This window comes from Uloborus diversus, chromosome 9 (assembly GCF_026930045.1).
Source record: "Uloborus diversus isolate 005 chromosome 9, Udiv.v.3.1, whole genome shotgun sequence".
NCBI lineage: Eukaryota > Metazoa > Arthropoda > Arachnida > Araneae > Uloboridae > Uloborus > Uloborus diversus.
In genome coordinates this window covers 98,173,447-98,317,625 of record NC_072739.1, presented here as the reverse complement: position 1 = coordinate 98,317,625, position 144,179 = coordinate 98,173,447, and the positions used below count along the sequence as shown (strand labels likewise).

The following is a 144,179-nucleotide window of genomic DNA, read 5'->3' as shown; positions in this document are numbered from 1 at the left end:
TCGCACTTTAGTTCACTTTCAGGTCCAGTTCTGGTTTCCTGTTCCTCATCTAACTGAAGCAGGAGAAGGGGGCAAAAAGGTTTAGGTAGGCTTTTTTGGGGTCTCGGGATTTACATTTTCTGACACCCCCAGACTCTAGAACGAAAGCGACAGTAGGTAAGTTTCTCCAAATCATTCCTAGCCCCTGAGAGAAATAATGAAAGGATTGCGAAATTTTTGGGGACATTCCTTGAGTTGTTTCGACACAGCGGTTTTTCCAGAAAAAGTATACCTGACCTCGAAAAATATTCGATATAACAAGGTTTTGATTGAAAACTCTTCGACATAAGAAGGAAAAATAACATTAGATAAATACGCAAAATCAAGGGGGAAAAAATTTTTTCATCCTATCAAGGTTTTTAAAGTATTGTGACCCAGGGTCTCATTTGATCACCCACAATACCTCTTCCGTTTTTCTTCATGATTGATTCCCTCCAGATGCCTGATAACCAAACAGTTTAAAATTGAAGTAAAGTATTTTTTAAATTGTAAATAGAAGTGCTTTTATGTTTTTCAGTGGGAATTGTGCCTTACAAAACCCTTCACAGTTGAGGATCATTTCTACAATTTCAAGTGTCTGTTTTCTCATAGACCAATTCAAATAACAGAATGAAATTCAGATTGTAAACATTATAATAGAAGTCTTTGCTTTGCAAATTTCACGTGAATGCTGCATCCCCCTTTTGAGTTATGAACTGTCAAAAATAGTGATTTTGAAAATTTTAAATGCTTATCTCCGGAGCGGGGGGGGGGGGGGGAGAGACAGCTGTTAGCCCGAGATTCTTAAAATTAAGAATAAAATAGATGTATCGACGTAGAGGTAAACAATATGGAGGTTGCACCTTAAAAGTCATATGTGACCAGCCCCAAAATTTCTGTGCATTTCCCCTGGTTATCTATATTTAAGTTCTGTCTGTGATGGGCTTGCGTCCAGAAGACACCATAGCATCCACAGCCTTAAAATTTGGTGCAAAATAACTTTGTGCTCCTTTTCTTTGCAACTCGGTTTTTTTTTTTTTTTTTTTTTTTGAGCAATCATTATTGCTTATTGCTTTCATTTGACTGTTTTGAGGTCCTATCATATTATTTTCCCGCCAGCACCCTCTGCAGCATCACCGTCGACCGGCCGTCTCCCGATACTGCTCCTCTAGCGAAAGGTTGCGTCAATATCCTACACTTACACGCATATATACACGCACCTACACACACACACACACTCATGCCTGCACACAGAAACACATATGCCTACACACACATACACATCCCCCCACACACAAACACTCATACAAACAACTACCCACACACTCATACCTGCACACAGACATAAACACACATGCCTACACACACATACACATACCCACACACAAACACACATGCCCCCTACACACATACCCCCCCCCCTCACACACACAAATAAACACATGCCTGCATGCACACACACACTCGTGATTGCGAAAAACATAATTTGAATGCAAGAGGTCAAAATTCAAATTATTATTATTATTTTGTAATCACAGTAAACTATCGATTACCCGCGGCCTTTCCAATTGGAAAAAAAAAAAAAAATACACATTTTATTTTTGTTCAATTTTTTTTTCCAGCGATGATTAACTGAGTGTAGATAAATGCTCACACTTCAATATAGCCCAATAAATTTAGGCCAAAAATAGGGCCGATGCGCCACAAATTAATAATTATCTGAATGTTTCAGGATTAGTTCCTGAACATGTGAAGAACAAATCCTGAAAAGTTCCCATGTGAGCTTCTATCAAAAATGGCCGCTTACAAGGAAAACAAAAAGAACTTTTTGTTTTCTTTGTAACTCGGTCATCAAAAATGAAAATTTTTCAGTTCTCAAAAAAAAAAAAAAAACTAGGCTCTGGAAGTGATACTGTTTCGATACATAACTTAAAATAACCAATAAAAAATTTCTAACATTTGTTTTGACACCAAAAACTGAAATTTCTCTGTTCTATGTAACGTACAGCAGAACACATAAGGTACTAAAATAAATATTTTTTTAAATTTTTTTAAAAATATTTTCTTTCAGTTTAAAAAAATGCTATGTATGTTTGAATTGAAAAATTACTGTCATTCACTGAGCGTCAAAGCAAGTTATAAGTTGCGGCATTTGTTTGTTTTACCTTTTTCATCCGCCATTAGCCAGTGGTCACAGCGCCCCCTATAGTTTATTGGAGTTGCGAATTGCAAAAGATCGTAAACGCAAAAACAAACGCTTTACCAAAAAAAAAAGTCGCGATCGTAAAAAACGAGCATTGTTAAATACGAGTATATGTTAAAAACTTCAGAAATCATTGATTTTGTTCAGGTATAAAATAAAATATCAGTCTAAAATGAACGATGAACAACGAAAAAAAAAAAAAGATTTTAGCGCAATAATTTTTTAGCAAAAAAAAAAAAGAAACACATGATCGCCACTTTTGGCAACCGGGACTTTTTGTTTGATAGCCATTTTCAATATGAAATGGTCGTCTGTTAGCGAATAGCGACCGTTAATCTAGAGCAAGCCCGTCATTTCGAATTTTTTCCTTAGAAATCAAAGGGTATACAGTCGACTCCCGCTACAACGCGATCCGACTTACGCGAAATGGCTATAACGCGAGTTTTTCAGGAGCAACGAATTTTAGAGCTAAAGCGAATTTCTCGCTCTCAACACGAAAATGTTTGGAAGGAAATCGTGACGCTAAGTTTAGGCTTTGTTATTGACTACTAATTATAGACTTCGTGAATGTACTTTCATCTTTTCAGCATCACTGACTGTGCAAATTCCCACACACCGATATACATTGCTTTATTATTGTGTATACATCACCACTCCTCATTTTTCATTTATTTATTCTTAATCGGAATGGTGATGAAATATTGTGCCACCTAGGCACGCTGTTTCATCATCTAAAGTTTGAAGATGAAAACAAAAAGCGAAAGTTTGCTACAATTTAAGAAAAAGTAAAGACTTTTGATAAGCTTGAACTAGAAAGTGGAGTAAGAAACAACAACTGTCAGAAAGCACAAATTGCAGATTATTGCAGACACGTGTTTCGGCGTTTCAGGGAACGCCTTTTTCAATGCAAAAAGTAATGAGCTTAGGAATGAGCATTGAAAAAGGCGTTCCTTGTAACGCCGAAACACGTGTCTGCAGTAATCTGCAATTTGTGCTTTCTGACGTTGTTATTTCTTACTTTACTTTTCAGCACAAAGGTATTTATTTATCTTATTTATCTAGAAAGTGGGTCGAAGGTAGCACGATAAATATGTATAAGTGAATCTTTCATACGTATAATTAAAAGCCAAGAGCATGCAATCCGTATAAGTCCAGAACTTAGTTTTAATATAAAGCTCGCAGAGTAGTGTTTAAGCAAAATGCAAACAGTATGAAATTGGAATCTGCTCTTCTATTGTAGATTATAGAGACCTCAAAGAAGGGTGTTACCATAGGTGTAAATGTTATAAAAGTAAATGTGAAGCTACTGCAATTAAAAATATATTAGAATGACGATCAGATTGCGGAGCATAAATCATCACCTTCAATTTTTGAGTTTAAATGTAACGTATTGTCTCTACTGTATAGTACTCTAACAGTGCAGTGCTTTATTATTACTACATACTGTCCGTACCGTACTGATTTATTTTTATGTCTTTCTTTTCCATTGATCATTGATTTTGTGCATCGTAACAGTGTTTTATGTTGAAGAATGCAGCTTTTGTAAAAACACGGTAAAAATTCAGCTCCTTATGTAAGAAACGGTAATATATAGTTAAAAAATGGTCAAAAATAGTTTTAAAATGTCTAAAATGATTGAGTATGTTTATAAAAAATTATATTCACAATATTTTTCCACAACGCGAAATTTCGACTTACGCGTGGAGTCTTGGAACGCATCCCTCACGTAAGTCGGGATCCGATTGTATTACATACTTAATTCACATGAATTACTGTTATGAAGGTAAAGTATTCTGTTGAATGCCTACATTCATGATTTCCTCGAAGAAGAAATAATGTGGTAGGATAACAAATTTTTAAAGCCCATAAATACAAAACACACTGAAAAGAAAAAATAAAAAGATATTTCAATCTTTCCATAAATATCACTGTAGAAGTATAAAAAAATTAAGTGATTTCAAAACAGTTCCCCTACGTCAGTACTGAAGTATCCCCCATAATCACCAAGAAATAAATATTAAGTTGATGATAACCTCCTCTAACTTCGAATAATTTCATTAAGTTGAAAAACTCCATCAAGGGCGCCCATATGCAAAATTTTAAGGGGGGGGGGGGGCTCAGATATTTTCCCCATAGTTTAGCAGGATAATTTCCTCGTAGAAACTGATTTCAGTACAAATTGGAGTTATTAAAATTTGATTTTTTTAATAACTTATTCATTAATAGCTAAAGAAGAAATGTTTTTGCAAAGAAAAAAGTACTAAAAGCAATAAAGTTCTCATTTCCAAGGGGGGTGGGACTTGAGCCCCCACTTGCCCCCCTATATGGGCGCCCTTGCTGTCCATGAATATTACCACATACTGTGGCAGGAGCTTCAATGTCGATCATAGTTTTCTCTTACCGTATGAGAATTCCCTTCATTGATTCGAATTTTGAGCACGGCAGACTCTTCTGTACGGCCTTCAAGAACAAAATGTTGCTTTAATACATCTGTGCGAGGTTTGGAGGTATTTGGATCCCAAACTTCCACTGTAGAGTGTTTATGACTAGGAGGGTATGGAACACATTTCACTATACAATTATACTTCATAGGATCATATCAATAACTGATCCCACTATTGACTAAACCACACCCACTTCCACGTATATATACATTAATTTCTCAAAACCAGGGAGGGGTTATCAATTGCCCCTTCCTGCTTCCCCCTTCCCCAATGACGATTTTGATCCAGAGCTTTAGTAACTGGGTATGAAAAATTTGACTTTATGGCTGTTAGCGAATAATATCATGTTTCTTTTCACCACATCGGAACTTTACTCGTAAAACAGTGCTATTGTATAAAACAGGGTACCCCCCCCCCCCGAGGGAGGGGAGAGAAAGATTGCGCCATTGAAATAGTTAAAAAGGGTGGGCGGGTGCTTGAATGGCTATTTTCCTCTTTTTTTCTGGGGGGGGGGGGGGCTCTAGCTTTGGGAGGGATCATTACGGTATTTGTTGGAGCGTGCGCCCTTGTTCTTGTGGTGGCACCCCTGCATAAAATATACCTTATACTTTAACGGAAAAAAAAAGCAATATTGATGCTAAAATCAATTATAGTTTCAGATAATATATACACTGGTGTGCAAAAATTAAGGACGAGACGGTTCTTTCAATATAACTTTGTACAAAAGCTTTCCAAATCAACACATTTAATACCGTACGATCCCCAATACGTAAGAACATGTGTAATGTAAGCAACACTTACTAAAAGTGAAATCAGAGGGATACCGATTCCGAGTCACAACTGACTACAACTGTATTTATGTCGAGGACTGCATACTAAGTGCCTTGCCTCCATTATTTTTTATACCGATAGATGGCAGCGCCATCACCGGATCGAACAGTTAATGAGAATTTAGAACTGGTCCAGGAGCTAATAGCTACCTGGTGCTCGCACCCCCAGAGGTATCGTTTCACTTGGAGGACATTGAGACCACGAGCATATTTAACGTCGCCCAGTCCCCTTTAATGACGACGGTGGGTCTTCGACCATCGAGGTTCGAACTCAGGACCATCCGGCCTCGAATCCGACACTCTACCGATCGGGTTACCACGGCCCATCAGAGGGATAAAAAGAAGCTTTATTGAAAAAGTAGCATGGAGCGCAATGCGACTGAAGGCCGAAACATCCCTGTGATGGGTGTCCAGCAAGAAACATCCGGTCTTTAGTAAGGGATATGATGTCCCCCGACTGCTAGGCAGGTTTCACAGCGTCTGCCCATGCTGAGAATGAGGGTGTCAATGAGTTGTTGAGACATTGCTGCCCATTCGTCTTGCAGCGCCAATCGAAGCTCCCGAATCGTTATTGGTGGTAAGGTACGAGCTGCCAAGCGTCTGCCTAGAAAATCCCATACATGCTCGATGGGATTGAGATCCGGAGATCGCGCCGGTCAATCCATACGTTCAATATCCTCACTCTCTAAGAGCTATTCGGCAGCTACTGTGCGATGACATGGTGCATTGTCGTCCATGAAAAGGAACTGCGGACCCATAACGCCTCTAAAAAGACGCACATATGGAAGAAGAATCTCGTTACAATAACGGATCCCGTTGACTGAACCTGCGTCGAAGATGTGAAGGTCTGTACGACTACCAAGCATGATGCCTCTCCAAACGAGAACACCGCGACCTTCATACCTGTCCCTTTCAATGATGTTCGAGGGATGATTGCGGCTTCCCCGCTCTCTCCAGATGAGTATGCGATGAGAATCGCTACTCAGACTGAATCTGCTCTCATCTATAAAGAGTACTCGTCCCCATTCATTGTCTCTCCAATTCCGGTGTTCCCGGCACCACAGAGAACGCCTTCTCCGATGGACAGACGTTAGAGGTACACACCGTATAGGGCGTCGTGCAAACAGACCACCACCGTGCCATCTTCTGGCCACGGAAAAACGCGATATCGGTCGTCCAGTCGCCTGTATCGTGTGTCTAGCGATTTCTCCCGCTGTCTGCCGCCTGTTTCTTCTGGCCTGTAAGACAATATACGGTCATCTGCGGGTGTGGTTCCTCGTGGACGACCACTACTAAACTCCAGGATAGCCTGTAGTTTGGGGTCTGTTCCTGTAGTTTGAAATTGTCTCCAAAGTCGTGAAACGATGCTGTGAGCAATTCCGAACTCTGCAGCCACACTTGTCACACTGCGGACTTCCTCCAACTTCCCACTCCAACTCCTTCCTTCCAACTCCCCAACTTTAATTCGACCTTGGGTAAAAGCATCCAGATGTCGTCTAACAGATTGATTATTCGCCATTTCTCGCTGAGGCAGCAACTCGGTGTGATTTTTAACTGCTATACGGCGTGCAATCTCTTTGCCAGAAATACTGATCTTACACCGACAACATGCTTTATACTACTCAGACACTCCCCCATTATGTCTGCCTGCATATCTACGAATGTGCTACCGTACATCACCTTACTTAATCACCTGATTGGTCTTTCTGTCCGCTCTGCCTCTTCGTTCAGCTGATATGCTAATTTTTCGACTTCGTCCTTAATTTTTGCACACCAGTGTATATATCATTAAAAAAAAAAGTAATTTACCCGAAAAATTTATTTATCGTTAGTTAAACTCCAGATTTTATTTAAGTTAGGGGATGGGGGGTCATAATAGTTCTTTCATGATTATAAACTACTACCGTAAGATTGACAACATAGCATAAAATCAAGAGCTCTGAGAGGTGCCCCCCCCCCCTTCGTTGCGCGCCTGATTGTCACATTAATAAATGGAAATCTAAAAAACATTACATAATTAGTTGCTCACCGAATTTTTTCGCTGAAAGTGTATGAATTAAAGTTCAGCGAAAAATAATGGTCGCAATTTTCGTATTCAAAATGAGAAAAACTTTATTTACATTACCTGCTCTTCTTTGCTAAAGGAAGAGGGAGAAAACACAGCTGTCGCAAGCGTTTACTACACAGAGCATCCATAAAGCTAGAAAAATAAACCAAAGCTGTTAGAAGTTTGAAGTCTATTCTGCAGTAGGAAGGTGAAGTGCAGTATCTGCAAATTTGTCATTTTTAATTTTTTTGCACTTATTGTCATCTATTGTACTTTAGCTTTTTGTACAGGTTTGCAACGAGTTGTTGTTGTTAATGTGTGCCAGCTAGGCTAGCAATTTGTGATGCGCTGCTTCACTTTTCCAACTGTGCTGTAATATGACCGCATAGAGATGTACCTCAAAAGAGTTGTGAGGGATTAAAGGGAGGGGGGGAAACCATAAAAAAAAATTTTTCTCTTTAAAATAAAATCAGTCTATATTATTGGATTTTAACATTGCTGATTAAATACCCTCTAAAAATGGAAATTTGGTGTCAAAATTCGGACAGATGGCCACCGTAGACCTTTCAACTCAAAGCTCCATTCTTATGAAATAACACTAGAAAAGTCCATTTGTTTGCAATTTTTAGTTTTTATTTTCGTGAAATAAATCAATCCGCAGAGTAAAAATAATTTTCAATCGGTACGTTTATTTTCAATTCTGAAACGTGAGGGGGCAAGTCCCCTTTACTTTTGAAAGTGAAGGCAGTGGCGTAGCTAGACCCGACTTTCGGGGGGGGGGTTACTTCTTTTATATATATATATATATATATATATATATATATATATATATATATATATATATATATATATATATATATATATATATATATATATATATATATATATATATATATATATATATATATATATATATATATATACATATTAAATATATGTATATATATATATATATATTTATATATATATATATATATATATATATATGTATAATCGCTTGGAATTTTTTCCTTTTCTTCTTTTTTTTTCTTTCTCTTCTCTCTTCTTTTTCTCTTTTTTTTGAGACTAACTTTTCGGGGGGGGGGGGGGTTTGTCCCCAAAACCCCCCCCTTAGCTACGCCCCTGAGTGAAGGTGCAGTTGCCTCTCTTGCCCCCCCCCCTGTACCAGCGGTCTATGTGTAAATGGTTGCTTATCCTTTAAACGGGTCCTTAAGGGGGTTCCTGAAGTGACAAGTGGAAGTCGGACTTCACACTATATTACGGTACAGTTGGAAAAGTGAAGCAGTCATCCAATGAGAGCCTAGTCAGCACAAGACAACAACATTTTTGAGCAATCACGATTGCTTATTGTTCTCATTTGACTGTCCTTGATGTTGTGGTTCCTTTTTCAGCTTGGACCAGGGCAGTCCACTGCCCACCGGCGCGGCTCCTCTGGTCCTCAGCACTGTCCCCCAGAATCCACTTCTGCTGGACGGTGGCATCCATGTCCTACACACGCATGCTCATGCATATTCACTCACACACGCGCGCGCCTTGACACACATACACACACACCTACGTACATACACTTAAGCCTACACACACACACACCCACACACACACACACACACACTCAACTTTACACACATAACCAACCAGGAAGAGAGATATGCTTGGGGAGGGGGCCGTTTCTAGAAACAATAACTCCAACGAGTAGGGTCTTGTCGCAACTCGTGATTGCGAAAAACATAATTTGAATTCAAAGTTTCAGAATTCAAATTAGAGTTAATTGGGGGAAGTGGGGGGTCACAGGTCTTTTTCTTTCTTTATCCTCGCTGTTCCGCTTTAGAGTTACCCTCTTCCCATTAGTGAGGAGCAGTCCATAAGTTTAAATACACTGAGTTTCATTGAGAAAATCATCAGTGGTGTATCCAAAGCATGTTTTAGGTTATCTCTCCACCCCCCACCCCATGCCAAAGAGCAGAAATTTTCGATTATATATTTTTTTAATTAATTCTTTTTTAATTTTATTTTAAACCAAAAAAGTAATAGCTAAAAATAACCACATCACCACTCTCCAAAATTTTTTCTGGCAACGCCACTGCTGCCTACAAACATGTCATTTCAACTTTTTCTAAGGTTAATCAAAAGATATACACTTAAATAAATTAGATACGTGATTTAGTATGCTTTTTTACACTTCAAATGGACAAATCCTCCCCCCCCCCCCAACAGCAATGGCGCCTCTTTCAAATGATACGCAGTACTTCTCAGAATGAGAGAACCCCCATAAAAGACCCCTTAAAACACCGCCTAAAAAGACTGCTCTTCATGGGCCCCCCTCCCCCCCCCTTTTTGTAGACAACCCTGGAAAGAGAAACATAAGAGAAGATAACTAGGTTTTCGATGCTGATAACCAGTGACGGTAGTTAGGGAAAAAGTTGGATATGGTTACATTTTGTGTGTGACGGGGGGGGGGGGGGGGGAGCGGATTCCCATCTCCCCCCCCCCCAAAGTTACGGAACACCCTCAAGAACGGGAATCTCTTCCCAAATGTGATCAAAAATCCTCTCAAATTAATCTTCCTAAAAATTTCATTGTTACAGTCTGTTCTATGAACCCCAACTCATGGGCACCTTGATTTCTGAGTTTCGGGGTTGGGGGGAGGGAGATAAGGGCTTAATTTGCGTGGGATCTCAAGATAGCTGATCGGCTGCACTTCTTTTCAATTTAGAAGAATTTAAACATTTTAGGCGCAATTCAGGCAATTTACTTTTAAAACTTCGACCCATAAGGCTTCTGCGCTTCTTTCGTCAGAAATAAAGCCCTGGGTGGGATACTTCCTCCCCCTCCTCCGCTAAACACCAAGTGTTCTAGTACAATGATTCTCAACCGGTGGGCTGGCAAAACTTTTGCTCGTTCACGTTAAAAAAATTCTTCACTCAAAAAAAAAAAAAAAAAAACATTAATAATAGCAGCCTATCCATACGGAATCTTTAACATGAATTTTGTGTTTTGTTTTCATAGTTTTCTATGATTTTTAGCAATGTTTATTACTTAATAGTTTTACCCACGGCTTTGCTCGCGTTGATGTAGATCTTGTCAATCGATTCAGGTTAATGGTCATTACAGGCAGAGGTTTGAATCAGGTGTGCCCACCTAGGGTGCGTCATGGCGCAGACTGCGCCATTGAAATTTTTAGAAAAGGTTGTCTTGAGGGTTATTGTTAACTTTTTTTTGGGAGGGGGGGGGGGTTCGCGATCACGAGGGGGGTGAACCCTTGCTCTTAGGAGGGGGCACCCCTGTTTAAATAGTAACAAACAAAAAAACTACATATTGTAAATGAGGAAATGCATAGGAGTAGAAAAGAAATTAGCATGAGCAATTTTTAAAAATTCCTATTCAAATAAAGTCAACAGTTCTTAAATAAGTCAATATTTTTCTTAAATCCCGATCCCAGGCTGAAAATTTTCCACAAGTAGGTATATAACAATTTTGAAATCGAAAGTTTTTTCTTTTGCAAGGAAAAGAAAGATAAAAGGAAAATAACCTTACACCGGGGTCCTCTAACAAAAAAACACACGATATTTTTTAACTGTCCACAAATCAGGGTCGGATATACAGACTACCGTTTATGGGGGGGGGAGGGCGTCATGCTGACGAATGACACCCTCCCCCCATGAACGTACCTTCGGTTTACGAAAAATTTCTGCAACTGTTGGGTGTCAATAAAAAGCACCAAATCAGCCAGGAATAAGGCACCTAATAGCTTTGTAAAAATTAATTTTATAAGCAATCAAAAGAAATAGCATTTCAAACATTCAACTTCAAAAATAATTTAATGAATTGAAAAGAGAACGGAAATCGTTTACATTTTATTCATTAAGTGTTAGAGCACTATGTGGACGGATACTATTGTCGACGGTTCGGAGGGGGGGAGATAATGCGCCCCCCCCCTCCCGCAAATGCAAGGGTTGTTTTCTTCTCTTTTGAAAGAAAAAAGAAAAAAAGACATCATCGGTCCGCGATTTTTTTTTCAAGAGCTCTTACAGGTTCTCGGGACAAAAAAGGTTGCGAAACGCTGCAATTTGGTTGGTTTGAGTCTGGATTGCGCGTTGAGTATTGCGATTCTATTCAATCAGTACCATAATTACATACGGCTGATTTTGCGATAGGATTTCGCCGATTTAACCTATCCCAGCAATCTATGCAATAGTCTCGTCTAACTTTGGCGCGTAAAATAGAAGGCGCTGCTTTCAATCAGAATGCACACGAGGTTTTTTTGCATTAAAATGCCTTTTAATGTTGTGAAAAGCTGTTTGGCGGTGTGTTTTATTGCTGTTGGTGGTACACATGCGATAATGATGATTTAAATAAAAGCAGTGGCATAAGTTGCTTCAAATAATAGTTTGAACTTTAAAACTAGTACGTGTGTTTGCATGGAGCTAAACCTTCGACAAAAACAGACAGCGTGAAATCGAGTTTGGAATCAATCTTAAGTGATAAGTCATTTTTCACGGATCAGTATTTCAAGTCATTATTGGATGGTAAAGTAAGTTATTTATTTGAATTAAGTAATAAGATTTCAATTTATTGATATTGATGTAAAGATGAGTTTTTGAAAATTAGCTGAGTAGTAATGTTAATCATTCTGTGTAGCCTGGTACTTAAGTTTTTCCGAGTTCTTACATTCTAGTTTATAAAAAATATGATTGACGCCAGTGGCTGATTTACAGGTTTCGGGTCTCGTCGCATTGTATTTTTGAGAGATCCTAAACCTATTACTTTTAAAATAAGAGTTTGAGAATTGGTTATTATGATCCATTTCTGGGCCCTATGCATGACATGACACCCCGAAGTCCCCCTCGGGCCCCTATGCAGTGGGGCCATCACAGAATGGCGACATGGTAAATCTGCCACTGATTGACGCAAAGGTGCTTTTTAGTGCCATAAAGATCACTGAAAATTTATGCAGTTAAGTATTAAGAGCAGGGCCCGATTATGACAGTATGGGGCCCTGGTCAGACATTTAATCGGTGAATTTGTTACGTAAATACTTGAGCAAATGTAAAACTATGACCTAGTGAAACACCTCAGTATTTGCTTAGTGGCTAGAAAATAAATGTATCCCTTTTATGGTGAAGCACGTACTATTTTCCAAAAATGACGTCTAAGAAACGTAGTCTTGCTGTGATAAATGCATCAAAGTATTTTGTTTTGGTTTGTTTGTTTTCTTAACTTTGTACTGTTCAACCACGGATTGTATGGAATTGGCAAACGTCCAGATAAGACGAATCTATCTGAATGAGAGGGGAAAGTAAAAATTTGATGCGTGTATTCCGCTCATTTGAACGAGAATCTGGTTCTGCAAAAGCTTACATCCCTAAAAAATAATAGATTCGTCCATTTCCGGCTGTCAAACGGATGTTTGTCTTTCCATACAATCCGTGGTCAGACAGTATAACGAACTGGCAATGCAAAATTTGCAATTAAATAATAGTAATACGCAATAATAATTTGGAACCTCTTTCTAATAGAGGAACCCTAGGCACTTACCCCTGCAATAATCAGACCATGTTTAAGAGTAGTGATGTATTTAGTAGGTGTCTTGTAATACGTAGTTGTATCTTCTGTGGATTTTTTTTTTCTCAAAAAATATAGTTTTCCCTCCGCCTTCTAACGAATTTGCTTTCAAAACCTTAATTTAATGATTTTTGTGCTAAAATCACGTAAGAGCAGTGCATGACAATGTCGGGCGGACATTGCCATGTAATGATACATATCTTTCAGATTTAATTTTTATCACTAAGTTTTCGTTCCGTATTATAAGCAGGGGTGGATAAAAGGGCTGTGGTGGATACATACTGTGGGTCATGACCCTCTCCCCTAAACAGTCTACAATAATATCCGACCACTTTGTGTGCGCTCCCCCCCCCCCGAATGGTTGTCTGTATCCGCCCCCGATTATTAGTGTAAAGACATGTTAATCGCCCTTCTACATGCGCTGCATTTTCAGCCAAACAAAATTCCTTAGTACCACTTATTTTTCTACATTTTAACCTTAGTTGCCCATCATCTTCCCTTTTAAGTTCCAGCGGATACCCTCTTATGTACAATACACCTTCTGTTCTGTTGTTTTTACTGCTACGGCGCTGGGTAAGGGTGAATTATTTCAAGTAATCTTAATGTATAAAAATCAATGTCCTGAGATAACATATATATATATATATACATACTAGAGGACCCGGCAGACGTTGTTCTGTTCAAACTTTGTAAATTGAAAAGTTAAAAATCTTCAATAAACTATCAAGTGTTTGAACCGTTTTGTTGAAAAAAATAAGTAAAAAGAAAATGTTTTTAGCTGCTTGGTGTCAGAATGCGTACATTCATCACAACTTGATTTATCTAATGCCCACTGGGCAGTTGTTTTATTAACTTTCTTTTCTCCCGTACTTGACGGTTTGTTCTTTCAGCCATACTCAAAGTATAAGAAGCGTCCTCAGATATTAAGTGTAAAAAACTAACTATCCATCTAGAACAAACGGAAAATCCCGCTGCAACCTCTCCATATGAAAAAGAATAAAACAATCGGAAGGATATTGTTTTTAAAAAATGATAAAGGTAGAAACAATTCTCTGAATAAGAGAAAATCACTCCCCCCCCCCCTCCGATGTAAAATAAACATATTCTTCAATCAAAGTGACGAAACACTTTTAAAAACAAAAAACAATTTTTTGCAATTCGAAATATTTCGCCAAATAAACAACAAATACAATTACATTAATAGTAGCTTTAAAATGTAAACAAATGATCACCCAACTTTATTGTTTAAAGCCAAAGTCGCCAAGCCACCACATTACTGTAATCCAGCGGATCAGTGAGCGAAGCTAACTCCGACCGATTATCGGTCCGATTTTTTGAACGAAAACTTTTTAAACTTCAAATATTGCCTAATTTGTTCTTTCCACCAAAGATAAATATCTTCCACTGCACTGATCTTTTGTGTACAGAACTACCCTGTTGTAATTTATCTGGACAAAATAAAAAAATTTTCGTCTTTAAATTCCATCATCTTTTCCTTTAAGGATAATCAAACTTATCAGTTTATTATTAAAGCATTCTTGACATTGGTGCCAAAACTCAGATGGATTTGAGCCGAGAAACAAATGTTGCTGAGGACTGTACTTTCTGATCATTTGGTTAGGAAAACCTAAAGCACCGATTCGGTCACATAGTTCGACTACGACGACAGAACACACGTTTTGCGTGAGCTTTACTTTATATTACCAGTACTTTACTTTTAAAATATATCTCGGGACCTAAAATCGTTGCTTTTAAGAAATGAAGGCTTCACTCTCTCTCTACGATTTATTTATTCTCAATTGACATATCACAGTAGGAAATTTCATTACAAAAAGCAGAACTGGTTTTCTTATTATCCTTTGGCAACGAGTGAAATATTTATTTCAGTTCTCGCTCAAGAATAGATTAAAATAAATATTAATCATTTGGGAGATATAACTATCCAATATTTTAATTAATTAATTAACAAAAACGTTTCCAATTCGATACATCGCGCTTCGAAACCATGCTTGCCACAACTTAATTACACACAAAAAATTTGATCAAAATCGGTCCAGCCGTTTAAAAACCTTATGGTGACAAACGTCCGCACAGAAGATTTTTATATATTTAAGATATATATATATATATCAATGCACAGCCGAAACCGCTGAAGCTTCAGACTTGAAATTTAGCAGGCATGTCCGCATGATTACAAAAATAACCACTAAGAAAGGATTTTTCGAAATCTCAATTAGTTCGGGAGAAATTAATTAAAACCCCTTAATTTCTGCGAAATTAAAAACCTGTCATTGAAATTCAAATCCCTTATTTTCGAAGGCTTTCCTCCATTCAAATCATTATTCAGTACTTCATCTCAACTTTTGGTCGATAGCGATCTATAAATTTGATATTGTTTTTGTTTCTCACGTGATTCTTCGAGGCTTTTCTCAAGTCAAATCATAATGTTTCTGTCTTTTGCTTTATTTTTTTCAAAACTAGAAACGAAGTTTTTAAGAACATCATCACAGGTGGACTATCCCTTTGAATTTAGAAGAGTGCAGTTTCCTGTTAAAGTTTTCTTTGCAATAACCATTAATAAGTCACAAGGACAGGCATTAAAAGTAGCAGGGATCGATTTAAGAGAAGACTTTTTTTCACACGAACAATGTTATGTAGCGTGCTCCAAAGCCAGTTCATCAAGCAGTTTAATAATTTTAGCACCAGAAAAAAAAAAAAAACTAAAAATGTTGTATACAAAGAAGTTCTAGCTTAAACATAGGTATAACAATAAAATGTGGATGACCTCTGTTTGCAAAGATAATCAATACTTTAAAAGGATCGTTAATAACAGTTAAAGATCGGTTAAGGACAAGGGCATATATATATAAGGAGTCCAGGGTCCCTGGGATCCTCCCCAAATTAGAAAAAGTAATAGGTAATAAGTAATTATTATAGGGGATTTTCGAAACTAGGTGCACCAAGCACTGTTAACCCCTGCTAATTCCATTACCCGAGCAATGCCGGGTACGGGAATGCTAGTTAATCATATCATTGCAGCCGATTTTAAATACATGATTTAAAAATTTCTGCTGATTCTTTTGTAGAATAGTGGCCCGAAGTTGAGGTTCCATTTTTGTAAAATCTTCAACGGTAAAGTTATTTACGTAAAATACACATGGGTGAAACTGCGCGCACATTCACATGTTCAAATGTAAACAAAAGAAAAGAGGCCCCCGATGGGAGGTCACCTTCAAAAAATTTCCTCATTGTACAAAAATGATTCGACAAATTTGCAGACAAGATTGCAACGTTGATATTCTCGTTCCTTTTATTAATTTTTAAAATTGTTTTTTGATAATGCCTAATGTTTCCCATCAGTTGTTATGTGTGCAGTGTCATTCGGTAAAATTATAAATATTTCCCTCCTTGAAATTATAGTTCGGGATGTCCCTGCAAAAACGTATGTGATAAGCATACGTCATTTCGGGGATCGGGGTGCCCCCCCCCCCGCGCTTTGAAAAAAAAAACATGTTTTTGTCCATAAGGGGCGAGATTTTTGTTGTTTTCCAAAAAAACCTGCTTTAAGTATTTTTACGTTCCTCCCCCCTCCCCGCGAAATTCGAACTAACGGTCTTAAGCTATTAGCGCACGGAATTTTTCTGAGAAGGATCACAAGTTTTGCATATATGCATAACAACAGGGCCGTTTAACCTTTTTGCTAGATAAACTGCGGTCCCGATTTGTTGGGGGCCCCCAACTCCTCAATAAAAAAAAAAAAAGATTCGTTCCTGAAAAATTAAAAAGTGTACTTTCAAAAATCAATTTCATTTTCTAGTGTTTGAAAATTTTCAAAATTTGGAAAACTGTAGTACCTTAAACTTCAAAATCTCTGAAACATGTGTGTGTGGGGGGGGGGGGACTTCCAACTGGTATGCCAAATTTAGCTCTCTACTACATCCTGCAGCAAAATTGTCTCTATCATGGTTATCAAGGTTCTCGAACATATTGATCATATTGCTTGAGATAGACTTTTTGTGACTCGCATGTTTCATTTCTTGCTATCAATTTAATCCCGAATTACATATTTTGGAAGTTCTTTTGTTACTGGGTTGTTGCTTGCTTTAATCTTATTTCTATTGCGTACTGAAAATCTATTGTGAACAAGAAAAAATATTGTACTACTCGATTCTTTTTATCATTTTCTGCTCTACTTGAAATCAAAAGAGAATATGTTGTATTGAGAAAGCAAGTTCTTTTTTTGAACTTATAGGAGGTACAAGAGATACACCGCCAGCTGAGTCAAGGAGGTATTTCTTACGAAGTCAGAACAACTTATGTAAATCTGTACAATCAAGCATTAAAATATCAAGAGTCTGGAAAGTGAATGAAGTGTTTTAAATAATTTTAATTTTTATAGAGTTTTAGAAAATAATTGAATTTGTTTTTCAACTCCTAGAAAAGGGGCTTCAATTTTATTTCTTATCAAGTGCATTAACCCATGTTCAAATGGTGAGGGTGGTGCTCTCTAGTTACCAATTTTCTAAATCTCTACTCCAATTCTTTTAAATCATTTTATGCATTTTTTACTGTTGATAATTTTTCATTTAATTCAATGTTGTGTTTGTCGGTAAGTACGGGGATGGTCAAAAACCGTAGTGAGAAAGTAACGATGCGTTATCTCTCAGGGGCCGACGCTCTTACATTTGCAGGGGACAGGGGGGGGGGGTGTAATGCTTAAAAATATACAGTTTTGGGTACGAAAAATTTCTGATTGTTTGGGTATCAATAAAAGTGCCAAATCGACCAGGAGTAATGCGCTTCGTAGGACACAAACTTTATTAAATAATTTTAGAAGCAACGAAAGTATTACGTATTTTAAATATTAAACTGAAACATATAATTAATAAATTGAAAATATTACAGCTTAAATTGTATTAAGTGTTTGAACACAGTGTAATTGATGGATGCAGGGGGTGCACAGAAGTTTTGGGGCCCGTCAAAAATGACTTGTACTGGGCCCACTACATACTGTTTACCCCTACGTCCTTACTCATATTTCACCCTCATTTTAAAAATCTCGGTCCCCCTTCCGGCTCGGGTTCAGGCCAACAGGTGCCCCTTCTCTCCCCCCCCCCCCCTTGCACGCCCCTGGATGGAATCATAATATTTTCAAAAATTTGGGAATGGTTGGGTCATGACCCCCATAATCCTCCCCTGGTGTCTGCCCCTGTATATCTTCGCCTCCATCGCTCTTCCTGCAGTTGATTAATGTCGAAGATTTGTGGAAACAATAGCAATTTTTATCTTAATTTTCAAAACATTGCATCGCTTTAATTTTTTTTAACCTCCTTTGTTTGATATTTTTGTAGTCTCAACCCAATTACCCCTCATAGAATATCAAAAAGTAGAATTTTATGTATATTTCGCAAACTTATTCCCGGGGGTGAAACTTTCAGACAGCCGATAAAATATGGATATTCTACACCTACTTAAAGAAGACCTTGCACCACTTTAATGTTTTATTTTTACTTAACAAGGACAATAAATAAAAAGCAAAACAGCGGGGCGTATCAAAAACTGAGAAAAAACAGGGGGGGGGGGGAGCGTATCAATGAAAACGACACACATAGTAAGAAAAAAACCCCTTCAAAATTGCCTGTTTTGACACCGACATAATAAAAATGAGGGTCCTAAACGTGTTCCGAAGGAGATAGGCGCCATTCAAGTTTAGGGTCCAAAATTTCAAATGATCAGAAAAAAAAAAAAAAAAAAAAAACAGAAAAATCAGTCGATTTGCTTGCGGTTTTCGCTAAAATTTTTCTTTTAATCAGTATTTTCTTGAAAATAAATTTTGAAGATGTAGGTTAAAAAATGCGGTTAGAAGACGCTTTAGACTTAGGAGTAAAACAACTATTTTTTACCATTATTTTTGGATCTCATTTAGTGATGTGGATCGGGTAAATACCCAGCGGGTAGGTAAATATTTTTTGGGTTTTTACCCAAGGCCTGGGTAAATACCCAAAAACTGGGTATTTTACAAAAAAAATGCAAAAAGTGAATGGAATTTAAAAAAAAAAAAATCTAAATGTGAAATAATTGGTAAAACTGATACATGCATATGTATTAGTTGTTGTATTGCACAGTTTATAATATTTTTTATTGAAGGACTTGATGAAATTATGAAAGAAACATATCGCGAACCAAAGAATATTTCTTTCCAATGTCATAATTGGAGAAGTATAAGCAATTCAAAGATGAACTTCAGGATTTCAAAATCACAATCTAGGTTAGTCATATCCAAAATGAGAAGAAAAAATAAAGGAAGCATGAGGGATGTTTGGAAGAATAAACTGAAAAGTTATTAAGACTATAATGTTATTTATTTTATTGCTGTTTAAGTGATAATGTGGCAAATATAGAAACAGTTTTCACATTAATAAGCAAAAAAAATTTTTTTTTTTTTTTTTGCTTTTTGTTGCCTTGCTCATTTGCATTTGCTTCTCGGTACTTCGTGATGAAAATTTATTCAAACTATTTTTAATACACGCAATTGGTGATGTAGGGTAGGAAGGAAAATATTTTTTTGGGTATTTATCCGAATCCCCTTATTTTATCCCCTTATAACTGCGCATTTTGCCAAAAAAATTTAGGTGGTATCAAAAGGTGGTGATTTTCTTTTTAAAAAACATAAACCGTAAAACATCTTCAAACACATTTTACTGAAAAAGGAATGATCAAGTATTTTTATGCTAACATTTATGTTGTACTGCTTTTATTTTTGTGTTTTGTTCTTTAAATTAAGACATTGTAAAACAGCTGTAACGTCTCTATTTTTTCTCATACTCAGTACATATGCTTGAAGTACAATAAAAAGAGAAAGTCAAAATATCAAAATGAAATAAGCCAACTAAGGACTACGTTATCTGCAGAATATGCCTGAACACTTGAACTAAGTTTGGAGGAAATTTCTGCAAAAGATACAGGTAAATAAATAGTAATAACGAATTGAGCGACATTTCTTCACATTTTGATGTCATGCAGGGACATATTACTGGGTTATAAAAGACTAGGACTTTAAAAAAATGATGTTTGCTTTTTTTTTAGGTAACCAGTTAAGCTTTTTACTTTTGTAGAATGGCTTTTTATATCTGAAATTTGGCTATCAACATTGATTAGGCATATCCAGCACATTTAATGTGAATATCATATTAGATTGCTAAGTTGTTTCACACAATAATTCTTTAAATATGTGATCAAAATACAATTTTTGGGCAAAAATTTATTGTTTTGTATATGGTTGGTTATATATATACACTGTGGAATACATACAGAAAAGTATTTTAGTTGAATATAAATTTTCGAAATAAATACCCAGGTAAATACCCAATTTGGGTATTACCCAAATACCCAGAGTATATACCATTTGGGTATATACTCTGGGGGTTTACCCCGAAAAATAAATACCCGGGTATTTTACATCACTAATCTCATTAAATGCTTTCTAATGCTTGGACTTAAACTTAAATTTTAAGTTTAAAACCTGAATTATTGGTAGTGATTAAGTAGCTAAAACTGAACTGTCTTCAAAGGTTGAAATACACTTAGTCACAAAAAAAAGTACGCATCAAGAACAAATATAGCTGCAACCAACTAACTCGGCAGGAATGTAGTATGGATTAGGAGATGATTTAAATTTCGTGGCCAGTGAGGAGAGGGTAAGCGCGCTTTGCGTATGCGCAGATAGTTACGATTGAAAGTGGAAAAGCTTATGTCAAAGGGCACTTCAAACGAAACTGTCAAGTTGTAAGGACGCTATTGTTACCAGGACGACCTTTTAGAGGTATACGAACAACTGTTGGACTTTTAAAGGGACGTACAGTAAGTCTCATCGAAGCAGGTTAGTTGTACGGGCGGGCGTATCGATTGCCACCTCGGTCGGAGCTGCATGGTAGGAGCTTAGTGTAAGTAAAAGTAAATTAAATTAATCACCCCATTGGCCGTCGGTTAAGGCACTCTAGAAACAGAAATGAGCGCGAAGATCGCACATCATCAGAGCGGACACTACCGTATCAACAAGATCGCTAACGTTAGTTCCATGCCGTTTAACATCTTACAAGAAACTGATGGTATCAAGAAAAACAATACGGAGTAGACTGGAAGACTCTGGAATCTCGAACTGGCGTCCATTGCGATGAATTGGATTTTCATCGATTCGATTTTTGCTACACTAAATTAGCTGGGTTGTGACAGACAGAAGGTGTGTTATCTTCAACGATGAACCCCGATTTAGTCCCAGTGGTCATTGGTAACCTCTTTCACTCCATACCAAACCGTGTCTAGACCTTGACCGTGTTTTGTTTTGTATAGCTGCTAGAGGCTTTAAAACTTACGGTTTTGTAACCTTTATTGTTTCATAACTTCTTAAAAAAACAATCTTTTGTTCTGAATTTGTAATCATTTCCTTATCTTCTCATTAGTCACATGCATTTTAAGTTTTGTGAAGATCACTCGTTTTCTTCTGGGTGAATGAATGTTTTTGTGACAGTGTGTATTTCAACTTCTGAACACAGTTCAAGTTTGCACGACTTAATCACTCCCAATGATTCTGATTTAATGAGATTCAAAAAAAAAAAAAAAAAAAAGCGGTAAAAAATAGTTGTTTGTTACTCCAAAGTCTAAAGCGCCTTCTATCGGCATTTTTTAAACTACATCTTCAAAATTTGTTTTCAAGAAAATATTGATAAAAAGAATACTTTAAGCGAAAACCGCAAATATGATTGCGCTATTGCTCTTTCGGTCCTCAAATGGCCCGTATACAGGATTTTTCTCAGGAAATGCGATTTTTCTTATTTTAGCGTTTTTCCAGAAAACGTGCTTATCTGGTAATTGGGGGGGGGGGGGGGAGGGATAGCGACGTTTGAGTTCCTCATTATTCGTTATTAATGTGATTTTTGATAGTACTTGACTCTCGGGATGTCGGATGGAGGGGGGGGGGAATGTGGATAATTAATCCTATTGCCTCCCTGTATGCGAGCCAAGGCCGCCGAGAGCCAAGATTGAGCCACTTGTCAATTTGGTCACCGGGCCCACTGCCCCCCCCCCATCCCCTCTGTAAGTTATAAAATCCATTCTATTGATACTCCGAGCCCGCACCCTAGTTTCCTTCGTCCTCTCGTTGGTTTGGTCAAAAGTCGAGTGATGGATAAAAGTAAATGCACTGAAGATTCGGTTGGTATTCGGTATTTTGTATTTTCGGCAGATATACCGAATAGCCGGTTCGGCCGAATACTTCGGTTTTCGGCAACCGAATAATAAACAAGTTTAATCATTCGATAGTAGGTAAGGAAACAATTCTTTTATACATTGCATGAAACTTACAATAGGGTTGATAGCAATATGATAGTTCTGGAAGGATGTATCCAGTGGCGTCGCTACGGATGGTCGGGGACACCCAAAGTGGAATTGCAAGTTTGTGAATAATATGAAGTTAAAATGCATTTTTAAGACTCCAAATTAAAAAAAATTTCCGGGGGGTGGGAACCTCGGGTCCCTCTTTTTACCACCCCACATGATGGAGCCACTACCTGGTAGTGACTTCTTCTTATACCAAAAAACTGAACCCCATTATCTTCCCCTGTGTTTGAAATGCGTTTGAAATAATTAAGGGACCATATAATTTCATACACGCCCTTACTTTTTTGACCTCTCGACGGACTGCACATTTGCGTCTAATGCAAGTACTAATATAAAAATCGTTCATAGTCTTCATTTGTCTTTTGTACATTAGCCGACCACTTAAAATTTCATCGTAACACAAACGTAGGGGAGGAGATGGGGTACGTTGGGCCAGTCTTAATTAATTTACTACTATTAATATTTTTAAATTTATTTTCACCTATGGTCCTACAAATTCCATAATGAAATCACAATGAGGTACAGTTATATTGAACAAATATTATTCCAGAAAGTGTTATTTCAGTAGTCCTGAGTAATTTACAGAAAACTGCAACTTTATTCTTTTTAATGGTTTTCATCAAGTTTTCGAAAAAAAGAAAAAAAAAAAAACTCCTTTCTTAAAGTAAGTTTTCTAGTTCACAATTATTGGCAATTTTTTAATTTTCAGTTAAAAAGAAAAAAATATGATATCACTTTTTCAGACCAAGAAGTTGGAGTAGGTTGGTCCACTCTTTGTGGGGCACGTTGGACCGGACCAAAAAACCCCACATAATTAGAAAAACTTCTTTTTAAGTGTCTGTGTATTATACATTCATTTCATGCTACACATGTTTTGAATCATTTTTTTTTCTCTTGACTTTCAACTACAATATCTTCGGAAGTATATCTCGGAAATGATAGCATTCTCTTCAGCAAATATTTAGTTTTTAAAATGCTCCTCTACTCCACGAATTAAAAAAAAGGCCGTGATATCACTTATTCTCATGATTATCACTTATTCTTACCTAACTTTCGGTTCAATTCAAAATGTTAATGGAATTTTTCCAAAAAGATAATAATCTATTCTGAGGAAGAAGTCAACAGCCATTTTATGAGTTACAAAAAATGTTGCTCGCTTTAAGCGGGGTTTGCTCGTTAAAAACGCATTTTGTTCCCATAGACTTAACATTGGACCAACCAAATATTTTTAATTTCCTCGCTAAATCTGAGTTTTCGTTAAACCAGTACTCACTATAAGCGAGTTCGACCGTACTACTCAGAAGGAATTTCGCATTCGGTTCCAACTTAAGCGACATGATCAAGTTTGCCTAGGAAAACTGTTCACGATGTGAAGATGTTCATTATTTTTCTTACACTAGCTAAGTCACAGGGCTTTGCACGGTCTTCGTCGAAAATAAAAGTCATGTCAAGTGACGTGTGGCTTGGAAAAAATAAAATAATAAACAAACATGTAAATTTTCCCGACAGATTACGGAAAAAAAAACAAAAAGGGAATTTTTTGAATGCCTCTAGTACGGGAAAAGTCTCAAAACAAAAGCGAGAATTTTATTTGTTCAGAGACTTGAGAAAAATGGCAACAGATCTTTCTTCTGAATGATTTTATTCATGCTAATTAACACCATAGACTAATAATAAGAGTAGACCGAGCTTTCTCATTCTTGCTGATGAAGAAAATTGGTTCATAGATGTATCATGTGACTAGTGGAAGGGCTTGGCGAAGACTTTGGCAGCATGGTTGCTAGATGGCAGCATTATCTATAGTTTGGCACTCGACATGTATTTTAAGACAATGTGTTTTCATTAAAAAAAACTTCCAGGTGCAGAGATTGAACTGTTTTTCTTTTAGTTATGCATTATTTTGACATTAGTAATAGTTTTTGATCAGTTTTCGGTAACTTTTATTTCATTTGGAGCTGTCAGCGTTGGCGTGAACGAAATGGCGTAAACGTTTTGCGTTAACGCAAAAATGTTCTAATCGGTATCTTAAATTGAAGCTGTAGGTAAAAATCTTACCGTTTGTTGATTCTTCTTGGTCGCTTGCATCTTTTATTGCTTAGAGAATTATTGAAATTGACTAAAGAAAATGCACAATACTATCTAAACGAAAAACTCACTATATTAACAAAATATTTACAACTTAGAATAACAAATTTACAAATCGGACTCCATAAAAGATCATTCTTCCATGTTTCATCAATTCTATTTATTTTATTTCTCGCTCGCTTTGATCGTCTGCTACGATTAACGCCCGCTGTTGCTAGGATATCCACCAGTCACATGGTTTGGTTTATGAGCAGCAAAAGGGTTGCCATAGCTCGGTCTACTCTTATTATTAGTCTATGATTAACACTGAGCTAGCGGCAGACGATAAATTTCCAATTTGAAATTGATTTCCCCTTATTTATAAATGCTTATGACTAGAGACGTACCGAGTACTCGGTAATTACTCGGTACTCGGCATACTCGGCCAATTTGCCGAGTACTCGGTACTCGGCCAAATTCTGATCATATACTCGGCCAATACCGAGTAGTTGCAAAAAATTGAATATTGTCCAAGACAGATACCAAAATTTATATTAAAAATAAAGAGCAAGCATTATATTCTGCAATAATTTACAATTAAAATTTATAAGTCAAATTTAAATTTTGAGAATAATGAAGTTTGTAATGCTTCAATGGTATAAATCTTTCTTTTAATGTCCCCAAAGTTTATTAAACTTGTTTATTAAAAATTATGCAAAAAAAGGCAAGTATAGAAAATATGGAATTTTTATATTAAAAATGGATATTTGCTACAAACAAAAATTAGTTATAAAAAATATAAAAATACCTTTGCTTAAAAAATTAAAGGAAATAAAACAATGTTAAAAGCACAGTGTAGGAACACTGCAGATACGTGTTTTGGCGTTACAAGGAATTCCTTTTTCTATGCACAAAATGGGAGCTCGTGGATTTAAAGGCATCCGACAAAAGTTGGATTTTTTTGTTGAATGTCTTTACCTGCTCTAGCTCACATGTTATGCACTGAAAAAGACATTCCTTGTAAGGGGGGGGGGGCGGAAACATGTGTCTGCAGTGTTCTTGCACATTTGTTTTATTTGCTTTAAAAAAATATTTGTTTCGCGGACTAGAACTATAATTGATTGGTATACAGTGAAACCCCTCCTAACGGACACCCCTCTTATGCGGACAATTTTTAATTCCCCAGTTCCAATGCAAATAACATTATTAAACCCCTGTCCTGCGGACACCTCTCTATTGCGGACAAAAAAAATTGTCCTGTTAGTGTCCGCATTAGAGGGATTTTACTGTAATTTGTTTTACTTACCAACTTGATTAATCATACCTTTTTATTTATTTATTTTTAATTTTAAAAATCATTTTTTGGTAAAATTTTTGACAAAAAAAATTGTTTATATAATGCGTAATTAAATTTCACCAGGAATTTAGATTTAAAAACTATTATATGGACAAGGAGGTCTATACTACTATTCCAATAAGTTCAAAATTCATCACATGTGTGTCGGTGGTTCTTGTTAAAACATAATTGGTACTTGGTAACTCGGCCCAGTTGTGAAAGGCCGAGTACTCGGTAACTCGGTACTCGGCCGAGTAGTGAAAGGCCGAGTACTCGGTACTCGGCTACTCGGCCAAAGTGCTACTCGGTACGTCTCTACTTATGACGTTTGTCCTGGTGATTTTAGGGACTTGGTTATTTCATTTCCATTCCATTATTATACTCATAAATAAATAAAAAGTGCCTTGTTCAGGAAATAAAAATAACTTTTGAAAATTGAGGCCAATTTAATATCAAAGTAGTACTTTTGTAATTGTTGCAAACAATGAGCTATTTTAATTATTAGTGTGAATCTAACATTAAGCTCTCTTAAAGTGCGGCTTAATTTTTAGTTATTCTTTTAGTTCAAATGTGTGTTAAAAATACTATAGTATTAATGTATTTCAAAATTAGTAAGTTTGAGAATTTTCTGGCAATTTATAATTTTGATAGACTACCTAAAATTGATGTATTTCCCCTCCATAATTTTTACCTCAGAAATAATGACATTAATAAGGTCTGTCACGGAGGAGAGGATTTTCCCATTAATGTAGCCCTAATGGATACATTTTTCAAGGAAATATTTTTTTTCATCGTTTCTACAATCTGCACTTGTTAAGCGTATGAAAACATGTCCACTTCTTTTTTATATTAATTTACATCTTTAAAGTTCAAGTTCACGGAGGTGAGAATTCACAATAACCGCATTTTGTTTTTTAAAACAAAATCAATCTTCTTGTTTTTCAACAGAAATCTCGCAACTTCTTTATGGCTGAAAATAAACAAGAGAGACTCCCTTTTATCATGGGAAATAAAATCTGATGTCATTCTGGGCGTGCACAGAAATTTTGGGGCCCGTCACAAATAACTTTAACGGGCCCCCTTCCATACTGTTAACCGTATATTTCACACCTCATTTTAAAAATTTTGGGCTCCCTCCAGGTTCGGGCCGGGGCCAACAGGTGTCCCCCCCCCCCGTGCCCGCCCCTGATGTCATTACTGCCATCTGTTAATGAGAAATAGTATTTTGTGTTTAGGTAACGGAGGTGAGAATTTGTGTGACATAACTCTGGGTCATTCCATACAGATTCAACGGATGAGTTCGCTCGACCATTTTTAATTTTTCTGAAACTCATATCCCAAATGATGCATATGAATGATGTTTAAAACCACTTTTATTTTTTCTCTAACCTTAACCCTTGATTTTTTAGGGGTCATCAAAAGTGATTTTTGCAGTCAAAAATGGGACTTTTAGACCTTTTCATTTTGGCCAAAATCTATTTGAATTACATTTAAGGCAGTTAATTTTACGCTTTGATGTTAAAGTGCATAAGATGATAGTCTCACATGCTGAGTTACGTGGGTGTAACTTAATAATTAAAATAATGGCAACAGGTTAAAGTTCAAGGTCAAATGTAAAATTTTTGCTCATTTCAAAGGGTCATAACTCGCTTAGGGGAAGAAAACACAAAATGAAATATGGCAAAAACTAATCACGGGAGTCACACTAATGAGAAAATATAGCTGTAATTGTGTGTTTGTTTACCCTTTACAGCCCCTCAAAGATCAGAAAATTGAGAAAAATGACATTTTTAGACCCCTGTAAACCAAAAGGGGATGGAATTAAAAATGAAATTTCTTGGCCAATTGAATATTTCATTCAAGTACTATACATTTTATATATATTGTTTTGTGTATTTGGTTTTTAAAAAAGATACAGGTCTTTGAAATTGAGCAATATCGATAGTTAATTTACGCACTAAAACAGAAATAAAAAGTGTGAAAACTTCATTGCACTTTCTTAAATGGCCTATATAATATATTATACTGAAAAAACATATTTTAAGTATAAAAATATTTTAATTTGATAACTTAGAAATATTTGGACATGAATGAGTAGTTCATACTTGATTGACAGCTTAAGTAGTTAATTTATAGACTATCTACACACACAAATTTTCAATACACACAATTATATGCTCTGTACATTAACATATCTAAATTGCCTTAAACATATGCAAACTTGTTTGAATGTAGTTTTGAAAAAATGAACTCACTTAGTAGTCCTATAGTTGTAATGTGACTCAAGTATATGGCGTTTTAAAATGCTTTACCAAGGCACATTCATAATTTGATACTTCGAAAATGTACTAGGAGCAAAACAACGACAGGGGTTCTAAATTTAGTGATCAACACAAGCTATGTAATAACTTTTTTGACAATAATGGGCATTTTCCTTTAATAGTTTTTTTAGTAACACACTATTCTTCATACCTATTGCTAGGGGACAATAATTTTAGTGATAATATTTAAATACGGTGGCATAAAGCTGTGATTAAATGTTGTATTGAAATTTTTTTTTGCAGAGTCAAACCTTTCTTGCAGCATTTTTTCAGCTAGTTTAATATACTGAATGCTCACAAGGATACATGCAATGGTTAGTAGCAAAAATGCAGAAGGTATTACATTTCTGTAGGAATTAAAATGTGACTTCTAGTAGTTCTTTGCAAGCTAGTCTTAGTAGTATCAATTCTTTTTACAGTTCTTCTGATTCCGTTACAATGTCCACTACCGTGTGATATTGCATAGAAATGCCATTCAGCTCTCAAGTTGACATCCGTTTCGTGATTAAAATTAAGAAAGTTCTTTCTATTTTTGTTGTGTATTTTAGTAAAGTATTTCAGTACGCCACATGCTGTGTCACCACCAGAACTATAGTACTACTGTGTGACTCCATTTTCTTAAAACTACACTGAAGCAAGAAATGAAAAATTCACCTTTTTTTCCCTTTCAACTATGTAGATAATGCTTTTGCACGTGTTTAGGCAAGTTGCATAAGTTAATGTACAGAGCGTATGTTTGTATGTATTGAAAATATGTGTGTGTAGATAGTCTATAAATTAATTACTTAAGCTGTCAATCATGTATGAACTACTCATTTATGTCCAAATATTTCTAAGTTATCAAATTAAAATAGTTTTTTTTATACTTAAAATATGTTTTAATTGTAAAATTTCATTTTTAATTCCATCCCCTTTTGGTTTACAGGGGTCTAAAAATGTCATTTTTCTCAATTTTCTGATCTTTGAGGGGCTGTAAGGCTGTAATTTGTAAAGGGTAAACAAACACACAATTACAGCTACATTTTCTCATTAGTGTGACTCCAGTGATTAGTTTTTGTCGTATTTCATTTTGCGTTTCCGTCCCCTAAGCGAGTTATGACCCTTTGAAAAGAGCAAAAATTTTACAGTTGACCTTGAACTTTAACCTGTTGCCATTATTTTAATTAAGTTACACCCACGTAACTCAGCATGTGAGACTATCATCTTATGCACTTTAACATCAAAGCGTAAAATTAACTGCCATAAATGAGTTCAAATAGATTTTGGCCCAAAATGCAAAGGTCTAAAAGTTCCATTTTTGACTGCAAAAATCACTTTTGATGACCCCTAAAAAATCAAGGGTTAAGGTTAGAGAAAAAATAAGTGGTTTTAAACATCATTCATATGCATCTTTCTGGGATATGAGTTTCAAAAAAATTAAAAATGGTCGAGCGAACTCATCCGTTGAATCTGTATGGAATGACCCCTCTTTATCCTACTAAAACGAACTAAAACACAACATTAAAAAATTAATTATATTTAAACAATTAGTATTTGAGACACTTGCGAAGGAAATAATAAATAAATAAGTATATGCTTTTAATTAAACAAGTTAATCAACATAAACAGTCGCACCAGGTGTGGGACATGCCACGGAGGTGAGAATTCACATGTTGTGAACAAAAAATATATTAAAATAAAAACTATTATTAAAAACTTGTTGGCAGGTTTAAATAGATATACTTTTGATAAAATTAAAAAGAATTGTTAAATGAATAGTTCCATAAAGTTTTTACTGTAAAAGGCATGTGACAGAAAAGTTACTTTTTGAAGAATGACTATTATAGATTCTTGGAGTGCCACATATTTCAGCGTTGTGACGGTCTAAGGTCGGCCAGGCGTTTTTAATTTTTTCTTTTCTTTTCAGTGCAGCACCTGTTGCTCTAAAATTTGATACCCAAACATATATTTTTTTTCTTTTCTATCTCGAACAGGATCATGTCACTCAAATTAGAAGCGAACGTGAAATTCTAGCTGAGTAGTAATTAAAATCTACCATTTCGAATATGCTCCAACACAACACATACACCTGCTTCCCGCGCCATGACATTGCTCTTACTACAAATGACTCATGTACTGCGATCTGTTGATACCACTTCCGCCACCATATCTTCGTCACAATTCACACCTCGCCCTCACCAAATACAGGATGTTAATATGCCGGACCCTGTATAAACTAAAGCCCTGAATTATAGCATAAGTAGCGACACGTCCGCCATCTTGGGGCTAAACGAAACTTTCTTCCTATGTCTACAATGGTGACGTAGCCTGTTTTGCTTCTTGATTCTGGTTTCTTAACTCCACGTTAATCCACAATCAAGAAGCAAAACACGTTACTTCATTCATGGCCCCACTGAATTTCGCTTACGCTTATAGGCCATGACAATCGCTGAGACTCATGACAACAAAGTGAGCGCTACAGGGAACCCCTGTTTACATTGGTGGATGCAGGGTTCCGTTCATCGCCTCTTGCGGTTAAAATGGGCGACGTCCAATCAAAAATGAACTAATGCATCAGCAGATAATATTTGCATCGTTTTAACATAGAAAAGACAAAAATTGTCAAGGTCGTTAAGCGTCAGCACCATCTAGTGCGGCCATGCTTCATTATAAGAGACCATGGCCCCACTAGATGGCTTGACTGGTCTTGACAGTTTATGACTTTTTACTTCCTTTTACAAAAAAAGAAGTATTGTATTCGCGAAAAAAATTTCACTCAAAAATCGACCTTAATTTCCATTTTACTCACTCCCGAATGAATGTTGATTTTTTTTTCGACTTGGATCACACGTGGATAAGGGCCTAAGAACGTATAGACATGCGAAATATCCATTTTCACGATTCCTGAGTTAATTACAACGAGTTTATTCGTGACGTCTGTCTGTACGTATGTATGTGTGTATGTATCTCGCATAAATCAAAAATGGTATATCCTAGAAAGTTGAAATTTGGTACGTAGACTCCTAGTGAGGTCTAGTTAAGCACCTCACCTTTTGGTTGCATTCGGGTGTTAAAGGGGTCTTTTGCCCCTTTTTTTTGGGGGGGGGGGAATCATCGTTAATTTCAATGTAAACTCGAGTGGTGTTATAATTTGGCGGAAACTTGCCGATATATCGCCAGTATTTTTTTTTGCTAAATTTTGTCTTGGCGAATTTTTCTAAATCTGATTTCAATTCGGCTACTGTTGGTGATATTTATAGAGTCAACTATTGAATCACATTAAAATTGCCAGTAATGGGGAAATGACATTAAGTTTGATTAAAAGGAAGTCATGTGATGCACACATCAGCTCGTTTGTGTAAAACCGATGCAACTATGATCCACTCATGCATCCACCAATCAATGTCAACGTTTCAAAGTTTGTTTATTTTTGATTGGACGTCGTCGTTTTGACCGCAATAGGCGCTGAACGAAACCCCTGCATCCACCAATCAATGGCAACGTAATGGAAACAAGGACTCCCTGTAGCGCGCTCTTTGTTGCCATAAGTTTCAGCGATTATCATGGCCTATAAGCGTACGCGAAATTTACTGTGGCAATGAACATACATAGGAAAAAAGCGGCATTGAACCCCAAGTTGGCTGACGCGTCGCTACTTAAACTACGATTTAGGGCTTTAGCATAACCACCTTCTACATTGGAAAAATATCAAAATAGTTATTGATTTTATTGAGCAATCACATTGCTTACTGTTCTCTTTTGACTTTCCTTGACGTTACGCTGATTTTATTTTCCCCCCGCCTCCCTCTGCAGCACCACCGTCGACCGGCCCCTCGGGATGCTGCTCCTCTAGCGAAAACAGTCTCTAGGTTGCGTCCATATCCTACACACATACACTAATACATACACACCTACCCACATGCACACACACGCACGCAGACTCATGCTTGCACAGAGACACAAACACATACGCCTACATACACACACACTCGAGATTGCGAAAAACATAATTTGAACTCCAGATGTCAAAATTCAAATTATTATTATTATTTTCCTTTTTCTCAATTCATGGAATATTCTTCAGCCAGACTGTATTAATTGTCTCTTGATGGTTCTTGCAGATGGCACCGAAAGTTTCGAAGAAAATACTGCATAGCAGGACCGTGACTCATAAGTATAATTTGAGACCTCGGAACCAGCCCAAAGACTCAACCAAAAACACGTACGTATGCGTCGATTCAAAGCTCCCAAGTTGTTCCAGGAGAAAGAAGGTTGCACCCAAAAAAGCACGATTGGAGTCGTCTTCAATCAGTTGCATCATTTGTCTCGACACCCAAGAACAGTCGTCAATTGAAAAAGCCATGAGTTGTGGACATTCCTTCCACGAAGCATGCATCAACATGTGGCTCAAGAACAAGAACACGTGTCCAGTGTGCCGTGCCGTAATTGGTCCGGCGCAACCTGCACCATCCGAAAGAGAACCATTGGACCCCGTTTTCCTCAACACTTTTGTAGCCATTTTCATGATGGGTTATCTTAATCAGGATTGAAATCTTTCAACTTTGGGCATGTTTTGTGGGGTCTTCTCTGTTTGGAATTTAAAAGAAAAAAAAATCTAAACACTGAACAGAATGAACAATTTATGTAGAAAAAAAATCAAAAATATCTGAACTTTGATTTACAGTTGCAGAACATTCATCATTGAGGAACAAAAACAAAAAAAATTACCTGATTGATTGATTCGATGCGTTTTGACTGAGAACCGTATCGAGCATTTGATATTCATATCATATTTTTCAATCTTTTTCAGAAGCCGATTTTTAATTAATGTTATTATTTGTTTTGCATTTTAGTTAACACCATTTAGGAAGGAATTAATTCTACTCTGTAATATAGGCAACAGCGTTTCAGTTAAATTTTCTTGAAATATATTCGGAAACAAATTGTATGGATAAAAAATTTAATTTTATCATTTTGTACAAAAACTTAATAATTTATAGAAAATTAGGATATTATATTTGATTCATGTTTAATGTAAAGAGATTTGGAGATATGACATTTAATAAATAAGGTTTGTACAGGTATTTGGAAACATTTTTTCTTTTGTGATAGCGCAAGAAGAAAAAAATATTTTTTGATATCTTAACAAGCAACTAGATTACTGCAACTCTACGAAAACTTGTGTTTGAACCCCTCCCCCCCCCTTTTTTTTGAAACTAGTCCATTGCTATTTTTATTTATTTATTTATTTATTTATTTATTTTTTGAAGGGAATTATATTTTATGGTTTCTTTTTACAAAGTTTGATGTGTTCTGAAATAAGGTGAAAACTAAAATCATGTTCAGTAAAGTTAAAATGATCGAAATCTTTGTTTTTTTTAAATGATTTTTTAAAAAAAATCTTGAGTATAAATAACTGTAATTTCACGTGCTTAAATACAATGTTCAGTGAAATTTTATTTTATAAAACAAGTTACGTTTTTAAATATTAACATGTTCAACTTCGGAACTGTGTGATGTATAATAGTCATTAAATAAATAAAAAAAACTGAGTTTGATCAACTGAAGTCTTGATTTATTAATGATGACTATTTACTGCTCTTTTTTTCAGTGTTTGATTTTTATTAAATGTTTTTAAAAAATGAATCACAAAATGTGAAAGTCACAGTCCGCAAAACCGAAAATTAAGCTCATAAAATTTCGAAGATCGCGGCTAATAAGCCCAAGATCATGTAACTAATAATTCTTAAATTGTATTTATTTATTATTATTTATTTATTTATTTTTTGTAATCGCTACTATTGTAGATGGTCAATTTTTAATCTGAAGAATAATAAAATAAAAATATGTGACAATAAATGCTAAAATTGATCTCCCAATAATTGTATTCGCAACTCCATAGCTCGAACGCGCTATCTTGCGGTGATTAACAATACTAAAGAAAAAGGTAAAACATTCCATTCCACGTGTTTAGTTTGGGGTAAATTATAGGCTTCAAACAGTTTCTGGTGTAATGTAATTTCAGAAGAATAGAAAAGAAAGTTTCCCACAAACACGATGAAAAATTACTGTCATTCACTAAGTGTCAAAGCAAGTTATAAGTTACGGCGTGTGTTTGTTTTACCTTTTTCATTCGCCATTAAACAGTGACTGCAGCGCCCCTATAGTTTATTGGATTTGCGAATGGAAAAATCTCTTAAGAATTTGTAAAAATCGTCTGCTGAAAAAATATGTATTAAAGTTTATTCGCAATTCAAGTAAACTATAGGAGGCGCTGCAGTCTCTGGCTAATGGCGGCTGAAAGAGGTAAAACAAATGCCGTAACTTAAACCAGCTTTTAAGCTAAGTGAATGAAAGTAATTTTTCATCGTGATTTTTTTCTTTTCTATTCTTTTGAAATTACATTACACCATGAACTGTCTGAAGTCTACATTTAACCTACAAAAGAAAAAAAAAATACGTGGAACGGAATGTTTTACTTTCTACGGTAGTTTCTTCAATCACCTCCAGGTAGCTTATTTCAACTGTAGAATTGCGAATTGAATAACCTAGATACAATTATGCATTATACAGTTAGTACAAGGCATAGAGGCAGGAGATATTCATTAAAAAAAAATTACGCACCTTGAGGAAGATTCTTTTTTTTTTTTTTTGTTAAAACTTTGTTTTAAGAAGTAACAAAAAAAAAAAAAATATTTTTATATAGTCGCAATATGAGCATGGAAAAGCCTTTATTCTTAGCTTAGACAACAAATATTTCTGTAAGCAGTTTTGAAAAATTTTGTTTTATCACTCAAATATTTAATACATGTCATTTTAATCATTGAAGCCCAAAACCCAAAATTTTCAAACAAAATCCTAAATCTTTTTGAAAACCCAAGCTTGTACGGCAAAATCAAAGTTTTGACAGCCCTAGTCATTATTAAAGGGTCACTTGGCCAATGAGTATTTAAATTAACTGCAGTGATCTGAATTGTAAAATCTTCACTTGACGATGGTTATTTTAAAATTAAATAAATTGATTACTTAAATAAATAAAATAATAATATCAGGGCTTAGTTCCTGAAACGTTCAGTTTTTTTGCGAATGTGTGCGTGTTATATCTATTTAGACTGTAGTTACATATGAAAATATGTTTTGAAGGTCTATATAGAGCTCTCGTACTTTTTTTTTAATACTTAAGAGACGGACACATTATGGTGACAAATTATGGTGAATTTAAACTATGAGTTGAACTTTCGGCCAAGAGTGCAAACTTAGTTAAACTGCTCCGCCCGCCAACGGAAGTGGTCGATACCGCTATCATCCTTACAGCCTAAAGAAATAATCCTAGCTAGCGTTTTTGTTCAATTTTTTCTGTCTGACCACGTTTGCCAAGGAGTTGGCAATGGTCCAGTAAATACAATTCTATCTGGATGAGGGCAGGGTGATTTGATGTGCGTGTTTCGTTCATTTCAATGTGACTCTGCTTAACTTGGATGCTAACATCTCTACGGTGAACTGGCATCCCTGCAAGCTAATACTTGAGCAGCAATAATTGATGCTTCCGTTTTTCGCATGAAAACCAGTCGTTCGCTTTTCCATCTCGTTGGCAATCAAACAGTACGTTACGGTCTTGATAGCCTTGCTGTTTTGGATAGTATTGTAATGCTAGAAGAAAAGGTGGAGAGTTATTGAGTAATCACGAATTGCTTAATGTTTTCACTTGACCATTGAATGACCTCCACGCAGGGTTGGCAAGGTTTTGGACACTACGGTAAAAACCCTGGTACGGTAAAAACCCTGGTTTTTACCGTCTTGTCCAAAACCCTTGTGTCCGAAAATGTCCAAAACTATATTTTTAGAAAAATTGTATTCTGAGAAAACACCAAAAACAAAATAAAATGTATCAAAGTAATGTTTTATATTGAACATTTATTCAATGGAGAACATTCAACTTATTTATGCAGCTGATTTTAATCTAGTTACATAGAAGTTGAATTCTTGATTAAATTTTCAATTAGTATGCATTAGTTTATTATTATTTTTTATTATTATTAATTATTATTTTTATTTATTATTATTATTATTATTATTTTTTTGATAATAGTAACAGAATTTCCCTATGTTTATGCATATGTGCAAATGAAAGCAGGGTTGGAGAGGTTTTTACCATCCTGTTCAAAACCCTTGTGTCCGAAAGTTGTCCAAAACTATTTTTCGAGAAACTATACTTTGTGAGAAAATATCAAAAACAGAAAAAATTGCGTCAAAATTATTTTTTTTTCACTATTCAATTTAATATATTTATTCAATGTGAACATTCAAGCATAAATATATATGTAACTAAACATATATATATCGGCCGAACGGTCTAGGCACTATGCGCATCACAGAGATCCAGACATTCTCCGGACAGATAGACTTTCGGCTTTATTATTAGTAAAGAAGTTTGATTTTGGAATTTCTCTTTTCAACTAGATCTTCCCTTGAAAATGAAACCCGAACCTTTTTCATTTTAAACGAAGTAAGGTATACCTTCCTTTCAGTGGGATGACTGAAGGGAGGAAAAAAAAGAAAGATACGCGGAGAAAGAGGGAGAACCTGAGGCCCGATAGGGTGTCCCTGACCCAGAGGTCAGCGTATCAACGCAGGTAAAGACTTGGGAATCGTCAGCTGCGGAGATTCACAAGTAGAGGGTGGGGGAGGAAGATTAACCAGGGCAAAACTAGAGATTACCTAAATAAAGACTTATGTTTGGTACGAGATTAAAACGCTTTGATTCTCCACAAACCGTTACACCACGCAGTGTATTTTGTGTTCTCCTGAGATAAGATCAAGGGCGCCCCGGTAGGAGGTCACCGTGGCTCTGACTTTCAAAAAATTTCTTTATTCGGCGAATTTTGTCTGAAGATTCGGCAAAATTATCATTTGGCAACATTTGGAGTTTCATTCGGCACAATTGTAATCATTCGGTGAAATTTAGAGCTCCATTCGGCAGTCTCAGAATTTCTGCACTCCCAAAAAAACTTAAATTTGGGACGCCCCTGGAAAAGATGTTGTTTTTACAAAAGAGATAGATGCACATTGCACTTGTGTAAATGTTTCATTTAAGTGTTTTTCTGGAGGAGGAGTGTCTATTTGGATATCTGATTGAGCAGGGACTAACTGAAATATGTGCGCGTAGATATCTTTATAATAGAACCTTTGGCGGAAATATTGCTAAAGAAATTGAAAAAGACATGATAAAACGATGCTTACTTTCTAATTCACGTTATTTTCCATAACACTCTGCGCCAGAGTTTAGTTTGTATGAGAGTTGAACGGTGCTAAGATCCTCGTGTTCAATTGTACGTGAATTTTTATGTAATAAATAAAATTGAGGTTGTAGTTATGTATATAAGTTCTGAAGACTATACGACTCTCTCCATTTCTATTGTTAAAATTTAAAATTAAACCCAGCTTTATATAACTTATGTAATATTTATGTTTGTTTGCGACTTTCTTCGCATCCAGGTGATGTTGGCTGGCTATTTGGAATGCACTGCTTCACTTTTTCAAGTGCACCGTCATTTGGTGTTAAGTCTGACTTCCACAGTTCTCGCATAAGGACCCATTTATGTAGTAGGCAACCATTTGCAACACAACACATTCACACAATGAGAGGACATGGGCAGGAGAGAGAAAGTACATCCATGCGCGAGCCGGGATTCAAACTCAGAACCTCCCCATCCACAGTCAGACTTCTATGACCACTAGACAAGACGGTCGGCTTTGCATCCAATGAGAGGCATAAATTTTCGATGTAGCTTTTCTATTTCGATTGCTATTTAAAAGTTAAACTTCGTTTTTTGTGAACCATTGCTTTAGTTGTTATGGAAAGTAACCGAAGTATTTCTTATTTGGCAATGATTATTCTGCCTTTAAATCAAATGCCAGAATTTTATTTGTTCATATTCGAGAAAGAAAATGGCCACAAATCTTTCTTCTCAATGATTTTCTTCATTGCTACACATTTTAATGAAAGCTTTGTTACGGAAAGTTGAGATAAAGCACTGAATAATAATTTGAATGGAGGAAAGCCTTCGAAAAATAAGAATTTTATGTCGAAATCAAAGTGTCATAATTAAGTTTATAATACAGTGGTGGACAAAATTATAGACTCAATTTTTTTTTTATATTTTGTTTCAATCACAACATGACTCAGTTTAAATTATTTTCATTGAAGTAAAGATGAATAGTTGAAAAAATAGTTCTGAAATTAGTACATCTTATCAATTAAATTCATAAAATTAGAAAATTTGCAAATTTAATATTTTATCATTACGTGAAACCTGGACAAAAGTATAAACTCAAAGGTAAAAAATCCAGAATTACGAGAAAGTTTCGTTCGAAAATGTTAATTTAACGCTATAGAATGAATAAATGTTGCCATCAGTGATTGCTAAACGTTTTGTTTTTGGAAATTAATGAGAAACATATAAATGCACTGCTGGACAAAATTATAAACTCATTTTTTTTTTCAATCATAATTTAACTCGGTTAAAAAACTTTTTGTTCCAAAAAAGATAAATAACTGACTAAATAGTCCTAAATTCAGTATAACTCATAAACTTTATAAAATAAATAAGTTAATTAAAAAAATCTCAACTTTAATATCTTTATAATATGTGAAACCTGGACAAAAGTATCAACTCAAAAGTAAGAAACTCTTAAGTTTGGTAGAATTTTATTCAAATACTTAATCATTTTATATCCAAAAATGAATCAATGCTGAATTACAAACTTACAATACTGCATAAACACACTTATGAGCTGACAAAACTTTATTTATTTATTTTTTAGTTTAATTAAGTAACATTTGCAATTAATTCAGTAAAACAAAAGCACAGATTTAGGAAAATGTAATTTTGCTATTAACATAGATAAATTGGAAAAAAAAATCAATATTTGAAAAGTTTTAAAAATTAACACTGCATTAAATCTAGCCATTAGTGTAAACTACAAACTTTTAAAAACTAGTTGAGCCCCCAGTTTTCTGAATTACCTCGAATAAGTGGCTGGAAATGTAGATTTCACAAGAGTTTCCAACAGCTGCAGTGGCATATGCTTCCAAGCTGAAAGTATTGCCCTTTTTAATTCCTCTGTGGTTTGGTACTGGTGCCGATCATGATAAACTTTGCGAACCGTGGTCCCCCAAAGATTTTCAATCGGATTAAGATCCGGACTACGAGCTGGCCATTTGATAACTTTGATACCCCAGCGCTTGAACCATTCTTTTGTACTTTCCGCTGTGTGTACACTCGCGTTATCTTGCTGAAATAACCAGTTACCTCCAGGAATCAGATGAGCAAAAGGTAATAGATGATCTTCCAGTGTTAATTGGTAATCTTCAGCGTTCCATCTTCCATTAAGAAATGCCAATCCTGCTTTACCATGCTGAGGGAGTTATTTATCTTTACTGGAACAAATTTTTTTTTAACTGAATTAAATTATGATTGAAAAATGAAAAAAAAAAATGAGTTTATAATTTTGTCCAGCGATGCATTTATATGTTTCTCATAAATTTCCAAAAACAAAACTTTTAGCAATCACTGATGGCAACATTTATTCATTCTATGGCGTTAAATTAACATTTTCGAACGAAACTTTCTCGTAACCCTGGATTTTTTACCTTTGAGTTTATACTTTTGTCCAGGTTTCACGTAAATAAAATATTAAATTTGCAAATTTTCTAATTTTATGATTTTTTTAATTTAATTGATGAGATGTACAAATTTCAGAACTATTTCTTCAACTATTCATCTTTACTTCAATGAAAATAATTTAAACTGAGTCATGTTGTAATTGAAACAAAATAAAAAAAATTTGAGTGTATAATTTTCTCCACCACTGTAGATGTCTCCGCTAATTATTATCGGAAGATTATGGTAAATAGGCAAACATAAAGACGGGAAGATTACGAATCCAGCGACACCTGGTTCGATGGTCAGTTCACTGTCGTTCGGGAGAAGTAACTTTGACAGATACAAACATACACACATGGATACATAGATACATACGTTCAATTTTTAATTATATAAGATTTAATTATATTAAAAGCACATAGGGGAAAAAAAACACTGTTGCGGAGTTGGAGGAAAATTGCCCGACTGCGACTCCTAAAATTTAAAGCCTCCGACTCCGTTACCCCAAAATCAATCCGACACAACGACTTCGACTCTACTTCGGCAACTCAGACTCCTGGAATTTTAAAGCCTCTGACTTCGGCTTCTTTGCCCTAAAAATCAGTCCTACTTCATGACTCCGACTCCGATTCTGAAGCCCTAAAAAAAAAAAGCAATTTTTTAATGGTCAGGTTTTGGGACTTTTTTGTGAGCTTTTTTTTTTTTTTTTTTTTAATCTTTTCTAAGTCAAGTTTGATTTTATGTTCTATTGCACGCCTGACCTCTTTTAGTCTCGTCGTCAGATATGCCTTACACGAAACTTTCCATTCTGTAAGGAAATAATGCACCCAGCAGCTAATTATTATCTAGTGGTGGCATCAGTCTGTTCACGCATGACGTCACCACGACGTTCTTATCTTTTCGCGCCATCGTTAATCATTTCGTACCAGGTGTACTGAAGCAGGTAACGGGCATTTATATTAATAAGCATTTTTGCCCACAAATGATTATCTTTTCCTTTTGTTACAATGAAGTGTATTTTTCTGCTCATGTGGTTAAAGTTTGAAGGGCAGATTTCTGTCTCGTAGGGGAAAAAGAGTAACTGCTAAAATTGTAATTTTAGTGTAGGAGAAGATGCTTAGTTTGTGGTAAAAGCGTGACGACAAAAACTAAGTTCTTTTTTCCCCTACTCCCTTTTTTTTAACACTTCTCTCGATTTTATTTTTAAGATAGTATTTAAGGTAATAATAAGGCCGGAGATTTTTCAAGTCAGGCGCGATTGATTTTTATAACTTACCCTTTATTACGTATCCTGGTTTACATATGTTGATCACAAAAGTTTCGGGACTTCAATTCCGAACAATTTTGGGGAGAGAACTCGGAATCTCCGTCTTTCCCTAATTATTATCGAACGACAACAAAAGTTTTTTTTTTCTGGACTCTAATATCGAAAAATCCTCACCCCCCATCGCCCATTGTTGCGATGGTGGAGATCGCCCCTCTCTTGTGTCCTCACCTGTACATATCTCCACGGCTATCGCCTGATTACCGCATGGACCTCTTTTTTAACAACAGCTCATTGAAAGGTTTCCAAGAGAAAAAGTTATATTTCAAAAGTCAATTTCGATCGCCCCTCCCTTACATCCGCTCTAACTCGAAATAACTTCGAGATATGAAGTTAAAAGCGTACACTGTCTTCCAAATTAAAAAATTTACAGATTGTTTTTCTTTTGATAAATTAAATGCTAAACTCATTTTCTCCATATTACATTTGTCTACAAAACCTCTGCTCGAACGTTACTGCGCAAAGGTGCTCAAAAGACATTAGCTCGACGGCGCCGATCAGGCTTGGCGCGGGCCTGACCACGTTACACGTAAATGCAAGTTTCGTCGCAAATGAGTGCTAAAGCAATAGATTTCCCAAGTTAATGCCAAGTTGAAATTTTTACAATCTTTTTATAGATACTAGAAAATATAAGTTGTGATTTATGAACAACTTTAATAATAGGCATTGAGAGTAACTTAGACCAACGATTTTACCTATTTTTAACTGCACCATTCCTATTTTAATAGTGGTGTTGTATCATCAGCATAAACCGAAGAAAAACTCCTTTAGTATTATCAGGGTTCGTGATTTTTTTTATTTTTTAAAATTTAAATCGAATTTTTTTATTTACATTAGATTCTTTTGATTTTTTTTAAATGTTCAAAAATGTGTTGATATTAATTACACTTTAAATGTATAAACATAATATATTTCATGCAACAAATGAATCCACTCAGCTTACTTTTAAAATTAAAATAAGATCTTTAACTATTCAATAAATTTTTAATATTTATAAATACGTTGTAATGCTTAGATAAGATGTGATTTTGTTTTATGCTTTACTTAAAGATAAGCAAGGTTTCCATTATCATGTACGTTTTTAGTGTAAAATAATGTGTTCAACAATTACTTTTCTCAACTATATTAATCGTGTATAAGAAAAACTGCAAATATTTATTTTGCTATATCGAAACTAATTTTGGAGTGAAAGCAATATTGCGAGAGTGAAAATCTGTTACACGCACAGAAAGAGGGATCTATGTAGTTTTGCCTGTTAAAGTTAAGATAATATAATTCAGTGTCGTTAAATGTAGAGCAATACAGTCTAAAAATGCAAATTTAATTTATTAAAATAAAATCAGCTGATTTTGATTAATGATTTTGTTAAAAAAATCACTTGATTTAAATCATGATTTTAATCGTGATTTAAATAAAGCTGATTTAAATCAACGAACCCTGATAGCTATACAATGTTAAGAAACAATAATTACAAAAAAATTAAAAAAAAAAATAAATAAATAAATTATTAACCTGGTTCAAAGCTATCCTGCCACTTAAAGTAACTTTGAATTATGTAAGAAATGTGATGTAAAATAAATTATCTTCTGCATAAACCAAGGAAAAACTCCTAATGTGTTGCATAGCTATACAATGTAAAGCGATAATAATTACAAAAACTATTTAGTTGAATTAGTAACCTGGTTCAAAGCTGTCCTGCCACTTAAAGTTACTTTGAACCATGTGAGAAATGGGATATAAAATAAATCATCATCTGCATAAAACAAAGAAAAACTCCTAAAGAATTGTATAGCTATCCAATGTTAAGCGATAGTAACTTCAAAAACCATTTAATTTAATTATTCCTAATTCAAAGCTATCCTGACTCTTAAAATAACTTTGAACTGTGTGAGAAATGTGATGTAAAATAAGTTATTGAAAATAGAAGTTGTGCTGTAGTTAAAGGGGACGCGTTACCTTATAATATTTAGTTTTTGATTGTAAAAATAATGCAAATGTAATGTAAATTTCTTGACATACCACCTTTTCTTTTGATGTACTCCCCCCCCCAAAAACTCGAGGTCAGTTCCCTCAAATGTTGTTTTTCCAACTACAGCCTATAAATCAAGAAGATTAAAAACTCACGAAAAGTGAAACTTGACAAAAAAATTTCCACCGATCCTTTCATGAGCATTCCAAATGATTCACCTATGCGCGATTTATTTAGCGCCGTGTCTCTTTTACTCCACGGTTACAAATACTTATTTCCATGCTTCTTGGATACAGAATAAAAACTCTAGAGGCCCATTACCTATTTCTCGCATTTTTTGTACCTCCTTTTGTATAACTAAGAAGCAACAGGTGCGAAGCTTCAAGAATTTTTTTGTGTAGTATTTTCTTTTTTAAGTTCTCCGCTTTCGAAAGGGACGAGAAAGCAGATTGGTAGGGATTCTCCACAAATTTAGAAATGAAAATTCTCTACTCTCAATAATGTTTTTAATCTCTAAGGGAGATTCAGCAAAGGAAAAATGAAATAATAATCATTATAATATTAATTATTGTTATTATTTTGCTTTTTCGATAGCTCAATTGGGTTTAAAGGGAGGGAGTTTAGAAAAAAATGAATAGATTCAAAAATTTTGAGTCAAATGACATGGTTTTGTTTTTTCGTAGCTTCTGTGTGGAAGGGGTATGCGAATGGAAAAAGATGATGATTAGACTTTTTTTTTTTAAATCAAAATATCAAGCTTTGATTTTGTAAAAATGATATAACATCCTATTTTAAGATCTTTATCTTACAAGAACACTAAATTTGTTTTGACGCAATGAATTAGACTACAAGTTTAAATTACAAACAATCAAAAATAATCATTTACAGCAATGCTTCTTTCTTTCTGAAATATTTCTTGAATGAACTTTTGATGTTTCTATACATCTTACTGCAATTCTTAACCCTTTAAAGATTGTGGGGCATATGTGTTCCATAAATTCAAAAAGCACTTTTTAAATCACCGAGATGTTTTTACATAAATTACATATATTTTTTACGTTGTGGAGGCATCGAATTCAGAAAATTGACAAAAAAAAAAAAAAGAAAGAAAAATGTCAATACTGTTCAAAAAATGTATCGCTTTTTTCTCTTTTTTGGAGACATCGCAGATGGCCAGCGAAATCTGGCGACTTAGAACAAATAAATAAAATTTTATAGCAACCTTTTAATCGGATATCAAAATTTTTCTCAGTTCGTTCTTACTCTACGTACGTAATGTCATTCTAAGTCTAATTATGATAAAATCGTACGTTATATCATACAAAATTTATTTTCTCAGTAAACACTTAAATTCAGTGTAGGGACATATTTGTCCCTGTATGGTTGGTTCATAGCAGAATACATGAAAACTCGTTTTGCAATGTGAATTTTGTAAATTTCATTCGTAATAACTTCTATTTTCATTCAAAATTAGTTTTTTTTCCGTTCAAGATTTTTTAAAAATTTTTATTTAAGATCAGTTATATTTTTTACTAATACTGAGGGCTGTATGCATTGATTCTTTTAAGGAGGTTGGCTTTGAAAATATGTCTAACTCTTAGCTGTATTTCTTAAATATAGAGCTAACCATTTTTTAATTTTCCAAGCTTGGACTGTTATTTCTTAGACGGAGAGGGTTAAGGGAGGAGGAACCGTAGCTGCTTACATAATATACTGTTATATCTCTATATTAATTCAAGATTGTATAACACTTCAGCTTTAGTTGAAAAGTAAGGTCACTCATTTTCACCCAATTTATGGATGGTTAAGTAAGCAGACTTAATGATTTTAAAAAAAAAATGTTTTGCACCAAAATTACATAGTACGTTTTTGCAAAAGATTAAAAAATAGATAATTTTTCGCATCATGCCTTAAATTGGTCCACGTTTTAAAGAATTGATCCTCTGCCTTCTGTTTTAAACACGTGCTGCATTTGAATGAAGATGTTTATTAGACTTCATTATTTGTTACGCAATCTCTGCCGAATCTGTACATTTAATCAAAATAAAAAGCGAAAGTTTGGAAATGTAATCGCGTTCTTGCTATCAGAATGTTAAAGTATTATTTATATATGAGTAATAAAAAAATAATGAATTTAAAAAAAAGTCTACAAATTTGATCTGGATTATCCGGACCAACGAAAGCCGGATGAACGAAATTCTACTGTATTGGCAACTAGGGCTGCGAAATCGGAGTCGGAGTTTGGTAATGGAGTCGGAGTCGGGATTGAAAGAATTTCAAGTTCCAAGAATCGGAGTCGGTCATTTTCTCTCCGATTCCGCTACTTTGCCAGGGCTGCAGAGTCAGTGTCAGAGTCGTAGAGTCGAATTCAAAGGCTTTAAAATTCTAAGAGTCAGAGTCGGTTACTTTTTCTTTAATTCCGTTACTCTTCCGGGGCTTCGGACTCGCTTTTGGAGTAGTGGAGTCGGAGTCGAAGCCTTTAAAATTCTAAGAGTCCGAGTCGGTCTAAAAACTCTTTTACCACTTTCGAAAAAAAAAAAAAAAAACTCATCAAAATAAATGCATCTTATCAACAAAAAAAAGTTAAGCTTTTTCTTACGGGTGAAAAGAAAGCGTCAAAGCGTCTCGGATTTTATTTTCCTCCCGTTTCCAAAAATTAAAATAAATAATTAAATAAATGAAAAAAAAAAAAAAAAAAAAAAAAAACAGAAATTTGCACAACTGTTTCTGTTAAAGCATGAAGGACTCCGAATTTTTATTTCCTCCCTTTTATTTCCCGTTGCCAAAAATAAAATAAATAATTAAAACTTTTGAGAAAAATAAAAACAAATAATATCAACAGTCATTATTTCACAGTAAAAATCAAGCGTCGTAGTTGGACTGATTTTGGGTTAAAGGAGTCGAAGTTTAAGCTCTAAAATTCCTGGAGTCTGTATCAGAGGCAGAATCAGACTGATTTTGAGATAAATGAGTCGGAGTCGATCATTTTCCCTGTGCGTCTGCATTTCTGCCAAAGCTGCGGACTCAGAGTTAGAGTCGTGGAGTCAAAGCCGGACTAATTTTGAAGTAAAAGAGTCGGAGTCGGTTACTTTCTTTCTAATTCCGTTACCCTGCCAAGGTGGCGGAAGCAATATCGTAGTCGGACTGATTTTGGGGGTGATGGAGTCGAAGTCGGTAATTTTCTCTCGAATCCCGCTGCTCTGCCAGCGTTGCAGAGTCGGAGTCGAAGGCTCTAAAATTCCAGAACTTGGAACCGGAGTCGGTCACTTTTCCTCCGCATCCGCACCCTATTAGCAACAATCGTCTCATGTGTTTTGAATATCATCTCGGCTCAGCAACAACAATTGCCATGAATTTCCGACCTGCAAGAAAATCTTTCTGCACGATGCCATCTTTCCCCCATAATCGGTCTCTTTGTTGTTGTTCCCCCAGATGATTCTCCGACTGCAGCTCAACCGCGACCTGCGAGAAGAGATCATTTGTTGTCAGCGTCTTCCGCGGGCAAGGTGTTTTTTCTCCCCGCACGCTCCAGTGTCTGGGAAAATCAGTGTTGTGTTTGTCCGCAGATTTTTAAATTGTGTGTTGCCACGCGAAATCACCGGAATATTTGCTTTTCTTCGAGTTTGAAATTCACGGATAATTGTTCTCAAAATCACGTGCACAGCATGTAGGATTAATTTTTAATATAAGGTAAGTTTTTTTAATCTTCATAATTTTATTTCTCCCTTTAAAAATTCTTTTAGAAGTGAAACGTTTTATGCGAGAACTTTAAAATTTTGAACAACAACCATTTTGTGTGACGAAAATGAGTGAGTAGTTTTTTAATTGTTGCCAAAAACAATAAAAAGTTGTAGTAATTATAAAATTAAAATATCTCACTTTTTAACACAGACTTGTTGGCAAAAACAATGGAAAATAATAATAATTATAAAGTTAGTATTGTACATAAATTTAACAAATGAATTTCGAGGCTGAACCTAATAAGCATGCGAATTCGTTGATTTTAAACTTTTCAAATAATGCAGGTTTTCGACGATTTATTTAATTCAACTTTGATACCAATTTAGTGCCCTCAAATTTTTGTGTCTTTGTCCCATGCCCCATGTGTTTATACCTGAATCTGACTCTATGTAGCCCCAATTGTATCTCTTGTTTCCTCCACAAATGCTAGCAAATTGAAACAGGAAGACTTCCAATGGTTTTTGTGTTATTTATTTATATAAATAACAACTGAAATAGTATCGTAAGTGTATATACGTATTCATATAACGCCATATATGTGACTATTAAAAAACTTTGTACGTAAATATAGAATTTTTGGAATTTCTGTTACAAAATTGTTTTAAGAAGAAATAACAAATTAACTATGCTATATAGAAAGAAGATAATTGATTGTAATATGAGTAGGAATAACAAAACAAAAAATTATGTATATACTAGTCGACCCGTGCGGAACTCCGCACTGTGCTTCGAATCGTTTCATAAGGTATTTCGCTCTTTAAGAATTTCAAAGGAAGAACATTATGAAGAAGAACCGAAAAAAAAGTAAGCGCAGAAGAGAAGGCATGTAATTTAAAGACATAAGTAACAAAACCTCGTTAAATACAACGTTGTGATAATTTGATCATCGCTCACCTTTTGGTCGTACATATTTTCAATTCAAACATAAATATCATTAAAAGTGTGGCTGAGTAGTGACTCGTGAAAAAGCAATAATTGTGCATCTAAAAAAACAGGTTGTGTCAAACACAGTCCTGCCCATGTGAGCATCTGACGGGAAAAAAAGAAATATTAAAGAGATATTTATTGGCACGGATTCGAATTGGCGCCATTCTAAGTAACAGCCCGACACCGCAACAAACCTAGCAATTGCGCCTTCCTTTTCGAAAGCTATTCATTGAAGGAATGCGTAGTAAAAAACAGCAAAAAAGCTTTTTGCCAAAAAAAAAAAAATAAATAAATAAATAAAATAAAAAATTAATTTGAATTTTTGGCATCTTGAATTCAAATTATGTTTTTCGCAATCACGAGCGTGTGTGTTTGTGTAGTCGCATGTGTGTGTTTGTGTAGGCGCTTGTGTGTGGGTGCGTGTGTGCGTAAGTGTATGTATGCATGTGTGTGAGTGAGTGTTGTGTACGCGCGTGTGCGTGTAGCCGTTCGTGTGTGTGTGTGTGTGTAGGTGTTCGTGTGTGTGTGTGTAGGCGTTCGTGTGAGTGTGTAGGCGTTTGTGTGAGTGTGTAGGCGTTCGTGTGTGTGTGTATGTAGGCATGTGTGTTTGTGTCTGTGTGCAGGCATGAGTGTGTGTATGTGGGTGTTTGAATGGGTGAAGTCGTGTGCTTGTATGCGTATTCCGACCAGGAAAAGCTCAGGACCGGGGGACAGCCGCGCCTGGCGGACGGCGGGCGGTGGTGCTGCAGAGGCCCTGGTCCAAGCTGAAAAAGGAACCGGAACATCAAGGACGGTCAAGTGAGAACAATAAGCAATCGTGATTGCTCAATAATAATAATAATAAGATCATGCTTCTATAATTTGTCATTAACCAGCATGATACGATTTAAAATTATTCGAAAAGCATGGAATTTGATTAAAGAATGACGAAGATCTCACGTAGCGATTGAAACGAACATTCTAGAGAAGTAATAAATTAGATTGAAAATAAGTGTTTTTATCTTTGAATATTGAACTATTTCACATAGAAGGTTGCTTTAACAGTTACGGCTTAAATGCCCGCACATGTTTCTCTTTTAATCGAACACTTAAAATTCAAAACCAGTTGAACTGAGTCCGTTTTTTAAGTGTAATTTTTCGAACGTAGACAGTTTCGTTTTTTTCAGCAGAAAGCAGAGGAGTAGAAAATGATTTCTTGCTAATGAAGTTGATAATAATTTTAATGCTTTCTATCGTATTCGCGCGAATAAAAAATTAAAGGTTTACTGGGTGAAACTCGTAGTTTTAATTTGGCGTAGTACTTTTTCATTTGTACAAAACGTCGAACACTGCTATTAGAAACATCTACATTTCAGCATACAATGAAAATGTTTTTCTGCACAAAAAGGATTTCCTTTTAGTAAATCTAATACTTTTTTATGCCGACATTCTGCTGAGTGGTCTGGATGTAGTCAAAGCTTAAAAAAAGGAAGAACACTCTTCGATTAACAGTCAACTTATCCGAATGATAACTGTAGCCTGCATAAAGGAGTCGAAACACCAAGTAGCAATCCCACTGCATTTATTTTATTACGTTTGTATGTTATGAGTACATGTAATGCGTAATACTAATATAAATTTGATATTCTTTCGGACAGCCCAAACTTGCCCAAAGTTCGAATAGTTTATAGCCGAACGCTCTACCGAAAAAAAACTTATCAATTTAACCGAACAACTAAGTCCAGTGCTTTTAAGCTTTATTAAAATATGAACACACACACACAGGCTTTTTTTTTTTTTTTTTGCTGAAAGCGACGTAAAAAATGGAAAATTGCATTAGAACTTTGCTTTTAAAAAATGCATAAGAACTACAGACAGCATCAAGGTTTTGAAACAGCAAGGGGCGTTTTCGAAAACTTGATTTTTCGACCGTAAGTCTATTTTTTTTCATTAGCCAGCCTGATAAGTTTTAAAATGAGAAGGGAATAATATATAAGATAAGATATTGAAGAAACATTTTTTTATTCTTGAAAATGTTTACAATTTGTTACCGCAGGCTGCTTGAACCGTTATGACTTAGATGGCAGCACGTGAACAGAACGGTTAAAATACAAAATAAATTGAACTATGCTCTTTTTTTAAGCGTAGCTTTTCGAATGTAGTAAAAATGTGATAAGCTATTTGTTTTTTTGCAAAAAGAAGAAAAAATATATATTTTACCCTTCAAATTGAGGTAGTAATTTTTTTTATTTGTACAAAGAGTCAAAAACTCATTAGAAGAATATATATTTCAATATACGATTTATTATTTTTTTTCTGAACAAAAAACAATTCTATTGTAGTCTGAAATCTTAAACCTGTTACTTATATTTTCGCGTACATTATGCTTTAATTTTCTTACCAGAGCCAAAGCTTAAAAAGAAAAAAAAAAAAAACGTACAATTCCGAAGTAACTTAGCACAAAGTCACTTCAAGTTTCCATATCAGCAAGGAGCGTTTCCATCTCATTTATTTTATTCCTCCATAGTCGTTATTCACTTAATTAAGTGTTCACGTAATGCGCGATATTTCTCTTAATTTTTTGTTGCAGATTGTCCGGACGTGGGTCCGAACACGGATTCTCCTGGTTACGAAGAGAACGCTCTGCCGATCAAGCTATTCAGCTCTGTCGGTCATAGCGCAAATTAAAGTTATAAGTTTAACCGAAAACCTCATTATGGTTCTTTAAAACAGGTTTTTTGGCTGAAAAAAACAATTTTTAGACCGTGGGTCTATTTTTCGTCAGTAGCCAGCACCATAAGCTTTAAAATAAGGCGTAAATCAAAGAAATCGATCAAGAATTGAGGAAAATCTGGCGTAGAAACCAAAAACAGGCTACAGAAATAATATATAAGGATAACTAAAACTCTCTACGGGAAAACTTTTGGTGATGCAGAGTTTATTTCACACCAAACAGCTAAGTAATAAACCGCATTTAACATGAACTTACTCCATTATGCATTAGTCTACTTTCTACTTGCTTTGAGGGAAAAAAAGGTACACTAACAAAATGTAACATTTTTTTTATTGGATGAAATGATAAGGGGCCATTTCATTAAAAATAATAAATAAATAAATAAGAGGGAAAAAGTCTCTATGTTGTCCCGTATGTGAAGAGCTCAAATATTCCATTCAAATGTAATTATTTTAAAGGGTAATGAACAAATTTTTTTTGTTTAAGAAATCACACATATGTTTGAGATTTCTTAAGCAACAACATTTTGTTCATTACCCTTTTAAATTATTGCTTTTAATGAAATATATCATCTCTCGGCATGCAGGAGAAAATACCCGTTTTCCCGTAGAATGGCTCTGTAGGAGGTTGGAAAACTATTGTGAAATAAATAAATAGATCAAAATAAAAGTTAAAACATCACAAAAATTGACGTTGGAAGTTTAACCTTCAGCATCAAATGTGTTACCTCTTTTAGGTTTTGTGAAATGACAAACGTAGGCAAGCAGCGCCCCGACGGGAGGTGACGAGAGGTCACTGTGACCTCCCAAAAATTCCTTATTCGGCAAAATTTTATCATTATTAATATTTCGGCAAAATTGCATCATTACGCAAATTGACGAATTTCGGCCCGACCAACAATTTAAGTTCGAGGTATGCCCCTGTACGTAGAGTTGTTTTTTTAACATTTATTTATGTAACATTTTAACGCTGAAAGTAGTACTTTTAGAAATATATTTTGCTTTATTTTCCATCTTCTTTCAAAACGGTTATGTACATTTTTGCAAGTTAGAAATTAAAAAAAATCCAATATTGCAATTCTAAGCGTTAATTTTTCCGTTGTTGTATAGTTACGCATGACTTGGCTTTCTCGTAATCATCTGCTTTGTTTTTCTCAACTTTGGAACTTGGAAGATCATTTATTTTTGACAGCAGGTGTTGCGATAATGCCTTTGGGTTATGAGGGGATTTCAGGGTCCTCCTATTCAACCGAAAAAATAAATAAATTAGTGAAACAATCTCTTATTTTACATTTGAAGCAGTTGTTGTACAGGGTGTTTTTTTCAAGAGGTAGAGAACTTTAGATTCAAATAAAACACAGTTAAATGGTTGTTAATTGCCATGAATGTTGCTTTATTCGAAAGATGATTCTTTGCATTTTTATTTAAATACGATTTCTGGCATACTCAGCTGGCTCGGAGCAAGTCCAATTGGAAAGTCCCATTTTCTCAACTTTTTGCAGCAATCGAGGCCGTATGACAGTACAGTAAAACCTGTACAAGTTGACTACCCTTGTAAGCTGACCACCTGTCTATGTTGAACCGCTTCTGTCAGGAACGGAATTAGCCCTATCTCATATAATGAAGGAAAACCTCAGTACTAACTTGACCATCTCTCTATCTTGACCACCAGTATATCTTGACCACTAATGTACGTCAAATTTGGTCTGGAGTATTGTAAAAAACCCCTTTGTAAGTTGACCACTTGGTTTATTTTTTAAAACTTTCTTCAGAATATTATTTTATTTTATTATTTATTTATTTATAATAATAATAATAATAATTTTTTTTTTTTGATAGCTTTCAAAGAAAAAAGCTTTGATGACATACTATAAGCATTTTACGAACTTAACCCAGCAGCATAAAGCTTATGCTGCTCTTTATTCTCCTAACTTGTTTTTCGTATGTTGTTCTATTTGAGACAGCTTTTTGTACTCTGTTCAATGAAAATAGTTGTCAGTAGAAAAGTTCTAAGTCCTTTCCTTCAGCTGCAATATGTTGTGGCACACACAGGAATTCTGCTAAAAAGAGCAAGTTCCGGATCTATACATTTTGGTCCTACTGCAACAAAATATGTAGGGCCTCTCCCTAGTGGCGAGCAGTGTCTATTTGAAAAGCGAATAAGCCTTAGTGCTAGGTTTTTTTTTTTTTTCTATTTTTTCATCAATTTCTAGGGCCGTTAGCCCCATTAAGGACGCGGGCTCCTCGCACTGCGGGTACGCAGATCTGGGCCTGCTAATGAGGAATGAGTAAAGTTACATGTTTCTGGTGCAAGGGATTAAGAGATAGGATATTTTTAATTTTGCCTTTATGAACTGGGAGAGTCGAGCTTGTTGCTCTTCATGCTATGAGTTTTACATAAAAAGGCTTCAAAAAGAAAGTAAGTGGAGCTTGAGATTAATAAAAAGTATGAAACATTAAAAGTAATTGAAAATGGAGAAAACCAGAGAAAAATAGCTGGCATATATGGAATTTCTAAAACTACAGTGTCTAATTTAGTTAAAAACCAGTTGAAAATAACAAAAGTATTAGAATAGTATTTTTAATTATTGTTTTACTTTCAATAATGTTAAAAAATCGAAAGTGGAGCTGAACAGAAAAAGATAGTAAAGGGTGAATTCCTCAAAAAATGAATACATGGTGCAAGAAATGACAAAAAAAAAAAAAAAAAAAAACATTACCGCCCTTTATAAGTTGACCACCTGTCTAAGTTGACCGCCAAAGTACTGCACCGCGAGTGGTCAACTTACACAGGTTTCACTGTAATAAGGTGACGAATGTTCTCTTCCAAGGCGTCAACCGTCTGTGGCTTATCGGTGCAGATCAGAGACTCCACATAGCCCCACAAAAAGTAGTCCAGCGGTGTTAAATCGCATGATTTTGCAGGCTAATTCACGGGTCCATTGCACGAAATTATTCGTTCACCGAACGTTTCTTTCAATAAATCAATTGTGACGCGCGCTGTGTAGCATGTTGCACAGTCTTGTTGTCTATTCATGATGAAATGGCAAACCGAACTGAACACAAAATAAGTGACACTATCAAAATGGCACACATATCAAACAGTGTTGCCAACTTAAAGTTCTATAAAAATGGAGGTTTATTTGTCTGTATGTGTGTATGTGCGTATATTCTTCATAAAAACCACAGTTTAAGTAGGATTTTCCCCAAATTTGCACAAAAGTCCTTTGATGCTTAGGAATTCACATTGGATAGTTTTCGCCACCCTATGGAGGGGGAGAGAGCGAAAACATTGCTAGGGGTTTTCCTTATGCAAATCCTCTGTTATCGTCGGATCTTTGCCAAATTTGCTATAAATGTCTTTTGATGCCCAGGAATTATCATAGGGGGGGGGGGGGGATCGCCCGGGATGCTTACACCTATTGATAACAATGACTGAATTTTCGAATTTAAAAAAGATCCAAAGAGCACGTTGACGGGAAATTTTACCTTAAAAAAAATAATTTATCCCCGATTGTTGAATATGCGTCAGTTGAAACATTTTTTATTTTCGAGGTAGACCATGCAACACAGCTAGTGTTTAAAATAAATGAAAAGACTAGTTGCGGGTTGCGGTGCAAATTTCCTTGCCGACAACTCACGCTAAATAATTGAAATATTATTTGCTTCTACCTACTGTCTAAAAGTAAAATATTTCAGTGAAACATTTTTCGCGACTACAATACCTCCTTTATTATGTAAAAGGAAGTAAAAACTTGAACTTTAAAAAATAATTTTAATTTATTTCAAAATGTGTTATAAATATGATAAAAGAAAATATATCCAGTAACTAATCATCGTTATCTTTTACTTTTATTTTCCATTTAAGTCTGTCAAAGCTTTCATTATTTAAGTTAATGAGTAAATCTAGATTGTATACTGAATTCAGCAAGCAAAATAGTTGAAGTGTAAGTGTTATTATTATTATTATTATTTTCAAAACAGTAAAAGGAATTTCACAACAATGAGAAAGCAAACTAAGCACAATTAAATTGAATGATTTAACGTCGTGTTTTGCAGTATGCAATGATGTACAAAAATAAATAGTTTCATATGCGTATTTCATTTTTTATTGAGCATAGAGTTTTTTCTAGTCTTAAAATGCTTTTATTCAAATTCATTTGCCAATTTGCATTCCAACTGCACTAAACCTCTAAAATGCAACTAATTGTAATTTTTTACCCTAGTGTTTTTTTTTTTACTTTCCCATCAGTCCCTTTTTGCGGGATGTTTATAATTTACTAAAGAGAGAGGGAACGCCATAAGGTGTTTCAACTAGTAGTTTCTACCAAATAAGAAAATCTACGTCAAGCGGCAATAAAATTTTTATACACGTGTTTCAGAGTTACAAAAAACCATTTTGTAAACTAATGTGTGAAACCTTACATCTATAAGCAGGGCTTAATTTCTAGCAAAAGAAGTGCAGGAGTCCTATAGTCTTCAGAAATTACTTTTGTGTATAAATAACCTGAGCTTTGCCGATAGTGAAAAACCCCAACAAAATTGAGAAGTGTGGAAATGAGATCGCGTGAGCTCCCTGTAAATTAAGCCCCATTTATGTGTTCGTATCTTCGTCAAGGACGCCTACAAGGGGGGAGGGGGGATCCTGGAGCCATTAAAATTTTTAGGAGACAGACAGAGGTTTTGGTCTCGTTTCTAGGGATCAACACGGGGTGTGTTCCATAGCATTTGAAGGAGATGCACCAACAGGCTTGAAGAGAATGGGCACCATTGTCTTTGTGAATATCCTTGTAACCTTGAGACACTTGTAAAAAAATTTATTGCTAATCTGCGTTTTCAACGTTGATTTTCCAATGTACTTTAGCACAAAGGTAAATATTGTGTCTCCATTAATCATAGAGTTAAACAATAAGACTAACGATGGAGTTGAAGTCTACGTAAGAGTGTAATGCAAATATAATTGCAGTTTTGACATGAGTAATTAAAATTGAAACAAAATGTTTCAATAAAGCATTAATAAAATTAATGATGTCTACCAAAATTTTTGCGTAAAGTTTTCTTTTCAGCAGAGGAAATTTCCCTCGAAGTTCTGCAATAGCAATTTGTATTGTCGAAATTTCCTGGAGAGGAGAGGGGGAGGGGGGGTTGAACCGCAGTGTTTCCTTGTGCGTAGAACTCTGAATTTCTTGTCATCACGGGTATGTAGGTCCGGCGCACATTACACGAAATTGCTCTTTTTTATCCCACTCAAAAAAATAAATACATCTTTCTTTGGAATAACAAGAGTTTATTTGGGGAAAAAATGTATCGTCGACACTTAAATTCAATTGCTGGCGCAAACAATGAAAGAATTTAGTCTTAAAATTTAATATGGCAAATGTTTTACGTTAGCTAAACTAACGGGACAAACTAAGTTAAACCTTAGACTGACACCTCAGGGATTTCCGTCTCTAATAATGAGGTGGTTTTACGATTTGTATGGGAGCAGAAATACTATCTGCCTTTTTGAACGAGACCAGGAGGCGAGCAAGCCCTGATCTAGCATCTCCAAATGGAATCGTCATGGAAACTTGGAGGACTTTGTGACTTCGGTAGATTTATTCGGCTCCAGTCTCCATTAGCGTAAAAACTTCCCCCGTGGAAAATGTTGATGAAAAAATTTCGCTAAATTTACCTGCCCCGTGGAAATTGTCGAATAAGCAGAATAATGTATGTTAATAGAAGTTCGCCGAACCCTGACTGGGAAAAGCTGATCTAGTCTCTACAGAGTAACTAATTTAAAAGCTTAACTTTTTTCTTTTTCGAGTGAAAGAAAGAGTCACCAACGTACCCACAATATAAATTGGCCTGTAACTTTCAAAGGCTGCAAAACAATGAACTATTCAAAAGTTTGAAATCTTGCTTCATAAGATTAGAAGCTTTCTGTAATCGTGGGATAAGCCAATTTTGGGTGTGAGCACATTGAAATCGCGGGGAGAGCCGAAGAACCCTAAAACTGAGCGAAGCTAGCCTTAGTTAGAGAGTAACTAATTTAAAAGAGTAACTTTTTTTTAAGTAAAAGAAATAATCACCATGTAATCCTCAATATAAACTGATCTCTAACTTTCAAGTGCTGCATAACAAAAAACTTTTCAAAGATTTCAAGTCTTACAGCGCAAGATTAGATGCTTTTCGGAATCTCGGGATGAGCAAATTTTGGGCACGTGGAAATCGCGTGATGAGCAAAATTAGCTACATTTACCTTACCAGGGGAAATTTTTGGATACGCAATAATAGGAGTTCACAGAACTTTAACTGAAAAAAGCTGGTCTAGTTTCTAGAGAGTAGCTAATTTAAGAGAGTAACTTTTTTCTTCAAGTAAGAGAAATAATCACTATCGTGCCCACAATATAGACTGATCTCTAAATTTCAATGGTTGCATAATAAAGAACTTTTCAAAAGGTGCAACGAAAGATAAAAAGCTTTTTGGAATCTTTCTCAGGATCAGCAAATTTTGGACGTGTGCACGTGTAAATCGCAAGATGAGCAAAATTTGCTACATTTACGTTGCCGTGAAAATTGTGGGATAAGCAGCCGAAGGGTTAACAGCATTTCGCGGGATTTTGACTGAATGAGAAATACTGGTCTAGACTCTAGAATAACTAGCTTAGAGGAGTAACTTTTTTTTTCAATTGGAAGAAATAATCACCATTGTACCTACAGTATAAATTGGTCTCTAACTCTCAAAGGTTACATAACAAAGAACTTTTCAAAGGTTTCTAATCTTGCAACGTTAGAAATCGTGCAAGGTCAACGTGCTGTGAGATACACATACACAATCGTTGAAACATCTTTTATCTCCATTTGAACGTTTGGAAGTGTGGGAAAACATGTTTAAGGGGCTTTATTCAGAGGGTACTCTCTAAGTCCTCGATTTTCACTACCATGTTATAGAATGAAAGATTTTTTTCTCTGTCAGAGATAAATTAATCTCCTCTACTAACGCCTAAGTAATTAAATGCATATCTTATGAGGGAAAACTTTTGTTTTGTTACGTTATTGTTTCACAAAGCTTTAAGAAACTGGACGTAATTACAAAACCAAATTAAAACTTTCTCTCATTTCAGCATTGCTACAATCGAATCTCACATGTGTCCAAAACCCTTTTGATCGTAGTGACTTTCTTTTCTTTCCTCCCCCCCCCCCCCCATCGTTTAAAAAAAATATCCGTGAATTTCTGTCACTTATATGTTTTTTTCTTTAAACCCGCCGGTAAATTTTTAGAGAACTAAATACTTCTAATATTTAGAAAATTCAAAACGAATCGAATGTGAAAGCAATGTTTTAGAAAGTACAGTGCTGGCCAAATTATTAGACTAAGACTGTTTTAAAAGCAAATTCTTTATTGATTACATAACTATAGACACATTAACGAACAGTGAAATAATTATCTAATATTTAGTATGCATTCTTGATGAGCATTTTAAATCTTTTTGGCATACTTTTCACAAGATTTGCACCATTTCTTAACCTTTTAAAAATGGAGGTAAAAAATTGCTTTTACTCACTATTATATATACTCACATACACATACTCGCTAATTACCTAAAACTAACTTTAAATATAACAGAACACACTAATAAAAGAACTAGTGAACTGTTTAAGCTGATTGAGGTTATGTTCCTGGTAGGTAGATAAACAAAGAACATAAACAAAGCAGACAGTGCTGCCACCTGCAAACATTAAATTATGTTAAAACAACGTAATAATCAGTGTACAGTATGTACTGTACTTTAACAGTAAAATAAATAGTATTTTGGTACAAATAGTGTACAAAAAAAGTCTTTAATCTAATAATTTGGCCAGCACTGTAATATTTAACTACTTATTTATGTTTAAAATTAAGGATAAAAAAATACAGTTGACTGTATTATTAATACCACAACAAAGATTAAAGTTCTGTTTACTGTTTCTTAATAAATTTGCATGACATTTTCAACTTTGTGTAACATTTATTGAACAAATCTGTTTACAATAATAGCAACCTGTAGTTAAATATATCCCATATAGTAAGCAAGGACAGAGGGTTAAAGTTAAGAACAGAGTGAAGTTTCTGCAGTTTCACCCGGAATTTCCAATTATCCAAAGAGTTCCGGTTCTACTCATATCCTAGTTAATTAGTAACTTAGTAAATGCACTCAAATTAGTTTTTTCTGCAGATTTTTATCATTTGTAAATTTAAGAGTAAACAAGAACTATTTTTAAAAAAATATAATAATAATAAAGTCAACTTAGGTCAACAAAGAAAAGATTTTCTTTTCATTAATTTTTATTAAATAATTACAATTAATATAAATATATCGCATATACATTCGACAGAATCTCCATACTAAGTGGCAAAATAGAAAGCGAATTTCTTTGCAATTTTCTTTTCAATGCATCGCACCCCGGTTAGAAAACGGGCACAACTCAAAAAAAAAAAAAAGCATTGGATTAAATCAAGGTTTTACGCAGTAAAGTTTCACGTAGTAATTTAGTTTCAAATATCTACCTCAGATCCAAGTCCAAAAAATATGATTTTATGTTTATTAGTGCATTGCATGTAGAAGTCTATCCCGCATCGAGTCATGTGAACTTAATTCTAAAAAAAAAAAATCCTTTTTAATTTTTTTTACTAGGGTTGAAAGGGCGCGCATCCTATCCTTTACATGCGTTTGAGAAAAAAGTTTTTCCTCTGTACTGTAAAATTACCATAATGCGACTTATGTTTCTCTGGCTCTGAGGTACAGATATTACAATGCGCTCAATAAAACATTTTAATAAAAGCGCTGTTCAACAATGACCGTGATCAGCTGCAGTGAACTTTCAATGGGGTCGTTTCCAAAATTCTAAAAGTATTTTTTTTCTGAAAGAGCATGCTTAAAAACATAGGATCTGACCACTTTTAAAACTATTTGTTTAAGTTTAATGTTTAAAAAAATTACTTAAATCGGTGCGCTTTCATTGTTTACACTTCTGTCGTGTGACGTCACAAATGATGAAATGCCATTCCGTGTTGCCATTCACAGAGCAAAATATTTAATTCGCATCTTTACTCACGTGTATTGGCAACGATAGGGTTAATAGTAAGCGTAGAGCGCAATTTTAATTCGCTTCTTGATTATCATAACGTGGAAACGCAGTAGAAAGATGCGTCAAAAAGTATCATTTGTGACGTCATCAAGACCACGCCTTGTTTGAAAAATAGGACATTTAAAAAAGTTCACTTAAAAAAAAACTGTTAGGAAAATGAAAGTATTTTCTGGGCTCATGTAATTTTTTTTTTTTTTTTTTTTTTGCTCATTCTATCCATTTCAATGACTAAAAGTAGTTCTTTTGACTGAAGGAAACCACCCCATTGTTACAGAATTTGCAATTATATGGAGTCGGTAACCTGTTTACACGTTACGTTAAATTGCTGAACTTTATTTCACAAAAAGTTTTAATGATAGAAACTTACAATATTCAGTGTTTTCAAGAGATATCTAAGAGTCTGCCGAAGGGAAATCTTAAGACAATTCTATTTATTTCATAATTTATTGAATCTTAACCAATGGTCAGTTTTTAAATTAAAACAAGAGATCATTTTTGACCATTAAAACAACTATTTAGGAAAAAGTGTGAGTCTAAAATAAAAATTTCATTTCAGTATAATTATGAACATATAAATAAAATGTGGTGAAAATTTCAAAGAAAAATGTAAGATACATGAAATACACCCCCAGCATATATTTCTGCCTTCTTTTTTTCATGTATTTCTGCATTAATCTGTACTATAGGGCGTTAACTTAATAAACAAAATGTAGGATAGTTTTTTTTTTTTTAATTTAGAAAAAAGAACATGAGTCTTTTAACCTTGACGTTTTGAGAAAATCGCGTTTGAAAGTGAAATTGTACACACATTTTAACGCCTTCCTATCCAATAATATTTAAATTGAGCTACTTAATTATAATCTACTTAGAAACATGAATTCGTTGTCGCTTAAAAGCTCTTGGTTTGAATATTTTGGATGCGTAAAAACAGATTTTTTTTTTTTTTAAATTATTTTAAAAAGGTTTTAAGATACCAACTTCAGTTAAAAAGAGCTTCCACGCTTTGACAGCATGCCAACGTGAATGACACTCTCTCTTTTTGGAAATGAACAGAAGGTCTTTACTGCTGCCAATTTTGCAAAGAAAAACTTTTGGAATTTGAGTTCAAAAAATAAATAAATGAAAAATAACGAGCTGTTCATTACCTGGAGGTGCTCATTATTAGTAGGTTTACTCATTGAGAAGAGAAAAAATGAAGGAAAAATTAATTGAAAAATAACTTTTGGGAAAATGGAAATATTTTCTGGTTCCATATTATTTTTTTGCTTATTCTATCAATTTCAGTGACAAAAAGTTCTACTTTTGACTGAAGGAAACCACCATATTGAAAACTCACCTTCATTTTAGAGTTTATCCCCCAGCTTCGCTAACACTTCGAATTTCCTACCCCTTTAATATATCAACATTTATGGTTGAAATTGAAAAGCAGGGAGGAGGGGATTTCATGTCGGCGAAACTAGGGGGACATCCATTTTAACATGAAATTTCTTAAAAACAATTATAATTCACCTCGGAACATTGGAACAAATTTTATCTTATACAGAAAAATCAAGGTCTTCTATCGATATTGAATTCTAATTTGTGCTAGCATTTTCTCGAACTCATTTCAGAGGATTTATGCAAACACGTTGATTATAATTGAAATAAACTAATTTGATTAAAGAATATATATTGCATTGTCATCGGGTCTCAGGTCGCATACAAATTTCCAAAGAATCCGATCACTGGAACTGAGAGGTGAAAATTGGTTTGCAAGATTTGAACAAGATATATAAGTATATACAGGGAGAGTGAACTAATAGTAGGAATCGAAAAATGACTTCCTGTACGCAGGCTTTAGCATGAAAAGAATTAAGGTAATAAGGTAAAATACGCATTGAAAATAGCGTACCATTATTTTCGGGCTTCAAGGATATCCGAAACACGTGTTCAGAATTTTCATTGCACTTTTCTTCTTTTATGCTATTTCTATTCTGCCATCACATGAAGTCATTGGGATTATATTTCTGATGATTAACTGCGCCTGCGATTCTTAATTCGAAGCTCCGCTTATCTCTTATTACCTCAGCAATCAGCTGTAAATAGAAGAAATATTTTTTGTAAGTAGAAACTGTGCTAACTTTTGCGGACGGAGAAGGCAAATGACTAATAAGAATGAAAACTCCAAAATATAGTATCAAAACACAATGTCTTATAAAATAGGAGGACCCATCACCCACAAAGAGCAATAGCGCACCCTACCCCCCCACCCCCAGTACCATTAAGATTCCCCCGAATGTGAGCCCCTTAAAAGAAAAAAAAAATCCCCCTAAAGATGTAAATGGCGCAGTCTGCATCATGCTCCCCCCCATTCTGGTAGGCACTTTTGTATTTTCCACGTGTATTGCACTCCGCTACGTGTACAGCTAAGTGTACATTTATTTTATAGATGTAATAAATAAATTAAAATTTGGAAATAACAGTGTAAACTTACATTTAAGTAAAATATTGTGGAATTTTATAACAAAATAATTGAGAATTAACAACGTGAGGTCCCAAAAGCAGTTTCAATAACTGTATCCTTACTGGACACTTATAATAACACTAGTCAACAAAAAGAACTTTTTGTCTGCATCCGGGTTTTAAATAGTCAATTCCTACTAATTTTGGGTCGAGAAAAACGAATATGGTAGTGAATTTTTTTTATTATTAGCTCTTGTTTTCAAGATACATAAAAGCCCACTGTAGAAAGATACACAGCTACCACACATTGATTTAAAGGTAATGCTAAAAGGGGAAAAGAAAAAATCCTGTGCAATAAATATTATTTAATAGGTGCTGTTTTTATTAAATGATGCTTATTTTTCGGATATCAGTGGTTCCTTTTGGTTTATTGCTGTAAACGCTTCATTTTCGATTACTTTTTGTACGTCAAAGAAGGACCATCTTCATGTTATAGTTCAGCAGTATTTGGTGAGTAATAACTCAGCCCAATGATCCTGATATCTGCGTTCCATTGCAAAAATATCTTGGGGAAACCTTTCCTCGTGCTCACTGCTCATAGCTTTAGTGTTTAAACAAAATATTCTGGAAGAAGTGAACAAAATAGAGTTTCAGAGACGCGTCAATGGTCACAGAACTTCCACAGGGATTCTTTGATGTTTGACCAACTGTTTTTAGCTCTCGTCTTCTCTGCTGCTTGGAAAGTTATACCCTTAAATGCTTTCTGTGTTTTTTTTTCTCCTCTCGCAAATTATTTTATTCAAAAACAGTGATTTTCATATTGGGGTCGTTTCTCAAATTTTAAAAGTATATTTTTCTGAAAGAACATGCTTAAAAATGTTGGATCAAGCCATTTTTTAAATAATTTGTTTAAGTTTAATATTTTTAAAAAATTACTTAAATCGATGATTTTTCACTGTTTACATTTCGTGATGATGACATCACAAATGATGAAATGCCATTCTGTGTTGCCATTCACAGTTGCCACTCACAATATTTAATTCGCATCTTTACTCACGTATATTGGCAACGATATGGTTGATAGCAAGCGTAGAGCGCAATTTTAATTCGCTTCTTGATTATCATAACGTAGAAACGCAGTACAAAGATGCGCCAAAGGGCATCATTTGTGATGTCATCAAGACCATGCCTTGTTTGAAAAATCGGACACTTAAAAAAATTAATTAAAAAATAACTGTTGGGAAAATGAAAGAATTTTCTGGGTCCATGTTATTTTTTTAACTTATTCTATCAATTTCAGTGACTAAAAGTACTACTTTTGACTAAAAGAAACAACCCCAGTGCGCGTATTTGAAGGGCCGTTAAATATTCTCTCCTTAACCTTAACTTCAATACATCCTTGAAAGTTCCCTCTAAGGTATTGGAAAATTATTCACATTTTTCACGATTCGATTTCGATTCCGAGTCACAACTGACTACAACTGTATTTATGTCGAGGACTGCATACTAAGTGCCTTGCCTCCATTATTTTTATACCGATAGATGGCAGCACCATCCCCGGATCGAACGTTAATGAGAATTTAGAACTAGACCAGGAGCTAATAGCTACCTGGTGCTAGCACCCCGAGAGGTATCGTTTCACTTGGAGGACATTGAGACCACGAGCATATTTAACATCGCCCAGTCCCCTTTAATGACGACGGTGGGTCTTCGACCATCGAGGTTCGAACTCAGGACCATCCGGCCCCGAATCCGACACTCTACTGATCGGGCTACCACGGCCCCACATTTTTCACGAAGTTCATTATTCCCAGCAGAATGAGCCTAAGTGGAAGCAGAAATGGATGGTTCTACTAGAGGCTTATTTTGGGCATTTCTCTTCCCCAAATTTAAATTTCTTGAAGTCCGTTTCGGTTTTCATGTAGTGAGATTTTTATCCCAACCTGGGATCGAAGTTTAGAAGACAGTCAGTCCCACCGGGGTGTTTCTATCCGCCAGGAAATAGAGCATTAGTGAGGATTCACGATCCTAGTTGCTCTGTATCTTGAAAACTAGAGCTAACCTCAAGCTAATCTGCTTCGGAAATAGCTAGTTTTGAGCCAGATGCATTTTTGCTGTTGACTAGTGAATTGCTATATGAATGCTCTGATCACAGGTTTTCAATGTACTTCGGATTAGACATTTTGTTCAAGTGGATTCCCATTTGAGCGTCATTACCCGACTCCCCCCCCCCCCCGTCCCAACCCACCCAAGCTTTCAAGCCCAAGGCAAAAAGAAAACAATAGTTCCGAAAGATGAAAGATAAAATACTGTTAATGTACTTTAATTTTCTGACTGAAAATGCGGATGTGCTCCAAATTAAAGGTCCCAAGCCTAGGACTGGTTGCCCTGTATGGTAATCAGTCTCTGTAACTGCAATTTGTTTCGTAATTTTGTGTAGCGTGACTCACATTTTCTAGTATTTCAAACAAAACTTTCAATTTGAAATAAAGATATCACTTTTTTTTTTCAATCCTTTTAAGTTTCATTAAGTAAATTAAATATTGTAAAAACTTTACTATTAACTTCCAGTTGATTTTAAGATGAAACATTATTACGTGAGCTTTGACCTAATCCACTTGAAGACTATATCATGGATAATTTTACTTCCTTCTTTATTTTATTCTGTATGTTTTATTGCAATTTTTAGAAGTATGTATTATCCTTTCTTGTATAGGAAATAGAGGAAGACTTCATTACTGAATTTATTTCGTTATTTCCTTTTGGCTATAATCTGGTACCATTGAAATAGTAGAATGGACAGTATAAAACTACTCTAATATATTGTTACAAAAAAAAAAAAAAAAAGAATAATTTCTTTAATAAAAACATTGATACTGATGTCATATCTCCAGTTTGGAGGGGGAAAGAAGGGGGGAGCTAGAGGTATGAGAAATACTTTCAATTGGACAGTTTAATCATAAGTAATGTGAGAGCGAACATTTGCAATTCAGGGGTCATGAAAAACACACAAACACACACACGCAAAAACAAAAAAAGCAGAGCAGATATCTTATGGTACAAAAAATATTATCCATATTTCTCTTTTACATTTGAAATAGAAATATTGTATGTTATATTTCACATATTACTTAATATAGTGAAATCCCGCTACAACGAACTAGAAGAGACAGCAAATTTTGATCGTTTTAACAGTATATTCGTTGTAACGGATTTCAAGCAATGTTTTGGCAAGTTCATCGGGACTGAAAATTTACTTCATTGAAACGGATATCTCTTGGTATTGGTATTCATTGCATCGGAATTTCACTGTACATACACTTCCCTCGGGCAGTATTGAAAATGTTTCTTCGGTATTTTCTACATGAAATTTAAACACATGGTTAACGATGTATTTCTTCCTGTTTCAGCCATGAAAACACAAGTCAAGAGTGAGGATTTCTGTGTACAATAACATGCTCGTCCAAAAAGCGAGACAAGGCAATTCGTGTGTGACTGGTGACATTCATTTGAAAGTCTCCACAGTTCAAGTATGACAATTGTCTTCAACGGTGGTGGTCCCAGGACAGTAGGGGACAGTGTCACATTGTCGCAAAGCATCAACCGTGGTCAAAATATTCAGAATGAGAGCAAACTGTCTGGACGGGAACTTAAACGTGTCCCCGAACATATTCGGAAAAACGTTGCGCTGAAAATTTTGGACTTGTCCAACAACTGTTTGGACGACAACAGCATTTGTGATTTATCCGATCTGAGGAACTTAATTAGACTGAATTTGTCAGCTAATGAGTTGAAAAATATTCCGTTGGACTTCAGCATTTTCCCATTTTTAGAAGTATTATGCTTATCTGCGAATGAGTTGGATTACCTACCAGATGGGGTGACAAATTTGCATAGGTAAGTTTCCCGTATTCAAATGATACATTTTACGGTTCTGTAAGGGGTTGCCCATAACTGATGTCATATTTTTTTCTACATAGGAGGCTCCCCTCCACCCCCTTTTTCCCAAAGTGTCACACTTCACCTTACCACAACTTGTTTCATGTCACGTTATATTACATACAAAAGATATTTATACAAAAAAAATGCTTTTATTTCAAACAAATTGTGTAATGTCACACAGAGACGTTCCGAAGTTAAATTTTCGGAAGTGCGGAAACTCAGTTTGCCGAATGGAACTGAGGATTTTTCGGAATGCTGATAATTTCTCCGAATCGTCAGAGAAAGTTTGCCGAATGATGATAGTTTTGCCGAATCATCTGACAAAGTTTGCCCAATAAGGACATTTTTGGAAGGGCACAGTGACTTCCCGTGACCTCCCATCGGGGCACCCCTGATGTCATACTTCCCGTTACCCACTCCTCTTTATCACAATTTTCTGAACCGTCCCCCAAAGTGTGACATCATTTGTGGACGACCCCTAACATAATATTATTGATTTCTCCCTAAAAACTACATTTTGGTCTGCGACACATTTCATATTTCCAAAACCATTTTCAAAAACATGTTAAACTTAATTTCTACTAAACAACTGTTCCATAATTATACATGATATCTTCAAAGTTTGAGTTGCCCACAAGAGCTCCACTGTGTATCAATGGAAGTTTTATTGTTATACAAAAGTGTGTACTTTCCTTAACATTTTATGATGAATTCAATGTAATTACTTCTGAAACATAAAGTACATTGTCTTTCATATTCTGCTGTAACTAATGACTGTTGCGTCAATTGTTCTCCTCGCCGAGCATTGTCTGTTTATAAAACAGAAACAATTCTAATTGCTTTTTCGGAATTCTAATTGCGTAATTTCTCGCAATAATCCGAGTAAAGTTTTTACAAATTCAAGGGCAGAAGAAAATGTACTGTCAGCGGTATGTGAATGCAAAAAAAAAATCTATTTATAGAATAAATTGAGGAATAAGTAGTTAAACATGGGCATAAGCAGGGGCGTTAACAGCACGGATGCAGATGAACCGTCTCCGGCTCTGGGAATTTGAGAGCCTTCGACTCCGACTCCTGTACCTAAAAATTTGTTCCACTCCGCAAGCATGGATAGAGTTGCGGACTTTGAGGAAGAATGACCTTAAAATTCAAGAAGTTCTTTTGAAAGATCCCTCATTGCTTTTATCCGTAACAAAAATATTCTTTTTTATCAGTATTGTTGCATTTAACCCAAATTACCTATTTTTTAAAAAAATTACATTACTTTTAGTCAATCAATTAAAAAAAATACTCACTTTGAAATCTTACTGTTTTTTGTTCAGAAAATCAAACATACGCACATTTGAAAATTTCATTGCTTTTATCCATTCCTCAAAATTCACGCATCATTGAAATTTCATTGTTTTCTCAACTACTTGATAAGGGTAGGTTTCTACGAAAATCGTTAAGCTTTACTTCTCCGAAAGTGCCCTTGATTTTATCCATCATTTAAAAAGATTATAATCTCTCACACACAAGACTTATTTTATTTTATTTTGTTTTTCTTTCTCGTGGAGTTAATGCTGCGTTTTGAAAAGAGTTTTTGTTGTGTATTAACTATTACGTGTTATCCCTTTGGGAGACGGTGGCTTCTTTTGAGACTACCATTTTTTTTTAATACATATATATTAGCCAACTTGTTTTAAAGAATTGGCTGGAAAAAAATGGTGAAATCAAGCGACGCCACCCTGGCTCAAATGTTTAACTGGTGTCCCCCCAGTTTCGCCGACACGAAATTTCCTTCCCCCTTTTTTTACATTTCAACTATACCTTTTAATATATTTAAGGGGGGAGGAAATTTGAAATATTTGCGAATCTGGGGGAAAACCGTTAACTATTATCTAGCTCAATGCAATAAAAGTTATTTTTGTTTTGCCAGATCTTAGCGTGCGAAATTCAAAATTCTGCTCTAAATTTCTTAACCTGAATCAGTTTATAGTTTTAACATTGCGCTTTACCTGGAGATGAGATGATCCTGTTTTGTAAAAATTATTTTACACTAAGAAGCGTCAAGGTCGTTTCTTTTCCTTTTTTTTTCTTTTTCTTTCTTTCATTCTTTCTTTCCTCTTTCTTTTCTTTTACTTTAGGACATTTTAATCCGTAGAAATCGCAAAGCAAACAAGTTTTTTTTTTAATTTTTTAATTTCTTTTTAATAGTATTCTTCCAAAGCAAAATCATCATTTTTATAATTGAAAAAATATCTAATAACTCTTTTGATTAATTCAGTTATTTTGCTAATCGTATTGCTCGTACCTACAGACGCACGATTCCCCTTCTCACAACCTTACTTTCCAATTTTCTATTTATTAATATTTATTTATTTACTTTTAGGTTTTAGTGATATTTTCATTGTTCGTTAAACGTACTCTCCAAGTTTTGATTTTTCCCTTTACAAGAGAGTAGGCTAAACAAGAAATAAACAGATTCCATTTTTCTAAAAAGAGCGTAAATATACAAAGCAACAACTACAGTGAAATTCCGATTTTACGTCCCACAAATCTACGTTTTTCCCGCATTTAACCTCTTTTCATCGGGTCTCATCATCAGTTTTGCTGCTGTGTATTTCCCGTATTTTACGTTTTTGTAATCCAGTCCTTTCAGAAACGTAAAATCGGGGTTTCACTGTAATTTTCATAGCCTTTTCCTTTACAAAATTCTTGAACTTTTAATTAGGAAGCCTTTAATACCACTTTATTATGTGTACAAACGGTTGCCGAAACAATGAGATTGTTCTTTTTTCTTCTTCGATTAGCGGTGCAGCTTTGATTCATTCCTTTTCAAATTTTGATTCAAACATCTGGAAGCACATGGCATGGTGACCTTGATTGTCCTTGAAAGCCTCTAATTGGATGAGATGATTTTAAATGAACCGATACTAATCTACGCGACTTGAACTTGCTAATGAAAACAAACGATGTTTCTAAATGTCTGTTTTCTGTTGTGTTCAGTTCGTTGAATGATCTTGCGTGTTACATTAATTACCCTTAACCTAGTCTGAGTTTGTTGACCAGTTTCTCTTATGTTTGGGTTCTCGCTTTTCTAATTGACCCAGTTTAGATGAACGCTTAAGAGTAGTATTTTCTTTTTGTGTTGTATCTTTTTCCGAGATTGTGTTGTGTTGAAGGCTTTTTTTTCTTTTTTGTCTTTCTAATGAATGGAAAATTGTGTTTTAAAATGAGATTTTAAAAAGGTTTTCAAACTGAAAAAAGCTTCAACAAAAAGAGTTAATGGGGGCAGGTTAGATTTTATGATTAAAGTGATGTTTTGCATTAAACTAATTAAACCTCGCAAAATAAATACCACGACAGTGCGAACGAATCGGAACTCCTTTTCCCGCCCCTTTAAAATATTTTATTGAGGCCAGTAGTTTCTGTCAAATGTGCATCATTTGCCAGTGGTGAGGAGCCAGGCCCGACGAGATTCCATGTCAGCCTAGTCGGAAACTAGGTGCCCGTCCCTTGAGTGGCCCGTCTGGAAATCGGGCCTCTCAAGTAGTCCGTAATCAAGCCCCACTATAAATTTGACAAGTTTTATGGGAAGAGGGGGTCTGGGAGGTCATTCCAAGCATTTTCTACCTTCGAGTTCGAAACGTTACGTCAGAGCCGATCACGTGACGAGAAATCTCGCAAAATGGAATTCTGAGATAAAAAAATTCTTATCACGATGTGGCGACGAGTCCAAGTTCCAGCCGCGATGGGGGAGGAAGAGTTTTTCGCCGGTTTTAGCGGCGCGGGGGGAGGGGAGGAGGCACGTGACTTCTTCCAACCAATGGTCTTTAGGCGCAGATACTTTTTGTTTTGCTCCATCCGTGCAAGATAAGGCGCGAATTTTGACGATTGGCACGCTAATGGCTCATACTTCAAAGATTACGTTTTACGTTGCAAAGAATCACATCGAAATAATTTTAGATTTTCTAGAAGCAAATCCAGAATTCATAAAAATAAATTCACCGAAAATTTTACAAAATAGTACACAAAGGAAAAATGATCCGAGGGCTAAAGGTAAGTCATATTTTATGCATACGAGTATTTCAGTATTACAGTGTCTAAAACAAAAATTGAAGAGGGGAAAAAAGCCAATACATATATGAGAAAAAAAAAATAACCGTACATTTTGTTGATTTATAATATAAAACCATCTATAATAGTAAGAACGTCTTGTATGAAATATATTTTTCCCGAGAAACTATAATCCAAATAATGATAATAATAATAACTTTAGAAAAAATCATGATATCAAAAAAAAAAAAAAAAAAAAAATCCTAACTGTCATAAATGCAGACGAAGAAATATTAATAGTCCGTAATCGGGGATTGTATATTATGTTGTTATCGTGTCTCGTGTCGAATGCGAAAGGTTTAGCTGCATCCAAAAGTCTTGATGAAAAAATCTGGTAATTCAAATTGAATATAAAACACTAAAATGCAGGGGGGGGGCTAGGTTATGGCGCTGACTGCGCTATTGAAGTTTTTAGGGGATGGTGGTGGTGTTTTGAGGGGTATTTGTTTATTGGGGGGGGGCTCTTGCTTTTGTAGGGGGGAGTCTTTGCGATATTTGGGGGGAGGGGCACCCCTGCAACATGTAAAAGGTTTGTTGGGCTAATTGAGCTTTTGGGGATGAGAGCAGTCATAACAGAGTATACAATCTTCCATATTAGGATTGGTAATGTAAAAACCAACCTTTCCCCCCGCTCAGTTGTAACTTGTAATTATAGCAACAATCTCAGTATCAAAGACATATTCCAGTTTTTTTCTCTTTTTCTTTAAAATTATAATTTAATAAGCATATGCTTAAATAAAAAGTTTTATTTCTTCATTATTCCTTATTTATTTATCCATTTTTTCTAGGTATGGTTTTCAAGACCCAATCTTAAGATATCTTCAAAACAGTACTTTTTTAGATTTCCTTTTCAAAACAAGCAACTTGTAACTATGATTACATAATTTCATCTTTATCTTCAAGATTAAAAAGTCAAAACAGCAATCTTGGTTATAAGAGCAGTTTAAAATGAATAAATACTCTGCTTCTGTAAATGTATATTGAAAAATATTCATAAAGGGAGTAATATTTTTTAATCATCGTTTCACTTCAGCTGATAAAGAACTTTAAACGTTCAACCCAAAGGAAAGATTCTAAATTGAAGAAGAAATGGAAAAAGGAGCAATCGGGGCGAAATGGAAAATCAAATTTTGGAAACAATTTCCCAGAAATTACCAGGCTTTGTACTTTTTTGTAATTAGTTAATCAATATCAAATTTCAATAAAGAAAAGAAAAATTCTTACAAATTAAATTCAATTGAAATTGAATAATGACAGTAGGTAACAAATAAAGAATTTAGGGGAAAAAAGGGGGAGGAGGATTTTACAGCAAAAGAAGACAGAAAAAAAATTACATTCGTCAGTGGTGTACCTAGCATGGGTGACAGACGGGGCGGTAATTTGTAATGTCACCGCCCCCCCCCCCCCCTTAAACGCAAAAAAAAGGGGGATTGTATATTCTGTGTAAACTTCAAATTCATACAATTTTCAGAAACAAATAGTACTTTTGTGAAACAACTAAATTTTAAGTGGGATAATGTACAAAAGACAAATAAAAATTATGAACGCTTTTTATATAATTTGCCCTAGACGCATAGACGCATTTGTGCAGGCCGTCAAGCGGTCAAAACCAATAAAGGGGAGTAGAAAATTCATCGCTCCTTAATTTTTTCAAATGCATTATTTCTTGAAAATGGAAGTCCCCGATCCCCCCCCCCCCCACCCAACGTATTTCCTAAGTGATGGATTTGGTTAAAAGAAAATGAAATCCAGGGAAATAAACAACCTTAGCCGAGAATGCATTTTTATTCATAAACTGACATCTTTTGCATTGAAAAAGGAGCTCTTAATGTCTCCAAAACACGTGTCTGCAATTTAATTCGGATATTTGTGTAATATAATGTTGTGAAAGTGGGTTTAAGTCTTTTAAGCATTGAAAATTTGTTGTAAAGCGAGAAATGTTGCATATATACCTATTTTATGTTTGCAGTTATAACTCTCCCCCCCCTCTCTACCCCCCTGCACCATTTTTGGGGTTGGCCCCATCCTAATTCGTTTTCTTCGTACCAATACCATTCCTTTTAGAAAAACCAACTCCCGTAGTTTTATTACGAAAATTTCGCCGAAAACCACTTTGCCCCCCCCCCCACCCCTTCTTCCCTGCAAAATGTTTTTGTAAAACTCCCGTTTTAGTGTCACAAAAATTGAACGGAAAACCACTTGCCCCTCAGTGCAATTATATGACCCCCCCCCCCCTTTTCCCTGCACCATTTTCAGGGTTGGCAATATCCTAATTCGTTTTCCTCGTGCCAATACCTTTCAGAAAAACCAACTCCCGTAATTTTATCAAAAAAATCCCACTAAAAACCATTTGCACCCCCCCCCCCCTCTGCACCATGTTCGGTGTTCGCAACATTCAAATTAGTTTTTCTGAAATGTATTGGCAAGCGGAAAACTAACTCCCGTTTTTGCGTCACGAAAATGGAACGGAAAACCACTCCCCCTGTACAGTTACGACCCCCCTTGCCCCCTTCAGCATTTTCGGCGCCGGCAAAATCCTAATTCCTTATTTGTTATCCTCCTGCCAATAAATACCTGTCAGAAAACTTACTCCCGCAATTGTATCACAAATTGAATAGAAAACCACTTGCCCCCCCCCGGGGCAGTTTTAACCCCCCTCCCCCTTCCTGAACCATTTCCAAAATTGGCATAATCCAAATTCGTTTTCCTCGATCCAATACCTTTCAGAAAAACAAACTCCCATAATTGTATCACAAAAATCGCACAATCTCACCTACTTCGCGGCAGTCGAGATTTCGCTCGCAAGTAAAGGCGCGAAAAGTCACTTTTTCCCCTTCTTTTGGAGCTTAGAATACGAACTTGCGAGATTTATACTGCGAGACTGCGATTTTCCTTAAAGCGCCATCTAGTGAGACGATCAGAACTAATCTCGCAAGGTGAATTTCGAGCTTGGAATAAGCACCCTGGCGATCAAACTGACAACCTTGATAACAAAACTTGATTATTTTATTCAAGAATTTTAGTTTCTGCTCCTGAAATAGTTTCAGCAATCAGCGTTCTACCAATAAAATTTACTACAACTCGAATTAAACTACGCGAAATAGAAAAATTCAAAATTTTCACGAGTAACGTGTCTCAGAGCTAACACGAATTCCTTTCCCACAACGCCAGAGTTTTTCAAAAAGAAACACGGGGCGTTAGTATCAGGACTGTGGAGTCGGAGTCGGGCTGATTTTGGGGTAAAGGAGCCGGAATCGTTAGAAAACATGCCGACTCCGACTCCGGGCTTCTTTATTTCTTTCATTTTCACTGATTGTCCTTACATTTTTTAAAAACTAACTACTAATTGATTCGATAACATGTATAAAAAGCTACTAATGAGAAAATAACTGCCATTATGGCAATCAACTGGCTTGAAAGTTTACCGAACTTTCAGTAGCCGTCCCCTAATTATAAAATAGTAAAAGGAATATAACCATTTAGTAAGTCGAGGCCCGTACCTCACGGGGAAATTTCTGAGAGTGTTCGACAAATTCAAATGAGTTCTGGCGCGAAAGTACGAATCCAGAAGAAAATTTAGCAAAGAAGAAATATTGGTATAGTAAAAGCTATTCGTACAAAGCTGTATACCGACGCATTTTGTGTAAAATTTGCTCCTAACGTATATGTACCCGGCCTCTCCCCGCAATGTAGTGAGTGCCCTATACTTTCGTTGAAATTTTATTGATGGAATATAATTTAAGATATATTCGGGAAAATTTTCAGAATTAAAGTATTTATATTTTTTTATAAACTTTGATGAAATTAACTAGGGGTATCACCTACAGATGGGTGTCCCCCGGGGCAAACCACCTAATTCTCTAGAACTTAGAGAGAAAAAACTTTTTTTCTTTCAAGTTGCAGCTTTCAAAAAGTATTTGATCAATATGTATTTGCTAAACATTAAAGGAAGCAAATTACAAGTACTCTTTTTAAATTTTTGAAAAACAATGGTATTTTTAATTCATCTCACTTTTAAACTCTTATCTATTGGAAAATTTGATTTTTAAAATGAATTTCTAACGTTGTACGCATCTTAGGTTTACATTATAATACAAAATGCGAAATTTTCATTAAAAAAAATGAATATTTCAATCTTTGTTTAGAGGTTTCCCCCTTCCAAAGAAGGGGGGAGGGGGGAGGGATTGAAAAAATACAATTTAAAAAAAAATCCGGAGTCGGAGTCAGGCGTTTCAGAATCTCGGAGTCGGAATCGACTATTTTCCTTCCGGCTCCGCAACCCTGGTTAGTATCAGCCTCGTTATGGGTTACAAAATATTTCTTTCGTGAATGGACTTTCATCCCCTTAGCATCCGTGAAGGCGGAAGTTCTCCGTATTTTCCATTCATTTTCTTCATTCCAAATGTGAAAGTTAATTAAATATAAGGCCACCTAAGCGCACTACAGAGGGATGCGTTCCAAGACTCCTCGCGTAAGTTGAAATTTCGCGTTGTGGAAAAATATATGCATACAATTTTTTAAAGCATACGAAATACTTTAAGGCACTTATAAACACCCCTCAAACTGCTCTAAAGCATTCCTTAACCATTAGTTTCTTCCATAATGAACTGAACTTTTACTATATTTAAAAAAAAAAAAACTGTTATTCAACATGAAATACTTAAGATGCACAAAATGAATGATCAATGGGAATAAAAGATATAAAATAAAACAACCCGGTACGTACTGCATGCAGTAAAATTAAAATGATGCACAAAATAGTACTGTACAGTAGATACAGTAGCAATATTTAAGAGTTAAAAAATGAGGATACTAGTGATGATTTATGCTCCAAGATCAGATCGTTATTCTTATCTAATACATTTTTAAATACGCTTCACCTTTTATTTAAAACGGTTCAATTTGTAGCTAACATCTCCTGTACCTGATCTTTTTATTAATCCAAAATGCAAAAGCGCGCGTAGCTTCTATTTTCATAATTTTTACTTTGCTAGACTGCTCTGCAAGCTTCAATATTGAAACTAAGTTCTAAACTTTTATGGACATCTTTTTGTTTTGACTTTTAATTGTACATATGGAAGATTCACTCATACTTATTGTCGTATACCTTCGTACCCTGTCGTATACTTACTGTCGTATTCTTATTGTCGTATACCTTCGACGTTTTGTAATTGTTCGAGCATATCGAGAATCTTAGCCTTTTTAAAAAAAAATTATCAGAAACTTTCTTTTTCTTCACATTTTCAAACTTTAAATGAAGGTGACACTAAGGTGCCATTATGGTTATTTAATGCACTAGACTAGTTTGGCTTGGGAACTTTGGCTGTCAGTGATGCTCAAAGGGACGTAATAACATTCACGAAATCAATATTTAGTAGCCAATAACGAAGCTGATACTTCCTTCTAAAAAAACTCATGTTGTGGGCAAAAAATTCGCGTTAGCTCTAAAATTCGTTGCTCGTGAAAAATTCGCGTTATAGCCATTTCGCGTAAGTCGGATCGCGTTGTAGCGGGAGTCGACTGTACTTCATTTAAAACTGGTGAAGAAGGGAAGAGGAGGTTTCGTATAATTAAAGAAATTTTTTGTGCATCCTAACAGTATTTTATGTTGAATAATGCAGCATTTTTAAAAATACAGTGTACATTCAGTTCTTTATGTGCAGTATAGCAGGGGTGTCCATCCCCCCCAAGTTCAAAGGCGCAAATCCCCCCCCCCATTTTCTCAACCTTCTTTCCTTTTTTATTTTTTATCTTTCTTTTTTTATTTATTTTTTAAAAATATTTTTTTTTTATTTTTTAAAAATATTAATTAGTTATTTATTTGTTTTTAATTATTATTATTTTATTCGAAAAGTTCTGTGTTTCGCCAATGACATACACACACAAACAAACTAAATAAATAAATAAAATAGAAACAAAGTAAAATAAAATAAATAATTTAGATTAATAAATAAATTTAAATAAATAAATTTTAAAAAATTAAAAAATTACCCCCCCCCCCCTTAAATTCTGATGGATCAACTTGCGCCATAATCCCCCTCTGTGGGCACCCCTGGGTATAATATAATTGAAGAATAGTTAATTCTAGTTTAAAGGGTAATTACAAGTGCCTAAAATAAGAGTATGATTTTCAAAAGGTCGTATTCATATACCCCTTTTCTACAAAGCGAAATTTCTCAAAATTGTGTCCACGTCCATGTGTAAGGATACGTACGTATCTCACAAGATACGTGTTTTTGAAACACACTTACAAATGCCTAAATTTTTTAAATGTCCCGTTTTGATGAAATAAATAAATAAATAAATAATCACCTTAGGTACAAAACATAACTTCCAAACCCACAGTATTTTACCTTTGTGCTGAAGCAGTTTACGCTAACGACAAGACACCCAATGATTTATGGTCAGGTAGGGGCATCTCGAACTTCAATTTTTGGGAGGGCAGAAATTCCCAATTTGCCAAATGGAACTCCATGTTTTGTTGAATAATGACAATTTTGCCGAATTCAACTCCAAATTTCGCCGAATGAGAATGATTTTGCCGAATGGAACTCCAAATTTCGACTAACGATGATCGTCTTGCCTTATGGAACTTCAAATTTTGCCGAATAAAACTTCAAATTTTGCCCAATGAAGATAGTTTTACCGAATCGTCAGCCAAAATTTGCCGAATAAGGAAATTTTTGTGAGGTCACATTGACTTCCCGTGACCTTCCATCGGGGCGCCCCTACTGGCAGGGAATCACTTGTTCGTATAAGAGAGGTGTTCACATTTCAGGATTGTCCGTTAGGAAAGGTTTTACTGCCCATGTTACCGTATAAAAAGAGAACAAAAGAAGTGAGGACACCCTTCCATCGTATTTTCGGTTGGAATTTTTTATTTCGCCTCAAGGATAAAAATATATCCAATCATTTTTTTTTCTTTGCTTCAGTTATTAAGTAGTATCATTCACAATCGTGAAACCATTATGATATCAGAAGTTATTATACTGGTTATGAAGTTTTTGATTCCTTATATTAGCAGCTGCATCATATACTGAGGTTAGTAATTTCATCCAATTGGAAGCTGTTTCACAAACGGGCAGTATACCCACATGTAAACAGCCGCGCCCATTGTTTTTCATCTTTACTGTGGCCCACTTGATGGTCAGGTGAATGACTTCCTGAAAACTCTTTCTTTTTTTCTTTGCATATTTACTTCTTTTTTTTTCATTGTATATTCCCCATTGCATCGCTTCTTGATATAGTGAAAAACAGCGGGGAAAGTGCATCCCCAGAAATATAAATATACACTAATGCTATAATATAAGAATACTAAAGTTAATTTTTAATCATAATTATATTTGGGAATGAAAGTTGAATAACACGAAAAGGTTCTTTACTGAAAATCTGCGATACGATTATGCAAAATGCGATGCTTCCAATATTCTAAAAAATATTGTTTACATCGTGAAACATTTTTTAGATTTAGGGCTTATAGCAGTGAGTCCTATACTCTGGTTTACTGCCGAAAAATAAATGGATAAATTGTAAAACAAAATCCTTGGAAAAAAAGACAGGTTTTAATGATGTTTTTAAAATATTTTAGGGGGAAATACCCCTCATAAGTCTCCCAACGGTGCTCTAAATGTTCATCCTTTTGAACCTTTCACCTCTCTAACCTATCAAAAGGGTGTTAAGGGATAATATAACGCTCCCTTTCCCTCCAAATAAAAATAATGACTATAAAACTGTCGAACAATAAAATAAAAAGGGGAGGGGGCGCCATTTCCTAAAAGGGGATGCGACGGGGGGAAACTGTGGTCATATTTGGATTCAGAGGGTCGTTTTGCATTTTTTACTTTCGATGTGTCGAAAGTACTTCCTCTTGTTACAAGCAATATATTCTGCTTCTTCTAGTAAGTACACAAGAAAACGTCTACTTTTATGATAAAAATAAATGTTAGAAAACAATTTTTATGCAGCAAACTATGAAATCAAAATTACGTGAACATGTTTGGGGTAGAAGAAACCTTTTCATTAATGTATAAAGATATGTGAGTTTTGCGTTTTACTCAGATGAATTTCGTTTAGGAGCACAAATCTGTACGCATTGGAAAAAAGGGTTATTTGTAACCCTGAAACTCGCACATGCTGTTTTCATTTGAAAAAAATGAAAATGTTTGATGTGAATGAGCTCTTGATTATTTATAACATATGCGTATTATGTTAATTTATATTATTCCCCCCCCCCCCCAAAAAAAAAATAAAACATATTAATTTGAATTTTTGGCATCTGGAATTCAAATTATGTTTTTCGCAATCACGAGCGTGTGTGTGTATGAATGCGCGAGTGTGTTTGTGTAGGCGCACATGTGTGGGTGCGTGTGTGTGTATGTATGCATGTGTGTGCGTGTTGTGTATGTAGTGCTGTGTGTATACGCGCGCGTGTGTGTAGGCGTTCGTGTGTGTGTATGTAGGCATAAGTGTTTGTGTCTGTGTGCAGGCATGAGTGTGTGTATGTGTGTAGGCGTGTGTGTGTATGTATGCATGTGTGTGGGTGTGTGTATATATGCATATGTGTGTGTTGTGTATGCAGTGATGTGTGTGCGCGCGCGTGTGTGTGTAGGCGTTCGTGTGTATGTGTATGTAGCATATGTGTTTGTGTCTGTGTGCAGGCATGAATGTGTGTATGTGTGTGTAGGAGTGTGTGTTTGTGTCTGTGCGCAGGCATGAGTGTGTGTATGTGTGTGTGTATGTATGCGTGTAGGATATGGACGCAACCTGGAGACGGTTTTCGCAAGAGGAGCAGCATCGTGAGGCCGGCCGACGCGACGTTGGTGCTGGCGGAGGGTGCTGGTGGGAAAATAAAATGATAGCACATCAAAACAGTCAAATGAGAACAATAAGCAATCGTGATTGCTCAAAAAAAAACACGCATTACATTTTTATTCAAATTTCAAAACTTTTGTATAAACATTTATAAAAACAAGCTCATGATTTCTTTTTACAATTTAATTCAAAAGAATTGAGTTAAAAATATGTAAGTTCACACCCGAAAAACAAAAGCAAAATATCCTTGTATTTTGTTAAAAGAAAAGGAGAAAGCAATTGAAGAGTTTCAAAAGGAATTAAAGCAAATCGCAAATGGTAGAAACTGTTCACATCTTCTGCAAATAGAAAATTCGAAATTCTGACTCATAAATTTGGTGTAAAAAGAGAGTGGAAACTAGTAAATTTTGATTTGTATCAGTTTTGGAGTAACGAAATTTATAATTTGGAGCGGAAAAATTAATTTGACGAAAGTAAAACTTTTAAGTTTTAATGTAAATTGATTACATTAGTGCAGATTGATTTAATGCAACATGGGGAATCTTATAACCTTCGTTTATTTTAAAGTTTCATGGTATAAAAGAGATTTTTATGGCTGTTTAATGGAAGAAATTAAAAGAAAAATGAATTTGTGAAATAAAATGGAAAATTAACCTAATTTCAAGGAAATGTTCTAAAGAACTAGTGGAGTAAAGTATTTCCCGCCTTTCAAGAATCAAAGTAACCTCCCCCCCCCCTTTTTTTTGAGTTATAGATTTTATATTTTGGGGACATAAACATCCTATAACCAATCTAGTTGTACAGTGGTGGACATAATTATAAGAACCCATCTAATTTGACAGATAGTGACAAAAAAGATTCAGAGTTTGAAAGTGTTTTATCAAATACGTCAAAAACATCAATTTATTCTATTATCATATATAGTTATTTTATAATTATGATGTTTTCCTGCAATTTAATTAAAAAACTTAAAAACATGATGGACAAAATTATAAGACACCAACCGTTTTTTCTAAATACAGTGGTTAACATGGTTAGCAGACACTAAAGGTCTTTATAAAAAAAAAAAAAAACCTCTAACATGGTTATTCAATATTTAGTTCAGCCGCCATTGTTTTTTATAACATGAAAGATGCAATTCGGCATCATATCTATCAATTCTAACAAAATATCACAAGACAGTTCTTCACAAGCACATTTCATAGCATTCTTTTGGTCTTCGACACATATAAACTGACTACCATTCTGGTAAACTGCACGAACTAAGATCCTCTACGGGAGAACATAGATACTTTGCTCTGAAAGCCTTTTTTTTTTTTGTTTCGTGTGAAGCATGAATCAGCGCTTTTATCGTGCTGAAAGTGTAGTTTCTGCCACACGAAGTTCACCGTATATGGCTAGTTGATCTTTAAGAAACTTCTTATACTTTCAGAAAGGCATTCTTGAACGCACATAAACAATATCCATTTTCCTTTGAGCCGTAAAACCAGCTCAAACCATTGCTGAGCCTCCACCCATTTGGCGACTCATTAGTACATGAGGAGACTTCCGTAAATCATGCAAATAATATTGAAACAAATCAGGACCATCCAGGTTAAACTTTTTTTTTCATCAGAAAAGAACACAGAGTTCCATTTAGAGGTCCAGGCCATAGTTTGTTTAGCGAAGTTTTGTTAGTCCATTTTGTGCCGGCTTAGAAACGGTAGTTTTTTCTTCATTTTTTTAATACTTTACATAGGAAGCATTATGGAACACTCTGCGAATGGTTCGCCTTAAACAATTCCGTTTCAAAGCGTTTTAAATGCCTGTAGCAAATGAGCCCATATAGGAGGGCAAAGGGGGCTCAAGCCCCCCCCCCCCCTTAAAAATTAGAACTTCCTTGTTTTTAGTACTTTTTTCTTTGCAAAAATGTAAAAAAAAATTTCCAACCATTAATGAATAATTTATTAAAAGTGTCAAACTTTAATAACTCTAATCCGTACTGAAATCGGTGTCTATGGGGAAAATATCCTGCTAAACAATGAGGAAAATATCTGAGCCCCCCCCCCCTTAAAATTTTGCATATGGGTGCCCATGGCCTGTAGTGGTCATTTTATTCTGTGTAGCGAGCGAAAGCACACGGCGTCTGTCTCTTGAGGACAAACAAGGAGTACGTCCAGATCTTTAATCATTGATCCATTAATTCCTCTTTTCAAAACATTTCTAATTGTGCATCTTGATCATTTAAAAACTTTTAAAATATTACTAATTGAAGCACCCCTTCCATTTAATCACCAAATTTTGCGAATTTCTCTTTTATTTTAATTCTGCATTTCGTGGCATGTTTGTAAATGCGTGAAATTGGTTCTGATGTCATAACAACGTGCAGACGATTTGCATATTGCACATTATTTTCGAAAAAAAGCGGATAATTTAATTAAAATGTTAGAGTGTCTTATAATTTTGTCCATGGTATTTAATTTTTTTTATTAAACTCTATTAAAGTACAATTTCTGTTAAACAATTACGTGTGATAACAGAATAAATTTATGTTTTTAACGTATTTGATAAAACATTTTAAAGCTCTGAATATTTTCTTTCACTATTTGTAAAATTAGATAGTTGTCTTATAAATATGTCCACTACTAAACCAATTGCACTATTGAAATGCGCCCCATCAAAAGATTATTGGATACCATCTGAAATGAATTTCGGTTTCCATTAAATCAGTTGTTAGAAGTTTCATTTATTTTAAATGGCACATACATTTTTCCGGAATACTTAATAAAGTAGCAGAAGACTTTTGTTATTATTCGTTGTTACCCATTAATAACTTACGAACTCGCGTTGCAGATAATGTTTCATTTGCATCGTGTAATATGGCTTCCTTTGATTCTTGATATTTTGTAAACTAGGAGAAGTTTTTTCTCTTTTCGTATATTCTTGTCACACAGGGACTCACGTTCCAGACAATGTTTCACATGTATCGTGCAGGATGGCTTGGCTTTAACACTTAATACATTTGTTCATTGTTTCTGAAACGTAACTTTCCTTTAAACATTACACTACTTGATGGACCACCAGGAATTTGATAGAGAGGAGAAACCACATGTTTCTTTTGTACTTTCCTCACAAAAGAAGACACACCTCTGATCTCGTCTACTGTCTTCACTCTCTGCAAACCTCAAGGCAGAAGCTGCAACAAGAAGTGGTATTATGTGCTATTGACCTTAATAACTCTCATATTGGATTCGCCCTCTGAGATCAGGAGATAAAAGAACAATGAAACGTCACGCGAGGGCATTATTCCAGGGATGGTACTAATCCGTTCCATTTAGAAATAATGATTCTTCTCCAACTCGTGAGCTGCCGGTCTCTCTATTGTTTATCGTCAGCAATTCCTGCTTTCGAACATTGGTGGAGTCGCTCCTTTCCTCCAAATAAGTCTATTTTAAGGAGATGGGTTTTTTATATGATTGTAAACAAAACCAATAAGTTTACTTATTTGGTTTTATACTAAATATAGAATGTCATTATTCGTGGTGAAAACTGCTGTCGTTGTCTTTTTTGTAGCGTAATCCAGGTTCCAGATTCAGCTACCTGAAGGGTGGGGTTCCACCTTTTTACTTCCTTGTATGAATGAAGAAAGTGTTGCATTCATAAAAATCACTCAAATTTCAGCCTTAATTTTCATTTTAATCATCTTTGAATTGTTTTGGCTACTGTTTTCGGTACGTCCGTACGTATACAGTCAAACCCCGATTTAGTGCCTACCCTTTAAATCGAAAATCCCGTTATACCGCCATAATTGCGTGTTTAACCAGATCTTCCATGTAGGAACTTTGATGTAATCTGTCCGTTGAGACGCCAACTTGTTATTACGCAGACCAATGCCTTGCTCAAAAAATACTTTTTCAAAAATTAGACTGATTTTTACAGTAAGCTGACCATTATTTAATTATAAGTTCTGTTACTATTCTCTTCAGTATCTATAGCGTAATAAGCATTCCCAGTTATTCAAAGGTAGAGTACTCCAAAATATTTCCAGGCAAAAACGTTCTGTGAAGAGTTCGTTTGCAATAAACTTGTGGTCTACTCTACCAAAAAACACTATCAGTGGTTGAACAGGAAAGGAAAGTGTGTCTATTGCTTTGTTAACGTGCGGCTGCATTTTTTACACCAGGGCCTAAATTTTACACGACCTTTTGCAACACTTTTAGCTAAATGGGTTCATGGGATGAAATTACACCAGAAACTTGTCAATAGCTGGATATATGGGGATTTAGTTGAAGGTGAAAAAAAGAGAGTGCAAAGTAATGTAGAAATGAGAGATTCAGAATAACATCGAAAAATAGATTGTTTTGCAAAATCTTCCTCAGCATATGAATACATTAATGCCGAAAAGTCAGTTTCAACTTTTAAAGATACGACTCTTAAGGAAATTATTAAGTTAGCAATTCCTCATTCAAATTCTGATTCATCTGAAGGAGAACGCAAGAATATAGAAGAGAACATAAAGTCAGAAAATGTAAAACAAGATTCTTAGAAAATATGCGACTGATAGAAAAATGATTAACAGCCTTCTCGTATTAGAAAAAAAAAAAGATATTTTGAGCAAAAAAAAAAAAGAAAAGAAAGTCAAAGTGGAATTAAAAAATATTTTGGCCCAGAACACAGGTATATTCAGTAAATTTCACATTAAGTCATATTAAGTGTATTTCACAGAACACAGTAGGTAAGATAAAATAATTAATATTGGAGCTCTGAAATTTATTAATTTTTTACTTTTTGAACTTAAAGTAGTAAGAATGTGCTTTAATTTTGATCACATGTCTTTATGTTATTTATAATCTTATTCTTTATAATTCAATATATCGCCAAACGCGATATAATGCCACGAAAGAATTGGATGCGACAGTGGCGTTATAACGTAGTTATACCAGGGTGAAATATTCATCAACCTTCGGCACACAGAATTGCACGGCGGAGTATTAAGAGTGGTACGTGAAATCGAAAAATTTAAAAAAATAAGAAAATAATGTCCTTTTAGGAATTTCTTCAAACTCTTCTAATTTGACTCATATGTGAAGAAAACCTTAAAAATCGTAGAAGTAATTAATTTATTTACAAATATAATGACGTCAAAATATGGTCAATATAATAGTTTTAGAAAGAACTAGTGGTACTCGCACGGCTTTGCCCGTAATAGAAAAATTAAAAGGTCTTTTGGTTCGCCTGTATATTTGTAAATAATGTATGGTGAATTTTCTTGCCAATTGTCTTGTACCTATGTTACGGTTCCACGTTATGATAATTTCGTATCTCGCCAATTGGCTTGTGCCCATGTTACGGTTCCAGGTTATGATAATTTCGTAATTCACTCGTCCATCTTATGATAGTTTTGTTCTTAAAATTGGAATAGAAAAAGAACCACATCGAATTTTCGAAAAATCGCTTCGAGGTGCACAAACTAACTTTGTGCCAAATTTCATGAATATCGGCCGAACGGTCTGGGCGCTATGCGTGTCACAGAGATCCAGACATCCTACAGACATCCTGCGGACATCCAGACAGAGAGACTTTGAGCTTTATTATTCGTAATAAAGAATACAGTCGCGTGCGTCGCATGGACGACACAGGTAAGGAGGTTGGCTCAAAAATTGTCTGAACTATAATATTGCAAGTACTTATAATTAATTTTGAATGAAAACTGAATTTATAGACAATGCGCAGTAGCGCAGTAGAACTTATTTGTGTATCACACGATGATAATTTCGATATTGCGAAGAACTTCTTGATTTAGACCAAATAATATCTACGACAACTTACACCCCAAAAAGCTCTTTGTGCCAAAGGCTTGTTTTCTTTTGCTACCCGTGCATGGTTTTAACCAGGGCTGCGGAGAAGTCGGACTGATTTTGGGGTAAATGAGTCGGAGTAGGGAGTCGCAGATTTAAAATTTCAAGGATCGGAGTCGGACATTTCCCCCCTAAGTCCGCAACTCTGCCAGTGTATGCGGAGTCAGAGTTGGAGTTGGACCGATTTTGGGTAAAGGAGTCGGAGTCAAAGGTTCCAAAATTCCCAAAGTCGCCGTCGGAGCCGGAGTCGATAATTTTTCCTCTGACTCCGCAGCCCTAATTTTAACAAAATGCCAGCTGCATCCCGTATTTTGTTAGAAATCCGTCTAAAGTTCTAAATCGGTGAGCTTTTCCTGTACTCAGCTTCTCGACTACTCAGACTTAATAGAAAAATATGCTATTTGAGTAAAAATCACATAATTACTCCGAAAAACTTATTTTTTCATTTATATATTTTTCAGCATGTTAAAAAAATTCAAAGTAGCACGTATATTTTTTTTCTCCAGATAGAGGCACTCTTCCCAAAAAGGTTGGCCATACATTTTCTCGTGATGTCAGCATGCAGTGCTATAGTTAGGGGAAGAGGGAGGGAGGGGGGTCCACTAAAATCGAAAGGCAACTTTTGTGAAGCAATTATCAAAAGTGTATTAAATGTATTCAGGATCATTAAAGACAACAAATTTTTAAAAATAAATATTTCGCGCTAAAAAAAAAGTGGCGAATAGTGAAATTGTTATTACCGGCCAGTGGCGACTGAAGACTTGTCTTCCAATTTTGTTCTTTAAGCTTCGAAACACAAGCCGTCGTTAATAAGACAAATCTTTGAGCATCGAAAGACAAGCAACGATTAATACGCCACAATTTTGAGCTTCGAGGAGCTGGCATCAGTTTGAAACTCTTTCGTATTGAAAGAGGTGGTTCTTTTTGCCTCGAAACGCGTGCTTGCAAAAAAGCTTTTTTTTTTGAGCAATCACGATTGCTTATTGTTCTCACTTGACTGTTTTGATATCCTATCATTTTATTTTCTCACCGCCACCCTCCGCACCATCACCGTCGACCGGGTCCTCACGATGCTGCTCCGATAGTGAAAGCCGTCTCCGGGTTGCATCCATGTCCTACACACACGCGCATACATACACAACTACACACACACGCACACAAACACACTCACACACATACACTTACACACACTTACACAAACACATACACACAACTACCCATACATTCATGCCTGCACACAGACTCAAACATATATGCCTACACACACATACACATACCCCCCCCCACACACACATTCACACACACAACTACCCACACACTTAGCCAGCACACAGACACAAACACACATGCCTACACACACATACACATACCCCCTACACACAAACACACATACCCCCCACAAACAAACACACACGTCTACATACACACACTCGTGATTGCGAAAAACATAATTTGAATTCAAGATGTCAAAATTCAAATTAATTTTTTTTTCTTTTTCTTGTTTTCCCTTGCATAAAATTATTTTTTCTTACATTTTTTTCTTTAAAACAAATGTTTTGGGCGGAGCAAAAGGAAATAGGAAAATGTACAAAAAAGATGATGCATACGGACAAACTGAACTGAAAGAAAGGGAATAAAGTGATTAAAAAATCAATTGAAGTTAAGCTGCGTTTGTAAGCATCAGATATTTCTGAAAAAATGCTGTTGAAATATGAGCTAAATATTGAACAACAACAACAAAAAATTAATTTGAATTTTGACATCTTGAATTTAAATTATGTTTCCCGCAATCACGAGTGTGTATGTGTAGGCCTAGGCGTGCGTGAGTGGGGATGGGGGAGGGGAGTGCAGGGGCGGCATTTCAGCATTTCATTTGGGGGGTCGAGTTTCCTAAATATAAGTTATCTCAGTATGGTACAAAACACACACTGGCTAACAAGAGGTAGTCATAAAACGGGACTAATATTAACAAAAAATAATGTTTGAAAACATGATAACTTATTCAAAAATGAATTAAAATTTATGACAAAATTTTAACTCATTTTATGTAAAACACCTTGATACTACAGTTTTTACATTTTAGTGAATTTTTATTGCATGCTTTTCGGAATTCAGAAGAACAGGAAATCATGCACTAAACCATCAATGCCCAAGGCCTTGCTCTTTTGCCAGTACGGCTAAAGATTTAAATTAAAAAAATTAAAAAAAAATTGACCCAATGTGCCTCGAAAATAATTCTCGAACCTCCTGAGACGTAAAAATGATCTTTCTTGACTAACTGAACTGGTTGGTATAGTTAAAAAATAATTGAGGTAACAAAGTTATGCACGAAAATACACTTTTCAGATCTTGCTCTTTAAAATCACCAAGACAACTTTAAAAATTGTGAATAGCTTCATTTTCCCTCATTGAATAATCTAGGTTCTATCAACAAAACAATGCTTCTTGCCTCATTGAAATATTTTATTTTTCGTTTTCAACATCCAATCCAAATGATATAAAGTCAACAATACAGAAAAATATTCATCATCAAATCTTGGGATAATTTCATTAAAAACTAAATCAATTATTTCATACAAAAAATTGAATCATTGTTTAACTTTTCATCACATGATGTGGATTTCTGTCACACATTCTAAATTGTGTTTTTTTTTTTTTGGAAAGTTGCACACTTAGTTGAAATAAACATCCAAACTAAAACCATTAACAGTTTCAATTGTAAACTGAACTGAAGCTTGAATAGTCTAAAAATAAAGGTAACGGATTGAAGATGTCTTGATAGAGTAAAATACTGTTCAAAAACTTTCCACAATATAAACAAATTAAACGAAGCCATTCATGCTAAATGGCACCAGCTTTCTCATCTTTAAAGAATCGTTTTGCAATAATTCTGCCAGGCGTCAAATCACTGCTTTGAAATTATTGAGAAATGCTTTATAGTTTTAACTATTGAAACTATGGAAGACCATATAAGCGTAACAATCAATGCAAAGTACCATGCAATTTTCTTTTGAAAATCATGCATACCACTTGATTGCACGGGCCTCTGATACTGTAGAAAGCATCGTTCCAGTTTCAGGCCCGAATCTGCGTTCCTGTAGATCCCTCAGTGACGGGGGGGGGGGGGGGGGGGCTCGTCCTTAAAGGGCCAACGGCCCAAGAAATTTAAAAAAAAGTTGGGGGAACAGGCACTCAGGCTTATTAACGTTGCAAATACACTGCTGGCCTCTGGGAGAAGCCCTACGGATTTTGTTGCAGGGGGCCCAAAATTTATAGATCTTGGCCAGATCATTACACTGGACACACAAAATGAAGTAGTTAGCCTATATAGGAAAATTACTTCTTTAGTTAAAGCTCACCGTCGTCCTTCGTCAGTTTTTTCTGTACTGAAAAGGCCAGAAAATGCTTCATGAATTCCTAAATTATCTTTTAAGTAACGGAAAACACTTGCATGTGCCAGGAAATGTGTCGAGTTTCATCAAATATTACTGAGAACGAGAGAGATTGTTTTAAAATGAACATTGATGTGCGATTTACAAAAATTGAATTTAACCATTTTTTTTCATTCTGCTCAAAAATTCGGGGGTGCGACCGCCCCCTCTTGCCCTCCCTATTTGCTGCCCCTGGGGAAGTGTATGTGTGTGTGTACGCATGTGTCTTTGTATCTGTGTGCAGGCATGAGTGTGTGGGAGTTGTGTGTATGTGTTTGTGTGTATGTATGCGTATGTGTTTGTGCAGGTGTGTGTGTGTGTAGGTGTGGGTGTGTGTGTGTGTAGGTGTGTGTGTGTGTGTGTGTAGGTGTGTGTATGTATGCGTGTGTAGGGTATGTACCCAACCTGGAGACTTTGCTCACAAGAGGAGCAGCATCGGGAGGGGCCGGTCGACGGTGGTGCTGCAGAGGGAGACGGAGGGAAAATAAAATCATAGGACGCCAAAAATAGTCAATTGAGAACAATAAGCAATGTGATTGCTCAAAAAAAAAAAAAAAAAGAGAGAGAGAGAGAGAGATAGAGAGAGAAAAAAAAAGAAGAATGAATAAATAAATTTTTGACAGAGAAACCTCATTCAAAAAGTTTTTTTTTCGGAAATTGATGCTTTGATTTTACGGAATTGATGCTTTGTTCATTTAATAATCTTCTGTCATGAAGCAATAATTACCGCTCTTTGAATAAAACCCTGCTTACGCCTAGAGCTACGCATAGCAAAATATAGGATCCGGTGTTCTAGACTGAAGTTCAGAATATACTTTCGCAGTTTTGATGGTTTTGGACATAATAGTCACCATATTATTACAAATTGGTGTTTGATAACATAAATATGCGAAAATAAAATTGATTTTCTTAGAAAACTTATTAACTAAATGTTTTCTTAAGTTTTAACTATCGTAAAAAGTGAAAGTTTTTAATCACATCATTTAGCTGCTTTATTGGGAAATGATAATCGATATTGTAGAAAAGCTCATAAGAACCGAAGTGAAGTGATTGTTAAGTTTACTATAAATCAGTAGAACTTATGCAGTTTTTAGCCGATTCGCAGATTTTCCACGTTAATTCGTCTGTCTGTAGAGATGAAACATAGTTCATTTTGCATTTTCATCCTAACCAATTTCGTTGTTCTTTCTAACACATGTGCAGTGCTGGCCAAATTATTAGACTAAGACTATTTTAAACGCAAATCCTTTATTGATTACATAACTATAGACACATTAACGAACAGTGAAAAAATTATCTAATATTTAGTATGCATTCCCTTGTTCTTGATGAGCATTTTAAGTCTTTTTGGCATACTTTTCACAAGGTTTACACCATTTCTTAACTTTTAAAAAAAGGAGGTAAAAATTGTTTATACTCACTATTATTTATACTCACATACACATACTCACTAATTACCTAAAACTAACTTTAAATATAACAGAACACACTAATAAAAAGAACTAGTGAACTGTTTAAGCTGATTGAGATTAGGTTCCTGATAGGTAGATAAACAAAGAATATAAACAAAGCAGACAGTGCTGCCACCTGCAAACATTAAATTATGCTAAAATGACGTAATAATCAGTGTACAGTATGTACTGTACTTTAACAGTAAAATAAATAGCATTTTAATAAATAGTGTACAAAAAAAAAAAAAAAAACTCTTTAGTCTAATAATTTGGCCAGCACTGTAGTTAGTGTCTATCAAATAATTTGCTTATAAAGGTTCTTCTATCTGTCTGGCAATGCGTGCTTGCGTAAGACATTTCTACAAGAAAGAATGTCAAAGGATTACCTCACTTATTTCGCTGCCCTGCGACTTTGGAACCATAGAAACAGATTAATTTATAGTAAGAGTTTTATGAATTTAGAAATTGTTTAGACGCGAAACAGGTATGTAGCCACTGATTAACTGCACACAAATTCCTTCGTATATTTTATGAACGGTGGAAAAAGTCAGGGTTTCCACCGTTGGCTACGTATATTTCCTGTAACTTTACAGTTAGTATATAAAAGAAATTATTCTTAAATAACAAGAAAAAGTATTTTTGGAAAGTTTATTTACATTAAACATTTTATTTTTAACTTATTTTTTAAAAATATGTTTTATTAAAATGCATGAAGTTCATTGCGGATCTTGGAAACAAACAAGTTAAATTTTGGTATTTTTTAGCATTTTTAGCAACTAAATATGTGCGTCTATAAAGTATTAGACTAATGCTTTATCCTATTTTCCTAGGCTAAAACGACTTCACTGTGACTTTAACCGCCTGAAATGTCTCCCTCTTGATTGGTCATCGCTGGTTTCGTTGACTACATTGACTCTTTCTAACAATCGACTAGAAGAGATTCCTACCACAGTATGGACTCTCCAGAGCTTGCAGAAGCTTAATTTAAATCGAAACCATATATGTGGCATAGGTCCCCTACCAGAGGCTGCTGCTGGTCGGTTGAAAGAACTAAACTTGTCCAAGAACCGAATATCTGGATTTCTTGATTTGTCATTGTTATCCGTAAGTATATTTGATCTATTTGCACCTCGGAACATGGGAATCATTGCTGCCACACTCATTTTCCTTCTTTTACACGCAGTAGTGCCCAGCTTTTTTTTTATACCTTAAGGGCACAACTCAGCTAGTTCAAGGCAAACCAGAACACACTTAAAAGGACCAGACACACTCTAGTCCAGATTCTAGTCCAGATCTAGGACCAGAACACATTTAAAATTTAAATACATAATTTGAAAATTTTTCTTGATAACATGGGAACGCTTGGAAAGGAAAGGAAAATTACAATCCAAGCAAACGACTGTTGATCAACTTCACAAGTCCCATATGGCCCGCAGGCCGTAGGTTGAGTACCACTGTATCACAGGATCACGACTATCCAATGCAAAGAAGTTAATAGGTTTTAAAGATATTCTTGTTGATAGTGCGTGGTCAAGCAATATGCAAAAACAAAAGTTATTCATTGTTTTTCATTAATTATTTTCAGTTAAATACATTTCTAATAACATAAGCAGTGGATAGGTGCTGGACTACGAATCAGAGGGTTCCTGGTTTGAAGCCCGACGCTGCTGAATAGCTAGTGAATACATGCGGAGTACGTGTTCGTTTAATCTACGGGTCTGAAAGTCGCGGAGTCTTTGAAGTTACTTTGAGTGCAGAGTTTCTGGAAACTTCTCAATTCCCCTGCAGAGCTGGGCCTAAATTGTGGAGGTGGTACAGCCATTTATCTAGAATAAAACAGACTCCTCTGGAATTGGGTCCTTCAGATTCTGAGAAACTATTCTCGTCTGACTTAATTCCTACTTCGCCACGCGAATGGAGCTTGAGTCGCCCAATTGGCATTGCAACAACAACAACAATATCAACAACAACAACATTAATTACACAAAAATATTTAAAATATATCAGCGAACTTTATTTATTATTATAACTGAAATGTACGTTTCGCTTAATATTACATTTTTATTCAGTAGTACGTAACTAACTGGCAAGTCACATACGGACCATTCCACGGAAAAGTAAAGTTGTCTAGCACGTAGCGGTTCATATTTTTCATTAAAAAGTAATAATTTTAAAGGATAATGAAGAAATTTTTTGCTCAAGAGACCAAACATAAGTTTGTAATTTGCTAAGCAGAAAACATTTGTTCATTAATATTTCAAAGCATTATTTTTAATTACATATATGAGGCGTCAAGTGCGGGAAAAAATGACCATTTTTCGTGGAATGGCCCAAACACGAAATAAAGTTTCCGAAATGCTATTTTAAAAAACCTTGAAAACGGAAAGAATCTTGAAACTCATTAAATATTCATAATAGGTCAGAACTCGAAAAGGGAATAACATTCCAAAGACAAGATAATCCACATAATGAAATTTTTCTTCCGTAAAATTATCTATCGGTAATACAAGTCTCTCTAGTAAATTCTAGTTCGATGGATGAGTGGTCAGTTAGATGGGTTGAGAAACAATTAGAGCGAAGAGGCGAATGGGATGAGATATCTTATCAGAAAAGACATAAAATATGACGGACCGAACTGAAGTGAAATGGCGTTCGAGGTCAAGGTCTTACGCAGGTGAATTCTTTATGACCGCTACCAAAACAGATGACTCATAACTACACAGTAGACTTATTATTTGTGGGAAAATTTTCGGAAAGTAGCTTCAAAATTTAATAATGTATGGTTATAGTTTGCAATTTTATGGATCTTAAGTTCGAACTCTGCATTTTTATATGTTGTTAATAAAACAGGTTTAAATGAATGAAGAACACATTCGTACATTTTACAACTCAACCGAGTTTTGTCAAAGATACTTAAAAACTTTTAAATTTGAAAATCATTTTTCCTCCAAATAATACTAAAAAAAAAAGCAATAGGTAATCGTTTCAAAACTTGTTCAATCAAATTCAGTAGTTTTAATTGAATAAAATTTAGAAATTGCATCCAAGAAATACCTTAAAATTAGTAACTGAAAATAAATGTTTTGAATTTTTTTCACTATTATATGGTCTTGAAACTTGCAGTTTTGTTACTTTATGAAAGCATTTTAGCTTACCATCATTTAAAACCTTAGAATTCCGCTTTTTCTTTTTCTTTTTTCAATTTTGTAACAAAATTAAAAAACAGTAACAAGAACCTACATTATCAAATAATTTTTGATCGTATAACAGAAACATTTTAAGAAACAAACAAAAAATAGTGAGCCTGTGCTTTGGACAGAGCTAAGGACAGTTGAAAATGGCTGTGAAAAGTTCAGTAGTTGAATTAAAATATAACAGTGCGGGGCAAAAGTTTAAGCACAATGCGAATATTTAAATAAAAAGAAAATTATTTACCGGAAGGCTTTCAATTATACGCTGTAGGTGGATAGTATGATTACAAATATGTATCTAAAGTTTTGAAAAAAAAAGAAAAAAAAATACCGTAACAAAAATCAGAAATTAAAAAAAATATTTTTTTAAGTCGCAAAAGTTGCACAAATTCGATTTTGTACATGAATATCTTGAAACATGATATGAGACGTAGAAAAATAAGACTTTTTTCTTAGACTATAAAGTGTAGAGGTCGCTCAATCAATAATCAAAATCTCGAAATCTCTGTAGTTCTCGCCTGAAATATATGAGAAATTTCGGAAGCTGAAAACAAGTCCACTTTTTTGAAAATTTCTCGCTTTTTAAATCGGTCCATATGTGGAAGGGCATAGTGCTTTACTACGTGTACAGTAAAGCCCTAGATCAGGGTTTTAGTGGAGAGCAATTTCAAACATCAGTTTGTTTCACTCAAAAAGGCAAAGAAAAACCATGTTCCATGATAAGATGAAGAAACTAAAAGAACGGTTTTAACTTACAATTTGTCTCTTAATCAGATAAAACTTGAACTTGGATCAAAAATGTATCAGGACAATAAGTAGGCGGGCAACCGGATCAGGATTCATCAAAAAACAAAAAAATGTACACGAGGTTTTTTTGAAACAGAGCTACAAATAAGTAAGATTTCAGCGGAAAAAACCCTTAGCTGGTGAGAAGGGAGTGTCTTACACGCCAGGTAAATATAACTTTTGCATTCAAGTATTTTGTAGTATTTACATTCACGGCTTTATTGAGCAAACATGAATTGCTTATTGTTTTCACTTAACCTTTGAATGAAGTCCGCTTCCTTTGATTTTTGTGTTTCTATGCTTATAATGCAGGCGACCATGTGCCTCGGAATCGAATTAAAACAACCTTCTCGACTTAACACAATTCTTTTTACGCGAAAACCGTATCCAGCACACAACACAACATCCAGCCCATAACATCCAGCATCCAGCCACTGGCATTTATTTGAATTTTGACGCCATGAATTGAAATTATGTTTGCGATAAAAAGCCATTAGTAGAAACAAGAAAACCCAACGAGTAGGGTCCTATCGTAATTCGTGATTGTGAAAAACATGATTTCACACATTTCAAGACCTCAAAAAATTCAAACTAAATTTTTTAAAATATATTAAGTCACTTACGATTTTGTTTTATTTGTATTTAGTAAATAAATAGCACAAAAATCATTGTAAGATTTCCTGTTTTCATTTGCTTAATTTCGTAGAGAAAACAAGAAAAAGATAATAATGGGGTTACATACAAGGCTGCGGAGTCGAAGGAAGAGTATTCACTCGGAACTCCGACTCCGATTTTGGAAATTTTAGAGACTCCGACTTCGAACCTTCATCATGAAATGACTCCGAATCCGATTACACACATTCGACAGCCCTGATGACATACACGTCACTTCATCACTGTCATTACGAAAAAAGCACCTCAACAGTTTAAGATTAAAAGTTGAAGTCTAGAAAAAAATATAAAGCTATGCCGAAATGAAACGTGTCCCAAGACAAGCTACTCTCCGTTATAACAAAATTGCTACCTTTTTTTTTTAATTGAAAATCATACCATTCAGATACTTTTAAAATTTTAAAAACATAAAATTAAATAACTCATTCGACAAAAAATTTCCAAAAATATTCAACGGCAACCACTCGGCAATAAAAATTCCTAAGATCATAAGAACTAGATGAAACTTCGAATCCATTGATGTATGAAATAGGATCCACACGACTTTTCATTTTGATATTCATGAAAATGATCTGCGCTTGGTCACCCAAGGCTTATGGAATTCCTTTCTTGCAGCTCGCGTAACACAACACAGTTCCCCTAAATCATCCTTCATAATTAAGCAGAACACAAAAAGCTCGTGCCTTCGATCGTCGGGTCTAAGCACCAACAGGAAGTTGAGCCTTTTGTTAAACTAGCCGTAGTTTTTTCTTGGGTGCATGATGCTCTAATGAAGTCTGTGTTGGAAAGTCGGATTGGAAACATGGGTGCCTTCCCGGGGGGAGAGAGGGGTGGGGGCACGGCACAAGCAACACCATTGAAATTTTTTTTTTGGGGGGGGGGGGTTGTTTTCTGGGGTATTATTCTCTTTTCTGGATGGGAGGGTTCTTTATGGTTTTTGGAGGGGTGCATATTGTTCTTGAGGGGGGGAGGGCACCTCTGGTTGAAAGTAGATATTTTTTCTTGGAATGGTGTAGTTTTGGTTTTGTTGCTGTTGTTGTCGTGTGCCAGCTAGGCTGGCAATTTGGGGTGCGCTGCTTCACTTTTCCAACTGTACCGTAATTTGGTGTGAAGTCCGACTTCTACAGTCCACACTTGCCATAAAGGCCCGTTTATTGGGTAGGCAACTATTCACAGCACAACAACACCTTCACACAAAGAAAGGACAAGGACAGGAGAGAGAAAGTACGCCCTTGCCCGAGCTCGGATTCGAAACTGAACCTCCCTGTCGCAGTCAGACTTTTCTGACTACTAGACAAGGCACTTCTGGTTTTTAATTATGTGATAAATATTTGAAGGCGGTTTTTTTTTTTTTTTGGAAAATTAAACATAACAATAATTTCCCCCTAAGGGGCACACCATAAATGATGTCAAACGTTTTTTCAGCATGTTTGACGCCCTTCCTCCAGTTTGTCAAAAAACCTCACACTTCACCTTACCTCCCTCTAAATGGAAATTCGAATATGAAGTATCAACGTTATAAAAACTTCTCTTGTATTTAAAATATACTGGTATGTACGAATTGAGGGCGTGAATGTTCGATCACATCCGTAACTAGTACAAATCATTATTTTTCAAGTACCAAAAATTATTTTAGAAAGTTGATTCTTCATATTATGATACATAATAGTTCCTTACATTCGAATATATCACAATTAACACCCAAAATTTAAAATTCCGGGAATAAAGTGCAGATATTTGAGTAAAATGTCAAACCCGTGCATATGGATTCATCAGATTGTTGTCTTCGTCTTAGCTGGACACGATTACCCTATAGCTTTTCTGCAGTTATCCTTATGGTTCAAATTTGCCAAAATCTGAAGAAGGATTCCATTTGAAACAGTTTATTTTAAAATTCTTCCCGCTTTTGGAAATTTCCCCCTGAAAATGCTTCATGAGCTTTAATTTAGGTTTTTGAGCGCAGTGATAAGTTCCATAATCATTAGGGTGGTTCAAAAAAACTTTTTTTCAGCTAGAGTCCAGGACAACCCCCTATTTTTTTTTAAGATTTACTAATAGTATTATGCTGTAAAAGTTTTAGCTTCTTACTCAAATTTTAAGACGGTGCTCAATGGCCCCTCAATTTAACATTAACCGTAGCATAGAAAATGTCACAAATTTAGAAACATTTAGTTTCCACAGCTGTTTTTTTTTAAATTTATTTTTTGGTAAATATTTATTTTATTGCAATGCATATCATAATACTCGTGTATATTATAATATGTAGCGTTGTTTTTTCCTTTCAATGTATTTTTAACCCCCCCTCCCCCGTCCCCATACTGATGAAGTTTGGGGGAATGGGTTGAACACCTTCTTTCAGATGAAATAGGAAGCTAAAATTTTTCTAGTATATTATACTATTCACAAGCCTAAAAAGAATTAAGGGGTAACCTGTTATCTCGGAGAAACTTTTTTTACATGTATTTTTGAACCACAGTAATGATTATGTTCTTCATAGTTTTTTTTAAAGGGACTTCTGAATGATACAATTTTTTTTCAACATTACTGACCCCCTCCCCCGCCTTTTGTCACAAAGTGTCACACTTCACTTTATCCCTCTCCCTTTTGACACTTGTCACGCTATACATCGTAAACGTATTCTTATAAAATGCGTGATGTCACTCTTTTTGTTACCCTTCTCTCCCTTTTGTCACAAACTATTACAACTTCACGAAAACCCCTCCCACCCCCTCAAAGCGTGTCAATCGTGGACAGCCCCAAACTCGCGCCGGGACTCTATTTTAAAAATGAATTTATGACATAAAACGAGGTTTTTTTTAAACGTTTTATACAGCCTTTGCAATACTCTTTCCTGAGTTGCATTAATGTAAAATATGTATACATTTACTCTAAAATGAAATGATTATGTAATTGCATTCATTTATTTATTTTTTACCTATGAGAAGTAAGGTTTTTGTAGATTTGAACAGATTTCTTTAACAAAAAAAAAAAACAATAAAACACAATAAAAATAATCAAATTAAATTAACGTATATTAATATAAATATATAAATAAACAGAAAGAGAGAAAGGAGAGAAAAGAAAAGTGAATTGTTCTTAAAACAGTATTTTGTAATTTTTAATGACCTATTTTATTTTTAATAACAGAGTAGACAGAAAATCACATTAAACTTTTGCGAATAAATAAAAACACATGGGGAAACATTCTGAAAGATGTACAGAAAAAAAAAAAAAAGAAGGAAGGGAAAAAAAAAAGAAAGGAAGGAAGACCTCTGTGGTTGTGATGCAAGGAAAACTGACCTTACTTTTTCGAGTCATGTGCTTCCTTTCTTTCACTGTAGATGGATTTCACTCTATTGTACTTGATAAAAACAAATCATTAACAAAAAATATTTCTTTTAAATTAAAAAAAAATCTATTGTAAGGCGATCTAACGGATATCTTCATTTTATATTCATCAACGTCTTTCAAAATTAAAAGACGCTCAGATGTCAACTTCGGTGTCACGGTAGTGTCTCGCATTTAAACAATGAAGAGGTCATTAGAAAGAGTTCGAATTTGAACCTGCTAATGTGTGTCGGTCAGACGATAACAAAACATTTCGGCCGATTCTAGCTTCGCGTCTCATACTGCTCTGGCCTATTTTTGTTTGTGTTTTTTCTTCTACGGTTTACGATTGTTGTCCTTTTACTAATGGGGAACCTTATTTATTTGCTGTTTTATTTATTTGGCACAAGCTGTAAAATAATGATAGTTCTAGATATTCATTTTGACTTCGTTTAGCGGTGTAAGTGATTGTTCTGTCTATTGGAGCTTTTTTATCGATTTCATAAAAAATTAAATATTACTTGCCGGAATTTTTCGCATCATGAAAAATATAAAAACCTTCTTTTGATGTGATTGTCAAATTTACTATTATTAAAATTTTAGAGCATTTCTTAAAAGTTAGAACTATTTAAAAGTTAGAAAAGTTTTTTTTTTTTTTAAATCTTCTACTGTATTTAAAAAGCTGTACCATATAACCAAGAAACGTAGGTCACAAAAACTTTCCAAATTAAAAAAGGATGTGCGTATTTTAAATGTGCATCAGATAGAATGCAAAGAACTAGCTTCGTTACAAAATTGGTTTTAACTTCAAAATCCGTGAGTTTATTTTAAATAAGCTGCAGACTATTATCATCACTTAGGGAACAATCTTCATTGCGACCTGAGAAATAACCTTTGTTTCCGATCTAAAGCTTTGTTACAAAAGCTTTGTTACAAAAGTCCTCACAAATTGCACAATAAGATAGGGGTAAGTAGGAAAAATTACGCTGACTTAAGGAAAACATGGGAAGATGCTTCGTTGAAAAATATGTTAACTCATGAAGAAATAAAGTGCTTTTGTTATAACTATCCTTAGAATAAATGTAGAAAATTTGTTTCGTTGTAAAACTTCTTGCAAATTTATCGTGATATGTTTATTTCAAATTTCAAATATGCAATCGAATGATTAGAATTTCACAATTGGTATAGTTATTTTAAATATGCAAGTCAATAAATGTAGAGATAATGCTTCGTTAAAAGTCCAGAACTGGTATGTTTATTTTGCGAGTTAATATGCAAAGAGTAATATTCGTTAAAAAATTATAATTGGTATGTTTGTTTTAAAATAGAATTGAAAAAAATACAGAGAACATGCTTCGTTAAAACGGCTATGTTAATTTTAAATATGCAATTGAACGAATACAGAGAACATGCTTCGTTCAAAATTCAGAGTTGATATATTTGTTTCAAAACTGCAAAGTAATTAATACAGATAACATGCTTCGTTTTAATCTTGCAAAAAAGAAAAAAAAATGTTTTAAGCATGAAATGGTGCTTTGTTAAAAATTCAGAATTAATATGTTTGTTTTAAATCTGAAACATATTAAATGCAGAGAACATGATTCGTTACAGATCCAGAAAAAAATATTTGTTTAAAGCATAAAATGGTTCAAATGCAGAAAATATGCTTCGTTAAAAGATAAGATTTAATTTGTTTATTTAAATCTACAGCGTAACAAATACAGAGAACATGTTTCGTTTTAATCCTGCAAAAAAAAAAAAAAAAAAACAGTTTTAAGCATGAAATGGTACAAATACAGAGAACATGCTTCGTTAAAAATTCAGAATTAATATATTTATTTAAATGTCAAGCATAATAAATGCAGAAAACATGCTTCGTTACAGATCTAGAAACAAAATATCTGTTTTAAGCATGAAATGGTTCAAATGCAGAAAATATGCTTCGTTAAAAGATAAGATTTAATTTGTTTATTTAAATCTGAAACGTATTCTAAATACAGAGAACATGCTCCGTTACAAATCAGAAACAAAATATTTGTTTTAAGTAGGAAATGCTACAAATGCAGGAAACGTGCTTCGTTTCCTGCATTGGTCAAGTTCAAAATTAACTTGTTCGTTTTAAATCTGAAACGTAATAAATACAGACATGATTTGTAACGAAACATAAACATGTTTCGTTACAAATCAAGAAACAAAATATTTGTTTTAAGCATAATATGCTACAAATGCAGAGAATATGCTTCGTTGAAAATTCCGAATTGGTATGTTTGTTTTAAATATGCAATTGAATAAATGCAAAAAAAAAAAAGAAAGAAAAAAAATGCTTCGTTAAAATTGCTATGTTAATTTTAAATATGGAATCAAACAAATGCAGAGAACGTGCTTCATCAAAAATTTCAGAATTAATACGTTTTTTTTAAATCTTAAACATAAAAAATACAGAGAACATGCTTCGTTACGAATCTAGAAACAAAATTAGTTGTTTTAAGCATGAAGCGCTACAAATGCAGAGAGCATGCTTTATTAAAAAATCAGAATTAATGTTAGCTTAAAATCTGATACATAATAATTACAGAGATAATGCGTTGTTACAAATCTGGAAACAAAATATTTGTTTTAAGCATGAAATGGTACAAATGCAGAGAACATGCTTCTTTAAATGTTCGGAATTAGTGCGCTTGTTTTAAATCAGAAACGTAATAAAAACAGAGAACATTCTTCGTTACAAATATAGAAACAAAATGTATGTTTTAAGCATGAAGCGCTACAAATGCAGAGAGCATGCTTCACTACAAGAATCATTGGTCAAGCGCTTATTTAATTAGGCTCCTCGCGCAGGACTTCCCCTCCAACGAGCAAAATCTATCAACAAGTTGTTACGAATCGCATTGATGATTTCGATTAACGAAGTCAAATGCTTTTTACAGGATGCTCGAGGTGTGTGACATTGCCGAAATGAGAATGAAAAGTCAAGCCTGAGACTGGAAAAGAACTGAAAAAAGAAAAATATTTCTTTTTCCTTTTGACCCGAGTGCTCTTCGAATCAGCGATGCGCATTAGTGCATGAATCTCAGTTTAGGAGACTCTCACTGTGGTTCAGTGAGTTTAAGTTGCAAATGGCTGGGCGGTTGGAAATGTCTGTACCTTTTCAGTGATTCCCATACAAGATTCGGGGGGAGAGATACTTTTTGTTTCACACATTCTAAAAGCTTTCAGATCTTATTTATAAACTACACTATCCGATTGTTTGAAAAGAAAGCTTTCACTTTTCAGGTATTATTCGCAGTTCTAGTGTTTGAACACGTCATCAGGCGGTAATTTAAGAAATTAGCCGAAAGCGTATTGGTTTTACCTTTTTCAGCAGCCATTATACAGACTGCAGCGCCTCCTATAGTTTATTTAAATTGCGAATTAATACTTTTTTGGTTGAGTGTACTTTTCTCTACCTCATCTCACCTTTTGAACATATAGCCTTAAAAACTGATGGCGGTGAGATTGAGAACCTTAAGTTTTTACTCTGTGTAATCTTGATTTTGTTTTTCCAGCAGTCCTTAAACAGAGACTGCAGCGTCTCCTATAGTTTATTTAAATTGCGAATTAACACATTTTTAGTTGAGTGTACTTTTCTCTACCTCACCTAACCTTTTTAGCATATAGCCTTAAGAACTGGTGGCGGTGAGATGGAAAACCTTAAGTCTTGGTTCTGTGTAATCTTGCTTCTGTTCTTTCAGCAGTCCTTAGATAAAGACTGCAGCGCTTTCTATAGTTTGTTTAAATTGCGAATAAACACTTTTTTCAGTTGAGTGTACTTGTCGCTACTCTACTTCACCCGACTGTTTTAGCACGTAGCCTGAAGAGAACTAACGGTGAGAGTAAGAGTCTCAAGTTTTACTCTATCTATGTGCTTGATTAGTTGACTTCTGATCCTTTGAAGCTTAAACGGTTCTAGTTGTCAAAATAAGAGTGAGGAAAGCCGGTTTTGTGTTGAGATAACGATTATTAACACTGTGCCAATCTAGGAACTTCTCATCTTTCAATCAAAACATAAACGAGCTCGTCCAAGGTCACGCATCAAGTTACCAGGGTCACACTATACGTTAGTTCTATGCTTTTTAGTGTAGGAGGCAGCTTTAGAGCTCCCATGGAAGCTCAGCTCCAGTGCTTCTTTTCAATATTATGTGAAATTTTATGTATTGGATGAATTTCGTCCTATTTATGTATGAAAATTAGTTCAAATAATATAAGCTTCCCATGTGTCTTTTGTTGCAAATTACCCCGGACTGATTATATGAATTTTGTCAAGATGTTTTTGAAACAAATTTTTCCAGGTTTTTCTTCAGGCTATTTTCATGAACTTTTACTGGAAATCTTGCCGTGAGCAGGTAAAGGGCAGTAACTGCAAATTTTTCCTTTTTCGTATAATTGCATTTTTGTCATCTGTTGTATGTTAGCTTTGTTGTACAAGCTTGCTTATTTAGTTTCCGCTGAAAATTAAGGCGCGAAAAAACGTCTAATTTCAACATTTCCCTATTGTTAGTATTGAATCCAACACACATTTCTTCAACCATCTCGAAAACTCATTTCTGAAGATACTGCCGTTTACCTGCTCACGGCAGAATATCACTCTGATATACAAAATTATTGAGTTAAAAACTCGGCTGTAGTTTAAAAAAAAAGTGTGATGTACTACCGAAGATACAGGTACTTATCAAAACAATGGAAACATCTGAGAATAAAAGTGACATTTTTGAATGCGCTTCGAACGTAAAAAAGATTAAAATTAAAGATTTGGGTTTTTTTTTATAAATAGCAATGTACATATTCTGGTACTATTTGGTGGTTTAACGGAAGTTCTGGAAGTCTTGGATTGTTTTCAAGCACGTGAAATGTCGGATTTCTCAAATTTTTAAGGAGGCCAAATTGTTGGAGCGCGTCTAGCTGAAACAAGTGTAACTGAAACGTTTCAACTTTTTGGTGTATCTAAAAGTACAGAATCTAAAGTCATAACAGCATACACACAGCGCGGTAAGACAAGCTCGGCAAAGCAAAATACTGGGCGGAAAGAGAAGCTCGGTGAAATAAACCGACGGGTATTGAAGTGGATTGTAATGTCTAAAAAGCGAACAACAGCAGCAAAAGTGACCACAGAACTCAATCACCGTATAGAATCACCAGTGTGAGCGATTAAAATTAGAAGGGCACCTTTATAAACAGAACATTTACGTCAGAGTAGCGATTCCCAAAATTTTTTTTCCAAGTGTTTCCATTATTTTGATAACTACCTGTAGTGAGGTAAAGCCTCTAACACAGGCCCAAAATAAATTTTTAAAAAATGTAGAAGGTAGGAGTTATAAAATAAGTAACGGAGTGATTAAGTGAGAATAACCCTGCGTGTTACTTCAAAGTTCTGTGTTCCTTATAAGTCATGTGCTATTTGACCTCTATTTAACGAAGAATTAAAAGCAGCTTCTCGATAATTCGATTGAATTAGTCATTAGATTTATGCGTCGAGCAAACGCCCTAAAACTGTAGGGCTTTCAAAAAGCCGTGATTTATTTTTAGGACTCTAAGAATATTGTCCACTTTTGACACAAAACATTTAACTGTGACTGATATCATGCATGGCTAGTTGACAGAAAAGATGACTTGATGCTTTGTATTGCAAACAACTCGGAACACGATGCTTGGTTAAGCTCTTGAATTATCTTGTCACAAGTATGAGACGTTACGCTCTTAATTATAGTTGTCAAGTTGCCTACAGCAAGGTAATGAGGCGCATTTATGTAGTGTAATATTTAGTGTCGCTTGCTCGGAAGCAAGGTTGCGCGGGTGTTTTGGTCATTGTGTCCTGGATATAATTTTCTTACATTTTGAGATGAGAAAGATAAAATGTAAAGTTATTAAAGAATGTTTGAACTATTATTGGTTTTTTTTTTTTCAAATCCAAGTGCAACTAACGTAAAACTTATTCTCCCCCTGCTCGTTTCGCTCGCCAACCCCCGTTCGCTAGGGAGCCGTGGTGGAATGATTGGTAAGGCATCGGACTTGTGACCGGAGCGTTCCGGGTTCGATCCTAGTCGGTCGAAGATCCGCCGTTTCAATTAATGGGACTGGGGGGACGTTAAATATGCTTGTAGTCACAAAGTCCTCCAAGTAAAACGATACCTCTGGTGGTGCTGGACCAGGGATTGCTCGACTTATAATCCGGATCAAAAAATCAGAATTGTCTTCAGGGTCCCATCCAACTGGTTAAACCACAAATAGTGGTAGGTACGGGAGACCCTGTTGTGAAAAGTGAAAATCCCCTTTTGCCACCTGCAATGGCTCAGTGCCGCCAGCGGCGGGTGACAATAGAGGATATTGATTCTTTTACCCTGGATGCGCTCAGAGCTTCTTAGATGTTCGGCTTTTTATCTCCAGCCCGTTAAGTATTAAAGGGGTGAGACAGGACGGAATGGCTTCCAATGGATTTCCTGTATCTAACGTGTAGTGTGCCTGTAGTTTCGTTCTTGCAACCACCCCTTAAAATTATCTATGCGAGTAGAAAAGTTTTTTAAATGCTAAAAATTAAATCTGGATAATCCGATGATCCGGATAAACGAGGGCCGAATGAGCGAGGCTTTGCTGTAGTACAAAAATAATTGAAAATTTTCCTACTTCAGTTTCTAATATTTTCTGGAGTACACATGAATGCAGATGTTTCATTCACCCTATCTCACCACTTGCATTGCAAAAAACAAAATACCTCATCATTTAAGGGTTAAAAGCACACAGATGTCACGCCAGAAGTATCAAAAAAATACATGAACTTAAAATCGATGTGGGTATGTTAACAAATACGCCAACTCTTCTTCGTGCATGTAGTTGAATACTGTGAACGACGTGTGGAATGTTTTCAAATCTTGATAAATCACCGAATCTGTTGCCGAAGCTATCTCTTTTCTCATCAAATCCAATCAACTGCGACAGAATCTCCTCCAAAGTGCCTGAAAACCTATTCTTGAAGACAGTAGTACTTTCAAGAATGGGTTTGATCTGAAAGGTTTATTGCCGAATAAACCCCAAAACGATGAAATTTTAGCTTTCATAGGAATTTTCACGGTCTGTGAGCCTCGTTAATTTACCGGAACAGTATTCTTGAAACATCTTCCGCATTGATTTTTTGCCCAATTTCGCATTTTTTCTCTCTCTTATGGATGCCCCAGTGGATAAGCATTTTGCATTAAATGCTTGGAATTAATAGTCTGATGACAATTTGAAGTACATTGCCTGTCGTTTTCTTGCTGTTGAACTTAGCAGCGGTGGGTGTAGTAAGGGAACCAGTGGTTAGCCATGAATTTCTCTGAATTGAACCTTGTTACTCCGTGCCGTTATTTGATTTTGATTAACATTGTCTAAGGGGCTGCCTATAAATGCCGTCACATCTTTTTTTTTCACAATTTATTGTAAAAAAATGCGTGACTTCACACTGCTGGTTTACCCCCTCTCTCCCCCTTGTCAAAAGCTGTCACAATTTTACGAACCCACCTTCCCGTCAAAGCTTGAAATCATTGATGAAAAACCCTTAAATTGTTTTTGATTTCCAAATATTTTTTTATCCCTTAGATGGAAACATCTGAGACTGAGATTTTGTAATCAGGCCGGTAATTTAGGTGGGTCAGAAGGGGTGAATTGCCCCCTGGCTTTGAGAAATTGCTGTGTTTATATGTGAGTGGGAGTGGTTTTCATTGAATTTTTATATAATTTTGCGTTGAATTCATATATTTTTGCTCCCCTCCCGATCCCTGGAAAAAAGTTGAAATCACAACCTGTTCGTAGTCATATTTAAAACGATTACATTAATTTTGAAATCATTACTATCACCCTTCGGAGAGCAGTTGTAATAATGTTTTCTTATATTTCTGATTAAAATGAATAGATAATAATTTGGCCTTGTTCCAGAAAGTTGATGAGAAGTATACTAATAGTTTTAGTTGATTGTAACGAAGTGGACTGCATACTGAAATTAACAGCAACAAAAAGATCTCAGTTATCAAAAGTGGCTTTGCCTGCTTAGTATGAGCAAAAATTAAACACTGAAAAGAAGGTGAATCCCCGAGCTTGAACGATAGGGGCCTAGTTACTGTTTATGTCCATTTGAGACTAATTTGCCGTATTTAAAATTAAAAAATAAAAAAATAAAAAAATAAATAAAACTGATAACAGACTAGTTAACGTTTTCTTTTCTAATGGGTTTGTAGTTTCAGAAGTAATACTTATATCAAAAATTCTTGCTCTTTTAGATTAACTCATGCTATTTTAAACACAATGGGCGTTTCCATAGAGGGCCAAGGGAGGGCAGCTCCCCCCACCCCCCTTCCAATATAAAAATATCTCAAATAAAACCAAAAAAAAAAAAAAAACTTTTGAATTGACGCCGTATGATCACAATGTTGCCAAATGGAATTCCAAATTGTCGCCGAATGATAGTTTTGCCGAATGGAATTCCAAATTGTCGCTGAATAATGATAGTTTTGCCGAATGAGGATATTTTTGTCGAATCGTCTGACAAAATTTGCCGAATAAGAAAATTTTTGGGAGGTCACAGTGACCTACCGTAACCTCCTATATGTGCTCCCCTGGGCCTGCCCAAACAACTTTTTTTTTGTATCCAAAAATAGAAATGCCTTTAAATTTCTATTGCAAAAAAATTTAAAAGTTGAAATTGTGGTAAAATATTTCCTGTCTTGTGTTTTGAAGACTAAATTCATGACTCATTGTAAATTTTATGCAATAGAAGGCAAGGCTTGAATCTTATGTCAAAACTTAAGTTTTCTACTCGTATTCCTTCTATTACTTTCTTTACATATCATTGATTTAAAATTATTTTGAAGAAAAAAAACAATTAATAATCAACTAATGCAGTTTTTTTTATTGGTTTTAGAGTCTTGTGCGTCTGGATATTTCCCACAACGAGGTGGAAGACCTTGAAGTTTTGAAGCTGTCCAGATTGGAGTCTCTTATGGTATCTCAAAATGCTCTGAAGTCATTGCATTTAGATGGAACAAAATTACGTATATTACGCGCTGATGTCAATGGTAAATGGAATATTTTAAAAATTCTGTGCGTCCCACCTTTTCCGTTTTGTAATGCTAAGAATATGTTCTTGAAAAATTGTTAGTTTTACAAATAGTTAGGGGGAACCCGAAGCGTTTTATACCTTTTACTAGGAGGGGGAATTTTTCGTTCTAGAAAATATTCAAAATTTTACTCATCAGCAACTTTACTGCTACTGATGCAACAGCAACGAGGTGCTCAACAGTTTTATAACAATTGCATTGTTACAATATAGAACTTTTAAGCATGTAGAGGTTAGAGTTGTTTTTCCATCATTGACACTGCTGCTGACAGATGAGACGTGGTGGGTAGTGCTGGACATATAGTGCTGATATTTTATGTGATTTGAAGCAAATTTTAGCTCTTTTTACCCCACAGATCTCGGACTAATTGAGACAAAGAAATAATTTGTATATCCAAGAGTAGGAAGTTTAACTTCAGTCATGATGGCAAGAAAAAAAACTTTCAAATAGAGTGATTTTTGTATTTTTACTTCCTTTTACGAAGTAAAGGAAGTATTGTATTCGCGCGAAAAAAGTTTGACCCGAAAATTGGCCTTAATTTCCATTTTGCTCGCCCCCAAATGAATATTGAATTTTTTTTTTTCAACCCAACCACACGTGATGGATATATGCCTAAGAACGTGTAGACACCCAAAATATCCATTTTGACTGTCCCCGAATTAAGTACAACGAGTTTTCTCGTGATGTCTGCATGTAAGTATGTATGTGCGTATGTATCTCGCATAACTCAAAAACGGCATGTCCTAGAAAGTTAAAATTTGGTACATAGACTCCTAGTGGGATCTAGTTGTGCACTTCATATTTTGGTTGCATTCGGATATTCGAAAAAGGGTCTTTTACAACTTTTTGGGGGGGAAATCATTGTTAATTTCAATGCAAACTGAAGTGGTGTTATAATTTGGCAAACACTTGGCAATATATCGCCAAGCTTTTGGTCGCCGAGATTTTCGCACACTTGGCGAAAAAATTGGCGTTTTTTTTATCTGGTTTCATTTTGGCCACAATTGGCGATATTTAGAGAGATTAACCATTGAATCACATTTAAATGTGCAATGTTGGGAAAATTAATAAATTTTTTTTTTTTTTTTTTGCTTCAGTTCGCAGTAAACTTGGGGTAAAAATATTTAAAGTGTTTCTTTTCTTACACCAAGGCACTTTAATATTTTCGAAGCTTATCCCATCAAAAGTATAAAAGCCTTTTTTTTTTTAAATTTTCGGTATATAATAGCGAAAACATTTCACCCTCTCAAAAAAATGAGTTCTGCAAAATATTCAGTGGTTTTGTTTCTTCGATGTTTTAAATGCAGAACGAGATACAAGCTCCACGCATTGCCGATAAATATCTCTGATCTTTCTCCTTGAAAAGACGTGAACTACGTCTTTTCCCCCCTTATGTTCGAACGATATCTTCACTTTTTTTCAAGACCATTGCCAGGATTTTGTTTCGGAGGGGGGGGGGGTATAAATTTTCGACAAAAGTTGAAAAAGTCACCTATTGGTATGATTTTTGAAGCATATTGCACATTGATAGACATATGGCAATGGGGACGCCTAGGGGGGGGGAGGAATAAAACAGAAAAATGAAAAAAAATTTAGGAAGGAGAGGGGGAGAATAAGGCAGTGGTATTATTGTTTTTTTTTTTTTGAATTTTTTCTGTTGAACAGTAATTTTACTGAATTACTGAGACTTCAAGTTACTTTATCAAAATATGAGCAACTGTTTTCTCAGTTAATTTAAATTTATTATTAAAATATCACTTAGTCAAAATTAAATATTGCACAAGTACTGTTGGTTCAGAAAAAGATGTGTAATGGTCGTAAATGTCGCAATATTGCGAATGATACCAATGACATAAAAACCTCTAATTGGCACTCAAGTTGGACATGATATGGCAATATGTACCACCAATCACTTTTCATGAGCTCTAAGGGTCAGGAGTGCTCAAATGATTGTTTGTAAGGGAGATGCAGACCGAGGAATATTTTTAATATTTTGAAATATACATGATAAACTGACATTGGGTTCGGTTTCTCATTTTAGACGCTTCAAAAGTCATTTTTTTTTAAAACGCAATTTCCTTCTATATTTAGTTGTGTCGTAACATGAGAAAAGGTTTGGTTTGCGTGGCGTTCCCCTAGAAATTTTTGAAACCCTAAAAACACATTTGGAACTGTCCCCGGAAAATTTTGTTTTAGAAATTTTGAAAACGCAATTTTGGAATGCATGTTGACATGTTAGGGGAAAAAGTGGTTGCGCTTACTTGGAATTTTTTTTTGAAATTATAAGTCCTGCGCTTGATGACGCTGGGGGGAGAAGAGAAGGTTCAAGGGTTCTCACATTTTTCACATTAAGACTTTTAAATGGCCATTATAAATTTTCTTTAAGTGGGTTTATGGGAAGGAGATGGAAATTTAGGAGTTTTCTCTTCTTGAAACACATTCTAAAGTTCTCTAACGTTAGACAAGGGAAAGAGGTTCCCGAGAGAAAATTGTTTGCAATCGACGTCCAAGAAATATGATTTTCAATTATGTTTGATGCGACTATAGTGCCTAGAAAGGCATTATTGTATGACAGCTTAAGGGGCGGGTAAGCGACTGCTGTCCTCCCGCAAGGTTCGAAATCAAAATTTAGGGTTTAAAAACGAAATTTTGGACTATTTTTGATCTTGTCAAAGGGATTAAAACCCTCTTTTGGATCAGCAGTAAGTGTTTTTATCACAACACTTAAACTTGCTGCCCTTAGGCAGCAGTTGCAGCCACGGCACGATCCGACTCTCAGGGCCATTCCGAGGTCAAAAAATAAATGGGAGGTGCAAATGGAAGGCCTTTTTTTATATCACATGTCTCTTAAATACTGGGGCTTCTCTCCCAGAAAGTTTAAGCACATGTAGTCTTGAAGACGCATTTTTGGCGATCTTTGGTAATGTTAGAGGAAGAAGAGATTTGAAGATGCTCCCCCGTTCATTTTTCAAAACTCCGATTGTTATATCTCTAATTATGTTAATAAAAGGACGGTTTGGGAGCCCACCAACCACACTTTTTTGAATTGTAGCTCTGAAAAACGCAGTTTTCGAAGATTTTTGGTGATGTTAAGGGAATCAGAGATTCAAAGACCCAACAGCAGAAATGTTCTTAAATTGTAGTTTGAAAAATACATTTTTGACAACTTGTGCTAATGTAAAGAGGGGGGGGGGGGTTCCAGGGATCTCCCCCGAAATTTTTCGAAATTATAGTTGCAAAAACGCAGTTTTAGGTGATCTTTGTAATGTAAGGGGGGAAGAGAGATTTTTTGAAGTTGGAATCTTCGAAACACGGTTGTAAGACCACCTTTTGTGATGTTAAAGGGGACCGGCAATCCTTCTCAATTGAAGCTCCAGAAACGTAACTGTTATTGACTTTCAATGATGTTGTGGGGAGAAGTTTTCGGAAGTTCTCCTCCGAGAAATTTTCGAAATTCAAACCCTGAAAACGAAATTTAAGACAATCTTTACTGATATTGGCGAGAAAGGGTTGGGGGGGGGGGGGTTATGAAACATTCCCCCGACAAATTTTTGAAGTTAGCTTTTAAAACGCGGGTTTTAGAAGATCTTCGGTATTGTTAGTAGGAGGAGAGGTTTGGCAGTCATTCTTCGGTAATTTTCGGAGCGCTCCAGCGGAAATCTTTTCGAAACTGAAGCCCTAAAAACTAAAAAATAGACGATCTTTGGTGATATTAGGGGGGAGTTGGGGGACATCTTGAATTTTTCCGAGTTTAAGTTCGAAAAACAAAATTTTTTACGGATTTTTTTAGGAGGTAAAACTTTGAAAATTTCGGGAAGGGGGGAAGGGAGGTTCTGACCCCTGACCCCCCCTTCCCCGATGGCTACGGCCTTGCTTTTTTTTTCTTTCCAACTCCACCTCTCTACTACTGGGAGACAGAGACAGTTTTTTTGCACTATAATTAAATAAAAAAGCCGGCTTTTGTTTTTGTTCGGGAAATTGGGTTGAAGGTTAGGTAAAAATAGAGATGGATAGATAAATATAGAGATAGATACACTTTGATGCATAGACACAGGAAGAGATAGATATAGAAATATTTTATGAAATTAACATTTATATTATCGATTGATTGATAAATAGTGCCGCCAAATTTAGTCAAGTAGCCTCCGAAGATGGCAATCTCGGCTTTCAAAATGTAAACGGCATTATTAAATAACTTTTTTTTTAAAATTAGATTATTAAAAATAGAGCTCCAAGGTGCACAACATCGGCAAAAATTGCCCTTGAATCCCAAATTTCATCTTTCTAGGTCTTTGGCCCTGGAAGTCTACCCCAAATACACGCGCACACAAAAAAACATCTTGTTTCATTATAATGTAGTGATGGAAAGAAGTTGCTGCATTATTAACCACCCAATTAAAATCACAGTCGATTTCATACATTATTTCAGGACTGCAAGTTTTTATAATGGGGTGGTTTCCTTCAGTCAAAAGTACTACTTTTAGTCATTGAAATGGATAGAATGAGCAAAAAAAAAAAAAAATACATGGACCCAGAAAATACTTTCATTTTCCCAACAGTTTTTTTAAAATTAATTTTTTAAATGTCCGATTTTTCAAACAAATCGTGATCTTTTTGACGTCACAAATGATGCACTTTGCCGCATCTTTCTACTACGTTTCCACGTTATGATAATCAAGCAGTAAATTAAAATTGCGCTCTACGCTTGCTACCAACCCTATCGTTGCCAATACACGTGAGTAAAGATGCGAATTAAATATTTTGGACCGTGAATGGCAACACTGTATGGCATTTCATCATTTGTGATGTCATCGGCAGAAGCGTTAAGCAATGAAAGAGCACCGATTTAAGTAATTTTTTTAAAAATATTAAACTTAAAAAAATGGTCAGATTCTATGTTTTTAAGCATGTTCTTTCCGAAAAATATATTTTTAAAATTTTGGAAACGACCCCATTATGTTCAGTTCTTCGATATTGAAATTGTTGTTATGCTATCAGTTTGTTTACAGTCTTTGAATTCTTTTGAACTTCCATAAACTTAATAAAGTGAATTGTTAAGTTTCTTCACATTAATTAAGTTCAAAATAGTAATTTGCTAAGGGTTTTGTTGTTTAATCTGCTTCCCTCTTTTTTACAGATCTAGAAAGTATAAAATGCAAGCATCTGCCAACTCATTTGGAAACGCTTGATATTTCTCAGTAAGTTCCTTCTAAAATAGTAATATTGTAAAAAAGTGTTGTATTTTCTTGTTATTTTAATGCACGTTTTGTTTTTGCTTAGTTATATCCACATTTGTTAGCCGTGAACATCTTCTAGTTTTGAGTTTTTCAAGAGGAAATTTATAACCGAAACTTCAAAAATTCACCAAAAAAGGAACGTAAAAACCAAACAACTGTCAACTATAAATGGAAGTCAACAACATTTTAGCGCACAAAATTAGCAGATTACTGTTCATAAGTGTTTTGGGGTTTCAGGGAACCCCTTTTTTCAATGCAAAATAGTGAGCTTTTGGGTGTAAAGACATCCGGTAAAAGCAACGAGAATCAACAGCGGGCATTTAAATAGCAAAGATTGCAAATTAACAAAAGAAACAAGACAAAATGGAACTCAGTTCCTGGCACTCCTGGAAACACCCATTCTCTTAAGTCCAGTTCCAGTTAGTGTACAGACACATTTGAAAAAACTAGTATCTTGTGCCCATCACGAAACTTTCTTCTATATTTTTCTTTTTTTTTTTCTGATCCTTCCCCATGCTTGACGAGGAAGCAATATTCCCAACAAAAAACAAAATTACACATGCAAAAACTTGACAACCATTCCGATGTCTGAATTATTTCAAAAGCAAAGCAAAGAGCAAAAATTGAAAGTTATTTTAAAAGCCTTGCTTGAATTAATTACAAATATTTTATTTGTTAACAAACATCAGATGGCAACAGTTAAAAATTTTAAATCATTGAGATAATATTTCCGATCATTTCCATACAATTAAAATCACGAGAAATACACAGACGACAATCTATTACGATTTATCTTTCTTATTGTTGCAATAATAAAGCTATTTTTATTCGCAAAAAAAAAAAAAAAATAATAATAAATAAATAAATAAATAAAAAATCAACGCCTCTTGGAGCGATTGGCGTCAAAATTGAACCAAAGCCTGTTTAAATATGGATTCACATATATTCCAAATTTCAACCAGAACGTAGCATTACTTCTTGAGTTAGGGTACTCACAATGGAAAAAAAGAACGGGCGATTGCGCTACCCCCCTTTTAGCTGTTGACACCAAAATAAAATCAGCTCTTATACCCACTAAGGGCTACTTGCCGATAAATTTTTCTTTCATTCCGTTCATTATTTCTTGAGATACAGCAGTCACAATTGACGACAGAAAACGTTCTATAGCTCAACCTCCGTTTGAGTTATTGACACCAAAATTGAATCAGCACCTGTTCCTGTTAATGGCAACATATATGGACCAAATTTTGTTTGATTCCGCCAGCTACTTCCTGAGGAATAGCAAGCACGCGTAACTCAAAGAACGTCCCATTGCTCCACCCCCCTTGGAGGAATTCGCGCCAAAAACCAATGGGCACAAGTTCACATAGGGGCACATATGTGTACCAAATTTCGTTCGATTTAATGCGGTAATTTTTGCTAAAGAGCGGCCACAAAAAACTGGTCACACACAGACGTGACACACACACAGACAGACATTTTCCAAAAATAGTCGAAATGGACTCAGTACACCTAAAAACGTTCGAATCCGTCAAAATTCGAAATTCGAAAATTTGCACGAATCCAATACTTTCTTCTACACAGTCCAGTCACATTAATGTGACCATCTGTCAAAAGCCAGAATAACCACCTTTCGCAGAGCGGACTGTTGTGAGACGTGCAGGAAGAGAGTCACTTAGGTCCCTGAAGGTGTTCTCTGGGATGTTGAGCCACGCCGACTCTAATGCCGTGGCCAGCTGCGCTAGATTATGCGGTTGAGGATCCATGGCGCGAACAACTCGATCGAGATGGTCCCACAGATGCTCGATTGGGTTTAAGTCAGGTGAGTTTGCTGGTCAGGGGAGGACGATAAACTCATCCTGCTGCTCTTCGAACCACGCACGTACACTGGCAGCTGTGTGGCACCTCGCATTGTCTTGTTGGAAGATGCCATCATCCTGAGGAAAAACAATGCGCATGTAGGGGTGGACATGGTCCGCAAGGACAGATGCGTACTTGTATTGATCCATCGTGCCTTCCACAATGATCAGTGAACCCAGAGAATGCCAGGAAAACATTCCCCAGACCATAATGCTCCCGCCTCCAGCTTGGATCGTTCCGGCAATGGTTGCAGGGTGGTTCCTTTCAGAGGTTTCACGCCTTATACGCCAACGTTCATCTGTCCGATGGAACATAAAACGCGATTCATCTGAAAACGCTACCTGTCGCCACTCAGTGGACGTCCAGCTGCTGTACTGGCGTGCAAATTCTAGCCTTCGTCGTCGATGAACAGCAGTCAGCATAGGTGCACGAACCAGCCGTCTGCTTCGGAGGCCCAGACGCAGCAATGTTCGCTGTATAGTAGTTTGGGAGACACTTTTGGTAGCCCCTTGGTTCATTTTGGTGGTCAGTTGCTCAACGGTAGCCCGTCTATCTGCCCAAACGCATCTCCGCAACCGTCGTTCGCCTCTGTCATCTATGGCCCGTGGTGCACCACATTTGCCACGTCGCTGATTTTGGACAGTCCCATTTTGCTATGCACGGTACACTTTTACCACGGCGGCACGCGAACAGTTCACAAACTCAGCCGTTTCGGAAATGCTTCCACCCTTGGCCCGAAAGCCAATGATCATGCCCTTTTGGACGTCGGATAAATCGCTACGTTTCTGCATTACGCCAACGATTGAAATGTTTTCCGAAGCCCTCACACACCCTTTATATACGCTCAACTGCACTGTGCTGCCACCTGCCTTCTGTGATTGGTTATTTAACTCTGACGTGGAAAGTACGTGGTGGTCACATTAATGTGACTGGACTGTGTATATATTAGATATAGAAGAAAGTAACAAGATAAATTAATTTTGTAATAATCGTGGTCTTATTGATTAAAAATTAATCAATGTATCTTTTCTTGCAGCAATAATATGATGTCGTTGCCAGATTGGATTAGTGAGGCCAAATCTATGACTCATATGTGTGCTTCTCATAACCAGATAACTAGTCTACCAAAACAGTAAGTTTAAACAATAGCTTTCATACGATTTCTTCTATCCTCATTCTTCGCGGTCACATATGTAGAGGAATGTTGGGCAAAGTAAAATAGTGGGACAAAGTGAAATGATGAAATATTTACTCTGTTTTTTGCATCACCTAATTGGTAATACTTTAACCATGTAGTACCACGCGTGGTCTATTCCAGTCAGGAAAAAGTTATCTCTGAAGTTCAAAGTATACGATAATACGAACAATTTTCAAAAATTGATACTATTCATATTGTAATGTTTTATGTAAGTCAAAAACTATTTTTATTATTATAAAATGAAAAAGTTCTTGTTTTTAACATTTGAAATGTCACTTCAGACCTATTAATACTTGGTGCACTACTTATTTATTGAGAAATCACGATTGCTTATTGTTCTCATTTGACTGTTTTGAATTCCTATCATTTTATTTTCCCGCCAGCACCCTCTGCCAGCATCACCGTCGCGTCGACCGGCCTCACGATGCTGCTCCTCTGGCGAAAACAGTCTCCAGGTTGCGTCCATATCCTACACACACACAAGCATACACACACATACACACACTCATGCCTGCGCACAGACACAAACACACACTCCTACACTCACACATACACACACTCATGCCTGCACACAGACACAAATATATATGCCTACATACACACACACATGAACGTCTACACACACACACGCGCGTACACACACAGCACTGCATACACAGCACGCACACACATGCATACATACACACACACGCTCGTGATTGCGAAAAACATAATTTGAATTCAAGATGCCAAAAATTCAAATTAATATTTTTTAATATTAAGTTTATTTTTATTTTTAATGTTCAGTATACTTAGTCATGTGTATGCGGGTCAAAGTGGATGTGGCAAAGGGAAATGAATCATTTCATTTACTAATTCAGCCATTCGTTAAACCACTTAGGTATTCATGTATTAATTAATTAATTTATTTACATTCCTTCATTTCATAATTCATTTATTTGTTTATTCATTCAATTAATTTCTTAATTCATTCTTTGATTTACTCATTCCTTTAACTAAAATATTTTTAATTATCAAATAGAAGCAATTTCATTAAAAATATTTTATATTTTTCACTTTTCCCCATGTAATAGATCGTTTGTTATTATTTTGTATTTTATACGATCCGCAAGAACGTGCCTCTTACTACTTGGCGCTTTCTGGCTGATTCTACCTATTACAAATGATACAGATGATGATGATGTTCTCGCTTCAAGTTCATCCGCCATTTCTCCGTGGTCAAGCTTTAAATGCTTACATATTAAATAAAAACCTTTTGCCGTTTTCATAGATTACGATTTTCTGATTTTTGGTTTTGTTCATTCGCGCATTCATTTATCATTACAAATAATACAAATGATGTTCCCGCTTCAAGGTTATCTGGCATCTCTCCGGGGTGAAGCTTTAAATGTTTACTTATTAAGTTAAATAAAAACCTTCTGCCGCTTTCATAGATCATGCTGCTTCTTTGGATTTTGTAACTTTTGGATTTGCTCATTCGCTTTCCTAACACTATTGAAAGTTCTAGATGGAATTCGAATATTTTCTGCTTCACAGAAGGGAATGCGACCCAATGTTCCTGTGCAATTATGGGTTGACTGGATAAGTACTATTACACCTTTTAGTTTTAAATCAATTTAGGATCCCCCTGTATATATTTGTGCGTGGAAACACAATAACTTAATCTTGTTTTTCTTGTTTTTTTAGGTTATTTGCCAGCAGTTCTTTACGAAACCTACAAGTAACCCACAATTTGTTGAATGATCTTCCTGAAATGCTAACGCCATGCCATATCCGAACGTTATGCTTACAATATAACAAAATACAAAGCCTACCGGACAATTTCTTTTTGGCTTTGCCTTGGTAAGAATTTTTTTGTCATCGAAATTTCAAAATGTAATTTTGCCAATGAATATAAAACCCATTTAATTGAAATCTTATTATTACTGGAAGAACAGCCAACCATTTTATGTGTTTTAGAAGAAATTTGAGGATAAAATTAGTGCCGTAACCTTGACAAGAAGGAGAAAAGGGTTTTCAGTGGGAAAGTTATTTGCCCTTGACACGCCGATTCTTAATACCGTTCGCCCCGATGGGAGGTCACTGAGATCTTCCAAAGAAGTCCTTATTCGGCAAATTTTGTCTGCCGATTCGGCAAAATTATCATCATTCGGCAAAATTTGGAGTTCTATTTGGCAAAGCTATCAACATTCAGGAAAATTTGGAGTTCTATTCGGCAAAATTATCATCATTCGGCGGGGCAAATAGAGAATTTTTGCCTTCCCAAAAGTTTAAGTTTGGGTGCTCTTGTTTAACACATAGACTATAGTTTAGAAAAGTGGGGTCCAAACTTTTTTTCAGCCGAAGGCCGCACTTCATATTAGGATGATTATCGCGGGCCAGAATATAAAGAATTTTTAACATATTAGAAGTTTTCTAGGTAACATGGAAAAACATGGAAAAAGGAAGAAAATTACAAACCAAGATTTCATATTATCATTCCTTAATGCTTATTTGATTGATGCGAACATTTCATCTGTTTTTCAGAAACCAGTAACTGAATATTTGACTACAAATTTATGACATTGTTGCCAACCGTATATTGGGCCATTCCATGAAAAAGTCAACTGCTTGTCAAAATGACCGTTTTCCGTGGAATGGCCGTTCTTCGGTTTGAAACCCTTAGCAGAGCAACGAGTCACACTCAGGGAGGTCATGAGAGGTCACTCTGACCTCCAAAAAATTGTCTTATTCGGCACTTTTTTTCTGACGGTTCGGCAAGTTTGAAGACAAAATTGCAATTTAAAAAATTATAATGATGCCATGCTCATATTTTATCTTTCGGTAAAATTCGGAGTTGAATTCGGCAAACTGAAAATCCCCCCCCCCCTTCCGACCCCCACACTTCCAAAAATTTTACTTCAGGACATCCCTGGCCATAGTTGTATAGTTTCGTGGACCGTAGGTTGGGTCAACACTGGTCCAAGGCATGCTACTTAAATTATGCAGAGCTTGTGACGTGCGCTGGAAGTTTCCGAAAAAGATTTTTGGTGTCGTCACCATCCGTGTGAGAATCACTTGATATTTATTTCTTTCGTTTTCATTTGATCTTTTTTGTTCTGAGAATTATAATGGATCCACGGAAATCTAAAAAAAAATTTTCCAATGTCACTTAGCTTGGAGGTACTCAACTTGTCATACAACTGCCTGAGTTGTCTTCCTCAGTCGTATGGAACGAACAAAAACCTGAGAAGAATCATTCTCACTGGCAATCAAGTGAAAAACTTAAATGATTTGTCAAGTTTGCTCAGTTCTTCTGCAGTTGAAACCCTTCATCTTGCCTATAATGGAATTCAAGAACTTCCCACAGAGTAAGTATTCTTACATTCTGCTTTCTACGTACCAGAGTTTTAAATTGAACTTTGCTTAAAAATACTATCTTAAATCAATTTCTTTTTTTTTACTTCCTTTTACGAAGTAAAGGAAATATTGTATATTCGCGAAAAAATTTTCACCCAAAACTTGGACTTAATTTCCAATTTGCTAGCACCGATTGAATTTTTTTCTCAACCCGACCACACGTGGATATATGCTTAAGAACGTATAGACACCCGAAATATTTATTTTGACGATCCCAGAATTGATTACAACGAGTTTTCTCGTGACGTACGTATGTATGTTTGTATATGCCTCGCATAACTCATAAACTATAGGTCCTAAAAAGTTGAAATTTGGTACGTAGACTCCTAGTGGGGTCTAGTTGAGCACCTTTCCTTTTGGTTCCATTCGGATGTTCCAAAAGGCGTCTTTTACACCTTTTTGGGGGGAAATCATTTTTAATTTCAATGCAAGCTCAAGTGGTGTTATAATTTGGCAAACACTTGGCGACAAATTTGGCGGTTTTTTTTAAATGTTTTTTTAAAATCTGGTTTCATTTTGGCTACAATTGGCGATACTTAGAGAGTTGAGCATTGAATCGCATTAAAATGTCCGATATCGGGAAAATTAATCTGTATAAAACAGGGGTTCTCAAACTGGGGTATCACGGCACCCCTGTGCCGTAGGGAGAAGTAAGGGGGGCTGCGAAGTGCCCGTGGTATCCATATACGTTTATGTTAGGTGGGTGTTTCCATGTGGACCAATATAGATTATGTCCTATTTTTTGATACCAGGCAACAATGTAGCAAAAGTTTTTACAGAAGAGAGATGTCTAAATTTTCTTATCTCATTTTACGGTAGGTTTTGTTTCTACGTAGTTCACTGTAGTTTACCAGTTTAAAAAAGTCTTTTATTGTTCTTGGAGCCTAATCTATGAAGTCGACGAATTCATAGTGAAAAATGTGTTTGAGTATAGTGCACCGTCATTTTTTCCTATGATTTGATAACCTAGAAAAGTAGATTGTGGCCCAATAAGACCATCTGATGAATATGCAAAAGCTGGTTTCGATTCAGTTATAAATGGGCGTGATATTTAGCTATGAACATTAAGATGGCTTTATTTAGCGCTTGTACCTGACATAATAGAGGGGGTGCAGCGATATAATTCTAATTCGTCAAAGGGTGCCATGAGTCGAAAAATTTTGAGAACCCCTAATATAAAACGTTTTTTATTCCTTTTACAAAAAAAGGAAGAATTGTATTCTCGGAAAATTTTTCACTCAAAAATCGACCTTAATTTTCATTTTGTTCACCCCCTAATGAATGTTGAGTTCTTTTTTCGATCCGACCACACGTGCATATATACCTAAGAAAGTATATATAGACGCCCCAAATAGCCATAATGATGATTCCCGAGTTAATTATAACGAATTTTCTCGTGACGTCTGTACGTACGTATGTATGTGCGTATGTATGTCGCATAATTCAAGAACGGTAAGTCCTAGATACTTGAAATTTGGTACGTAGACTCCTGGTGAGGTCTAGTCGTGCACCTCCTCTTTTTGTTGCATTCGGGTGTTTCTACAGGGGTATGTTGCACCTTTTTGCGGGGAAATCATTGTTAATTTCGATGCAAACTCAAGTGGTGTTATAATATGGCGAACAATTGGCGATATATCGCCAGTCTTTTGGTCGCCAAGTTTTATCGCCAGCTTACAAATTTGGCGTTTTTTTAAAAATCTGATTTCAATTTGGCCATTGTCTATGATATTTAGAGACTATTAACTATTGAATCACATTAAAATTTTAATAATGGGGAAATAACATTAAATTGGCGTAAAAGGAAGTCATGTGATGCAAACATGAGCTCGTTTTTGCTTCAGTTCGCAACAAACTTGGGTTAAAAATATTAAAAGAGTTTTTTGCTTATTCCAAGGTACTATTACCATTAAATTGGCGTAAAAGGAAGTCATGTGATGCACACATCAGTTCGTTATAACCATGTTACCAGGATTTTACTAACTTGGTCTGGTCGTTGTCTATTAATTTTGTATGTAACCTCAGACCCGATGATTGCAATATCCAGAATAAAACTAATTAATTAACCATCAATTATTAGTTTATTTCAATTTAATTAACTTGACCAGTTTTGAAATTACGAGCATGGATCTAGGACTAACGGTTGCAAAAATAGAGATCTTGCAGTTTAAACGGGGACGCGCTTTATATTTGCATTTCCGAATTTGTCAGATAGATGAGTTGCCATTCATTTATTACGTAAGGGTCCCTAGGGAGGGGGGGGGGTTGGAAAAATCTCTACATACCCTTACTTTGGGGAGGGGGTAAAAACCATTCTTACGCAATGCTTTCCAAGTCAATAATTTATATTAGAAATCGCGCGATCAAGTGGTTTGGCAGTAATTATTATTTCATTTGCGTTTGGAAGGTAAAAAACATATTAAGATGAGATGTTTTTTATTTTTTTTTACAAAGAATGAATAGTGTAAAATAAAAAATAAAATAATCGCTCTGCGTATAACATGTTTTATTTTTTTAATACCGCATCATATACAAAAAAAAAAAATGTCGAATAAACATTCCGTCTAGATTTCTACATTTTAGTTAGTAAATGTTTCTTTGCATTCATTATTTTGAAAAACGAAATGGAATCTTACGTAAGAATAGACGGGAGGGGATAGAAAAATCTTACGTACCCTTGCATGGGGAGGGAGGGATCAAAATTGCCAAAATCATCCTTACGTAATTAATGAATGGCCCCTAAAATAATTAAACAATAATTTCTTTATTCCAGCACATCAATATTTAAGGAGCTTAAAGAATGATATTTTTTCCAGGTTCTTCTCGAATGTTCCAGCTCTTGTTTCTTTGTCCTTGTCTGGAAATGGAATAGAGAACGTAACTAGTCAAACAGCTAATGCTCAAAACTTGAAGAAACTCTATCTGCACTCAAATCAGATTACTTCAGTCCCTTGGTTCAAAAACTCATCGAAACTTGAGGTTTGCTAAATTTTGTTTATAAATATCTCGCAGATAAGTATGAAACTGGTCTGGATTTGTGATGTTATGTGACGCGGTATTTACGCAATAAAATTAAATATCAACAGAAATGGGCATGCTAGTTAAAAAAAAAAAAAAAATAGCTGAACAATAACATTTTTCAGTTTTTGAAAAGATACTCCTAATATCGCCGACCGGGTGTTTCTAATATCGCCTGCAGAATTATCTTAAAAATAATGGAAAGAAAGTTTGAAAAATAAAATAAATAATTTAGAAACAAATATTATTTTATTTCAAGACGCATCTACATACATTTTGTAAAACATGAATTGGGCTAGAAATCTACAATCTTAAAAAGTACAAAACTTTTGCCTCTTTTTTTTTCTTTTCTTGCGTTTTCATGACACCAATGAAAACACAATTTACATCGTAACCAAGTTTCATCCTCTTTGTCACTTGAATATAATCCTTCACAAGTACCATATTTTTCGTCATCATCGTTATTCTCGTTGTCACTCTCATTCATTCAGCGTGTAGGGTGGCTCCTCGTTTTCAGCCGAACGTGATGAGTTGAGGGAAGGAATTCTCTTTCTCTCGTATTTTGTTTGTTTTTGGTTTGATCAGCTTGTGGCAGCCCTACTGTCACCAGTTTCAATTCAAATTAACTATAAGAGGCGTTCTGTTTCTGACCAATGACTGAGGAAAGAGGTAAAAACAAGACCCAACCACTAACTTAGAATATGACCTGTCCAAGAAGACATCTGCCGTGACCGTACAAAATTGAAATGTTATATTATTTTGACTGGTTTCTTAAACTCCAAGGTTACGTATTAAAGATCTAGAACCAATACCACATTTGCGAATTCCGTTCTTCAATTTTCCTCTGCGTATCGTTCCTTCTGAAAATGGACGCTTCTGAAATAAGGCGTGGTCAAGTACCATCTCCTTCCAGCCAGACTTTATTGATGTGAGAAGGAAAGGACGTAAATAAGTGTTGCTAATTGGCAACATATCAGTCTCAAATCTATGTAGTGTTTAAAGTAAAATAATCAGCTTCAATATTTAGCACAAAAGTTTTCAAATTTAGCAACCCATTTGGAACACACTTTTCGAACGTAAATTCGGTGACTTATTTGAGACGGAAGGAGCAATAGTTTTGCTTGTAGTTAAATTAAATATATTGTAAATGCTGCATCAACGGAGAAATATTTTTCGACATTTTTAAGTCGAATAGCTTATTATTTTATTACTCAAATGATAATTTATGGCTCTTGCCTGGCATTTTAGTATTGAGTGTTTGTTGCTTTTGCCATTGAAATCCTTTAGATTAAGCCCTACTTTAATATACCCTCACAGTATCAAAGACACTTGTTAGTTTCCATGATAAAATTTTTAAAAATATATATCATGCATATTGATATTTTGAAATTATTTTCCAGGTTTTAGATTTAGCATGCAATAAACTGAAGAACTTAGAATTGGCGTCCATCGTTCCTAAAGGACTTACCTACTTAGACTTGTCTTCCAACTGTGATCTGCAAATCGATCCGACGGATTTTCAACATTTGTGGTATGATTGATTTATTTTAATTAAATCTTACCGTCAAGCACTATTTACTATCTATTACTGCAAAGAAATATTCAAACTTTGCTCTGCGGCGAATCCAGAAATTTTCGTTAGATTGATCAAGTTTCAATGATCAGCGTTATACTTATACCTCCTACGTAAAAAAGTATCAGTCAAGCTGGGATGCTCATCCCCCAAGGAGGTTGGTGCACCCCCCCCCCCAATGAGATCAATACCTTGTCAAATGTCTCCCCCCTCCCCTAAATTTTTCATTGCCGAATCCTGCACATTGGATCATATTACCTCGAATTTTCACTGAAATTCACATTTCTTCAGACAAACAAGCACGTCACGTTACCATGAGCTTTGAATATGTGAGATTACAACTATAAAATAGTTGGAAAAAGCACATACAACACACACACACACACACACATGTGGTTTGAAATGGAAGCGTGCTCTCAAAAAACGTTAAACATATTAGAGATGATTATCCATTTGAAAATGAACTAAACTCTCAAAATAGCTATTGCCCAGTAAACGAACCTAGGCAATCCTTTGAATTATGATGTGCTGAGAAGAAATACCTTATAGAATCTTACAAAGTAAGGTTAACATTGATACATTGCACTATTTTTTCGAATCTAAAAAAATGAAGTTTACTCATAATTATAATAAAATTCTTGTCACAGGGGATCAGCTGACCCTTTAACACTCCCCGAAATCTGAACTTGCTGCTCTCCAATGAAAAGTGTTATAGAACTCTAAAAACAAGAAATATTGACCAGTTTGACAGCAAAATGTTATTATATTCCATGAAAAAGACATGGCCAATAAGAGAATGCACTCTGCTATTATAAATGCAGAAACATATTGGTGGTTAAATTAATAAACTTTTCAAACAACACTTTTGTTTCTGATTTGCTACTTTGTTCATTGTATCATGAATTACGCCAAAGTTTTTATTTCATGGTTTCATACCGAAATCTGCACCAATTGCAAAACACAGTATTGCTTTTAGAAAGTTTCAACTTGCCACGTCATGACGTCGATACAAATTCGCCGGACTCGGGATAAATATAAATATACAGGGTGTCCGAAAAGCCTTTGACATATTTAAAAAATTCATAGAAAAGCAAAAACTTGTCCTATCAGTATGTGATTTGCTCCGCAATACCTCACAGGTTCAAGAATTTTTTATGACATCGTTAAAAAGAATAAAAAAAGGGAAGAAAAGAAAAACACGGAAGAAAAAAGTGTAAGTAAACGCTGTATCATCATAGTAAGGAAAACAAACGTTGTATGGGGTGTTTAATCATGTTATTAAAGAGAAAGCTTTCATTACCTGAGCTTAATGTGTGCACAGTATGTTGTTCAAACCGCATCTAAGCGGTGCGCACATTTAACTCTGGTACTGACAGGCGTTGCTTTCTGTTTTAATACAATGGGGTTGTATTCTTCAGTCAAAAGTACTACTTTTAGTCACTGAAATCGACAGAATAAGCAAAAAAATAACATGGACCCAGAAAATTCTTTCATTTTCCCAACAGTTATTTTTTAATTAATTTTTTAAAATGTCCGATTTTGCATACAAGGCGTGGTCTTGATGACGTCGCAAATGATGCTCTTTGGCGCATTTTGTACCGCGTTTCCACGTTATGATAATCAAGAAGCGAATTATAATTGCGCTCTACGCTTGCTATCAACCATATCGTTGCCAATAAACGGGACTAAAGATGCGAATTAAATATTTTGCTCTGTGAATGGCAACACAGAATGGCATTTCATCATTTGTGATGTCACACGACAGAAATGTAAAAAATGAAAGCGCAACGATTTAAGTAATTTTCTTAAAATATTAAACTTAAACAAATTATTTAAAAAATGGTTAGATCCTATGTTTTTAAGCATGTTCTTTCAGAAAAAAATACTTTTAAAATTTTGGAAACGACCCCATTAAACACCTCACATGACGTTTTTTTTTTGAACTGACTATATGAGCCTTTACTGAAAAACACTTTTTCTTTTTTCATTTTCATTTTATATTTTTTCCTCTCCCCCTCCTTTTTTTTACGATGTCATAAACAATTCTTGAACTTGTGAAATATAACGGCGAAAACCACACCTTCGTGCGACAATTTGCTGCTTTTCTATGAATTTTAAAAATGTGTCAAGGACTTTTCGGTCATAATGATAATTCGCTTCCCCAGTGATTAGTTGAAGTACGATTCCTTTATGTACTTTTGTACTTACGAATTTCGAAGCAAGAGTAAAGGAGAAAAATTCGGTTTAATTTCAATTTAAGGGGGGGGGAATAACAAAGAATGTCAGTAAAAGGCAAAAATAAATAAATAAATAAATAAATAAAAAATGTCGGAGTCAGCATTTTTTTATGCGATTTCAACTCCGACTCCTTTGATTTAAAATTAGTCCAACTCCGTAGCGCTGCTTATAACGAATGTTCTACTACAGCGTTCGTCCCATAACAACTACAGAAAAAACCCCCCTCAAAATATTCGACTGTTTACACTTATACGTTAAAACTTTACTCTGACGTTGGTTAGGTTAGAAAATATTGTAGAAGCGGAATTTTCTGAGCAGTATTGAGCAAGACACTTAAAGCTATCGTTTTTGGCGAAACAGAAGAGCAAGTAAGAAGGTGAAATTATGGTAAATCCTGCTACATTAACATACTAAAAATTAAAAATTTAATTACGAAGATTTTATTTTTATTAATTTTTATTTTTTGCCGGAATTTCGCAAATTTTAACCTTAGTACCAATAATTTCCATAAATATATTGTTTAGTGTGACGCCCTTAACAAGACGACCACATTTGTGAAATTTTCAAAATTAAGTCAGTTAATTATTATTTTTTTTTTCGTGTTTCTTCATTTAATAAAACTAAAATTCTCATATCTGAGTCGCTAACTATGTGATGCTTCTGAAAATATTTTTAGATAATAATGTAAGTATTTCGCCCTTAAAAACAACAAAGGTGAGAAAATTAACTATTTTCAGTGGTTTCTAATTTTTTCCCCTACCATTTAAAATAAAATTTAAAACTCTGTTTTGTCAAAATATTTAAAGCTTTGATAAAAATGAATTATATATATGAAAAAGCGTACATATGAATGAAGGAATTGTCTTTCTTCACGAAAAATTATTTTATGGTGGTTTCAAAGTCAAAAAAAAAAAAAAAACACACACACACACACACACACACACACACACACACACACACACACACCACATTGGCACAGGGGAACTTCACACAGCATGTTTTTTAATACCTTGTATAAGAAACGTATCAGCTAGGTGCTAAAAAACCTAATTTCAAAAAGCAATAAAATTCCAGAAAATCATAAAAAGAATTTTTTTCTGCTATAATCATTCTTAAAATTTAATTTTTTTTTTTTGTAATGTGTTTAAAATGTTTTTGCATTTATTAATTGTTATAATTATCACAAATTTATTATGAACAAAAAACGTACAAGTAAACATAAGGTACCATTAAGCAAAAAAAAATGTATTTCAATTTACGAAATTTAGACAATTTTATAAAACCGTGTTTGCCATGTAAGTCTTGTCACCATGTTATCAAACGTCACTTAACCAACTTGGCAACTTTTTTTTTGTTCAAGCCCTTTTATAAATTCTGTAAAACTTGTTTCTTTGCCAGCATAGTGCCGATGCAAAATAAACAACTTGCCCTAGTTACAGATTTTTTTTTAATTGTTTCTTTTTTTTTCTTTCTGCAATTTGTGCTGTACATCGTTAATTTTCTCTTTAATTGTTTCCGCTCCCAGATTCTCGTACACAGTGGAGCCCTGATTTTATGTTGTTCGTTTCCTACGTATTCCCGCTTCCGACGTTATTTTCTGCTAGTCCCTGAAAAGGGCTATACTGATAATGTTAAATTAGCTTGGACTTAACGTTACCCTTTTTCAGATAGTCCACTTAATATGTTTTTCTACAAACAGATCAAAACAATTCACAACAAACTATACAAGAATCACACAAACTTTTTTTTTTAGATTTCTATTTTGTCAATATAAATTTGTTTTTATTGAAGTTTGAAGTCAGGCTTTCTTTTTGCTCTGTTTAATTGTCCGTTATCTGCTAGAGGAATTTCCTCTGATCGTCCAATTTTCCTTTGAGACAATGTAGTTGTTTCCTGCAGTGAAAAGTACTACTTTTTGTCACTGAAATTGATAGAACAAGCGAAAAATAAAAATAGCATGGAACCAGAAAAAAATAATTTTTCCAATGGTTATTTTTTATTTCATTTTTTCATGTCCGGTTTTGGAAATAAGGCGTGGTCTTTATGGCGTCACAAGTGATGTACTTTGGCGCGCTGAATGTTTACGCATTGTCAAAGAAAAAGGCTGCCATTAAACAGTAATATTAATAGCAATCATGATGAAAATTTTGAATGAAGGCTTTTCTGAAGTACACATGAAATTCATTGCTATCATTGTGCTATATTTTGATCGTTATCTGATGCCAAAACATTGCGCTCTGCGCTAATGGCATCAGAGAGTGGCATTTTATCACTTGTGATGTCTTGCACAGAAGCGTAAAAAATAAAATTGAATCTGTGCACCGATTATATAAAATATATATATTTTTTAATATCAAACTTTGTCAATTTATTTAAAAAATGGTTAAATCCTATGTTTTTAAGCATGCTCTTTCAGAAAAAGTTTTTTTTAAAGTCTCGGAAACAATCCAATTGAGGACTAGAGCTGCTGACACTCTTCTTGAAAGTTTTCCAAAAGAATGACGCATGTATCGTCTCAATACAACACAAATTTCTTTAATACTCTTTTTTCATTCTATTCTAGCTGCCAGAGGCCAGTTGCGGTTGTGGATGTGAACTGTGCCGGTCGTCAAGCACCTTTAACGGACTGTGTTTTGAAGGACGTGGAAGATGTCGTCAGTCCATGGCTGCTGGGTTTTACTGAATCGCAAGATGGCAACACTAGGTACAAAAATTTATAAATGACTACCCAGGGGATCAGCCCACTTTTGATCGATTGATAACAAAATTGAGTTCGAACCCTGGATCTAGTACATAATTATAGTTGGAGCAAACCCTACCCTGACAGCGTCTTAAAGCTATATGATTAGGATCTGCGCAGCTTTCACCATGCTGCCAGGTTAGATTTGCCCCTTCTGTGCAATGTTAGCTCTTTTTTATCTGCAAGATAGAAACTGTCCGTGAACTAAACTATTTTTTATTTTCTGAGCAGGACGAGTATTAATTAGATATAGTTTTAATTACTGGTTCGAATTTTAAAAAAAATAACGAAAATTTAACGCGTACAAGAAACAGTAGAAGTTGTTTTCGTTTTATATTTTATCGGTTTTTATGCTGAAAGAAGCTTCATTTCTCGCGTAGAGGTGCAATATGATTGGGTTTTTTAAAATTAAAATCGGCATTGGCAATTATTTTAATCTACTAAAATGCAACAACTTCGCCCCATTAACAATAAAAAATATCTCAAAAAATTATTAAATGAAATCGATGTAATGTATTTTTCGTCAAAATTAAATTCAAAATTAAAGGTGAATGATCAATTGGAAAATGATTATAGTACCATTTTTATTGTCTTAAAAAATTGAAGATTTTATTTAATTGTTTCTTCTAACCCCTAAATGTCTAAGGCATGTCTAAGGGTACATTTGGACATTTTTATGCATCACATTAATCGTGTTGTTTTCCATTTTAGAATGCAATGTGTTATAAATAGTACCCACTTTCCTAATATACCACAGCTCTCTTTTTACACAGGAAGTAAAAGTAATTGGTATTTCTTCAACTTCCTCTTTCCCTCTGATTTGTTTTCGCTTCTTGTTTCTTTCTTTTGTTTTATTAGCTTCAGGTATTAAACATGAGTATAGAATTCAGTTTGATAGAACTTTTTTTCATTTGCCACGTTGAATGATGAAACAAAAGAGTTTCTACTTTGTTGATACTTACTAAAAATAATATTGAGAAGTAACTTAATTTAATATGCTCCACACCAATTTCAATTTTTGTAACATTAGTTTTCACTAGGGATGAACTTTGAATTTTATCTTATCACCCTTTCATCGATTAAAACATTTTTCTAAACAACATGCTTCTCTTAAACGTAAAAATACAACTGATGGTACTCGTTTTTAGAAAACGACTTCAAATACATTTCCTTAGACTTTTTCGGATAGTAAATTTTAGCAAATTCAAGGATGTTTAACGAAAAAAAAATGTTACGAGGAATGAAAAATTATTTAGCATTTTAATCTTTGACGAGCTAAGAAAGAAATCTTTACAAACTAAAGAGGAGAAAATATGTGCCTTAATATTTCTTTGTTTTAATATGAAAACCACTTTTGCAGTTATTTTCTTTAAAGATATAACAAAACTAGTATGTTGTGGCCATCACGAAACTTTCTTCTATATATATATATATATATATTTTTCTGATCCCTCCCCATGCTTGACGAGGAAGCAATATTCCCAACAAAAACAAAATTACACATGCAAAAACTTGACGACCATCCCAATGTCTGAATTATTGCAAAAGCAAAGCAAAGAGAGAAAATTGAAAGTTATTTTAAAAGCCTTGCTTGAATTAATTACAAATATTTTATTTGTTAACAAACATAAGATGGCAACATTTAAAATTTTTAAATCATTGTGATAATATTTCCGATCATTTCCATTCAATTAAAATCACGAGAAATACGCAGACGACAATCTATTACGATTTATCTTTCTTATTGTTGCATTAATAAAGCTATTTTTATTCAAAAAAAAAAAAAAAAAAATCAAGACCTCTTGTAGTGATTGGCGTCAAAATTGAACCAAAGCCTGTTTACATATGGGTTCACATATATTCCAAATTTCAACCAGAACGTAGCATTACTTCTTGAGATAGGGCACTCACAATGGAAAAAAAGAACGGGCGATTGCGCTACCCCCTTTTTAGCTGTTGACACCAAAATAAAATCAGTTCTTATAACCACTAAGGACTACTTGCCGATAAATTTTTCTTTCATTCCGTTCATTATTTCTTGAGATACAGCAGTCACAATTGACGACAAAAAACGATCTATAGCTCAACCCCCTTTTGAGTTATTTACACCAAAATTGAATCAGCACCTGTTCCTGTTAATGGCAACATATGGACCAAATTTTGTTTGATTCCGCCAGTTACTTCCTGAGGAATAGCAAGCACGCGTAACTCAAAAAACGTCCCATTACTCCACCCCCTTTGGAGGAATTCGCGCCAAAAATCAATGGGCACAAGTTCACATAGGGGCACATCTGTGTACCAAATTTCGTTCGATTTCATGCGGTAGTTTTTGCTGTAGAGCGGCCACAAAAAACTGGTCACACACAGACGTGACACACACACATACACACACACACACACACATACACACAGACAGACAGACATTTTCCAAAAATAGTCGAAATGGACTCAACACACCTCAAAACGTTCGAATCCGTCAAAATTCGAAGTTCGAAAATTTGCACGAATCCAATACTTTTTTCTATATATTAGATATAGAAGAAAGTAAAAATTGAATGTATATTTCCCTAAATCTTAATTAGATAATCTAAACGCAAAATCAATCAATTTTGATTCGATGACTTAATGTTGCTTTCAAAAAATTCTTTCTTTCTTTTACTTTTTTTTCTTTTTCTTTTCTTTTCTTTCTTTCTTTCTTTTTTTTTTTTGTCATATAATTTATTTTCATGTGTAAGGTAAAACACCGGTAGTGACCACTTCAAGGTTTAAAACGCACCAGTCGTGACCACAGTGAAGTACATTTTTAAACTGTAAGTCTACAATATTAATTGCACCTCTTAAAACTCAATGAGTATTTTATAGACCGATGCTTTCTAAATCTTCCCAATTTCTAAAAATGTCAGAATTTCAATTTGTTCAATTTTCATCAATTTTGTTGGCAATTACATTAATTGCCAACAAAAAATTACATGATTAATATTTATTTCTTTCTTTAAAGTACAAAAGTAAACGTGAAGTGGCCACTACTGAAGCACTGGCTACTACTGGTGTTTTACCTTAGTGTGTACACATTTTTGAAATTTCCTTCTTGTTCTCCTCCCACAAAACTCATAGCCTTTTGCAGAGATAAAAGAGTCTCTAGCAGGTTCGTCATTTGGGTGATCACAAGAAGGCTTTTTTTTTCACTCCAGAGTTTCCCGTACCTACAACTATTTGTGGCTTAACCAGTTGGATATAGCTGCCTGCCTTGTCTAGTGGTCAGAGAAGTCTGACTGTCACAGGAAGGTCCGGGCTCGAATCTCGGCTCGGGCATGGACGTACTTTCTTTCTCCTGTCCTTGTCCTTTCTTTGTGTGAATGCGTTGTTAAACTGTGAATGGTTGCCTACCCTATAAACGAGCCCTTATGGCAAGTGTGGACCATAGAAGTCGGACTTCACACCAAAATACGGTACAGTTGGAAAAGTGAAGCAGCGTACCCCGACATTGCCAGCCTGGCTGGCACACGACAACAACAACCAGTTGAATAGGACCCTGAACACAGCTCTGATTTTTCGATCCTGAAAAACAGCCGAGCAATCCCTGGTACAGTACCCCCAGAAGTATCGTTTCACTTGGAGGACTTTGTGAGTACGAGCATATTTAACGTCCCCCAGTCACCATTGATGAAAACTGTGGATCTTCGACCAGCGAGGGTCGAGCCCGGGACCCTCCGGTCAGAAATCCGACGCCTTACTGATCAGGCCACCACGGCCCTTCGCAAGAGGGCTATTGCCCTAGGCATATATATTCGTAATTTGTTCATACACATGTGGGTGAATTTTTTTGTTTTTTTTTTCTTCTATAATACGTACGAGTATGTACTGAGCCCCTGTTTTCCTCATCGCGTAAAACTTTGAAATGACGGACCTGATTCCGTGTTAATCAAAAGCATGTGTTATGTGTGCGTGCAGTTTTACTGATATTTTTGCTTTTATTATATTAATTTTCTCATTTATTAGCTGGTTCTGATAACATTTTACTGTTTTTTTAACAGTGTCTGATCTGTAATCTCCAAGTAATTCACTGGTTTATATGGTTTACTAATGAACTCTTTTTTCGTAGGTTGTACATTGAATTTCAAAAGGACCCAACCAGTGGACAACAAGAGGCTCTTATAGCACTAATGGAAGTGGATGATTTGGTGGAAGTTGCTCAACTACGATCTGTTCTGCCAGAATTACTGAAAGCTGAAAAGGAATGCAAAGAAACGTATCCGCTTTACCTGAAGAACTCCTTGATAGCATGTGTTAGGTATGTTCTTATTTAATCATCTGATCATCTGTGAATATAGCTTCTAGTTTTAGAGGGGATCATTATCGGAAACGGAAGAAATTTCAGGTTTGCAATTTTAAGGAATTGGGGTGACGTATAAAGTCTCTAAACTTCAGTAGTATGTCATGTTTAAACGTTTAAGGGAGGTTTCAGTCCCCCATAACCTCCTCTAACCCAATTTCGGGCCAGTATTCAATATATCGTCGGTTTCGAGGAAAATGTCACTAACAAGGGTGAATCGCTTATTTGAATAAAACTTTGCACATCGATAGAACATTTTAAAATATTGCAAATCAATGCAAACTCAAGTAATGTTATAATTTGGCAGAACACTTGGCGCCAACCTTTTGGTCGCCAATTTTTGTCGCCAACTTGGTGACAGCCAAATTTGTCATCAAATTAGGCGAAAAAAAATATTTTTCAAATCTGGTTTCAGTTTGACGATATTTAGAAAGTTATCCATAGAATCACATTTAAATTGTTGATATCAGGGAAAATAATCTAGCTGTAAAACGCTCTTTTTGCATCGACAAACTAGAGTTTAAAATATTTAAAATGTTTCCTTGCTTACTACGAGGCACTATTATCATTAAACTGGCGTAAAAGGAAGTCATGTGGTGCACACATCAGCTCGTTTATTGTACAGGCTAGTACACGGCATAAAAGGTAGAAACCAAATGAATCTAATTGGAATTTGAATGAAAAATCAAAATAATAATAATTACAAATAATTAACGTTACAAGTAATTAAGTTAAACATTGCTATTAATTAACTGTTTGTGAATGAAAAAAAAAACTAAACTTGAAATGATACCGTTGTACATTCACCTGAGAGTTTAGTAAAAAAAAACATTGAAAAAAGTTATTTATACATTTTTACTAATACCGCTTACTGTACAATTTGTAGATATCTTCGTAGTAGAGGCTACTACAAAGAGCTAGGCATCACCATGTGTCATCTTTCTTCGTCCTCTAGCAATCCGGTCACCTTAAGACTAGGCACTATTGGGCGACCATCTTCGTGCATCTTAGGCCGAGCTGGTAATGTCATTGTCCTGGCACAACGGCAAGACCCCCCTCCGTTTGAAATCGAAGAATGGCAGATTGCAATGGAGGTAAGCGCTATCTCACTGCTCTTCGCATCTCTTCCCATTAAATTTTATTACTTGAAAGCGATAGACTTACAATCGGAATGCCTATAAGAGATTAAGGAACGAAAGCCCAATGGCTCCCACACTATAAAAACAATTCAGAATTGTTCCTGGAAAACAATGGCATAGCTGCCAACCTCAAGATACAAAAAAATAGGAGCACTTAAGGGAAAAAATAGGAGCACTGAGGGTTAAAATAGGAGCATGAAATCGTGGCCTGCGCTAAACCTTCCTTCTGTACCATAAGTTTCCATAAATTCTAAGCACTTATAAAATGCTTTTCTGATTTTTCATGTTAGATTTTCAACAAAACTACAACCAAGTTTAAAACAAAATTATTTTACATTAAAAAAGCAACATTATATAGATACATATTGAAAAGTTTAAAAAAAAACATGATTACTGTTTGGTTTAATAAAACTGCAATCTTTTTTAAAAATATGCTTTTATACATATCCTACATGCATAAGAACATATTGAAGATTAAAAAACACTTATTTCTTATACTTGGAAGTAAAGCAACTTCATAGTAAAGGTCAAGACTCTGAAATTTTGAAAGTGGACAGTAGCCACTAGACTCCAAAAACTTAGTGGCCACCAATGTGTCACCAAGTTTTGAAATACAAACTGAAGTGGGGGAGGCAGTTTTTACAACTTCCGTAAAAAAAAAATAGATGAATAGGCTTTAAAGAGAGATATTCAATACTTTTTTTTGCACATGGAAAATTTAAGTTAAAATATGTTTCTGATTTATTTAAAAAAATAATAATAATTTTTTTTTTTTTAAATAAATGAATGAGAAGTCAGCAGGAACCTTCAATTTAGATGAAATAGTTTCAGTTTAAAGCAAAGCCTACAAGGCAATAAGGATCAAATATATATAAATTTTTCCCTTCAAGAAAATTATTTAAAAAAACATAACTTTTTGCCTTTTGTTATTTTTAATAGTTTGCATTGAGACAAACAACTAATTCTGTTTTCGGGAACTTAGGCTATTAATAGTCTTGTCTACTTCATGTTGCAAATGACAAAACATGGCAACAACGCGAAAAAGTCAAGACAATAGATTTTTGAGCTTGTTGCATTAAAAGTAATTATAAATAATTAATGAGCCTTAAAAATCTAAAATTTAGACGAAATAGCGAGTTTTTATCACATTAGAGTCTAAACCAATGAGGATAAAATAATATTCTGAAGAAAAAATTTTGCATTTTTCAAGAAAAAAATTTAGAATTTTCCGAAAAAAAAAGTCTAGTTTGCATTATTTTCAATAGTTTGCATTGCAGTAAACAACTAATTTCAATTTTGAAAACTTGGCCACTTATGAGTCTTGTGTACTAAAATCTCGCAAATGACCAAATATGGCGACTAAGTCAAAAATTTAGATATATAAAATTTTGAATTTCTTGCATGAAAAGCAATTATAAATAATTAATGACCCTTAAAAAACTAAAATTTAGACGAAATAGCGAGTTTTAGCACATTAGTCTAAACCAATGAGGATAAAATAATATTCTGAAGAAAAAATTTTGCATTTTTCAAGAAAAAAATTTAGAATTTTCCGGAAAAAAAAAACAGCCCATTTTGCATTATTTTCAATAGTTTGCATTGCAGAAAACATCTAATTCTGATTTTGAAAACTTGGCCACTTAAGAGTCTTGTGTACTAAAATCTCGCAAATGACCAAATATGGCGACTAAGTCAAAAATTCAGACATAAAATTTTGAATTTATAGCATGAAAATAATTTAAAAGTAAAAAATCCCCATGAAACTACAATTTAATTGCGAATTTTTAGCACATTCGTGTCCAAAGCAATAAGGATAAAAGGAAATTTTAAATGGCATAACTGTTTTCATATTTCTCAATAAAATTATTTGAAATAACCAAAAAAAAAAAAAAACATTTTGCAGCACATTTTGCTTATTTTCATTAGTTTGCAGTTAAAAGAAACACCCAATTCTGCTTTGTCTTTGAAAACGAAGGCGCTTAAGCATCGTCTGCTAACTTCCATCTTGTGAATGACCAAACATGGCGGCTACGTTTTACACGTAGCTGAAATGCTCGATGAAAAAACGACAATCTCCAATCGATGCTCCCCCTCAGTGTTTATCCTGACACTAAGCTTCCAAAGTATCAAATTGTCTTCTCTTTTGTTCAGTTTGTACACAATTCCTGCCTTCGAGGATAGGGAAATTTCTTCTTTTTCCTCAAAAATCGAAAAATGTACAAGCAAAGCCAAAAAAACGGAGTTTTTTTTTTTGGAAGAAATCGGATTTTCGGAGTATGCAATAAAAATCGGAGAAACTCCGGGAAAAACGGAGCACTTGGCAGCTATGCAATGGGCAGCTGATGTGCCCAATTTCTGCTAGTAACATACCTTGCGGGGTCATGGCACACTGACGAGGTACGGGGAGATATACCGTATCTCACGGTGAGCAAGACCCACACATCAAGGGGTAAACTCCCAGCTGGGCTGACGCCCAGCACGGGGACCTTCCCCGGCGCAATAAGTACCAAGCGCGTTCGTAGCATGATACGACTATCGGCCGCCGCACTCAGCCGTGCGGGGGGCCCGCTACGCGGACCCCCCGGGCGGTGGAACCTAAGGCCTACGGCTAAGAGGTGGGGTGCGTGCGGAGAAAAGTAACATACCTTGCAAAAAACAGGAACGTTTTCTACTAAAAGTCTGTAACCTTCTTGCATTTATCCTTGAATATTTCTAAATAATGCAGAAATCTAACCGGTAAAAGCTAGACATGTTGTTGGAACCTTCAGAGGAAACTTGAGTTGGTTCTAAGTAATAGCTTGATTTAACAAGAAAGCTCTACAAACATAATTGCAACCATGGCCAAAGCCAAAACAGAATTGCAAGTAAGAGCCAAGCATCTCACTTGCTTGCAATTCTTGCAAAGCTGAGGAATCCAGGGCGTTTGCCTTTGAGAAAGTCGATGCCATTTCGCAGTATTCTAGATTCTATTGCTCTCCTTTGAGAAAGTCAGCCTAATATTGTGCTTGATAAATAAAAAGTTAGGGCAAATTACTAACTTCAATTTCTACAAAAGTTTTCACTTGCCTAAAGTGATAAATATAGAGAAGATTTTTCAAACTGGAACAACTTGAAATGAATTGTGTTTGGTGATAATAAACCAAAACTCCTGATCTTTCGATGAAATCTTCTACTCGTTAACATTCGTAAAAGTCTACTTATTTTGCCGGAAAGTGCTAAATTACACTCAAACCTGTTTTTGTGCTGTGGATTGGGACCACATAAAAAAAATCGTTCGAAACTTCACGAGTAGTTATAAAAAATAGTTTTCGCAATACAGTTTTAGAAAAAAAAAATTTTTATACGATGGATAGCGACCGCATAAAAAAAGCCTTGTTAGAAAATAACCCACAAACGTGTGCGAAGTATCTTGGAATTGCTTCTGTAAACGAAATAAAAATTAACCCAAGTGATGATAATTTTGCCGAATAGTCAGACAAAATTTCCCGAATAATTAAATTTTTGGGAGATCACAGTGATTTCACATCCGAGTGTCCCTATCGTCACTTGAAGATATTACCTCACATTTTTTAATTTTATTTTAATAATTTCGTCATTTGAGTCCCAATTTGATTGAAATTGTCACATACTGCACAAAAAATATTCGCCCAAAAATCACACACACACACACAAAAAAAAAAAAAAAAAGACTGCACAAAAACAGGTTTGAGTGCAGTGTTTTTTGTATTATGTTTTTCTGAATAAGAAGCGAAATCTAGAGCAACAATTTTTCACTCTTTAAATTAAAGTGCTTGATTTATTCGGAACTTACACTTAACCCTCTTTGGGGAACGCTCCAGCATATTCGGGGTGATTTACGTATCATAAGATTAAGTGAGCGTGGTCCTGCCATCAGTAGGATAAGAAGTTATTTTCTCGAATGGCTATTTGCATACAGTCTGGCCATGGAAGGTATGGAATCTGACAAGCGTCCAAGTTAAGACGATCCCATCTGAATGAATCTAGTAGGGGAGAAAGGAAATTAGCGATGGGATTTTGATGCATGCGTTTTACAGGGGTGCCCACCTAGGCCCAGACTGCGTCATTGAAATTTTTAGAGGTGTTCTTTTGAGGGGTATTTTTATTTGGGGGGGGGGGGCTCTTGCTCTTGGGCGGGTTTTCACGATATTTAGGGGGGAAGGGGTGCGCCATTGTTCTCAGGGGGCACCCCTGCGCTTTATAAGGTCACTAGGGCCTTATTAATTTACATTCTCTGAGTTGAAAATGAGGGGAAGCAAAAAGTTTCTGTGGAATCAAAATAATAATAATAATAAATAAATAGCTTTCATTTCGTCCAGCAATGTAAGCCACGAACAAACTGTCATTTATTTCAAAACTGCGTCTAAATAAATAAGAAGCAAAGCGCACATATCTAACGAACAAACAACCACCCCTGTAAACTAATAGGTGTGTCCATTTCCATCAATAAACCGAATGTTTGGCTTTCATCTCATCGGTGGTCAGATTGTACTTCGTGAAGTAAAATTATTTTTAAAAAATTTTTGTTTGAATATTTATTGTTATTATTATTTATTTATTTTTTAGGACACAGAAGTGTGTTGCAACAATTGCTTAAACATATTGCAAAACCAACCTGCGCCAAAAGGAATCTGGACCTCCATTCCAGACCCAGAAGTACGAGAATTAATCCTAAGTCCCCAAGATAAATTCTTAGTCTTTGGAGACAGTGCTTTTTCCAGGACTGTTCCCGCCGATGAAGTTTGTCGCCAAGTTCAAAACACCACTTCACCTGTTGCAGCAGGTAAAGCGCTGTCGGAAATGTATTCTGCTTTGACGGATGGCCGAAGAGAATGCATCGCCGTCATCATGTTCAAATCCGACATGCCGCATAACGAAGAAGAAGTGGAAAAGTACAGATGCTGGGAATTCATGCTCGAACAAAACCATAAGCTGCTTTTTACGAAAGAACTCGAGACCATTCATAAAACTATCTTGCACAACGGTGAGCCTCGACCGACTAGTGCAGATCCGCCATCTTGGTATAAAGATGCGTTTTCAAAGTATAAATGCCCTTTGCCTTCCCATAGAGGGCGCTATTATTGTTATGGTGGTAAGATGGAATGAATTTGATAACTTTTGTTTTTCCTATTTCTGTTTGAAATACAGAATGAAGAAAACCAATTACGTATTAATGAAATTATTGTGTGTTTCTGTTAAAGCTTTTTGTACCAGTATGAAGTTTAAAATTGTAATAAATGCTTTTAGAATATTTGTCTGCCTTCTATATGATGTTTAAATGTTTCAAACCAGGGCTGCAAAGGAAAATTGTCGCGGTTGTCACATTTCTGGCTTGAACCATTTTAATTTGACAACCCTGTTGCTTTATGGGAACCTAGAGCCGCTATATATACAGGCCGACGCATCAGCTTAAGTTTCGCCATTTTGAATCGGATTTTTCACTGTTGCGGAGCTAGGGTTACTAGAGTAAAGTTTTGGGTTTTTCCAAATAGGCCAAAAATAATATTTTATTTAATAAACAATTCACGTGCCTCTAATAATTGCTCGTAGTGAAAAATCACCTAACGCGATAGTTTGCCAGAAAAGACAACCACTCAAACACGCGCTCCGATCAAAAATGGCTGATCTTAGGCTGATGCCTAAGGGGGTATGCTGTAGGGGCTTTATGCTAACCCAATGCAAATAGATTTTTTCCTACTCTTTGTTTACGTATGCAAAGGAAAAACATTCCTCACTCAGGCATTGGTTCCCAAAATTTGACTTCAAAGTATCAAGAATGCCAATTTTCCAATTATCTAAATCTTTCTCGAAGGGGGACTGATCTTAGGGTGAAGACGCCTGAGTCGGAAGAAGAAATCGGGTACTTTAAAATTCCAAGACACCGAGTCTACAGTTTCACTAAAGAGATTAAATTTCTTTATAGCTTCCTTTTAATGATAAAAACTTGATGTTTTCTATTTCTCGCTTCTTTTCTCATCTGAATTAAAGTAGTTTCTTTCAATATTATCCGTTTGACATGTAAGAAAAATATGTAATGACTAGCGGCCCATGTCGACCTTGTTCAGGTAAAAAAAAACTATATATCTTTAAAAAATATTATGCTGTAATCTTTTTAATTTAATAGTAAGCACACTTTTTTGTTTGATTCTTCTGAGATTCGAAACAAATTGATTTACCTCACTTCCTGATCAAAAGAAACCAACATATAATTAAAACTGAACAATACAATCTTCCCTTATGCACCATTGTATATACGTATAGTAAAGTTGTACGCTTGAACTTTAGATTTGATGATGGTGATGGCATAAGAAATTTGCGTTCGAAATTTCAATCACTTAAGTTGAAAAAGCAAATTTGCTGGGACCATGAGGATGCAAGGAATATGAGCCAACTGATTTACTGCTGGTGCTGTAAGAACAATACTCTAAATCACTATTTAACATAGTGATTTTAATTTGGGTTCAATTCCATTACTCAGATGAGGCAAATTAAATTTGCGCAATTATATTATCGGGATATTGCCCTTAATTTAAAAAGCATGAAGAGAAGAGAAGTCCTGAGGAGTGAAGGAGATTATCATATGAATGATGCACAGCGTTGTTGGCAAAAACTACTGCCATCTCGCACATCTACGTGTAATTTTTTTGACAAACGCAGGGCCCAATTAAGATATCGAGAGGCCCCTGACAAAGAGTCTGGGTTTCAGGATAAACTTAAGGATACTATAATTTGGAGAGAATTTCCTAGCTCATATATTTTGATAAAACATCCTTTTCCAGGTATTTCTCACAGCTTAATTCTAAAAAAATACTTTAATAATGCTTAATCAGGATTGAAGTATATCTGCACGCGTTCCTCTAGGGCACCACAGGAAAAGTTTAATGAAAGTCACCGTCAAATAAAAAGTTGACACCTCTCATAATTTTGTCTCTCAAAATTCGTAGTTCAAATAAAATGTAGGAGGTGCTGCAGTCCCTGACTAATGGAGACTGAAAGAGGTAAAACCAGTATTGACCTACTTACGTAGGCTATAACCTTCAAAGTATATCAAATGATGACATGACCTGTCAAGACATCTGCCTTACCTGCGCAAAATTGAAATGTTTTGCCTCTTTGGCTAATTTCTTCATTGACTGCAAGGCGATGTATTCAAGCTCTAGAACTGCTAACTATATGATGTTGTAATCTGTGTATTAGCTCATTGGCTCAAACGACGTAGTTCAAAGTCATTGTCATTGTCACATTATAAATTTGTGGCGTGCACTCAGAAAGCACATAACCCAAATTTGCCCCTGAGCCTTGAGGTCCTTTTGCCTTAGAGGTAAGGTACTGGGTTGCTATTACAAAGGTCCGTGGATCAAACTCCACCATGTTCACATCGCTCACTCCCATTACGTCCACATACGTACCATAGATGTAGTATTAAATAGAGCCGCTATTTTGACAGGCCGGCGCATCAGCTTAAGTTTAGCAATTTTGGATCGGATTTTTCATTATTGCGGAGCTAGGTTTACCAGAGAAAAGTTTCGGGACTTACCAAATTAATTAATATTTTATTTAATAAATAATTCATGCGCCACTATTAACCCCTTCAAACCTGGTGTCCGGTATACCGGACAACCACTTTAAACAGCTGCTAATCATTTAATAATTGATTTAATTAGTTGATTTTTTTTTTGTAGTTGACTTTTTACATTCTGCTTATTATAACCTGTGAAATAATTTTTCGTTTTGAGATTGACAACACTGACATATAAGGATTGAGAGATAGAGAGTGGCTCATTTTTCCAACCATGGATTTTCATCTGAAAAGCGAGTTTTTTTCCTGATTTTTTTAAAAATATACAATCTTTAATTAATCGTTTCAAACGCTTATATTATGTTTAATAATTTTTGTAGAAAATTTTATAATGAAGTTTGTTTGGTATTTTATCGTTTTTGTATATGAAATATCGATTTCAAAAATATAAGTTTGGAATATTGGACGTGCCATAACTCTTTTAATTTTTCTCCTACAAACTCAAAATTTTGTCTATAAGATACCCTTTACCATAGTATACTGTGTACCAAATATCAACATTTTTCGTCAAATATTTCATAATTCCGACTGAAGGGGTTAATTGAGGCCGTGAGAAGCAACGGGATGCAAGTGGACTGTTTCGAGTAAAACGCGTTTAAAGATCAGATCCTAGGTAGGCTTTCACTGAATTTTTTTTCTAAATCATGCTGTACAGCAGCACCTACCAGGGCTACTAGTACAATCTCTTGCCCCAGGACAGAGGAGAGATTCACCTACCATTTGTACTGGTTATCTCCAAATTTTTAATTTTGCCACTTGCATCCCTTTGCTTCTCAATACTTCAATTGTCCCAGTGAAAATTCAACAAACGCGATAACTTACCAGAAAAGACAACCACTTAAACCTTAGAGCAGGAATTAAAATGGAGAGAGCAAGTCCAATCATTGGCTTAGCAACAGCTGATCCAGAGACCCCAAGTCATGTGACTCAACAACGACGAATGGTTGGCACGCTTTGCGTGAAACAAGCGAAGGAAACTCGATTTCTTCCAATGCTTTGCTTTGAAATCTATCACATGACTTGGGGTCTTGGTTTCATGAATGAAACTCTTCACTCCCTCCATTTTATCTCTTCTCAATGACTCAAACACGCGCTCCGATCCAAAATGGCTGATCTTAAGCTGATGCATCGGTCTGATTGTTACCGTTGCAACCTTTGAGAAGGAATAGAGTTCCTTTTAGTAGATATTGGTATTCCTTCTCAATGACTGCAACAGAGACGACAGCGTTGTGTTGCGACGGCAGCCATCACCGTACTAGAGTCAATGCCTGTTAACTGGCAACGATACATTTGATGACGTAAGCGCAGATCGACCAGTTTACCTTTAAAATTTCTCTTTAATCCAACGAAAATCTTTTTGGTCCATAAATGTGTTGAGTAACTTTGCAAAGAAAATTACGTTTTCGTTTCCAAAGGAGAGCAAAAAACGTCATTTTTGCCCTGGATCTATACGAAGTGATCCATTGGATGCTGGATTTGGGAAATTTTGCTAATTAGCTGGATTATAATAACATAAGACGCGTTTGAATCCGATTCATAAATGTGGTTGCAGCACACTGTAAATGAGTGTTATGGCTCCATATGAGTTTTGTAGCATGGTGAATGACTATTTTTATGATGAATTTCCGAGTGAGATGCACATAAGTAATCTGTCTCATCTTATTGATGTTTTACCTCAAGTACAACTACATAATGATGACAAAAAAAAAAACGTGAGTCTGTGTTGCCTTTTACATCATAGTTAACTGGACATTCCATTTTCTACATTAAAGTTTCAAGTGTGATGTCGGCTGAAGAAAAACTGACCGTCGATAGAAAGTTATCTTCGCATTCCTCGCATCATTAGATAAAAAAAAATCCTGACAGAGAGGGCTAATTTAAATTGATCCCGCATGTAAGAAATGTCGTAGTTTTGTATAGTTACAGCATTAGGTATTCAAAAGTTGCTACCTTATCCACTTGGGTAAGTACTTTTGAAGTGTTCATATAGGAGTAAAAACTTGCCAATCGACAATGTCATCACTCAATGAGTATAATTTTGATTTTTTTCCCCTAGCATAGAGTCTTAGAACTAATTTAATTCTACAGTTTAGTAAATAAAAAAAAAAGTTTTAGCTAACGAAACCTGTTGTTTTATTTTGAAAAGTTGTTGCTGTTGCTACGTCTAATAAGTCTTAGAAACGAAAGTTTCTGACACTGAAGAAACAGCTTTAAGATTTGTTTAACTTAGTTGGCGATTTATTTCAGAAAACCCATTCACGGTTTTCATTTAGCTTGTTTTTTGTTTGGCGGACAATTTTCTTTTTATTAGCTTAATTCAATCATTAGGCGAACTACTTTTTATTTTAACGCAACATTTAGTCTTATTTAATGGTTCGTTTTATCATAAGTCCATTAATAAACAAAATAATGCATGGTATCGCCAAAAAAGTAATTTCATTGTAAGTTTAATCAAGTAAGACAACAGTAAATAAAATGAAAAATAATTGCCAAGATGAAAAATATGCCTTTTGAAACTGCACTTCTGCTACACTAATTCCTGCCATACCTTTACGATATATATTTTCTGTAGAAATATATATGTGGTATTCTTAGAATTTTGAAATTTGAAGATTTTCCGATTTCCTCTTAATAAAAATAAAAAATGTTAGCTTTTGATTTAATTGCTTGTACATTCAACCTTTTTATCTGGTGTTTTCCCATTTGGTCCAAAAAAGAAGGGTGTTTTCCCATTTGGTCCAAAAATTTCTCGTGGTTTTGACTGACAAGATTTTCTTTCTGTGTTTGACAGTTTGGGCCAGTTGGAACCTCACCTTTTATCTTAAAGAAGTAAATCTTTTTACCTTTCTTGAAAAGTTAAGTGTTCATAATACCTTCCTTCAAGAGAAGGGTCATTTTCAGGGCCAAATATTTTATTCTATGTTGAAGGTGAAGATGTGAAAAGCAATAAATACTGTGTCAAATGACGCACTATGACAAACACATACCGCCATATAAGTTGCATTATTAATTATTATTAAAAGTTTCATAGAAATGTAAAACTCGAAATAGAGGAGTAAACATGAACGATGTTTTCTTGTTTCGCTAAGGTAG

General features: G+C 35.1%; 1 protein-coding gene across 1 annotated transcript; it reads left to right on the top strand.

Annotated features, from left to right (window-relative positions):
- Window positions 1-65,624: 65,624 nt before the first annotated feature.
- Window positions 65,625-138,613, top strand: LOC129230391 (PH domain leucine-rich repeat-containing protein phosphatase 1-like). Its single transcript, XM_054864790.1, has 13 exons — window positions 65,625-65,989; window positions 90,493-90,766; window positions 106,562-106,715; window positions 111,895-111,955; window positions 114,891-114,986; window positions 116,739-116,894; window positions 118,208-118,402; window positions 121,265-121,427; window positions 122,867-122,997; window positions 127,841-127,981; window positions 132,120-132,308; window positions 133,237-133,444; window positions 138,074-138,613. The coding sequence occupies exons 1-13, from the start codon at window positions 65,625-65,627 to the stop codon at window positions 138,611-138,613; spliced, it is 2,673 nt and encodes an 890-aa protein (XP_054720765.1).
- Window positions 138,614-144,179: the final 5,566 nt, after the last annotated feature.

Bases quoted from the DNA above. Each gene is read 5' to 3' on its own strand.
- LOC129230391 (XM_054864790.1), top strand. From the start codon at position 65,625: ATGACAATTGTCTTCAACGGTGGTGGTCCCAGGACAGTAGGGGACAGT. The intron at 90,767-106,561 runs GTAAGTATATTT...TATTGGTTTTAG, and splicing joins TTGATTTGTCATTGTTATCC to AGTCTTGTGCGTCTGGATAT. The intron at 116,895-118,207 runs GTAAGAATTTTT...AATGTCACTTAG, and splicing joins TTCTTTTTGGCTTTGCCTTG to CTTGGAGGTACTCAACTTGT.